At 65.9% G+C, this 121,896-nt stretch overlaps 18 protein-coding genes across 32 annotated transcripts in view; 8 read left to right on the top strand and 10 right to left on the bottom strand.

The window, feature by feature from the left end:
• Positions 1-939: 939 nt before the first annotated feature.
• TOR4A (torsin family 4 member A) lies at positions 940-4,783 on the bottom strand. Its single transcript, XM_047769064.1, has 3 exons — positions 3,707-4,783; positions 3,063-3,292; positions 940-2,343 (listed from the first exon to the last, which is right to left on the bottom strand). Exon 3 carries the CDS (start codon positions 2,304-2,306, stop codon positions 1,059-1,061), a length of 1,248 nt encoding a protein of 415 aa, XP_047625020.1. The 5' UTR covers positions 2,307-2,343; positions 3,063-3,292; positions 3,707-4,783; the 3' UTR covers positions 940-1,058.
• A 1,188-nt stretch (positions 4,784-5,971) lies between these two features.
• On the bottom strand, positions 5,972-14,678 carry NELFB (negative elongation factor complex member B). Its single transcript, XM_047769063.1, has 13 exons — positions 14,312-14,678; positions 13,798-13,961; positions 13,536-13,635; positions 12,975-13,205; positions 11,192-11,377; positions 10,566-10,678; positions 9,920-10,022; positions 9,650-9,745; positions 9,392-9,534; positions 9,183-9,289; positions 6,998-7,139; positions 6,775-6,883; positions 5,972-6,642 (listed from the first exon to the last, which is right to left on the bottom strand). The coding sequence occupies exons 1-13, from the start codon at positions 14,411-14,413 to the stop codon at positions 6,496-6,498; spliced, it is 1,743 nt and encodes a 580-aa protein (XP_047625019.1). The 5' UTR covers positions 14,414-14,678; the 3' UTR covers positions 5,972-6,495.
• A 2,384-nt stretch (positions 14,679-17,062) lies between these two features.
• STPG3 (sperm-tail PG-rich repeat containing 3) lies at positions 17,063-18,454 on the bottom strand. Its single transcript, XM_047769307.1, has 6 exons — positions 18,330-18,454; positions 18,093-18,259; positions 17,850-17,986; positions 17,673-17,759; positions 17,306-17,603; positions 17,063-17,209 (listed from the first exon to the last, which is right to left on the bottom strand). Exons 1-6 carry the CDS (start codon positions 18,452-18,454, stop codon positions 17,076-17,078), a joined length of 948 nt encoding a protein of 315 aa, XP_047625263.1. The 3' UTR covers positions 17,063-17,075.
• Positions 18,455-20,425: 1,971 nt separating this feature from the next.
• Positions 20,426-23,988, top strand: FAM166A (family with sequence similarity 166 member A). The gene is made up of 7 exons (XM_047769062.1): positions 20,426-20,726; positions 21,984-22,198; positions 22,279-22,541; positions 22,632-22,758; positions 23,041-23,135; positions 23,432-23,549; positions 23,900-23,988. Exons 1-7 carry the CDS (start codon positions 20,671-20,673, stop codon positions 23,986-23,988), a joined length of 963 nt encoding a protein of 320 aa, XP_047625018.1. The 5' UTR covers positions 20,426-20,670.
• TUBB4B (tubulin beta 4B class IVb) lies at positions 23,981-26,413 on the bottom strand. Its single transcript, XM_047769061.1, has 4 exons — positions 26,261-26,413; positions 25,858-25,966; positions 25,670-25,780; positions 23,981-25,184 (listed from the first exon to the last, which is right to left on the bottom strand). The coding sequence occupies exons 1-4, from the start codon at positions 26,315-26,317 to the stop codon at positions 24,124-24,126; spliced, it is 1,338 nt and encodes a 445-aa protein (XP_047625017.1). The 5' UTR covers positions 26,318-26,413; the 3' UTR covers positions 23,981-24,123.
• A 4,145-nt stretch (positions 26,414-30,558) lies between these two features.
• SLC34A3 (solute carrier family 34 member 3) lies at positions 30,559-35,913 on the bottom strand. Of its 4 annotated transcripts, none has more exons than XM_047769046.1 (13): positions 35,856-35,913; positions 35,038-35,145; positions 34,663-34,803; positions 34,199-34,327; positions 33,974-34,117; positions 33,789-33,900; positions 33,504-33,699; positions 33,196-33,285; positions 33,009-33,102; positions 32,761-32,928; positions 32,567-32,683; positions 32,368-32,492; positions 30,559-31,122 (listed from the first exon to the last, which is right to left on the bottom strand). In XM_047769046.1, the coding sequence occupies exons 2-13, from the start codon at positions 35,120-35,122 to the stop codon at positions 30,658-30,660; spliced, it is 1,866 nt and encodes a 621-aa protein (XP_047625002.1). In that variant the 5' UTR covers positions 35,123-35,145; positions 35,856-35,913; the 3' UTR covers positions 30,559-30,657. The 4 variants fall into 4 exon arrangements, with proteins under 4 accessions (XP_047625002.1, XP_047625001.1, XP_047625000.1 ...); XM_047769045.1 differs by lacking the exon at positions 35,856-35,913 and adding an exon at positions 35,217-35,533; XM_047769044.1 differs by lacking the exon at positions 35,856-35,913 and adding an exon at positions 35,268-35,533.
• A 1,664-nt stretch (positions 35,914-37,577) lies between these two features.
• On the bottom strand, positions 37,578-38,436 carry RNF224 (ring finger protein 224). Its single transcript, XM_047769055.1, is given in 2 exon segments — positions 37,578-38,012; positions 38,014-38,436. Coding segments are annotated over 2 exon segments (750 nt in total). The 5' UTR covers positions 38,329-38,436.
• A 1,674-nt stretch (positions 38,437-40,110) lies between these two features.
• On the bottom strand, positions 40,111-44,378 carry CYSRT1 (cysteine rich tail 1). Its single transcript, XM_047769058.1, has 4 exons — positions 44,311-44,378; positions 43,333-43,435; positions 41,081-41,520; positions 40,111-40,776 (listed from the first exon to the last, which is right to left on the bottom strand). The coding sequence occupies exon 4, from the start codon at positions 40,767-40,769 to the stop codon at positions 40,371-40,373; it is 399 nt and encodes a 132-aa protein (XP_047625014.1). The 5' UTR covers positions 40,770-40,776; positions 41,081-41,520; positions 43,333-43,435; positions 44,311-44,378; the 3' UTR covers positions 40,111-40,370.
• A 100-nt stretch (positions 44,379-44,478) lies between these two features.
• On the top strand, positions 44,479-45,812 carry RNF208 (ring finger protein 208). 2 transcript variants are annotated; one of them, XM_047769054.1, is made up of 2 exons: positions 44,479-44,549; positions 44,933-45,812. In XM_047769054.1, exon 2 carries the CDS (start codon positions 44,933-44,935, stop codon positions 45,641-45,643), a length of 711 nt encoding a protein of 236 aa, XP_047625010.1. In that variant the 5' UTR covers positions 44,479-44,549; the 3' UTR covers positions 45,644-45,812. The 2 variants fall into 2 exon arrangements, with proteins under 2 accessions (XP_047625010.1, XP_047625009.1); XM_047769053.1 differs by lacking the exon at positions 44,479-44,549 and having other exon boundaries at positions 44,646-45,812.
• A 2,814-nt stretch (positions 45,813-48,626) lies between these two features.
• Positions 48,627-56,437, bottom strand: NDOR1 (NADPH dependent diflavin oxidoreductase 1). Of its 4 annotated transcripts, none has more exons than XM_047769048.1 (14): positions 56,209-56,437; positions 55,797-55,874; positions 52,443-52,540; positions 51,496-51,594; positions 51,312-51,413; positions 50,999-51,208; positions 50,572-50,693; positions 50,198-50,418; positions 50,011-50,118; positions 49,759-49,873; positions 49,528-49,674; positions 49,325-49,443; positions 49,142-49,236; positions 48,627-49,061 (listed from the first exon to the last, which is right to left on the bottom strand). In XM_047769048.1, exons 1-14 carry the CDS (start codon positions 56,341-56,343, stop codon positions 48,917-48,919), a joined length of 1,794 nt encoding a protein of 597 aa, XP_047625004.1. In that variant the 5' UTR covers positions 56,344-56,437; the 3' UTR covers positions 48,627-48,916. The 4 variants fall into 4 exon arrangements, with proteins under 4 accessions (XP_047625004.1, XP_047625006.1, XP_047625005.1 ...); XM_047769050.1 differs by having other exon boundaries at positions 55,797-55,825; positions 56,209-56,343; XM_047769049.1 differs by having other exon boundaries at positions 49,142-49,414.
• A 25-nt stretch (positions 56,438-56,462) lies between these two features.
• On the top strand, positions 56,463-58,021 carry TMEM203 (transmembrane protein 203). Its single transcript, XM_047769057.1, has one exon. The coding sequence runs from the start codon at positions 56,719-56,721 to the stop codon at positions 57,127-57,129; it is 411 nt and encodes a 136-aa protein (XP_047625013.1). The 5' UTR covers positions 56,463-56,718; the 3' UTR covers positions 57,130-58,021.
• A 2,124-nt stretch (positions 58,022-60,145) lies between these two features.
• Positions 60,146-68,244, top strand: TPRN (taperin). The gene is made up of 4 exons (XM_047769042.1): positions 60,146-62,045; positions 67,385-67,646; positions 67,734-67,837; positions 67,935-68,244. The coding sequence occupies exons 1-4, from the start codon at positions 60,216-60,218 to the stop codon at positions 67,995-67,997; spliced, it is 2,259 nt and encodes a 752-aa protein (XP_047624998.1). The 5' UTR covers positions 60,146-60,215; the 3' UTR covers positions 67,998-68,244.
• A 1,123-nt stretch (positions 68,245-69,367) lies between these two features.
• Positions 69,368-70,989, bottom strand: SSNA1 (SS nuclear autoantigen 1). The gene is made up of 3 exons (XM_047769059.1): positions 70,850-70,989; positions 70,172-70,371; positions 69,368-69,906 (listed from the first exon to the last, which is right to left on the bottom strand). The coding sequence occupies exons 1-3, from the start codon at positions 70,899-70,901 to the stop codon at positions 69,799-69,801; spliced, it is 360 nt and encodes a 119-aa protein (XP_047625015.1). The 5' UTR covers positions 70,902-70,989; the 3' UTR covers positions 69,368-69,798.
• Positions 70,990-71,002: 13 nt separating this feature from the next.
• Positions 71,003-83,744, top strand: ANAPC2 (anaphase promoting complex subunit 2). Of its 2 annotated transcripts, XM_047769041.1 has the most exons (14): positions 71,003-71,154; positions 71,430-72,052; positions 72,992-73,124; positions 74,039-74,213; positions 74,607-74,726; positions 74,965-75,082; positions 75,572-75,753; positions 75,954-76,095; positions 76,377-76,452; positions 76,542-76,745; positions 80,172-80,301; positions 80,530-80,765; positions 80,871-81,102; positions 83,636-83,744. In XM_047769041.1, exons 1-13 carry the CDS (start codon positions 71,050-71,052, stop codon positions 81,081-81,083), a joined length of 2,457 nt encoding a protein of 818 aa, XP_047624997.1. In that variant the 5' UTR covers positions 71,003-71,049; the 3' UTR covers positions 81,084-81,102; positions 83,636-83,744. The 2 variants fall into 2 exon arrangements, with proteins under 2 accessions (XP_047624997.1, XP_047624996.1); XM_047769040.1 differs by lacking the exon at positions 83,636-83,744 and having other exon boundaries at positions 80,871-81,125.
• TMEM210 (transmembrane protein 210) lies at positions 81,412-84,370 on the top strand. Its single transcript, XM_047769060.1, has 4 exons — positions 81,412-83,492; positions 83,636-83,771; positions 84,001-84,030; positions 84,141-84,370. Exons 1-4 carry the CDS (start codon positions 83,363-83,365, stop codon positions 84,319-84,321), a joined length of 477 nt encoding a protein of 158 aa, XP_047625016.1. The 5' UTR covers positions 81,412-83,362; the 3' UTR covers positions 84,322-84,370.
• Positions 84,371-84,486: 116 nt separating this feature from the next.
• Positions 84,487-86,470, top strand: LRRC26 (leucine rich repeat containing 26). Its single transcript, XM_047769052.1, has 2 exons — positions 84,487-85,996; positions 86,069-86,470. The coding sequence occupies exons 1-2, from the start codon at positions 85,324-85,326 to the stop codon at positions 86,389-86,391; spliced, it is 996 nt and encodes a 331-aa protein (XP_047625008.1). The 5' UTR covers positions 84,487-85,323; the 3' UTR covers positions 86,392-86,470.
• A 379-nt stretch (positions 86,471-86,849) lies between these two features.
• On the bottom strand, positions 86,850-109,527 carry GRIN1 (glutamate ionotropic receptor NMDA type subunit 1). 7 transcript variants are annotated; one of them, XM_047769034.1, is made up of 21 exons: positions 109,128-109,385; positions 106,727-106,861; positions 104,137-104,313; positions 102,007-102,069; positions 101,114-101,214; positions 98,353-98,474; positions 98,109-98,283; positions 96,731-96,875; positions 96,550-96,633; positions 93,299-93,440; positions 93,077-93,204; positions 92,704-92,868; positions 92,510-92,628; positions 92,282-92,394; positions 92,059-92,207; positions 91,774-91,931; positions 91,415-91,576; positions 91,197-91,306; positions 90,949-91,094; positions 89,661-89,771; positions 86,850-87,359 (listed from the first exon to the last, which is right to left on the bottom strand). In XM_047769034.1, the coding sequence occupies exons 1-21, from the start codon at positions 109,383-109,385 to the stop codon at positions 87,291-87,293; spliced, it is 2,832 nt and encodes a 943-aa protein (XP_047624990.1). In that variant the 3' UTR covers positions 86,850-87,290. The 7 variants fall into 7 exon arrangements, with proteins under 7 accessions (XP_047624990.1, XP_047624993.1, XP_047624992.1 ...); XM_047769032.1 differs by lacking the exon at positions 86,850-87,359 and adding an exon at positions 87,609-87,725; XM_047769037.1 differs by lacking the exon at positions 89,661-89,771.
• Positions 109,528-120,186: 10,659 nt separating this feature from the next.
• LOC125120571 (endoplasmic reticulum mannosyl-oligosaccharide 1,2-alpha-mannosidase-like) overlaps positions 120,187-121,896 on the top strand; it is an 8,415-nt gene continuing 6,705 nt past the window's right edge. The window contains exons 1-2 of the mRNA XM_047769031.1: positions 120,187-120,314; positions 120,990-121,105. The gene's annotated coding sequence lies outside the window, so the exon portion shown is untranslated. The remainder of the gene's footprint in view (positions 120,315-120,989; positions 121,106-121,896) is intronic.

Genomic DNA, 121,896 nt, shown 5'->3' with positions numbered 1-121,896 from the left:
GGCGGAGAGGCTGCGGCCACTGAGGGGGAATCCGGGATCCAGGAGGGAGGCCCTGCCCAGGCCCAGGAAGCGGAGGGGCCGGGGCCTGCACCTCTGCGGTGAAGTCCGGAGGATCTGCTCAGGTGGTGGGCAGGGGGTCTGAGAGGTCAGGGCCCCCCACTTGGGCCACAATCCTACTGCTGTCACCCCGAGAGAGGCCTCCTTCTGGAGCATTTGGGGACCCCCCTCCCGAATCGGTTCACTGGGTGGGGCCCCTCACCCACCCTTTGCCTTCTGGGAAGCTCCTGGGCCCGAGGCCCGTGAGAAATCCAGGCAGACCCACGTTATTCTTCGTTCCTTTCTTTCTTTTTTTCTCTCTTCCTTTCCCTCCCTCCCTCCCTTTCTTTCTTTCTCCCTTTCTCTCTTTTTCTTTTTGGCTGCATCCACAGCATGTGGAAATTTCTAGGGCAGGGATTGAACGCAGGCCACAGGTGACCTGAGGCCAGCAGTGACAAGGCCAGGTCCTTAGCCCACTGAGCCACCAGGGAACTCCCTAGACCCACAAGATTCCTGCGATGGAGAAGCATCCAGGACTTTTGCCCCAGAGCGAGCAGGTGTGCCGGGGTTGGGCTGGGGTCCGTGTGAGTGAGTGTGAGTGTGTGTTTGCTGCAGAGTCCTGGTCATGTCCAACTCTGCAGAGGACCAGCTATGTGACCCTGGGGTCTGCTCACCCTCTCTGAGGTCATCCATCCTCTGTACCATGGGGACAGACTGCCCACCTCCTGGGTGCACGCCCTGCGGATACTGAAGAATGCAGGCTGAGTTAAGGACCAGCAGGTGGCAGATTGGGGCTCTGGGCGGGCGTTGGAATTGGAAAGCAGCAGCTGGGCGCTGTCCCAGCCCCCCCCCAGCCGCCCCGGCCGCCCGCTCTCCCGCCGCCCTGTGTGAACCAGCGGGGGAGTCAGGGACAGATTTATTAGGGCCTCAGAAGCCTGGGGCAAACCCACAGGGGTCCCTCCCTCCTCCTGCCACCATCGTCCTGGCGACCCGGCCCATTGTGCCCTCTGGCGTCTGCTGTGCTACAGGAGGTTCACAGTGGCCACCACCTGCTTGCAGCCAGTGACGGCAAACTCGCGGCCCGCCACGCGGTAGTAGCTGAGCCGCGCGGCCAGGAGCTCGGCGTGGGCCTGCTCTGGGAAGAAGCCCTCCCCGGCCATCTCATCCCGGAAGCAGTTGACCACATCCCGCTTGTCCAGCAGCAGGAAAGGCACGATGGCCGCGGCCTGCCACAGCGGGTGCTCGCGGACCAGGAGCGCCTGCAGGCGGACGCGCAGCTCCTCCTCGGCCTGTGCCGCCATCGCCGCGGCGCGGGCCCCGTGGGCGCCGTCGGGGCGCAGGGCCAGCGCGCGGGACGCGTTCTGCAGCACGAAGCGCGTGACCTCCGCGCCGCCGGCGCCGCTGAGGAGCACGTAGATGGCGTTGTGGAAGTGGTGTGAGCGCTGCGGCTGCAGGAAGCCGTGCAGCTCATCCAGCAGCGCCTGCGGCAGGAGCTCCACCTCGTCCAGCACCAGGAGCGGGGTCTTCTCCTCGGCCTCGGCCCGCGCCACCACGTCAGCTACGCGCTGCGCCAGCTCCTCCCGGCAGTCCTGCGCGGCGCGGGGCTCCGGGCAGTGGTGTCGCGCGTCGTACTGCAGCACGAGCGCGCTGTCCTCCAGCACCGCGCGGAAGTGGCGCGCCAGCAGGCGGCCCACGTGACTCTTGCCCACGCCGCTGGGCCCGTGCAGCGCCAGGAGCAGCGGGCGGCTGTGCACGTGCGTGGCCAGGTAGTCCCGCAGCAGCGCCACGATGCGCCCCACGGCTGAAGGCTGGCCGAACACGGCGCGCTGCAGCGCCTTCTCCAGCCCGTCGAGGTCATAGCGCAGCGCGTTATCGTCCAGGTTCTCGATGGCGTTGAGCACCTGGAAGCCCACGATGGCCACGAGCAGCAACAAGCAGCGCTGCGCGCGGCTCCGGCGCTCCGCCTGCGGCCGGTACTTGCGCGAGGTCTCGGGGTAGAGAACCACGCGGCTGCGCCGGCGCCTCTTCCGCGGCGCCCTCGAGGACAGCTCCGCCGGGCCTTCGAAGGTGAAGAACTGCGGCTGGTGCAGGTCTGCGCGCGGCGCCCCAGGCCCGAAGTCCGGCCCGGCTCCGGGCGTCGGGAGGCGCCGCGTGCGCAGAAGGCACACGCGGCGGCGCAGGCGGACCACGGCGCGCACGGGGGCGATCACGCTCGGGCCGCGGGCCGGGGCCGCGGCCGCGGGCTCCGGGCTGGGCTGGCCGCGGTCCATGGCGCAGGGGCGGCGCTCGGCATGCAGGTCGCTCGCCCTGCCACGAGAAGACAGGGAGGGTCTCCAGACTTGTTCCCCGGCGGCCTGGGACCCCTCCCCGCGATCTCGCCCCGGGAGGGCCCCGGCGTGCAGCCCGCTGCCCCAGAGCCAGGCTCCGGCTCTCCCCTCTGACCAGGAAGCGGCTCCCCGCGGGGCCCCAATGCAAATCTCTCCAGCTCTCCCGTAAACAGCCCTGGGCCTTGAGGAAGTGGCCGGGGGAAGGGGGGGCGAAGCTTATCGGGCGGCCGGCCCTGCTTCCTGGAGGAGGAGTCGGTGCCAACCAGGCGCCGATTAGGGGTGAGCAGGGTCAAGGCCGGACCCCGCCCCTGCCACAGCTCCGCCTGCCAGGCGCCAGGGACCCTCGGCGGCGTCCCTAGCGGGGCCAGGGGACACAGAGGCCCTAGCAGCCCTGGAGTTCAGAGATGGCCCCCCACGAACGAACACTGCCCAGAACTTCTGCTTTTGAGAAGGGGCCCTGGCTCTGTTCCCAAAGCCCCCCCAGCTAGGATCCTCCCAGCAACGCCCTCCCCCCCCCTGGGGGGAGGGGGACGCACTGGCGGAGCCCAGGACAGAGAGGCCCCTAGAGATGGCTGGGGGTGGGGTGAAAAGATGGACAGAAAGACAAGCTGGGAAAGGAGGCATAAGGCCACTGAGGAGACAGCTGGAGAAAGGTGGCATGGATACCCCGGCCACCACCCCCCCCAACCACCCCCCTACCTGCGGCTGCTCAGGTCAGGCTCTTGCTGGCCCCCGTCCCCCAGGGCGGCCCCCTGTCCAGGCCAGAGGCTGGGGCCTGAGCCTCAGGGAGCAGAGAGCGCTGGCTTCCTGGGGAGGGTCCGCGTGGGGTCAGGGGCCTCAATGGTCAACCCAGGCTTGGAGGGGCAGCGACACCTGCGGGTCCCCAGGGAGCGTCTGCAGCGGAGGAAGCTCTGGGGAGGTTTCCGCTTCTGTGCAGAGGAAGTGAGTCAGGGGTGCGGCACGGGCGGGACTTAGGCTGGACGGAGGCGCCAGAGGGGGAGGCCTGGCTGGCTCGACCAGGAGACCTGGGCTGGTGGGTCACCTTGCCTCCTCAGCCCTGCAGCCATCCCTGCCCTCCTGGCTCAGTCCAGGCCCAGGACACCCAGTGAGGCCAAGGGCATCACCTCCCCTGGGCCCCCACGTGCCCTTGCACCTCAGCCTGTCCTCCACAGACCCCCGCCTCCCCAGGGACACCTCCGGCCCCTGAGTCCCTGCAGGACCCACGGAGAGGGGCGTGGGTGTGTCCAGGGGGCCTGTAAGCAGGAGTGCAGGCCAGGCAGGGTCCTTCGGGCTGGGGTCCTCCAGCCCCCCCCCCCCCGATGGTGGGGGAGGCACACACGCACAGGAGGCCTTGCTTCTGTTCTCTCCTCTTCCACCAGGCCTGGGGCTCGGTCGCTCTCATCGTCCCCTTTCTCTTCCCTGTACCCCAGCCTAGAGCCCCAGCACAGGGAGCACATGCTGGGACAGAAGAGCCAGAGCTGGCAAAGACCTATGCATGGCTCAGGGCCCTGCTAAGAGCACAAATTTAGAAAGAACTTGGGCCAGGAACTGGCAGATGGAGGCCATGCCCCCAGCCCATCTCTGCACAGGGTGGCTTGCGGGGGCACCCCCTGCTCCTCCCCTTCTGGCCAAGAGACCTGGTCTCTGCCAAGCTCAGTCTAGAAGCCCCTCGCCGAAGAGCCGGCCTGCCAACCAGTAATGTCCCCAAACCAGTCCTGCCTTTCCGCCCAGCTGTGTCCCATGGGTGCTGGCAGTCCTGAGCCCTAGATTCTGCCCTGCTCAGGGCCCCACAGCCTCCCGGCCCTTCGTCCCCCACGCTTTTGCCCACACGGGTCCCTCTGCCCGGCACGCCATCCCCCTTCTCCCAGCTTCCCTCCACCTGCCCTGCACAGACCGCATCAGGGAAATGCAATTTCCTGGTCATGGGCTTGGGGGTTCCCTTCTCCCCAGAACATGGGGTTCCTGCCTGTCCACATGTCCAGTGCCCTCTGGCGGGACCACTGAGAAACCAGCCACGCCTGGCTCCCCGGGGCCGCTGCCCCTCTCTGTGCATGGCCGGGTGCTTAGGGGTCCGGGCACCTCACCCACGCCAAGGCCTTCCTGAGAATGAGAATACGGACAGGACGCTGTCTGTCGCCAGGTCCCTGCGGCCCCAGCAGGAGGGTGGGGTCCTTCGGGGTCGGGCTCTGTGTGGTCTCCAAGCTTCTCTGACACAAAGACGCCAGGGCCGCCTTGCGGGGCAGATGCAGGAGAAACAGCAGGCGGCGGTGGCCAGGCCTGGCTCCAACTGACCAGCTGCTGCTTCCACCAAACCTGGGGCGCCGAACCTGGGGCCCAAAGCGAGGTCAAGGGCAAACCGCAGCCCCAGGCTAACGCCCGGCGGCCCTCCCTGTATTTTTGCCTCCATCTCCAGGGCCCACCTCCTGAGCCCTCAGGACCAGCCCCACCCCGCCCCGCACCCCCCCCCCCGCGAGCCCCCCATTCTTCCCCGGCGCCCCAGCCCCAGCTTCAGGTCAACCTCATCTCCACGACCCCTCCCCTTGCTGCCCACTCCTCACCCCTCCAGCAGTCCGGGGCGGGGGGGGGGGGACCCGCCGAGTTCCCCAAACTACCGGCCTGGAGGTAAGCAGGTCCCCCAGCCACACACATGCTCTTCTTCCGGGCCCCCCAGTGTGGACCCCCTCTTCCTCAGACCACACCTCCCACCCCTTCCTCCCTAACCTCCGACCTCTGCTCAGGGGTCCCTGTCACCACCCCCCAGTCCGCCCTGTGCCTGACATCCCCTGAGCTCAGCTGCCCCTCCAGCCGTAACCCTGGGGCTCTTCTCGCCCCATCCTGGCAGCTCATCCCCCAGAAAAGCCCCACCCACTGGGCCTCCGGTCCCTGGTCCCTTCGTCAGGGCTGGTGCGGAGCTGGGCCTCCCCAGCCGGTCTCTGGGCCTCTGACCGTCTTGCCCGTGAGCCTCAGAGGGGGGGTCCCTCCCGAGTGCCAGCTCCCCCGAGGCCCAGTTCCTCCCGCACCCGCTCTACCGGCCCCACCTCCGCCCCAGTCCTGTCTCCCAGCCCAGGGCCTGGCTCCCTGCTTCCTGGGGAAAAAGCAGCGGCTGGAAGGGGATCCAGCAACTGCAGCCCAGATCTGCCCCGCCTGAACCCAGCGACACCCCAGCCCTGCTGGGCCCCGGCCACTCTGCACTTACAGGGTCACTCGTGGCAGCACACACACTGCGTGCTCCATCCGCGCCCCCCCCTGACCTCCAGTGCCTGATGCCCACGCCCAGGGCCCTGCTTCCCTCTGTGACTGCCATGGTCTCCAGCCGCACCTCCTCCTGTCCCCCCCACACACCTGAAGCGCTGCACCAGCAAGGCCACAGTGACCTCCACACAGCCTGACCCTCAGCAACGTATCGCTGTGCAGGATGGGTGCTGAGGCTCACCCATGGCCGTGCCCAGTCTCGTGGCCCCAGTGCAGCCAGACCCGGGCCAAACCATCCATGGCTGCTGCCCTGGGTAGGGCAGGGCAGCCAGCCCGTGCCAACAGAGGAAAGCACCTGCCAGCCTGCACTGCAAACAACCCTGCGCCTGCCTACAAACAGCCCATCTACTGCTGGATTTACCAAAACGCCTTTTATTTACATGAGTAAAAGTGTCACCACGAGCCACCCGCCTGGCTGAACCGGGAGCACGTCACCTGAGGGTGAACCGAGGCAGCAGGAAGGGCCAGGCCCTGACCCCCAGGCGGGCTACTGGGGAGCATCCACATGGGAGGACGCCCTCGGAGAGCAAACCCGGTGATGTCGCGCCAACCCACCAGCCACCTAATTCCCCTCGGGCCTCGGAAAACAGGTGACTTTTTCCCAAGACACTGCCTGCCTGCCCAGCAGCACTGCAAACCCACAACGCAAGGCGGGAGCCAGCAGCTGTCCTGGGCCTGGGAGCACAGACCCCGAGCTGGCAAGGGCTTGCAAGCCCCTTCCCACGAGAGGCACACACCTCCCGGGTCTGAGTTCAGGCGAGGCCGAGGGGTGGGCAGGGGGGCCCTGCTCAGCCCACCCCCAGGCCCATCCAGGAAAGTCGGCCTCCTGGCTCTCGCAGGTAAGGGGGTCTCCTCTGGCCGAGCAGCCCCAGGCGGAGCCTCAGAGCACAGCCGGGGCAGGCACGGCCGGGAGGGGCAGCTCCAGGGCCGGGGTCTCCGTAGCCTGGGCCGGGCTTGGCTTTCGGTGGTCCAGCTGCTCCAGCTTCTCACCGAGCTGGGAATAAAGCTCCTTCACCGCCTCTCCACTCTGTTGGGGAGAAGCACGTGGCTCTGGGGCCGGCCCAGGGCAGCTTGGAGCGTGTACACTGGGCGCACACGTCCAGAGGGGTAGGCCGGCCCAGGCAGCCCCCTGGGGGTGCCAGCGGGGAAGGGTGCCCACCTGGCCAGTGGGCTCCAGCGCCTTCTGCAGGGCCTCCAGCTTGGACGGGGCCACGCGCTGGTGCAGGTGGATGAGGAGCCGCAGCACGTGCCGCTGCACGTTCTCCTTCCTGGAAGAGGCCACAGCCGGTGGCAGGTTGCAGGGCCGCCCTGCCCCCAGCTGCACCCGGTGCCCCAAGCCCTCCGGCCCGGCTGCTGTGGGTGTGGACCGAGAGAACGGGTACCTTGGGGAGGCGGTAAGGAGGAAGCCGTCGAAGAGGCTGCTACAGAAATCCTCCAGAGCGAACTCATCTGCCAGCAGCGCCAGGTTCCCGGTGAGCAGGTGCAGGAAGATGTCGCTGAATGCCAGGTCGCCGAAGGTCTCCACTGCAAGCACAGCAGGCGTCCCCAGCTTCCCCACCACCCATCGCCCACCCGGGACCTGTGAACTGGGGGCCCAATTCTCCTGAGAGCCAGAACCTGGGCCTGGACAGGGAGACAGATGGGGGCAGGGGGGCGGGTCTATGCTGCAGTACACAGGGAGGGGACGAGAGCCTGTCACGCCTGGCTCCAACCAGCGGCCAAGAGCCTGGACTCCGTAGCTCCGGCAGAGGGAAACCTCAGCAGACCTGCCACTAGAGAAGAAGCCAAACCACCATGGGGCAGCCCAGCGAGTCCACCAGGTCACCGTCGGCAGCGTCCTAGCGGAGAGCAGACAGAAAACGGGCCTTCTCTGTTTGAAGCCACGGCCAACAAAACTCAGGAAAAGACGGCCAGAGTAACGACCAACAGGTCACACTCATCACCGGTGACAGGACCCCTGGGCCTGTACTTCCAGGCACAGCAGCTGCCACAGCCGCCGACACACTTCGTGACAACCCGAGCCACGCAGCCCCTAATTCAGCGAGAGACGGGGCGCCCCTCCTTGCACCAGGGTGCGCTCTTGCCCTGCAGCTGACTGCAGTCTTGGCGGACCTCACGGCCAGTGGCCAGTTTCCAGGACATTCAGGCAGGTGTGTGGTCACGACAGCAAGGGACTCGCCAGCAGTCTCCATGGAACAAATGCCCCGATTCCCCCAGCAAAGCCCACGCGGCCCTACAGACTGCGAGACCTCAGGGGCAGCCAGGAAAGGCGAGGCAAAGGGGGCCTCGTGTGACCCCTGATCTGACAGACCACGTGCACGAAGACGTGGGGGACAAGTAGGGAAACGCAGCCGGTTCTGTGGAGACCTCGACCCTGACGGATCACGCGCGGCTGTTGAGACTGTCTGTCTTTTGCCGGGATGCCTGCCAGGCTGCCCAGGGCTGGGTGTGGGCTTCTGTCCAGACACCAAGGGGATGGCGGCCGCAGGCGGACCCCCATGGAGGTGGCGCTGCGTGCTGGGCTTCCCATCCGGCTCTCTTCCAAGTTCATCGAAAATTCCCACAAGAAAGTTTAAAAATGAAGAAAATTTTAAAAACCCACATCCACCCTTACTAGTAAGGACCTGCTAGCAACGCCAAAGCAGGAGGCGGCCGCAGAGGGGCACCCGAGCCACTGGGGGTCCCACAGACACAGTCAGACAAGAGAGACACAAAGGTGTGAAAACGAGGAAACCCTCAGTTCCCTCCAAACGTGCTCCTGGAAGCCCCCCGAGGCAGGCAGACACGCAGACAAACCACAGCCCCCGGGCGACCCCCCACGTGCTGATCCCGGGGCCAGGGAACACGCTACCCGCGTAGGAAGCCCCTGCCCCCGGATGGGAGATGGCCCCGCTCGCTCCAGGGGGCCCATGGCATCACAGGGCCCTCAGACAGAGAGGCCAGAGTGGGAGCCAGAGACCCCAAACGGGAGAGGTTGGAGGGGTGAACATGACGGGCCTGGAGCCAAGGATGCGGCTCTGAGGAGGAGATGGAGGGGACGAGAAAGGGAGTCTGCCAGAGTCCGGCTCCAGGGGCCAGCCCTGCCTTCAGCCCGGAGAAACGGGTCGGTGGAGCGCTCAGTCAGATGGTGGCTGGGCCGAACGGAACACCCGCAACAGGCAGCTTCCTCCACACAGAAGAGTCGGGAAACAAGGCCCCGACGTGAGGCCAAGGACCCAGATGCACGTTTAGCGAGCGCTGCCCCGCATGAGCCTCACAAAGAGGCGGCAGCACCCCGACAGGACCTGAGCCAGCAGAGGCCCCCGGACCTGCCATGGGGGGAGGCTGGCTGCTCCCAGAGCCCCTCCTCCCAGCAGGTCCCCCGAGTCCCACTCAGTCCTGGCTGGGAGCCCCTCCCCCAGGCCGCTGGAGGCTTGGGGGGGCTCTGAGGACTGGCAGGGCTCCCTGCCCTCCCCGGTTAGGAACACGGGGGAGGCTTCCTGAGAGGCCACGGCTGGGCTCCGCTGCTGGGCCAAAATAACCACCAAGGGAGGCGGGCGGCGGGGCCAGGGCGCCCGCAAGACTCACCGAGCCCCGGCAGCAGGCGCAGGAGCGCGTTCTTGTTCCTCTGCTTGGTGATGTGCAGCACGTAGTACAGCCCCACCTCGCAGGCCATGCGCTGCTCCTGCAGGAACCTGCGCCCGAGCCCCATCAGCCCGGGAGGAGCCCGCGGCCTCCGCCCCGGCCCGGCCCCGCCCCCTCCCGCCCCCGGCCCCGCCCCCCGCTGCTGCCCGTACTTAGTGAAGCTCTCCGGCAGCGTGCTCGGGTACGTGACGGGGGCCTTCTCCTCCGCCGGGAGCTTCTGGTCCACGTTGAAGGTGTGGTCGTCCACCACGAAGGACATGAGCGTGGGCAGGAACCGGGTGACCAGCTCCACCTCCTGGGGCGGGGGCCCAACAGCTGTCCCGCGCCGGCCCCGCCACCCCCCTCCCTCCGCGCATCCTCCCAGCCCACGCGCCCCCCTCCTCCCCCTCCCCGACCTGCCTCCGCGTTACCATCTTGGGCTCCTTGAACACCTGGCTGTCGATCATGTCCCAGGCCCCCTGGCCCAGCGCCAGCAGCCTGAGCAGCAGGAGGAGGTCCGGGCTCTCCTGCAGGGAAACGCTGAGCTTCACTGGCCAGCGGCGCCCCTCGCTGCGCGGGACCCCTGGCCGCCCTCAGGCGGCACACGCCGGGCGCCTGGCGGGGCTGAGTGCTCTCGCAGCCTGGGGTCCACACCCCCACGTCCACCAGGAGGCGGCCCGTGGCCAGCCGGGCCTGCTCACCCTGGGCAGCATCTCCTGGCCGACCAGCTCCTGCAGGTGCCTGACGGTGCTCAGTGACAGGGTGTTGATGGCGAAAGGGTCACACAGGATCATGGACAGGTCCCTGTGAGGACACGCCACAGCACTCGAAAGAGACGCTGCTGGCCCGCCACATGGACCAAGCCCCTACCCCAGACTGCCTTCAGAAAGCTTGGCGTTTGTAACCCGCCTGAGCCAAGTCAGCAAACTGCAAAGCCACCAGTTGTTGTAAGTCAAGGTCCCACTGTGACGGAGAATCTGACCCAGATTCCAAAGACTTGGGCAGATCCCCCCAGAGACAATTCCAGGGAAGCGAAGCCCACCCAGGAACCAGATCCCACTCTAGGCACAGCAGGTCCCCGGGGCCCAGCCACCCACCACCCCTCCGCTCACAGGCCGCCGGCTCCACACCGTGCACACGCTAGAGCCCCAGCCTGGCACCCAGCTCGCCCGAGCCCGGGACGGCCTCGTCCCCAGCAGCTGAGTCTCTCAGTCACGGGCACAGGTGCCAGGCAGTGCTAAAAACACCCTGAACTAAACACCGCTCCTGCCTAAGGACATGTGGGGCTGGACGCCCGTGGACAGAGGACCCTGCGGGGCTGGGGTGCCACACACAGCCAACACTCACCCCAAGACTTGCTCTTGCCCTTTCTTTACTCCGTCAAGAAACCCCTGAAGCTCCCGGGCCCTCTTGCCGTCCACAAACCGCTCTCGGATGCAAGCGTCCAGGCACCAAGTGAACTGCGGGGACAAAGGGGTGAGGACCCAGCCAGAGACCGCACCCTCCCGGCGGCAGTGACACTGCCTGAGCCTTGAGGTGCCCACTGGTACCGCTGAGGCCCGGCCTGGTGCCAAGCCCCAGCACAGCACAGAGGAAACAGACCCACGTCATCCCAGGTCAGGTGGTGCAGGGAAAAAGCAAAATTTGTGTTTCGTTCTTTAAGGGCCTCTCCAGGGTGCCCGACCGGCAGGAGGAGGGGGCAGTGCAGTCTGAGTGTGACACTCACTGCACAGGCTCTGGGAGGCGACACCATCTGGAACAGAAAGCGCTGGCCCGGGAGCACGGAGCCGGCCGGTGGGCAGACCCCAGAGCTCTGGGGGGACACGAGAGAGCGGGGCTGCCCCAGGGGAGCACAGGGGGGCGCAGAGGTGGCCGGGGGTGGGGGGTTGACGCAGAGCAGCCGGCTGCGGGCCGGGCACCCCAGTGGGACACGGCACCAGGACCACTGCCCCCGAGGGGAGGGGGGCACCCACCTTGTGGCAGGGGTCCACGGAGCAGATGTCGCCGACGTCGAGGTCATGCAGGGACATGAGCAGCTCAGCGCGCAGCGTGCAGTAGTGCACGTTGCGGGTGCGCAGGAAGAGCGTGCGCAGGAACTGCAGCACCATGTCGTACAGCTTCACGTTGCGCCCCACCATGCGGGTCAGCTTCTGCACCACCTGCCGGTGACACCGTGGCGCGTCACCAGGCCAGCCGTCCGGCCGCCACCCACTGCGGGTTGAGGCCCCCTCACGTAACATTAGCTCGTGCTGCGTGGGGGCGTTTTCGGGTTTTAGGGAGGCGAACCCCACATCTGGCCCTGCTGCTTCTCGGAGAGGCCATCGGCCCAGGACCTGACTCCGCTAGAGCTGCCAGTGCGCGGAGACCAGCACCCGGAGCCGCCCCGCTGGGGCTCCACCTCCGCACCTGCCCCTACGGGGCAGCAGCCAACAGGATGCGCTCCCCTGGGGCTGACAGGCCATGAGGATGCACAGTGCAAGCTGGGGGACACGCAGCAGGAGCAGACACCCGCGGGGACAGCCCCCTACCTCAGGGCCCCGGCCAGGCCCCTGCAGCAGGCCTCAGGGACCCGGGCGAGCCAAGCAGACCCAGAGCACGACCCAAAGTCTCGGCACCCAGCCCCAGCACCTCTAACGCGGAACAGGAACGCGCACGGCCTTGCACAGCCAGGCCTGCCCACCGCCACCAGGAGGGGGCGACACTCGGGCCGCGGGCAGGCGGGGCACAGAACTGTGGCCCCTGCAGCCGGCCCACCCGAGGGCCCTGGGTAACCTGTCAGCGGCCGCTCGCTCTGCCCTCGCACTTAGGGGCGGCAGGAAGGCCCCAGCCCCCAGGGCCCCCTGGCTGGAGGGGAGAGTGAAGGAGGAGCAGGACCACGCGTCCCCCAGGACAAATGCCAGGCAACGAGGGCAGCGCTCAGAGGCACGCTCAGCGACCTGGCCAGGAAGCGGTGCCGTGAGCACTGGCCCGACGTCCAGGAGAGGTTAGGCGACACCTGCCTCACCGCACACACACGCAGAGAAGCCCAGGTGGGGAGGCCGCCTGCGAAGGCAGCAGCCAACGCTGCTCGGCCAACATCTGGCCTCTTGGGGTGAAGGGTCACCCTGCCGCTTGGCCAGCCCCCGGACCCCGCCTCACCAGGAAAGGCCTCCGACGCCTCCGACGCCCCCGACCTCACCCTGCCTCCCCAGCGTGCTCCAGGGAGCACTCAGGGCCGCCTGTCACCCCAGACACCCTGGCCTTTGCCCCTGCCTCGGCTCTGCTCACGCCCGGAGCCAGCTCCTCCTCACCTCCAGACGCCACCCTGGCGGCCCAGCCCGCCTCGCCCCACGGCCACACGCCTCCACAGCCGTCAGCCAGCCCTGGAGCCAGCCCTGGAGCTCCGGGCGACTGACAGCAACGTCTACTGCATGGAACCGCCCCGCGTGAGAGCTTGAGGACCCAGGCAGTGCCCTGGCCTCCGAGGCAGTGAGTCGCCACCCAGAAGCAGGTGTTGAAACAAGGAATACCCAGCATAAAGAGAGGAAGATCCCCACGGCTGAAAGAAGACACAAGAGCTTAACGCAAAGGCCTGCCGAGCTGCCCAGTGGAGGCAGGTCAAAGACCCAGAAGACCCACGCCAGGCACAGCGCTGCGATCCAGCCGCGCCAGGCCCACCGCCCTGGAGCAGACAAGCCAGCGCTCACGGGAGTGGGAATGGCGCTGGCCAGGGTGGCCCTAGACATGCCTGCCCCGCACAGCCCTGCCCCGCCTCACCTCACCCTGGCGCCTGGTCTTGGGGGAAGGACTGAAAAAGTTGTGCAGGACGGAGAGCTCGGGGCTGAAGAGCGCGTTCTCCTTCTCCACGATGTACTGTTTCAGCAGCGGGGAGACCTCGTCGCCGAAGAGCGCCTGGTTGTCCTGCCAGATCTGCCGCTTCACCTCCACGGCGCAGGCCCGGTACAGCTCCTTGTCAGCCATCACCAGCTTCAGCTTCTTCTCAGGCACCTACACGACCCCACGGGCCACCTGTGAGCAGCCCCTGGGCCCCAGGGGTCTCTCAGGACAAATCACATCCAGCCCAGCCCAACCCACGGGGGGGCACCTGGGACTGGCCCCCCAGGCCCTGGCAGGTGTAGTCAGCGGCCATGCTGACTACAAACAGCTTTTACCCAGAAAGAGCTCCGTGCCCCAAAGCACGTGCCCAGCTTCAGGCGGCGTGGCTCAGGGAGAGGCCAGCACGGAGACAGGCCTGGAGCTGTGCATCCGAGGGCAGGCAGCTCGGGAAACCTCCCAGGAGCCAGCCGACGCCTGGCCAAGCTGGCCTCGCAGATTTACCTTAGGCAGGTGTTTCATGACACACATCACCACCGGCTGCAGAGACGGCATCTTCACCAGAGAGAAGCTCTTCTCCAGAAGCTCTTCCAGCTTCTTGTACCTGGAAAAACGGGCACGACTGAGGGAGGCAGCACAGAACAAGTCGGAAGCAACTACCTACCTGCCTGACCCTAGACAGGTGGTGTGCGCAGGCGGGACCCCGGGGGACATGCAGAGCGTGAGTGTGCTGGGAGGGGGCCGCACATCGCACCTGCCCACCTACCTCTCCTCAGCCTTCCCCTCGGAGGCGATGGCTGACACCCGCTCCAGCAGCTTGTCCCGAAGCTCATCAAACACCGACTGGTGGAACTCCAGCCGGGGTGTCCCATGCAGGTCCAAGAAGGGCAAGGCCGACTGCAGGGAGGGCAGCAGCACACCATTCTCTGTCTAAGGAAGCGGAGGGCCAAGGTGAGGTCGATTTTGCTTACCCCGGGCGGCAAGAGAAACCTCAGCCACAGCCACTTCTGGCCAGGCACCCCTATGCTGAGTACACAGGGAGGCAGCTACAAGGACGTTCCCAGCTGTGCTGGCTGGGCTGTAACTGCAAAAGCTGGAAACCGCTCAGATCGCAGTCGACGTCGTCCTAGTTCAGGACACCCGGTTCCTCCCTCCCGGGGAAGAGACGCAGCTACCTGCAGGGAGAGAAGCCCGCCCACTTCCCACGGACCCCGCCCCCCCGCCGGACTCACACACCCAAGCCACCGGCCTCTCCACCCGGCCCCTCCACCCGGCTCCACCTGGAACTGCTCGATGGCCTTGAGCGGCTCCGTGCAGTTGGTCAGCGTCTCCTTCAGGTCCTCGCCGTTGGCCACGCCCAGGTCCTGCAGCCCCGCGAACATGGCCGAGGCCCCCGCCCCCACCCGGCTCGGCGCCCCATCCCCTCCGCGCTCCCCGGGCGCCGATCCGGTAGCCGCAGGCCCGGCAGCTGCCCGCTCGCCAGGGCCTCGGGGGCCGCCCGAGCTCCTCTCCCCGGCGCCCTCCAGCTCGGCCAGGTCCCGCCCGCAGCGCGGCTCCGCTTGGACCGCAGCTGCCCACTTCCGCCCCGCACAGCCGGGTCCGCCCGCCAACCGGCTCCCCGGAAACGCCGCCGCCGCTGCGCAGAGGTTCCGGGAAGCAGAGCCACGGCCGGCGCCTGGCAGAGACCCAGCGCGAAGCCGACGCCCGGACGTCGCGCAGGCCCCGGACGAAGCCCCGCCCCGCCCCGCGTGGCCCCGCCCCCTGCGCGGCCCCGCCCAGCGACGCGGCGCCTGCGGCCTCAGGCAGGTGCGGCTCCTGGGCCCCGAAGAACCGCGGGCGGGGTGCTCTGGGACGCCTGCGGGAGCGGCGGCGCCTGCAGGGTCGGCCTGCTTCGTGGGTTTCAGAAGGAACATTTTAGCCGTTTTATTTGATTTTTTTTTTTTCTGTTTTTTCCAGGGCCGCACCCGCGGCATGTGGAGATTCCCAGGCTGGGGGTCGAATGGGAGCTGTAGCCTCCAACCTACGCCAGAGCCACAGCAACGCCAGAGCCACAGCAACGCCAGATCCGAGCCGCGTCTGCGACCTACACCATGGTTCATGGCAATGCCAGATCCTTAGCCCACTGAGCACAGCCAGGGATCGAACCCACCACCTCATGGTTCCTAGTCGGATTCGTTAACCGCTGCGCCATGACGGGAACTCCTGCATTTTATTTTAATTTTGAAAAATCGTGTTGCTGACCTCATGGCAGCCTTTTGATGTTGAGAATATTTTTGCTTGAGAAAATGGAGCCCTGCCACCCTAGAAACTCCCTGCCCCTGTGGCCCTCTCTCTTTCTGGAACTTGGTTCCCTCCTTGTCCAGCCTGACCAAGCTCACAGCTGAGATCGAAATCTAAGTGTGCCTCAAATTGGGGAGGGGGTGGCCTTGCAGTGACAGCATGCCAAAGGATGGCTGTCCTCTGGTCACCTTGAGCACGTAACCCCCTGGCTAACCCCAGGTGGTAGGCCCTCAAGCTAAAGTCCAGGCTGACTCTCTCTTGGTTCCAGGCCTTTCCTTGTCCCTTGCGGTACAAGAAGCTCCTACAGGGACAGTGGGCACGACCTGCTCGGCACTCTCCTCGGGCTCCCGGTTGCCAAGGGTGCAAGCCCCTGGAGCCAGCGCACAGCCTCTGCAGCTTCTCCACCCCTCCGGTTCACCTTCCATCCCCCAGCCCCAGATTCTCCCAAGCTTGGCCACACCAAACCCCACACCCTCTCCCTTCTCGTGTGCCTTGGCTTCCAAAGTTCGCTCGGCCAGAAGTTCCCTTCCTGCTGCCTGGCAAACTTGAGCTCATCTTTGAAAGCCCATTCCTCCCCTGCCTCCTCCAGGAAGCCCTCCCTCCTCAGCACAACTGGAGATTTTTTCATCCTTTCTGCTGGTCCCACTCCTGGCTTAGAGCCCTAGTGGTTGCTGGTGGTACCGCTGTGAGCAGAGCTCCTGGTCCCCCCAACCTGGACCAAACTCCCAAGGCCGGCGCTCCCACAGCCCTGTCTCAGTTGCCCCCTGGCCGAGCTGGTCAGCCCGGGGCCCAGTGCCAACGGTCCGCAGTCTCACGGCTCCAATTCCCGGGGTGCCAGGCTCGGGCCCCAGCTGGTTGGGCCCCAGAGGAGGCTGCAGGTGCCTGGCACCCATGTTCCCTTGTCCTTGGTTCCTCTGCGACAACCAAGGCATGAGACCAACACCAGGGGAGCCGCTCTTGCAGGGCCTTTGTGAAGAAGTGGAGCTCCCGCAGAGGAGACAGAGGAGGGGGCCTGGCCCAGGGCTTGGGTGGCACAGGAGCACCCTCGGAGGAATAGGTGCAGTGACTGGAGACCCCACGAGCTGCAGGTGAGGCCCCTGCAGGGAGGCAGTCTTGGGCAGAGCCCTGGGTAGGAGGGCAGGGCTCCTGGGGTGAGGAGTCCAGCCGTTGGACTGCCGCTGTGGGCTGGGCTCGGCCCTCACGGGTGAAGGCCCGGGGAGCCTGTTGGCTGCAGCTTGGCCTGCGTGGCTGTGTGACTTCACAGGCTCTTTGGGCAGGTGCTGGGGGAAGAAGGGCCAGGCCCTAACAAGCTGGTCCTCTGGGCCCTACCTGGCAGATGGGCAGGCAGATCTCACATCAAGGTGGCAATGGATCATGCCCCCACCTCCACCCCAACAGTGCCACCCCTGCCACCCTAGAGAAGAGAGCACTGAAGGGCAAGTGAAGAGCCAGCCCTGGCCAGGGAGGACCGGACACGACAGGTCAGCTGAGGGCCACACCTGCAGGATAGCCCAGTGGGCAAGGGACAGCGGCCAAGCACACAACAGAATTCAGAGAAAGCAGCAGCTTCTCTATAGAGCAAGGGGGTGGGAAGGAGGAGGCTTCAGGCTGAGCCCTCCTCACCCTCAGCTCGCAGAAGCATCGGCCAGCCAGGAGGTTGGGCTGGGGTGCCCAGAGGGTCAGAAGGCCAGGTGGGGACACTGAGTTCCAGAGGGAGGCCAGGGTAACCCCTGGCAACCGAGCGGCCCCCGCACCCGGTGGGCTCTAGAGTGTGCAGAAGGGGCCCGTGTCGTGGCGCTTGGGTCTTCGCACGCCTTGGATGACCGCCCGGGGTGCCCAGGGGAAGCGTGTGCTGTAGCGGTCCTCCACGTCGTAGGCAGCGGGGCCCGGGGTGCAGGCTGCAGAGAAAGAAGGGAGGAGCCGTGCGCAAGGCCTGCCCCCCACCCCCCACATGCCACCCGGAGCCCCCCTCCCCCAGGCCCCTGCTCCCTTACAGGAGCCCACCCAGGAGGCCAGCAGCGGCGAGCGGCTCATGGAGAAGGCGGGCGGGCTTGGGCTCCGCAGACGGCACCCAGGAAGGATGTTGTAGCTGTTGGGGCTGGGGCCCGTCTCGTCCCGTGGGGCTGGAGGAGGGGGCTGCAGGGGGCGCTGGGCCCAGGGCCCCACACCCCATGCCTGCAGCCGCCCGGGGCGGGCTCTGGCCCGGGGGGGCCTGGAGCCGGGGTGGCCCCCAAAGCTGAAGGCCGGCCCTGCAGGCGGGCTGAGCAGCTGGTAGTCGGCAGGTGACGGCCACTGCGGGGAGAAGCTGCTACAGGACCGTCCCTGGAGGGCCCCCCCGGACCCGCGGGGTGAGCTCCCCACCTTTTGCTCTCGGTTGAAGTCAGCTTTCTGGGTGAAGGGGCTTTCGCTCTGGAACCACATGGTCTGCCAGGCCCTGCGGCCACCGCCCTCTGCAGTGGAGGGCCGTGTCACACCAGGGAGGCTGATGGCTGGGGTCCCACTCCTGGGGCGGGTGAGGGCACGGGGAGGGGCACAAACCGTGGGGGGGGGGTGCTTGCGGCCGATGCTGAAGTGAGGGTGTGGGAAGGACGAGCGTATGGAAGCATCTGGCACCTGGTACCTGGTGGGGCCGGGGACATCCAGGTCGGTCCCGACGGGAGGGCGTCGCTCCAGCACTGGCAGAAAGCAAGCTCTGGGTCTGGGTCCTCCCGGGGGCGCCCCCGCAGCCCCTGCCTGCCTCCTGAAGGAACTGGGGCTGGGGGAGCAGGAACCCTCCCTCACACGGCTCCTTCCGGGTCCAGGCGCAGGCGGGCGGGGGCCCGGAGAGGAGGCCCATGTGCATCCTGGGGCCTGCTGGAAGCTCCTGCACCCCTGGGGGCCACCTCTCACCCCAGGCGGCCCCCAGCTCCAGCTCCAGGCCTGACAGCAGCACAGCAGCACCGGGCCTCCTGCGAGAGTCGTGGACAGCCGCTGTTGGCCCAGCCCGATGGCCACCCCCCTCTGCTGCCCGCAGCCCGCCTGTCGCCCGGGAGGTACAGGGAAGGCAGAAGTGTCATCTGTCTCAGGGGGCCGTGGGTCCAGTGTTTGCCTCCATAGATGTGAAAATTTGCCAGGAATTTAACGGCCTTCTGGTCAAAATTCATTGTTAGGGTCTCTGGCTCCCTCCTCCAGGGACGTCATGGGGTTCTGTGACCTCACCGGCTGGCAGTGCCCCCACCGTCGCCAGGGCCTCCCTGGAGAAGCAGCAGTGTCCAGCCCTGGAGGAGCCCCTGCCCTGACCGGCCAGGTGGGTGCCTGGGACCGGCCTTGGCGAGTAGCCCCGCGGCCCCACCCCTGGCTCGGCCTCCTTTCCTCCCTCCCCCTTTCCTGGCCCAACCTTCCACTTTCCTGGATTTTAGGGTCTCCCAGGGAGTTGGAGGTCCACTCTAGTAGGGCTTCTGGGGAGACCGAGGCCTTGGCAGAGCTGGGGGTGCCGAGCTGTGCACGGCCGTTGGAAGGAGGTGTCAGGCGGGGGGGGGGGGGGGGGGGTCCAGGAGCCGCCTGGAAACTGCCCTGGGGAAAGCAGGGCAGCAGTGGGGGGGGCCGCGTGGACCGGGCTGACCTTCAGGCAGGCCCAGCGGCCCTGGCAGGGCTGAGGTGTGGGGCACAGGGGCTGCAAGCTATCCCGAGTGGACGGAGCTACTTAGGCTGCAACGCAAAGGAACAACGAGGCTGAGTGAGCCACAGTCCATCTGGCCAGCAGGGCCCCCCAGAGCCAACCAGCCGACCAGCCCCAGCCCTGGCCCTGACCTTGGCCTAAGCTAGGCAGGACCCGGCCCGAACGTCTTACCCTCCGTGTCCTCTCCAGACCCCTCCCATCCAGCACGGACCCTGCCTGGCTGGGCGGGCGGTCCAGATGGACAGACTGGTAGAGAACTCTTAGAAAAAATACACATTTTGGAGTTTCCGTTGTATCTCAGCAGTGACAAACCCAATAGTGTCCATGAGGGCACAGGTTCGATCCCTGGCCTCACTCAGTGGGTTAAGAATCTGGCGCATGAGCTGTGGTGTAGGTTGCAGACCTGGCTTGGATCCTGCCTTGCTGTGACTGTGGTGTAGGCCGGCAGCTACAGCTCTGATGCAACCCCTGGCCTGGGACCCTCCGTATGCCGCAGGAGTTCCCGTCGTGGCTCAGTGGTTAACAAATCCAACTAGGAACCACGAGGTTTCGGGTTCCACCCCTGGCCTGGCTCAGTGCTTCCATCCCTGGCCCGGCCATGAGCTGGATGCGGCTCGGATCCGCGTGGCTGTGGCTGTGGCTGTGGTGGAGGCTCCCATGCGACCGCCTAGCCTGGGACCCTCCGTGTGCCGCGGGTCATGGGGAGCGCGGGCCTCTCCCGGGGATGGGGACGTGCTCGCCCGTCGCCCCGAACACCCATCACGTCCTCAGGACAGACGCACCAAGCGGAAGCCCTGGGCCAAAGCGGAGCCGTCTGGAGGCACTTGCCCCATGTCCCCAGGTTCCAGGTGGTTCTCATGCTGCCCAGGTGTGTCTGAAACCGCCAGCAGCATCGTCCCGGCGGCGTTTATCCGGGGGAGGCTCCGTCTTCTGCCCGTTTGTGCACAGACGCCGGTCCCCGAGGCGGCGACATTAACGTGCGTGCTTCTCTCTCTCGGGGACTCTTTTTTTAGGTTTGTTCTGTCGGTTCTTTCTACCGATATCATATCTGCACCGAACACTTGCTGCAAACGTTTGTCCCGGTTTGTCGTCCGTCTTTGAATACTGCGTGCACTGCTTTTCTTTTCCACATCTGCGTGACGTGTCTTTGAACCCACTGGTCTTTTCCTCTCTGGTGGTTTTCCTCATTTTTATGGTGAGAAAGTCCTCCCCTCACACACACACAATCAGGACGTGTTTAAAACGGAAAAGAGTGCTCAGCGCCAGGGAAAATGCCCTCCAGGACAGCGTCCCCGCAGCTCTGCGGCTAGACCGTCCCTCCGAGGATGGCGACGCCGCTGCCAAAGCTCCCGGGGCCTCTGGTCTGAGAAAGGGGCCTGGGGGGGGGGCTCCCCTAGCCTCACGCTGGGGGCTGTTGTTCACTTGGCTACTGGTGTCCTGCAGGCAGCAAGCCCAGGCCCCACGTCGACCCTCGCTTCCTCGCGGGGCGGACTCAGCTGCAACTAGTCCTGGTTTTCCAAGCTCTGGGTCCTCAGTCTGCCACCTCCCGGCCTGCCTGGGCCTCAGTGTCCGGACCATGAAATGGGCGTGTGTTCGGCGGCCTCGTCACAATGGTTGCCAGGCAACAGGGCTCCTCTCCCCGAGGGAGCAAGATGCAGGCAGCAGAGGGGCTGGAGCTGGACACAGCAGAGCTGAGCCGAGATGACAACCACTCAGAAGCACAGCCTCTTTCCGCCAGAACCTCACTACATCCCTGGGTAAGCCCCGGAGCCCCGGACGGAGGGAGGCTGGGGCCAGGCATCGGGGAGCAGGGCTGGGGCCTGTGTGCTCAAGGCCAGCTGTGAGGGGCGCCCCAGGAGGCAGCGGCCAGAGGGTGGGGCCCTTGAGCAGGAGCCTGGCCTGTGGACCTGGGAGGCCAGGGAGTGGGGGTGGGGCTGCAGGGGCCTGGTAACCCCCCTGCTGCTGCAGGCATATACTGGTTGTCAGCATGTTTGTGGAGCGCAGAAACGGGGGGCAGCCTGACAGCTGGGGAGACTGGCCTCTCACTCCAGAGAGTGCCACGCTTTACAGAGAGATCAGCATCCCGAGTGGACGGATGGCCGCGGATAGCCAGGCTGCTTCAGCGGCTGCCCCCACGTCAAAATCAGAGACAGGCCTCCCCAGCGTGTGTGGGCACACCTGCACACATATCCACGTGCAAGGAAAAGCCTGGGAAGAACCAGCCTCATCTTGGCGTCCCTGTCGTGGTGCAGTAGAAACGAATCCAACTAGGAACCATGACACTGCGGGTTCGGTCCCTGGCCTCGCTCAGTGGGTTAAGCATCCGGCGTTGCTGTGGCGGTGGTGCAGGCCGGCGGCTACAGCTCCGATCGGACCCCTAGCCTGGGAACCTCCATGTGCCACGGGTGCGGCCCTAAAAAGCAAGCGAGCAAACAAACAAAAGGACCAGACCCCTCTCTTGGGCAAGACGACCCTGAAGAGGCTCTGCCTTCAGCCTTGCTCAGCTCGTTAACGAACCTGCCTTCACTTTAGCAGATTTAGAAAGAAAACAACTCACATTCCATGGGTGTCACACCGGCCACCCTTCAGGGCTTAGCAGCAGACACCCCCACAACGCTCAGCTCAACCTCGCCTCCCACCAGCCGCCTGGGCAGCCACCGGCCGCTCCTTCCTGGTGGGACCACCTCGTGTACAGCCGGCTCCCCTGTGCCTCAGCCCAGACCCTGTCACCATCCCTATTCGCTCTGAGGGGACAGAGCTCCCCGTTCCGTTCCCTCCTCTCTGAGCCCCTTGTTGTTGGAAGGTGGCTGGGTGCCGGGGCGGGGGGATGCCCCAATGGCGATCGTGTCGACGGAGCACCCCTCCTGGGGGTGGGGCTCTTCTCAGTGCTTGGCGAGGGCTGCCCGTTGGAGCCTCGAGCGTCCCAGAAGGCAGGGGAGGTGGAACAGCCTGCCTGTGGCCAGCAGGCCGGCTGTGCGCCTGCTCGCAGGGGCCTCCCCCTCTCTCCTTCGCAGCTACGCTGGCTTCTACCCGCAGCTGCGCTACCAGGTGGGGGACACCTACGGGCGCACCACGGCGCAGCTGCTCACAGACCCCAGCGTGCGCAAGAGCCCCTGCTCCGTGCTGTCCCCCATAGCCAAGCCCAAGTTCATCGAGGACTTCAGCAAATCCAAGCCGCCTCTCGTGCCCTGCCGTGACCTGACCGAGCCCTACCTCCCCCACTACACTGGTAACCGCCTGCCCACGGGCCCTGCTGCTCCAGGGACGTCCTCCCACCCGCTGTCGCTCAAGGCTGCTCTGTCCATACAGGTCGGAAGCCCTACAAGAACTTTGAGGTCCTGGGCCGGTTCCCACCACAGGGGGTGGATGCCCAGGGGCCACTGGAGGCAGAGAAGGTTGCCTGGCAAGCCCCACTGCCTGCAGGGTTCATGCCCTACCCCCCCTACCCGCCATGCCCACCAGGCAGGAAGGGGGACTCCAGGGACCTCGGACACCCGGGCCTGCGGCTGGCCTTAGGGGAAGAGGGCTGGAAGAGCACCACCCCTGCCCACGAGGCCCCCGGGCAGTACCAGGTAACTGGGAGCCCAGGGAGCTGTGGGAGGAGCCTCACCCCAGCCAGGCCCAGGTGGGGGCTGGGGTGGTGACTTCCCGCCTGCTTTCAGCTGTACCACTGCAGGCAGGATATGTACCCGCCCCCAGGGCACCAGCAGGAGACCCTAGGCGTGGGCAGGCTCCACAGGCTGCCGCAGCTGGACCACCCCAACCTGATCCAACGCAAGGCCATCTCAGGTGGGTGCCGGGGCCCAGGCTAGGGGACAGCCAACAGCCCCCCAAGGCTGCAAGGCCCCTGGCGGGGGGGCATCCGACCCTGCCCCCTCCCAGGGCTGCAAGAGCCCAGGCAGGTCTGGGGAGAGCACTGAGGTGACAGGCCGTGCAAGGGCTCTGGCCCCACCCCGACCCCACCAGCAGCGTTTAGGGTGGAAGAGGGGTCCTGACCTGACAGCCCTGGGAGCCCAGGGGAAGGTGGGAGACCTGGGGTGGGGGGACTCTGACCTCCTCCTCCCCTCCCAGGCTATGCTGGCTTCATCCCCCGCTTTGCCTGGGTGATGGGGACGAATTACCACGATGGGCTCACGCAGGCCATGGATGAGTTTGACAAGAGCCAGGTACGTGCACACCACGCCCATACCTGCTCCCAGGTGCCCACCGAAGCATGCCACGCCTCGGCCCTCTGCGGGTTCTGCTGGCCCAGAGAGGCTGCTCCCCTCTGCCCCCTTCCTCCCAGTCCTTCCGGCCAGGTCTGGGCCCCCAGCTCTGGAGTGTTGTTGGGGGGGGGGACAGAAGAGACGCTTGAGCCACCTCCCAGGAGAATGAATGCCAGCCCCGTACCCACTGGGGCCTTCTGCTTACCGGTTTCCAGCTGGGGGAGGTAGCACAGGGCAGGGCCTGCCTGTCTCCCCAGTTCCTGCTCAGAAATCCCATCTGCGCCCTGGGGGAGAGGCTGCCCAGAACGCACTGGCCCAGCAACGCCATCTACAACAGCCAGGGCCTGAGACCTTTCTACATGGGGTTCATACCATGTGAGTGCAGTAGACTCCTTGCCCACCTGACAGGCAAGGTCGTGGTGACACGCCACTGTGGGGAGGGGACGGTGGCTGGGGCCCCTCACCCCCACCAAGCCACAGGCAGGCCCGCCGTGTGACCACAGGGTTCCCCTGAGTCAGACTCCCTGCTGTCCCCGGCGTGGCAGGGCAGGGGCTCACACCGAAAACTAGAAGCTTCCCTGTGCACAGCCAGGCCCGCCTCCAAGAGGCAGGTGCCCAGGGAACCCTCCCCTCCCCAGGAGTCTGCGTGTTCCCAGGCTGCGCCCACCCTCCCAACGGCCACCTGCACGCTCACCCTGAGCTCGCCGCGGCCTTGCCCTTTGCAGCCGCACGGGACAACTACGCGCTGACCTTCGGCAACAGCACCCGAAAAGCCTATCAGAAAGAACTGGAGAGGCGAAAGCAGCCACTATGAAAAGGCTTTAATGGTGGTGTCTGTACAGCATGTGATGTCGAGACAGGAAGAAGAACAGATACACACACGATGAGACGGAGCTATCAGAGAACAGGCTGGGAGTGAATAAAGAGGTCCCATGGGTACCACACGGCCCTAGGCCACCTCCTCCTCGGCCTCCTCCTCGAACTCGCCCTCCTCCTCGGCCGTGGCGTCCTGGTACTGCTGGTACTCGGACACCAGGTCGTTCATGTTGCTCTCGGCCTCGGTGAACTCCATCTCGTCCATGCCCTCGCCCGTGTACCAGTGCAGGAAGGCCTTGCGCCGGAACATGGCCGTGAACTGCTCCGAGATGCGCTTGAACAGCTCCTGGATGGCCGTGCTGTTGCCGATGAAGGTGGCCGACATCTTGAGGCCGCGCGGCGGGATGTCGCACACGGCCGTCTTGACGTTGTTGGGGATCCACTCCACGAAGTAGCTGCTGTTCTTGTTCTGCACGTTGAGCATCTGCTCGTCCACCTCCTTCATGGACATGCGGCCCCTGAACACAGCAGCCACCGTCAGGTAGCGGCCGTGGCGCGGGTCGCAGGCGGCCATCATGTTCTTGGCGTCGAACATCTGCTGCGTGAGCTCGGGCACCGTCAGCGCGCGGTACTGCTGGCTGCCGCGGCTGGTCAGCGGCGCGAAGCCGGGCATGAAGAAGTGCAGGCGCGGGAAGGGCACCATGTTCACGGCCAGCTTGCGCAGGTCGGCGTTGAGCTGGCCGGGGAAGCGCAGGCAGGTGGTGACCCCGCTCATGGTGGCCGACACCAGGTGGTTGAGGTCCCCGTAGGTGGGCGTGGTCAGCTTCAGGGTGCGGAAGCAGATGTCGTACAGGGCCTCGTTGTCGATGCAGTAGGTCTCGTCCGTGTTCTCCACCAGCTGGTGCACGGAGAGGGTGGCGTTGTAGGGCTCCACCACCGTGTCCGACACCTTGGGCGAGGGCACCACGCTGAAGGTGTTCATGATGCGGTCGGGGTACTCCTCCCGGATCTTGCTGATGAGCAGGGTGCCCATCCCAGACCCGGTCCCCCCACCCAGCGAGTGGGTCAGCTGGAAGCCCTGCAGGCAGTCACAGCTCTCTGCCTCCTTCCTCACGACATCCAGCACCGAGTCGACAAGCTCTGCGCCTTCTGTGTAGTGCCCCTTGGCCCAGTTGTTCCCGGCACCACTCTGACCTGTAAGAGGGCAGCCGATCACTCTGGGGCCACCAAAGAGGCCAAATAACACACCGTGTGGTGACGCACAAAGCCCATCCTGCAGAAGAGCCGACAAACCCCCCAAACTGATAAGACGACAATCACCCCATTAAAAGTTAAGGAGCCAAGCTAAGGTCGTCGAACAAGCTGGCCGCTCCCACAGGCAGCGCCTGCCAATTCCCACAGGAAGCCGAGCTGCCGCTGTCACCACCCCAGCCTTGTCAGCAGGGAGATGACATCTGCTCCTTCCCCAAGCACCGACAGCTGGGCCTTCCCCCGAAAGCCGCTTTAGGAGAGGGGATTGAGGGATTCAAGGCGGGGGGTTGCCCCGGAGCCCAGCCTCTACGGGGCACAGTGGCTCAGGACCTCGGCTCTGCGGTCCTGAAGACGGCGACCTTGGGCACCCCTTGACCTCTGAGTCGTTCTAGCTATCAAGCCACCACCCAACCGGAGCCGCCGCTCACCGAAGACAAAGTTGTCCGGCCTGAAGATCTGCCCGAAAGGCCCCGAGCGCACGGAGTCCATGGTGCCCGGCTCAAGGTCCACGAGCACGGCGCGAGGCACGTACTTGCCACCTGGGGGACAGGAGAGGGTCAGCGTGGCAAGGGCCGCCGGGCGGCAAGGGGGTGGGGAATGGGCGCGGGGGTCTCACCGGTGGCCTCGTTGTAGTACACGTTGATCCGCTCCAGCTGCAGGTCGCTGTCCCCATGGTAGGTGCCGGTAGGATCGATGCCATGCTCGTCGCTGATCACCTCCCAAAACTGCGGGAGACGCGGGCGGACCGGGGCTGAGTCACGCCGGAGCAGCCCGGAGCCCGCCCCGCCCCGGACGGCGCGGCCCTCCACTCCCCTCCCCCCACCCCCCTGCCACCGCCGCCGCCGCCGCCGCCACCAGCATGCCCCCGCCGGGCCGCGCAGCGGTCCTCGCCGGGTCTCGGGTCCCCGCGCCGCGCGGGGCCGCAATGCGGGGGCGCCGTCCGCCCGCTGCCGCCATCTTTCCTGGCGCCCGCCGGCCCCGCCCGGAGGATCTGCGCCAGACCCGATGCCTCAGTTCACCTTGGCGCCGATCTGGTTGCCGCACTGGCCGGCCTGCAGGTGCACGATCTCCCTCATGGCTGCGGCGGCGACGGCAGGGGCGGAGGCGACGGCTGCGGCAGCAGGAGACCTGTAAGAAAAGCCGAAGAGCGGGCGCGCAGAGTGCTACAACCGACGCACCGCCGGCACTTATATACTCACCGCACCCGCCCCCGTCAGCCCGGTATTGGGCTACAGGAACGAGGCTGGCAAGCGGACTCGTTTGATTGGCTGAGGCCCGATCAATCGAGGGTTCTAAAGCCCACCCTACCAAAGCCTTTCACTCTTTATTGGTCAGCCGTGGCCTCAGCTCTCCCTATCAAAATGCCCCCCCTCGCTCTGCGGTGCTCTGTCCATTGGATGTTTCAAATGATTGATTTGTCCTTTCATTGGCTGGTCCTGGAGAGCACGCCGACAGGCTGGTGCTATTGGCTGCGCAGGGCGAGCGTCCTGGTAACCGCCGCAGTGCGCGGAGACTGTGAGGGCGGGGACGAGGCCTTCCGCCGGGCCGCGGAGGAGGGACGGCAGAGGGCTGGGGAAAGGGGGGCAGGCCGCGCCCCGTGGGCGAGCGCGAGGGCCCGGGCCCCGCCGTGCGCCTTCGGGTGGGCTTCCGGGCGCACCTTGGCGGGTCTCCGAGCCGCGGGGCGGTTCACGGCAGAGAGACGCGGGGCTCAGGGGCCAAGGGACGGCGGCGCCGGGGCGGGCGTTTCGGTGGAGTCGGACCCTCCCCGCAGAGCAGCGGAGGCCCTAGGGCTCCCTGCTCCCTTCCTTGGTCCGCAGGCTCGCACCCGTCGCGGGCAAGGTGAGGGAGCACGTGGGCCCGCTGCGCGGGGCTGGGGCGAGGGGCCGAGGCGGGGAGAGGTGGGCACGGGTGGGGAGAGGAGGGCGGGGCGGCACGGGGCTCTGCCCGGCAGCAGCTTGTTGTGGAGACCGCGCTGGCTCCGCGCCCGTCGCCTTGGTGCCTTGGCCCCAGGGGTGCACAGAGCTGCGTGGAGAGCAGGGCGGCGCCCAGGCCTCTAGGCAACCGTGGATCGGTACGCCCGGGTGGACAACTGCTTTTGCGTTTTGTGTGTTGTTCGCGGAGGCGGGGCCAACTTATGAAGGAAAAGCTGTTAAATTACATGCGGTCACCCCTTGAATCAATCGTTCTAGAAAGAGTACAGTTGCCTTATATTTGGGAAACATCTTAAAACACAATGAATTACTTGGGTCTTGGGTCCTCCCGTGCAGTCTCCCTGCCGTGCTAAACGGGGGGGGGGGGGGGGGGGGGCTCTAGGTTCTGATTTTCTCAGTAAGGTTCTTACTCTCCTTTGCTCCCCAACTCGAGGGCGTTGAAAACAATACCTGGTCATTTCTATCTAGAGAGAACCGCTTCCCTCCTCTCCATGTAATCCGTAATGCCCAGGGTCATGGCACACTGCAGGGTTGCGACACATCACCGTACACTTCGTGGTGGGTGACACTGTTGGGTCAGGCCGCGCGTGCTGGCATAGACACTGCCTTCCCGTCCCTGAGAGTGGGCTGCCGCTGTGCTCCTCGGGGCTGCAGTCCTGACCTGGAGGGTGAGTCAGCATGTACCAGGTGCTGCTTGTCAGTCCCAGCAGGGCCTGGGGACCAGCCCCCTCCATCCAGGAAGGTGGGTCTGGCTTCTCCTGGCCACAGGCTGTGGCGTATGGGGTGTGCAGGGTCACTGCCTGGCATTCTGGGTTCTCACAGTGCCCTGCAAAGTTGCTTAGCTGCCCAAACAGCAGTCTGCAAGGCCCTGGCACTGCAGCAGGGGGGTTCTTGGGCCTGGTAGCATTAAATTGTCACAAATCCACAAATTGGTGAGAAAAGGAGAAGCTCCGATTTTTCTCCAAGTCAGCTGTGCAAAGCCTGCTGAGGTTTCTCTTTGAGGTGTTTGTCAAAACCGTGCCACCTCAGCCACCCCCTGGACTGGGACCCCACTGGTACAGGCCCACTCCCTGTGACTGGTGCCCATGGGCCTGGGAGTCCAGTGCGGCACTGCTCCTTTACAGGAAACAAGAAGAGGTTGTGTCACTCACCCGGGAGAGAGCCCCAGAGCTCTCTCCGGGGCACCAGATTGTCTGCCTTGCCCTTCGGAAGTGAACACTGGCTGGGAACAAGACAGCCAGAGCCTCCCTGTGGCTCTCAGCCAAGGACCACAGTTGCCACTGCTGCACAGGGCTGGCGGGGGGAGGCCCTGCAGGTCCCCGCCCTCTGCCACAGAGTGGAGAGCTGGCCTTGCGTGGGGCAGAGGGCCCGGGCCCAGGTGTCTGGGCCCAGTGGGGGTCTGTGGCCTGGTGGGATGCAGGGCAGAGCAGGCCAGACCCAGGGAAGCCTGGGCCGGGACTGCGGGCGTGCCGGGCACCCGCCCCTCCCGCCCCAGCCTGCAGCTGTTGGAAGCTTCCACAACGACGGCTCTGTTTACCCGTGGCCATGGTCCCAGCGGGAGGGTGCGTTACCGCCCGGCAGGAGCAGCAGGCAGACAGTGATCCTCAGCCTCAAAGGACCCAGCAGTGAGCCTTTGTGGGCGGCCTCACCCGCCCCGGAAGGAGAGGCGCGGGAGTGCCGACCTCCCCTCTCAGCGCCTTCCCACTGGGGGGGGCCCCCACCATGTCCCCTGGGAACTAGCCAGGCCCAGCCCCTCCTCAGGGGACTTCCATGGGAGGGAGGCTGATGGCAGAACCCCTGGTGTATCCTGAGGCCACAAAATTGGGGGGAAGCCAAAAGGAGGGGGGGTGTGAGCCTATCGCGGGGGTCTTGCTCCCATGAAGCCCCTTGTGACTCTCAGAACAGGTGGCTAACTCTTCCCAAGGCCAGGGTGAACCCCAGACTCAGGAGACCTGGGGAGGGCTGAGAGAGGCTGGGGGACACCAAGAGGGCTGGGGACATGGAGGGGGCCTGAGGGGCTGGGGGGCACAGAGGGGCCTGAGAGGGGCAGGGGGACACCGAGAAGGGCTGTGAGGGGCTGGGGGACACGGAGGGGACGGAGGAGAAGTGAAACGTGGTCAAGGGGCCATCATCGCTCCTGGGGTCCCCTGGTCTCACCTTCCTGACCGCTCACACCTGTCCCTGGCTGGGTTTGGCCGGGCAGATCTGGGGGCTGGGAAGGAAGTGCCCACCACTAGGTCAGCACCTTTGCACTGAAGGAGGGGACTTGCTAGAGCAGCAAACTACAAAACGGGGCAAAGCAGCCCCTGAGCAGGGTCAGCCCCTGTGCCAGCAGGTCTGCGCCCGCTCAGCCGGCTCAGCACACCAGTTCTGGGTGAACGCCAAGGGTCCTCTCTCCAGGTGGTGGCATGGGTCCGGCTGGGGTTGTGGGCAATCCTGGGCTGGAGGCGAGTCGGGTTACCGGCTGGCAAACAGACAAAAGGCTTCCTGTGTGGACACCTGCCCCGCTGTGGGCAAGGGCAGGGGCGACCTCTTCCCGCTGGCCACCCCCACGTGGGCACCTGGCCCAGAGGCCCCCCTTCCGAGATGTTCTGCATAGCTGGGGCCTCCGGGTGCAAGAGGCGCCAGGCGTCACAGGCAGGACTCACTTGCTGGGGTGGGGGGCGCTGAGCACCTGCTCTGCCCAGGCGGGTGGGGTGGCGCCCCTGGCGGTGGGCCAGGTGGAAGCCGGCGGACCCAGGATACCGCGTACTAGCTGGGCACCACCGGCCCCCCGCGGGCCCGTTCCCTCCCACGCGCCACTTCGGCAGCCTCATGCCCTGCAGCCCTGTGCCCAGAAAGAGAGCGGGGTTGGAACGGGGATGAGAGAGCAGGAGTAGGGCGCCTCGGGGCCGCCCGGTTCTTACCGGAACCCTCCCGATGCACCTGCGGGACTCGGGCCCCGCCAGGGCCACATGATGTCCCCCAGTCCGACCGCCCACAGTGGGGCTGGACGGCTCAGGAGCTGCCCGCGCGGGTCCTCGGAGCAGTGGCGCCGGAGAGCCGATCCCCCGTCCCTCCTGACCCCACGCGGAAGGGCTCCATCCCCTCCAGCCACCCAGGAGCCCAGATTCTTGCTGCAGGATGTCTCCGAGCTCCGGACCTACTGCTACTTAGGGCCTTCTGTCCCCAGGGGCCTAGAGGAGATAAGCTACAGCCCGGGCCAGCTGGAGTCAGCTGCGTGGGCGCCCCTCGAGGGCGGCCAGCTCCCTCGCGGTCGCAACGCAGGCCCCCAAGTGTCCGCTGGGGGGCAGCATCGGCGCTGCTACACCCCCAGATCCCTCCGGAGGCCGGCGGAACCCACTTCCACCCCCTGGCAGCCCTGGTTGGAGAGAGAAGACCGCCCATGCCTGGGTAGAGTCTGGTTTATTTGCTAAGAAAGCCACCCGAGTGAGTCAGAAGTCCACAGCTTCTAGGGTCCCCCGGGGCACCCAGAGGCCAACCCCTCACAACTGCTGGGAAGCCAGGACCTCGGGGTTCTCATAGCAGTGGGCCTCCTTGGCCACGGCCTGAGGAGGGCTGCAGACCTTGCAGGGACAGCAGCGGCTCACCAGGCGGTCCCAGGGCTCCAGAGAACGGAGCCAGAGGGGCAGCCAGGCCCAGGAGCGCAGGCGGCGGGGCAGCCAGGCTGGCTGGTGCCGCTGCAGGACTGTGACCAGGACGATGAGGACAATCAGCACCACCAGGGGCCCCCCAACTGCAGCCAGCACGATACCCCCCGCCAGGGAGAGCCCGAAGGCAGCCAGAGGCAGCAGCAAGAAGCCGAGCAGCAGGTAGGCGATGGCCACCCAGCGGTAGCGGGCCGTCAGGTCCCCAAAGTGCTTGGCCAGTGGGATGGGCAGCCGTAGGATGGGCACCACGTACCACAACAGGATGCCGATCAGGTTGAAGAAGAAGTGGATGAGGGCGACCTGCGGGGCGGAGGGCGGGCGGGGTCAGGAGCCTGGGCTCAGTGGTTCAGGGGCCTCTGGGCTCCCCATGATGCCTGCCCTTCCCCTTCCTGGCAGAAAGGGCACCGAAGTCTGTCTGGGGTTCTGCTTGTTGGCCAAGATGGCCCCCTAGGAGGGCACGTTCCGCCCACACCCGCCGCACTGTGGGGGTCAGAAGCCCAGTACAGCCCCCCGTGTGGTAACTGCATCACTGATGGTTCCGCGGTTCGCCCTTCTCCAGAGCTGGCTTAGCTTCGCCGATGCGACATCCACAGCGACCCTGCTTATTCTCATCCCTGAGTGAGTTTGGCCACCCAGCCCCAGACTCTGGCCTGGCTCCTGTAGGGAGGAGTTACAGGGGCCCACACAGAGGGGACACAACTCCCTCCAGAGACGGGTCGCCAGAGTTGAGTCAGTATGGTGGGCGCAGTCTGGAGGGCTTCCTGGAGGGGGTGGAGCAGGGCCCTGCCCTGGGAGGTTCTGAACAGACAAAGATAGAGCCAAGGCAAGGGAGCAGATGGGAGTTGTGAAGGGCTGGGGTGCCTCCCCTTCCGGCGGGCAGCAGCCCAGCTGGATCCAGACTCTCAGGAGCTGCAGCTGTCAGAGCTGAGACAGAGACAGTGGAAGAGAGAGGTCCCAGCCAGGGCAGTGGGGCATAGAGGACTGGGTGTGGAGCGCACAGCTGGGGGCTAGAGTCAGGTGTCCTGAGGGGGCCAGGATGCAGGGAGCAGCGGGCACAGGTGGGTGGGGCCTCCGAAGGAGGATGGTGAGTCCGGGTCCTTTTGGGTTTGGGCTGCTGGGGGTGGAGGGCGCCCTGGAGGTTGAGGGATAGAGAGGGGCTTGAGCACCCCTCCCTCAGGGCCAGGAGGTCTCAAAGGAACACAGCCAGGAGTAGGCAGGAGAGAGTGCAGAGAAGCTGCCGTGAGAAAGGAAGAGTGGGCCCCAGGGGTGCATGGTTGCGGGAAATGATGAGGTGGCAGGGGAAGGGAGGGGGCCTGGGGTCCTAAGAGATGCCCTTGGGGCCCCAGGAGGTGGGGCCGCAGGTTTGAGCGGCAGCCAGAGGTGGGTCCCAGGAGAGCTTGGGCCTGAGGCCTCAGGGCGGGGGGGGGGGGGGGGGGGGGGGGGGGGGGGCTCTGGGCCACAGGGCGGCGGTGGAGGATGAGCCTGAGGGGAAGCCCGGGACCTGTCCTGGGAGTGGGAGGGCGCTGGGGCGCGGTTCGGGGGTACCTGGACGCCGCTGAGCAGCGTATCCGCAGGGCTGGCCAGGGCGGCCAGCAGGGCCGTGGTGGTGGTGCCGATGTTGGAGCCCAGCAAGAGAGGGTAGGCGCGGTCCAGGCTGATCACCCCGACCCCTGGGGGGAGCCGGGGGTCATCGCAAGCCCCGAGCCCCGTTCCCCACAGCCAAGGTGCCGCCCAGTGTGCTCACCCATGAGTGGCACGATGGCTGCGGTGAAGACACTGCTGCTCTGGAGCACGAAAGTCAGGCCCGCACCCACCAGGATGGCCAGGTAGCCGCTGAGCCAGCTGAAGGGGAAGGGGAAGTCTGGGGAGGGGGAGCCGGTCCCGCCCAGCCCCGCCTCCTGGCCCCGCCCCCTCGGCTCCCGAGGCCCCGCCCCGCACCGGCATTGAGGACCGTCCGCACGGCCTGGGCGATGCGGCCCCGCAGGACGGAGTTGAGCAGCTTGACGATGAGGACGAGGCAGGCGCAGAGCACGAGCAGGGAGGCGGCCAGCAGGATGAAGCCCACGGCCAGGTCCGTGAGCACTGTGCCCGCAAACAGGTGGCGGCCTGGGGACCGGGCGGGGGCGGGTGAGCGGCAGCGGGGGGGCGGGGCGGGGGGCGGGGCGGGGGCGGGCGCCGGGCCTCACAGGGCAGCAGCTCCTCCGGGGCAGGGCTGTTCCTCTCGGGACCCGGGCCGCCGCAGCCGCCGGCCGCTCCGCAGTGGCTGCTGTTCCCCGCGGTCTGGGAGGGCGAGGCAGGTAGGACTCAGGACGGCCGGATGGGCAGCCCTGGGTCATGCAGCAGGTGCGAGGTCAGGGGTCAGAGGCACCTCACCGGCTGCGCCCTGGTGCCGCACCATCTCTTAATGAGGCTACTGTTGGTGGTGTTGCCCGTGGCACTGCCCGCGATCACATCAGCGTCCAGCTGCGGGACAGAGGGGGCTCGGGCTGGCTCCGCAGGACTTGCCTGGGACTCAGATGAGCGCAGCCCAGCCCACTACGCTCTCTTCCCCCGCCCAGGGCAGGCTCCTCCCCCCCCCCCCCCCCCCCCCCCCCCGCCACCTCCCCAGGCGTACCCGCCCCCTCGTGCCAGGGCTCGGGGCGGGGCCGCGGAGGTCCTGCCGGGAGCAGCAGTCACCTCACCTGCACAATAAGGTCTGTGAGCGGCCGGGTCAGCACCTTGAGGATGTCGGGTGCGTGCCCCCCGGGCTGCAGGCTGGCGACACCCAGGGTCAGAGCGCTGAGCCTCTCCAGCAGGGCGGCGGCGCTCTCTAGCGGCAGCAGGACCAGCACCGTGAGCCAGTTGAAAATGCCGTGCACGGCCGAGCCCCCGAAGGCCCTGAGGTCACATGGGGTGAGATGGTCGGAGGCCTCAGCCTTCGCCGCCACCCCCGCCCCTGGTTCCCCCCCCCCCCCCCGCCCACTCACCTCCGAAACACATCCCGGTCCCCCGACTGTGCCATCGAGACCAGGGTGCTGGTGATGGATGTGCCCACGTTGACACCCATGATGATGGGCACAGATGCCCGGACGGTCAGCACTGTGGGGGCGCCGTGTCAGCCTCCCTCCCCCTACCCAGCCACCACCATCCCACGAGGGGAGGGGGCACTCACGCTTGGAGGCCACCATGCTGACCACGATGGAGGAGGACGTGCTGGAGCTCTGCACGAGGACAGTGACCAGCACGCCGAGGACCAGCCCAGCCACGGGGTTGGACAGCACCACGTTGTCCTTGAAGGCGTCCCCGGCTACTTTGCCTGTGCCAGGGAGAGACGCGTGCTGAGGCGGGGCACGGCTGGCGGCCCGGCCTGCCCCTGGCCGCCTGGCCCGTCACTCACTGCCCAGCAGCTGGAAGGCAGAGCTGAGGATGTCCAGGGAGCAGATGAAGAGGTAGAGGCCGCCCAGGAGCCCGCAGGCCTTGAGGACGCCGACCACCACCTGCAGCGCCCTGCCGGTCACGCTGAGCTCTGAGGACACAGGGCAGGGCTGTCCCCAGCCGTCCCCGCCCTGCCTCCCCTGCACCCTCCCGGGCTCCTTCTCCCCGCCGCCTGGGGCAGGGCCTGGGTCCCCTCCTCTGCGCCTTTGCTGAATGGCCAGGCAGGCGGCTCCTGGGGGCCTCTCAGACGCCTAACAGCCAGCAGGAGTGGGGAGGGGCAGGGTGTGCAGGGCAAGCTGAGGGACAAGGGGCCCTGGCGGTGGTCCACACAGCAGGTTTCCGTGAGGCCCCTTCTTCTCTCTCCCGGAGGCCTCTCCGCCCTCAGACTCAGCAAGGCGAAGGCTCGCGGGGCACCTTCAGACCTACCTTTCCAGGACTGGCCGGTGTCCTTCAGCTGGGGGAGGGCCCAGGGGTCTGTGTCCCCCTCTTCCAAGGTGGGAGCAGAACCGGCGGTCCCTGCAGGGGTCGGGTCAGGCAGGGCCAGGGACCTGGCTGTCTCCTGGGCACCTTCAGGTGGGGGCGGGAGGGGGTGGAGGGGTTACAGCACGGGTTTGCGGGGAAGGGACAGAAGCAGAAGGGAAAGGGGGCTTCTAACTGGTCTGGCCAAGCCCTGACCGGGGTTGTCAGGAGCCCCCTGGGCTCTCCTGGGGAGGGGCTGGAGCTGCTCCTCCCAGCTCACCCAGAGCAGCAGCTCAGGGGCCAGGGGGTGGCCAAGGCCGGGGACGCTGGGGCTGCTGATACCTGCATTTCCCAGACCCTGGTCCACCAGGCCAACTGTGTCCAGAGCACGGGGGGGCACCTGGCCGCCGGTGAGGGAATTCGGCATGGATTTGGGGCCCAGGTCCAGATCTGTGGGGGGCAGGGAGGTCAGAGGCAGCCCCTCCCCCCCCTCTGCCCACCAGGTCCTGGGGTGTCCTGACCTGAGACCTCGCCGCTGTCCTCCCTTCCCACCCGCTCTTGGCCTCGGTGACCTTCTGTTTCCTCTGTCCACAGGGAGACGGCTGCAGGGACCTCAAGTGGTTGTCAGAGGAGCCCGGTCCAGTTTTGGGGGGACAGAGCTGAGGGCACCCGGGCTCTGCGGCTGGTCCTGGCTGGAAGAGGACCTGGTGGGCAGCCCAGGTGCTGGGGTGTGGACCGGAAGTGCTGGGAGCCGGGAACCCGGGGACCTCTCCTATCAGGTGTCACTGAGGCCGCTGCAGATGGTCGCGGCTTAGACTTTGGCATTTGATACCAGATGCAACGTCTCCACTTGATAAGGCCCCACCCTCAGTGATGCAGAGGGGGACAGGGGGCTTGGGCACCCCCACCCCACCTCAAGCCTCCCTCAGCAGCCTGCTGGGTCTGGAGCCCCCATCAAGCCCCACCTCGGCCCCCAGTCCCCAAGGCCCGGGTCCTCCAGGGCTTGCTGTCACCCCTCCCTCCTTCCGCCCCCAAGCAGGTCTCTGGTCCTCAGCTCCTGGAGGCTCGGGGTGGGGGTGGGGGACTAAGCCCCGGGCCTGGAGGTCACCCAGCCCTGACCCCGGTGCCCTGGGCCCCCGCCCGTTCCTAGCAGCTCCTACCTGTGTGAGTGCGAGGGGCACCTCTGGGCGGGAGACGGGGCGGGAGCAGCCGCAGGTCAAAGATCCTCCGGGCGCACACACATGACTCTGCTGTGTCTCCCGAGTCCCATTAATGTTTACCCAGGAGCTGAGGCCCCCAGGGGACCATCACAGCCCCGGTGCCTGCCTCGTCAGGTCCTGCTGTCACCCCGGGGGTGGCAGGGCTGTGCAGCTGGCCCTTGGGGCGGGACTTCCAGAGGAGCCACCTCTGTGACACTGCCAGACACTGCACGTGCCTGCTCGAGCCAGGGCAGGGTGTGGGCATTTTGGCCGGCTGGCCTGGGGGCCCCTCGGGAAGGCTGCCCTGGGCCCTGTGGGCCTTAGGATCGTTTTCCTGCCCAGCCAGCGGGAGGTGGCCAGGGAGGGCAACAGCCCCTGAGGTCATCCAGGGCGGGTCTGGGTTCGAGGCCAGCTGAGCCTGACAGCACCCCCAGCACGCTCGGCCCCAGGGGTGGCCGGTCGTGGTCACGGTCACAGGTGCCCTGCCTCCATCTGCGGGTAGGGAGGGTGGGCGAGGCCCCTCCACCAGGCCACATGACCGCCCCACCCACTGCCCAGCCCCACCGGGACCAGGAGCCTCAGCCACCTGTTCCCTCCACCACCGCTGAGCCAGGACCAGCCCCCCTGCTGGCGGGGTGCCTATAATTGGGGGCAGTCCCCTCCGTGCTCCTCGGCTGCCGCGGCCGACCCCTGCCCTGGGGCCTGGCCTCCCCAGCACCGGCTGCCGCCCACCGGCTCGCTGCATGCAGGGGACTTTGTCCTTGGAGCGGAAGACGGCGCCTGGCTGTCCTCTCAGCACATTCTCCTGTCCGTGCCTCCCTGCCCTGCCGCCCCCTGCCCCAGGCGGGCCCCGCCGTCTCCTGGGGCTCCAGAGGGGCAGCTCCTTCCCCGTCAGGATGCACATGCTGTCACCTGACGGGTGGGTGTCGGTGCCCACGGTCTCCAGCCCTCGCTCTGGTCCCTCTGCGGGGTCTGTGCGGTGGCCGCTGGGAGGCAGAAGGCAGCTGAGGGCCCAGAGGGGGTCCGGCCTGGGGCCAGTGCCGTCACAGGTGGGTCCCCACCGCCCCTGGGCCTGGGGCTCCTTGGACACCTGTGGCAGCAGGGACTGTGCCTGCAGGGGACCCTTGGGACGCAGCGTCTGGCACACAGTGGGAGCTCCTGAGCCTGGAGGAGTAAATGGACCTGGCAGGGCTGCTGCACAGGCCAGAGGTGAAGGCAGTGGCCCTCGCTCGGCTCCCGGCTCCCACCTCCGGGATCTTTTGCGGAGCAGGGAGACCCGCTGCAGCATGGCCGGGAATAGCCCTGGCCGGGCCCTGCCCCTCCGGCCTGCAGCCCAGGCCCCGAGGACCAGCCCCCAGCCCCTTCCAGGAGGTATCCTCTGAGCTGGGTCCAGACCGGGACCTGGCTCGCGGGCGACTCTGGCAGTGGCACCCTGGCCCGGCGTGCGTGCTAGTGTGGGGCTTGGGCATTTCCCAGGATCCCGGTCTCTGGAAACCTCTTCTGTTGCTGTGAGCACAGCTCCCGACATTAGGCTGTGGCCCCAGGGTGAGCAGCTGGGATGGCACCCAGGACACTCTGCCCTCGGGCTGTCCTGGGCAGGCAGTGCTGCGGTCAGAAGCTCCGAGGCCAGCACACTGCTGGCAGCAGCTCCCCTGCCAGGAGCGGCAGCAGCCAGAACTGAACTCAGACCTGGGGGTTGCCCAGGGGGTCCCAGCAGAAGCTGCCACAGCCCCAGCAGCAGCGGCGGGGCTGGGGGAAGCGGGGCTGGGGGCCCAGGGGAGGGCAGAGCTGGCCCGGCTGCTGAGTGATGGTGGCATTGCCACTTTTGAGGGGCATGGAGGGCTGGGGTTCCGTGCGGGACGGCTCCCGCTCGGCCTTGATGGCCAGGAAGGCGGCCAGGTCGAGGTCCAGCATGGCCACCCCTCCCCGGGGTGTGGGCGTGCTCTGTCGGCACTGTGGGCACAGGATCCAGCGCTGCTCGTGGGCTGGCGCGTCCAGCCGCCGCACGCACGCCTGGCAGAAAGTGTGACCGCAGTAGAGCCGGCGGGGTAGGTGGCCTGCGAGGTCATAGGCCGAGTAGCAAATGATGCAGTCTCCTCGCTGGGGGCCAGCGGCTGTGCCCTCTCGGGAGGCCCGGAGACCCTCTGGCTGCCGCATCCTGGGGGAGGCATGCAGTGAAGCCACCGCCCGCCCCGTCTGCCTCAGCAAGTGTCTTGCCCGGTTGGGGCCCCGGCACCCGGACAGGAGCCCAAGTGTCTGCAGACATGGGAGGGTGGGTGGTGGCCAGTGGGGCCAGTGGATGCCAGGGGCTGGGCATAGCTGAATGCCTGGGGCTGCCGGCTGGGCGGCATCCTGGCCTACTGCCTGGTCTCTCCATGGGCCGCCTGAGCCATCCCAGCACCCACCCACCACAGGCGGCCTCTCTTACCTGCATTCGGCTCCACTGTGTGGCCTGGGGTGGCAGGGACCCGGGGCCGCCACAGCTCCCCCCTCAGGGCTCGCGTTACTGGCTGAACACGGACCAGTCAGCAGGGAGGCAGCTGGTGGCTGCGGGGGGGGGGGGGGTGGCGAGGGCGCGGGCTCCCCTTTCAGCCACAAAGAGCTTGCAACTAGATCCACCAGCACCACCAACGGGGCAGGAGATAAGGTGCCCCCCCCCCGCCCTCAGCATGCCCCGCCCCCTCCCTGTCCAAAGCCAGCTCTGCTAACCCCGCACCAAGGCCTGGCTTTGCCACTCACCATTGCCCATCTTCCTGCTTCAGGGCTCCAAACCTGTGCCCACCCCACCTGCATGCTAACCGTGCCCCCCGCAACCTCACGATGGGAAAGCTTCGATCTGGGTGATAATGCCTCTTCTTCAGCTTTCCGTTCAAGCATCACCTCTTCCAGGAAGCCTGCCAGGACCCCCACCTGCTCAGAGCTCTGAAGAGCCCTGCTTCTCAGCGGCTCAATCACAGCGTGTGTGTCCATGTCCCTGCCTGGGCTGAGCCTGTCGCGTTCCCATCACGGGGCTCCAAGGAGGCCCTCAAGCACAAGTGTGAGGATCCCGCCCACACAGAGAGGCCCCAAGAGACGCTCTGAGGTACAGGGCACCGTGGGCAGCCCCGGACGCCCCTGTCAGAGGCCACCCCCCAACCCGGCATCTGCCTGGCCAAAGCCCCAGGGCCAGCCTGCGATGACGAGGACTGTGGGTACAGCAGGATGGGGCGTGTGGGGGACGGGCTGGGGCCGGGTTGGGACCCCAGAATCCTCTCGGCCCTGCTGGAGGAGGCCAAGGGCCAGAGGAGCCCCTCCTAACTCCTACCACCAGGCAGTCCTCCGGCTCCTGGACTGGTTGGACAGGTTTTTGTGTTTGGCCTGGGTGGGGTCAGCTTTCGGTGGGGGCACACCTGAGTCCCCATGTAGTCAGGCCAGTGACAGGTCTGCCTCCGCCCAGAGACGGGTCCTGCCGTGCGGCCAGTCACCAGGGCTCAGGAGAGGCCCGGCACCAGGACCTGTCTGTCCTGCGAGGCCAGCTGGGCCTGCTCCCCCGGCAACGTCAGGGGGCCCAGTGCTCGCTCTTCTCGCCGGCATCCCGGCCTCACCCCAGCACTGAGGCAATGCCAGTGCCAAGCAGCCCTGCGCCCCACACATCCCCCGCTGGGCCTCTAAGCTGCTCCGCTGGGTGGGAGCTGGGTCTGGCCCGGCGCCTTCTCTGCCCACCTCTGGAAGCCCAGACCTCAGAGGCAGGACAGCGGGAGCAGCGCGCAGCAGGTGTTCAGGGACTGGATGTTTTGCGAGAAGCCAGAAAAATGCCCCAGCTGAGGCAGGGCAGAGCCTCAGGACGCGCGGGGCTTGGTGCTGGCACGGGGGTTCCCCGCCTGGGAAGCCTCCAGCGCGGGTCCCATCCACCACTGTGCCGCCCACCTGGTCCTCTCGCTGGAGGCCTCTTGGGCTCCGTCTGCAGTGCCACACGCAGCATCCTCCTGCTGTCTGACCCGCAGACTGACCTGCCTCCCAGACTTGACCTCAGCCCCAGGGAAGGCAGGCAGCTCAAACTCAGGCCTGGCCGGCCTTCCTGTCTGGCCTCCGGCCGCCCTGAGAGGGCGGTGTGGTTTACGCTGTCCCGAGGCAGTGGCTTCCCCATCCCTGAATGTCCCACAGAAGCCACTGGCCTGTGGTGTCCCCTAGCTGGGACACCTCCCAAAGGGGCGGCGCAAAGGAGCAGAACTGTGGAAACAGAGCTCACTCTGCTTTATTGCCTGGGCCCGGGGCCTTGAAGAGCCGCGACCCCGCGGCTGCCGTCACGGCAGGGGCTCTGTTTCGGGGGCCTGAGCTGAGAGGGCAGCCTTCGTGGCGGGCAGCTGTCTCTGTCCAGAGTGGGGAGCGGCCAGAGCCCATTACAACAGCCCAGTGGCTGTCCCGACTGTCCAGGCCCTGCTGCGGCTGCCATGCCGGGGGTCCCGAGGCAGGCTCCGTGGCCCAGTGGGGGCCGGGCTAGGAGATGACACAGCAGCAGCTGTGGCAACGGCAGAAGCGGGGGCAGTGGCAGCAGGAGCAGCAGGGGCAGCAGCAGCAGTGGTGGGCAATGTCATCCCCACGCCCAATCGGTGGCAGCCCCGCATAGGTCAGTCCTGACGGGCGCGGCCCACTGCCATAGGGGTTGCTGGGCTGCTGCCAGGCCTGCTGGCCCTGGAAGGGAGCAGCACCCTTGGCACCCTTGGGCCCTGTGTTCTCCTCGGTGGGCTCCAGGGTGCAGGACCCCCCAGGCAGAGCCTGGGACTCCGGACAGAATGGAGCCACCTCCAGCTGCTGCCCCAGCTCAGGCCGCAGGTGTGCCCTCGGGATGCTGATGTGGGCAAAGGGATTCTTGACGACCATCTCCTGGGGGTCCATGGCCGGCCTGGCAGGGATGGGCAGGGGAGATGCTATCAACTCAGTGGAGGGGACCGCCCACAGCCCTGAGCAAAGCCAGTCCGCGAAGGAACGCGTGAGGCCCAGCGTCAGAGCCGGTGCAGGTGAGCAGAGCACAGGGAGAGCGAGGGCCAGGCACCTCCCAGCTACCCCCCACCCCCACTCCCACCCCCACCCGTGTCCTGCCATAGAGCTGGCAGCAGGGTGCATGCAGGAGACTGGGAGATGGAGCTCAGCTGGCTCTGCGGGGGAGAGGCCCCAGTGCAGGGAAGCCCCTCAAGCCCAGGACCCACCTGAAGGGGTGACGGCAGCAGTCTGTCCTCCTGTGCTCTGGGTCAGGTCCCAGCACCTGTGAGCTGAGCGGCTGGCTGCTGCCTTTTCCCTCCTGGGGAGGGTGGGGCTATGGGCGGGGCTCAGAGATGGGGTTCCCAGGAAACAGGAGGCCCCAGCTTCTTGGGCACAGCGGCCACCCACCCTTCCTTCTCTGGATGGGCGGGTGACCACGGCCAGGGCTCCGAGGGACATTGCCAGCCTGGGTGATTCATCCGCAACGCATCCGGGGCATGTCCTGGCCCTCCAAGGATCTGCAGCTCACCAGAAAGCAGGACAGGGAGCGAGCCTGGGTTCAGGCCCACAGGCCCCCCCCGGGGCCTGCAGGTCGTCTTGCGGTCCCAGCCACCCTTCACACGCCTGAAGCAGAGAGTACAGGTGCTCCCTGTGACCCTGCCTCTACCTGGCAGGCAGAGATCAAGGTGTTAGAATGTTCCAAGATTTGCTGTTTTGTTTTGTTTTTTTTTAACTGATAAAAAAATGTTTGATTTACACACCTTTGCCCATAAAACTTATGATCTGCGGCATGGGCTTCCTACGCAAGCGCAGCTTCTAGCTCACTTCTGAAACTACAGTTAACCTCTGGTTGGTGGACTCCTGGGCCAGAAGCGCCCCCTTCAGGGTCCCCATCCTGGGCCCCTGGGCCCTCTCCCACCTTCATGTGTAAAGTGGCACATAGATCCTGCCATACAGGGTCACTGCATGCAGAGGTGACAATAGATGCGAGCTCCCCCTCCGCACCCCCCGCCCCCCGGGCCGACCCGGGCAGTAGGTGTGGGCTGGACCCGCACTTCTAGTCCTTGGCGCTCCGGGGGTAAGCCCCAGGAAGGGCGGGATCAAGTCAGACTTGACCGAGAAGCCAGGTGACCAGAGTGAGCTGCGTGGGGCGGGTCAGACCAGCCCCGACACGAGTTCTGCCGATGCGTTACCAGACTGTGGGGGCGGCCGCTGGCCGGGTAGCCCGGGATTTGGGAGGACAACAGCGGCCCACTGCGCAGGCGCCGGAAGCACCGCCCACCGCCTACGGCCCCTGCCCCTCTTGGAGAGCAGGAGGCTGGCGCATGCGCAAACCAGGCCGAGGTCGGGGACGACCTGTAGGAACTTTCTTCCCCAGAAGCCTCCGCGCTTGAGGGTTTCCCTAAACACCCTGTTCGGGGTCAGCCGGCCCCAGACCGTCCAGGATCCGGCTTGGGCTGCCCCAGCTCTGATCCGCTAGGCTCAGGGAGGCGTGGACTTGGGCGGGCTCAAGGCGGGAGGCTTGCACCTGGTTGGACGTCAACCCTAGGGGCGGGGCCTAGGGCAAGGGGTGGGGCTTGGTGGCGGTACCACCTTGGATGCGCGCCCAAACTGAGCTGGCCTGTAGATGAGCAGAGGCCTTGCATGAGGCTGGAGCCCCCAGCTCTCCCGTGGCCAATTATGCTGCCTCAGTTATGCTAGGGCCCGATAAGGCCACCTCTGCCCCCTCCCACGGGGCACCTGCTCACCTGACACCTCTCACACTCGCTCTCCCTGAACGGTGGAGAAAACTGGGGCGCGGGCCCTAGTCTGAGGTGGCCAAGAGCAGCAAAGTCAAGCCTATGGGCCGGGGTTGCCTCTCTAGCCCGTTTTGCCCATGTGGGCCCCTTCGTCAGGGTCGCCGACCTCTCGGCTCGGCAGCCTGACAGGACTCGGGGCTAGGCCTATGGCCAGGTGCAGTGTGGCTGCACAGAGGGGCCGTGGCCAGGTGGGGACGGTCCGGAGTCAGGCGCAGGGGCCAGTGCTGATCCAAGGAGTGCCAGCATGACATGTGGTAGCCCTGGCAGGTGAGGGACTGTCACCCTGGGGGCCCCTGCAGCCCTGGTCCCCTTCCCTGTAGTGGCCAGCGTGTCCTCTGTCCTCCCTCTCACCTGAGGGCTCCTCACAGGCGGAGCGTGTACCCCAGGGGGCAGGGAAGCCTGGCCTCAGGAAGAAGCAGAAAGGAATGGGGCCTCTCTGCTGGGTGGGGTCAGGTGACAACTGTATGACACACAACTGTATATGGGACACGTGGTGACCTGCTGGGATGCCGAAAGGGCCACCCCGCCCAGTGTAGGCACCTGTCCTCCGTGCACTGCCCCACGGCGGCCTGTCCAGCTGTCTGACCTTCCGCAAACCCCTCACACCGCCCATGTGGCCAAGCGTCCTGTCCTCGGAGCCTTCCCCAGCTCCCCCCACCCCCGCGCCCCCTGGTACCTACTTCCTGCCCCTGCACGTCCTTCTCTGGTCACACCGCCCTCTCAGCCTCCAGCGCTGGACACTAAGCCTGGTGCACCTGTGAGCCAGAAGAGCCTGTCCGCGGCCTAGCGGAAGCACAAAAGCAGAGACCCTGACTCTGGGGCGAGGAGACATAAGGCAGTCAGTCCCTCGCTGGGTCTGGGAACCCCTTCTCTCTCTGACTTCGTGAGATCTCCAAGCGAGCTATCCCTTCCGGAATTGGGGAGGGGGGCTTGACTAGGACCCAGGGTCCGCCAGGCGGGGCCGGGGGAGGCGGGAGGGGGGACGCCGCGGGGCTCCTGACCCGCACGCGGCCCGAGGGAGAAGGGCGACCCCGAGAGCGGGCGCAGGGCCCTTGGTGGATCGAGGGGCGGCTGAGAGCCTGGCCCCGCCCCGCGGACCCCGCGCGGGTCCCCAGACGGGGGGTGGCGCTGCGAGCGCGGGCGGGCGCCGCGCGCACTGCGGTCCCCGCGCCTCCGCCGCAGAGCGCGCCACGCTCGGCACGCACCTGCCGCCGCCGCTGCCGCCGCCGCCGCCGCGCCGAGCCCCGCGCCCCGCGCCCCCGGGAGCCGCCGCGGCCCCGCCATCGCCCGAGGTCGCCGCCGGAGCCGCCGGAGCCGCCGGGCTCAGAAGCGGGCGCCGCATCAGGGCCTGCCTTTGAGACAACCTCTGCGGCGGCGGCGCGCGGCCCGGGGACGCCAGGCTGGGGCAGGTGAGCGCGGGCGGGGCGGGACGGCGCGGGGTCGCCGCTCGCCGGCCCCGGCTCCGGAGGAGAGGTCGGCTCTTGGGGGCGGGGCCTGGGGACGGGGCTAGGTTCCGAGTCCAGCGAGGGGCAGGGGCAGGGTCGGGCACCCAGCCTTTTGTGCAGGGCGAGGGCGAGGGCGAGGGCGAGGGCGAGGGCGAGGGCGAGGGCGAGGGCGAGGGTGGGCCCGGGCGCTGCTGCCCTCGCGCTGTCTCTCACCTGCAGCTCGGGCCCGGTCCAGGCCTCTCCTCTGCTCCCGCCGCCGCCGAGCCTGCGGCCCGAGTCCTTCGGCAGCCAGGGCTCAGGCTAGCTGCCTTCCCTGGGCGCCCTGTCCTGGAGCCATGGGGCCCACCTAGCCCCTGCCTGCCCGGATGTCCCGGCCCGGGGACTGCTGATCTCGGCTGCAGGGGGACCCCCCCCAACGCCCCCTCGCCAGCCTCAGCAGCCAGAGACCCTGGGTGAGTCCCTGGGCCCAACTTCCAGCCCAGGGCAGCCTCCCACACCCCCCTGCCCCTGCACCTCTCCTCCTCCCCCGCCTCTCCCTCCTCCTCCTAGGACTGGACCCGAGAAGCCGCTGTGGCCGCTGGGGGGGGCCCTCCCACCCAAGCTCTTGCCAGCCTCCCCCAGGAGTCCACAGAGCAGCCAGGGTCCCCACCAGGCCTGGCGGGACCAGGATGCTGCCCCCTCGCCTCCCCCCCGGCCCCACCCAACTCCCCCACCCACCCGAACGCCCAGCCTGACTGGAGACAGCCGGATGCCGGCTGACCCCGGGCCCGAGGCGGGCAGTGGCTGGCCAGGCTTCCTCATGTCCTGCCTGAAGGGCCCCCATGTCATCCTCAAGATGGAGGCCATGAAGATCGTGCACCCTGAGAAGTTCCCCGAGCTGCCGGCGGCCGCCCCCTGCTTCCCACCTGCGCCCCGGCCCACCCCCGCTCTGGCGCCCAAGCGAGCCTGGCCCTCAGACACGGAGATCATCGCCAACCAGGCATGTGGGGGGGACATGCCTGCCTTGGAAGGGGCGCCCCGCACCCCGCCTCTGCCACGCCGGCCCCGCAAGGGCAGCGCGGAGCTGGGCTTCCCCCGAGTGGCGCCGGCAGACGAGGTCATCGCCAATCAGTACGTGATCCGGCCGGGCTCTGCGGCCTCGGGCGGCCCGGCAGCCTCGGCGCCAGCCGCGGGCGAGCCTCTGGAGTGCCCCACCTGCGGGCACACGTACAACGTCACTCAGCGGCGGCCCCGCGTGCTGTCCTGCCTGCACTCTGTCTGCGAGCAGTGCCTGCAGATTCTCTACGAGTCTTGCCCCAAGTACAAGTTCATCTCTTGCCCCACCTGCCGCCGTGAGACTGTGCTCTTCACTGACTACGGCCTGGCTGCGCTGGCCGTCAACACGTCCATCTTGAGCCGCCTGCCTCCCGAGGCGCTGACCGCCCCGTCCGGTGGCCAGTGGGGGGGCGAGCCTGAGGGCAGCTGCTACCAGACCTTCCGGCAGTACTGCGGGGCCGCGTGCACCTGCCACGTGCGGAACCCGCTGTCCGCCTGCTCCATCATGTAGCGTCTGCCCAGCCGCCGCCGCCCGCCCGCCCGCCCTCGCTCGCCGCTTCTTCAGGGATCGGCCCTGCCCTGTTGCCTGCTGACCCCTTGCGCACCACAGCTTCTGGCCCCTACCCGCGTGGCATTGTCGCTGCAGCCAACTTTGCCATTAAAACTCTTTGCCAAAGTTTGCAACTTGTTCCCTGGACTGAAGCCTGCCTAGGCCTGCACTCCGGCCTGGGCCAGGGTGGGCGCCCAGGGCTGCCCTGACAGGGTCCAGGTTGGAGCAGCCAGAGGGAGGCCCAGTGCTGCTCGGGGTCAGCCTGCTCTGCTCGCCAGGCGCCAGGCCGGGCCAGGCGTGCTGCTCGGGAAGGCTGGGCCTACGTGTGTGTGCACGTGTGCGTGAATGCGCCAGGCATCTGTGCAGGGCCAGCTGGACGCGCCATGCAGGAGCGTGTGGGCAGGTGTGCAAGGCAGGCCCAGCTGGGCATGGGAGGACATCCCCTCTGCACCGGCCACAGGATGTGAGCGCAGCCGAAGGGGGACCCTCAGCCCAGCTGGCTCGTGCTGCCCTGACCTTCGGAGGTTGTGTGAGAATGGCCTTGGGCCCACTCTGAGCCGGGGTTGGGACAATGGCTGGCTGCGGTCACACGAAGGGACTCTGTCCCTGGTTGATGAAGGCAGGGGAAGTTGACAATGGTGCGATACAGCAGGGCCGCAGCGGATGCTATTTACTGAGAGCCAGCTCACGTGCCGGGCAGGCCCACGAAATGGCGCCGTGATGGTCTCTGTCCCTCAGGTAAAGGCCCCAGGCTCAGCGGCAGGACGCTGCAGGGCATCGGGGGCAGAGCTGGGACCCGGTGCGGTGCTCTCTGGCTCCAGGGCCTGGCTGGGCCCACATCCCCTGCAGCTGAGGGGCACTGCTGACCGCACCGGTGGCTCAGGGCTGCCGCTCAGCTCCCAGTCTGGCCCCTGCTGCACAGTCCCCTCCCGGCGACTGCCCTGACCTTCAGGGGACACATGCTGGCCCTTATCTGGGACATGGGCAAGTAGGCGCCGGGGCCCCTGCCTGGGCTCCACCCACTGCCAGGTGCCTCTGTTCACTTTGTGTCCACTGGGCACTGCCCCTCTGGCAGCCAGGCCAGGTGGCAGCGTGGTGCCTGTCCACCGAGGAGCGCTTGGGGCCCCGGTCACAGACCTCTGTGCTGTCCTGGGGCACCAGTGGCCCATGTCTGGGCAGAAGGGCAGTTTGGAGTCTCTGGCTGGGGCAGATGCGGAACACAGGCTCCGAGGGGGGCAGGCGTCCTGGGCTCCAGTCCTGGGTCTCGATTGAAGGCAAGTGCTCTGGTCGACCTGGGGTTCTTCTGCCTGGTCATTAGGCCTCAAGGCAAGGTGCCCCTGAGGCCCTCAGGGCACCCAGGCTTCGGGTCAGTCCGGGCCTCCTGTCTGCTGGTGGCCATGGCTCTCCCAGGCCGGCCGGTGGCGCACACAGTAGGCGCCGTTCAGCGGCGGGAGCTGTCCAGCAGCACCAAGAGCAGCCCCAGCAGCACGAGCGGCGTGAAGATGAGCAGCAGGCCCAGCAGCTCGAGGGCCAGCAGGCCCAGCAGCGCCAGGCGGCGGGCGCAGGGCCCCCGTTCCCGCAGGGCCCAGAGCCAGGTGCCCAGGCAGGGCGGGCAGGGCAGGAAGGGCAGGCAGCCTCGGCCACCGACAGGCCCTGTCAGGAAGCGCAGCTGGTAGCGGTGCTCTAGGGAGCCCCAGGGCCCCGGGCCCCGGCGGGGGGGCGGCGGGGGGGCGGCGAGCGGTGGCCGCTGGGGCCCATCGGCCTGTAGCAGCTCCTCCTGCAGGCGGCAGATCTCCCACTCGAGCATGGGTGTTTTCTGGCGACACAGTGGGCAGCGCACCCGGCCCAGGTCAGCACTGGGGGCTGTGCCCAGCAGCCGGTGCAGGCACCCTGCGCACAGGCCGTGACCACAGTTCAGCGGGGCCAGGCGGTGCTCTCCGGGCCCATAGGGCTCTGTGCAGATGGGGCACTCGTCCTCCTCCCCCGGCTGCCCCTCCTCGTCCTCCATGGGCCTGGCCCCCAGCAGGGGTTCACTGTCTGGAATCCTGGCACCGCGAGGGTTCCCGAGGGCCCTGCCCTCTGACCCACCGTGTACCAGCACTTGGCACAGCGGGTCCAGGTCCTCAGGGCCCAGGGAGGCCAGAGGCAAATGAGTGAGCCCAGAGCTGAGATCAGTGGGGCCATGGGTGGGGGCCCCAGGGCAGGAGTCAGGATGGGTGGGTGAGGGCCCCAGGGTGGCGACAGAGACAGTGGCGGGTGGTTGGAGCCTTGAAGGTCAGGGCGGCCTCCAGGGCTGGGGCAAGTCTGGCACTGACCTTGCAGCAACGGCTGCCTTCTGCCGGCTCCGACAGGCCCTGGCAGGAAGCGCAGCTGGTAGTGCTGGTCCCTCGCAGTCAGCGTCACTTGGGCCCCCAGGGCCAGCCTCAGCCAGCTTCTGGCCCAGCGTGCCGACCCCAACAGGATCGTCCCCGTCAGCCAGGGAGGACAGAGCCGGGTCCCAGGTGCAACGGTGGTGGCTGGTGGCGGCAGCGGTGGTGGCGGTGTGGGCAGGCCGGCCCAACTCCTCCAACGGGAAGTCCCCTCCCAGGGGCGGGGCCACCGCCCACACCTGCTCTGATCCTGGGCCCGCCCTGCCCCCTGCCCCCCCCCCCCCCCCCCCCCCCCCCCCCCGCCCTGGGCTGGGAAGGGACAGTCCCTGCCAGCAGATGCCTCCCAGCCAGCCCCCCCACCCCCAGAGCGCTTGGCCGTCAGGGCCAGGGCCCAGCCTCACAAGGAGGGCAAACAGCCAGCATCCGCAGTATTAGGATCGGACGTGAAAGCGTGTGGGTGAGCAAAGGTGCACCCGTGCCCAGGGCGGGCAGGCGGCGCCCATCCAGAGGCGCTGGGGGCCCGCCTGCCCCGAGCACCTTGACAGCACAAGGAAGAGCAGGCAGGAATCAGCCACTCAGAGCACATCATTTATTGCTGAGACTTTCCTGGAGCCAGGCCAGGAAGGTGTGTGCAGCCCAGGCCCCAGCCTGACCGGGACCCGAGCGGGGCCAGCAGGAGCCTGGAGCCCTCGTGGTGGGGGTGGGCCGCAGGGCCGGGGCGCGGGTGGGATGGGAGTCAGCTGGAGTGCGGGCGGGCGGGCTGCCGGAGAGCTGCCTGTCCTCCCGCTGGCATGAGGGCGGGAGGTAGCAACGGCCCCCGGAGGACAGTGGTCAGAGTGGCTGCGGCCACCAGCACGACGGCGCCTCAGGCCCACGTCTCAGTCTGGAAACGCAGCGTCCGCTGGAGCCTGGCAAGGTAGGCGGCCGCCTCGGGGCTGGAGAGCCCACCCTCCTCCTGGAAGACGGAGGTCAGGGCGTCCGACACGCCGGCCGGCATGTACTTGGCGTTGCTGGAGGAGCAGGGAGGACGGGGTCAGTGTGACAGAGTCTCCAGAGGTCCGGCTCCCCCACAACCCACGGCCAGGCTCACCCCGCCAGGTAGAAGTGGGCGCCCCGGCGTTCCAGCAGCTCCCACACCAGTGGCCCCTGCTCACGGATCCGGTGCTGCACGTATACCTTCTGCTCCTGCGGGGAGGACGCAGCAGGGGTGGGTGGGAGGAGTCTGCGTCCCCGGCCGCCCTCCCCGCCGCCCTCCCGGCCGCCGCACAGCCACCTGCTCCCGGGAGAAGGCTGTGATGAGAGTCAGGCAGCCCCGCTCCTGCAGCTCCTTCCACTCTGCCTCCCAGTAGAAGTCCTGGTCCCGCTGGCGGCAGCCGAAAAACAAGACGTTTCCTGGGGACGCACAGGGGCCTCGAGCCGGGCCTTGGGCCCTCGAGGCTCAGCCTGGCCACCACCCTTCCCAGACTCCGTGCTCACCAATCTGACCCCGGGCCACGCGCTCCTGGATGGCTGCTCGGAAGGGGGCCACGCCCGTGCCGGGCCCCACCAGGATCACGGGCGTGTCTCGTGTCTCTGGGAACTTCAGGCCCCCGGAACGCACCCACAGGGGCACCTGGACGGGTCCTGGTGCAGGAGGGGGTAGCATGAAGAGGCCCAGGACTGGCTGCGGTGCAAGGTAACGCCCCCCCGCCCGAGGACCAGGGTTACCTTGCCCGGGGTCCAGAGACGCCAGCCAGGAGGAGCAGAGGCCCCGGCGGGGCTCCTTGAGGCGTGTCCGGTACTGCACCACGGCCACGAGGATCTGCAGCCTCTCAGGGTGAGCCTGGCGGAGGGCACAGTGGGTGCCTGCCCTGCTGGGCTGCCCGCTGCCTGGCTTCAGGCTCCACCCACGTCCCCTTGCGTGGTCCCTGCCGCCCAGCCCCGTGGCCCCAGCCCAGCCTCCCGAGGCCGGCCCCTCACCAGCAGGGAGGACGCGATGGAGAAGGCCCGCGGCCGGATCGGGGGGATGAGGTCGAACAGGTAGGCAGGGGGCACGGCGCTGGCCGTGTGTGGGAAGTCGCACAGCACCTGGGCAGAGGCAGCCTCAGCAGGTGCGGCTGGCAGGGCCCCGAGGCCGCATCCCCAGCCCACCCGCGCCCCTGCCCACCTCCAGGATGGTCCTGCGGGGCCGCGTGCAGTACTCGCACAGCTCCTCCTGGCCTCGGGCAGAGCTGAGCTCCAGCAGCTTGTCCCGCTCCAGCTCGTGCGGGGAGAGGCAGGCCAGGAGCTCAAAGAAGGAGCGGCGGGGCACGCTGGAGATATCCAGATACTGGGACACGAGGCGCCGCACGGAGCAGGGCTGGGGCAGCCGCTCTGGGCAAGGGACACCTGCCGCAGGGGATGGGAGGCCGTGGGGGGCCAGGGACTAGGTGGGCACGGGAGAGGGCAGCACAGGGGGGTGGGGTCTCGGGGGGCCAGGGACTGGGGCGGCAGGGGAGAGGGCAGCACGAGGGGGGCCCCACCCCAGGCTCGGGGACTCACCTGGCTCCTGGGGCTGCAGCGTGAAGTGCTGGTCGGGGTCCAGGCCCAGCAGCTGGCAGAACTGCTGGACGCGGCTGGCCGCGTTCTCGGGCTGGATCAGCACCACGTCACCTGCTGCAAAGCTGTGTGGGGAAGCCACGAGGGTGGGGGAAGAGCCCCGAGGGTGGGGGGAGGGGCCTGCCTGCGGGGGGGGAGGAGGCTGGGGGCTCCGGGGACACGGCAGAGGAAGGAGACAGGTGTCCAGGGAGGGCTGGCGGGGGGGGGGGGGGGTCCACGGGGTGGAGGTGTGGCCCCCGACTCGCGCCACCATCTCAGCTGCCCACCCTGCTGAGCGCCTGCTCTGGGCGAGGACCTGCCGGCCCGCAGCCCACAGCCCTGCCCCCCCCCGCGCGGCCAGGCCCTGCGCAGCCTGGGGACAGACCCTCACCTGATCCCGGAGCCCGAGATGTCGAACTCAATCAGGCGGACATCCTGAAAGTGTGAGGGGCCGGTGACCCTCTGGTTGGTGACCATGGGTGCCAGGAAGGGCTGCAGCTCTGAAGGCAGTCCCTGAGGGTCTGTCCCGGCCACGCTCAGCTCCTCCGAGCACCTCCTGGGGGCCTCCCGAAGGAGCTGCAGGGTGAACCTGGAGGGCCAGCTACAAGGGGGCGGACACCTGTCAGTCCCCCGCTGGCCTGAAGCGCCGCCCCTGGGAGCCTCGTGCCAGGCCAGGTCTGGGGCGCCCCCAGGCCCACACTTACGGGACTGCGGGCGTGGTCACACCAAGGTCGAGGGGCACAGCATGCGGCCCCAGTACCTTCTCCCACAGGTCGCGTAGCCAGGGGTCGATGGTGGCATCAGGCCTGCAGGGAGCACAGGTGCATGCGGGTCTGGGGCCCTGCTCGTGGCTGGGCCCCGCGGGAGGGCGCCCCCTCCCACACTCACCCCAGCTCGTGCTGGTCATCGCCCAGACACACGGGCAGGAGGGCGCTGCCCCCCAGCTGCAGCAGCCGGCGGTGCAGCTTCTTGGCCACAAAGTTAAACCTGTGGAGAGACGAGGCTGGCGCAGGCCCCGCGCTGGAGGCGGAAGGGACGGCCCAGCTGCTCTTCCTGGGGTCCTTGGCTGTCACTGCCGGCTCCCTGAATGACAGGTCCTCCCGGGGACACTGTCCACAGAGACCCTTCACCCCTCCTGCGGCGACAGATGTCTGCCTCACGCACAGAACAGAACCGCAAGCCCCATGGACGGGTCGTGGACGGGTCGCCGCCCTCCTGTCCCATCCGCCCGGACGAGTGCGGGCCCCGCCCTTAGCCGCTGAGCTGACAGTCGGGGCTTTAACGCTTCAGGAACTCAGGCCGTTTGCCCTTGAACGCAGAGCCCGTGGCCCTCCCCTGTTCTCCGCTTAGGACACAGTGTGTCCTGAAAACGGGGAGAAGCAAAAAAGCAAAGACGGGAGGCCCCACGGCTGTGCCTGGAGAGGCGGTGGCCTCGAGGTGGCCCTGGGCTGCTGTCTTCCATGCTAGGCACCTATTCGCTTCTTGCTGTTCTCTGTGCTCTGCCTAAGCCCGAACATCTCAAAGAGCCTGCTTCTAAAAGTGGGCGAGGGCAGGGTGGGCCTTGGTCGCCCTAAGTCCCGTGTCAACAGAGGACACTGGCTCAGGCCCAGGAAGTCTGGCTCGAGACAGCACCCCTGCCCTGCAAGAGGCCCAAGCCAGCCCCAGCCCTTGCCGCCGGCCTGCGCTTGGAGCCCCAGGCCTCTGGCTGCGGGGGAGGAGCCCACCAGGGAGGGTCTCTGGGCATGGCCAGGGTCAGGTCCCAAAGGGGGAGCCTAGGGGCTGGTCACGTGCCCCAGGATAGCCCCTGGCGGCCAGAAGCCCCTGCCCTCACTTACTTGGCGTAAGAGGAATCCCCAAGGCCCAGGACGGCAAAGTCCATCTGACAGAGGGAGGTCGACGGCAGGTTTCTCCGGAATATGAACTTCCAGAAGCCCTACAGCCAGGAAATACCAGGCTTGGGCCAGCTCTGGGCCACCAGGGCCCACGGGTGGGGTGGGGGTCCCAGGGGCCTGCTCTCCTGCTTCTCGACAGCTTTGTTATTAAGATAAGACCATTTTAAAATCTTTTTTTTTTTTTTCCTGGTCTTTTGTCTTTTTAGGGCTGCACTCCGGGCATATGGAGGTTCCCAGGCCAGAGGTCAAATCGGAGCTGCAGCTGTCAGCCTTCACCACAGGCACAGCAACACGGGATCCAAGCCGCATCTGAGACTTACACCACAGCTGATGGCAACACTGGATCCTTAACCTACTGAGCAAGGCCAGGGGTCGAACCTGCAACCTCAGGTTTGCTAACCGCTGAGCTGTGATGGGAACTCCAAGACAAGACCCTTTTAAATAAATCCTATCACACAGGTAAGAGGCTTGGGAAAAAAAGAGAAAACGGTAAAGGGGAGACCATGGAGCTGGGCTCTGGGCGAGGGGCTTGGAGTGGGGGCTCTCAGGGGAGGCTGTGGAGCCCCGCTGGGCATAGGCAGGCAGGGGCCTCCCCAGAGGGGGCTGTGCAGCTCCGCCTCGGCCCTGAGCCCTCAGCCACAGGCTTGGGCCTGAGCGGCCACAGAACAGGTTCTGGGCTGACACGTCAAGGCCCCTCTCGGGCCCCGGTTCCCCCAGCTCCGTGGCCTCTGCTCTCCTTTGCAACTCCTCTCCTGGGCTGCTCGGGCGCTCCCCTCCCTCAGGGCTTCAGCCTGTCCATAGGCCAGCAGGGGTCCCACGGCTGTCACCCTCTCCCAGGCGCCTTACACCCACACCCCCAAGGGGCCGGCCCGAGTCCCTCCCTCCCTGACCATAGCGTCCCCCTTGGGGTGGCCCCTCCGGAGCACGTCCTGCTCCATGTCCTGCCCAGGCCTCCCTGTGGGCCCAGGGGCACTGGCATCTTCAGCCCCTGATGACCTGAGCCTGACCCCCCCACCGTGTGTGCGGTCCAGCCTCGCCTCACCGTCTGCCTTCCGCCAGTAGGGTCCTGGCCTTGTCAGGGCACAGGTCTGCCCATGGGCCTGGGCTGCTCCCTGGCCTTCTCAAGACCCTGCTGGCTGGACTGGGCCTGCTCGGCCTCCCCAGACCCCCGCTGGCTCCTGCTGAGACCATTTCCAGGGAGCTTCTGGCAAGGGGCCGGGGCGGAGGCAGACCCCGGGGGCGCATTTCAGTCGAAATCATCTTCCCAAGAAACCAAAGCTTTGCTCTGAGCTGGTCCAGCTGGGTGGTGGCTGCTGAGAAGCCAGTGTCCCTCTGTGCCCTGCTCTGTCCCCAGCAGCTGAAACCCGCCCCAGGCGTGGTCAGTGGGAGCCCTGCTCGCAGCTGGCAGGCACCCCCTGGGCATGAGGCGGGCTCTCCAGGCTGAAGGCCCGGCCCTCGCCACTCTTCTTTGCGCTTTGGGGCTGCTGGGATAATCCTGGAATCCCAATATCACATTTCTTGTTTCCCGTCTTTTTGTCACACTTGTTGGGAAAATTTCTCAACGTCATGTTCTGGTCACGTCGTTTGTAAGGAGCGTCTCCTCAGCCCCAGCTCTGTCCGGGTTGTGTGCGTCTGTCCCACCCCCCCCCCCCCCCCCCCCCGCCCCCAGCCTTTGACCGCCACACACCTGCCCCCTCGCCCGCCTCCTTCCTGTCCAGGGAGCCCTCCCCCACTGCAATCCCATTCTTCAGTTTCCTGTCACTTCCCCCCCAACCAGCATTCAGACAGGCCGCGCTTCCCCACCTAAATAGCCTCCTTTGAACCCTTTAGCCCCGTCACAGCCCAAGCTTTTTCGAATTGTTGAACGTACAGCGGTTCCTCCTCGAGGTCTCGGAACGGCCCTTTGCTGATCAAGCCCGCCGAGGCCCCTCAGGCCTTATCTGACCTTGTTTCCCGGCTGTGAGTGCGGGAGACCTTCTGGAGAGAGTCACCTCTCTGCCTTGACCTTGGAAGGGGCGCACGCCCTCTTCTGGCCGCTGCGGCCACAGGCTTTTCCCACCTGCCAGGCTCGAAGTGGACAGGGCAGCCTGTCCTGGGGGCAGGGGGCAGCTTCCTTTTGCACAACTCCGTATTTTGGCCACTCCGACATCTCCCTCCACCTAGGAGCTCATCAGAGCTCCAGACCCACTGTGCCGCCACCTGAACAGCCAGGTACCTCACCCGCCCCCATTCTCTCACATCTGCGTGTGCAACTGCCGTCCATCTTAGTACCTGAGCCCCAACTCCTGTCTCGATTCCACCTTCTTTCTCAACTTTGAGATTCGATTCTATGTCCAGTCCATTTCACCTTTCTGACATCTCTGCAGTACGTCGGCTTTTCTCCACTCTGCCCCCACCCTGGCTCAAGCCGCCAGTCTCTGGGCTGCTTTGTGCACCCCTGGGGTTGTGCGTGCTCTCCTACAGCCCGTCTCCCCGGCAGACAACTGCTGGTTTTGCTAGAATATGGACAGGACTGCGTCACCCCACGGATCCCACGGCCCTTGGTTTCACGTCCATCCGCCTCTCTGTGGCTGCTGGGCTCCTTGGGATCCAGCCCGGCTGCCGGCCGCTCTTCTCCCCTCCAACTCTGACTCACTCCTTGGCTCAACTTCCGAAACTGCTTTCTGCTCTTTCCAGGGGCTGCTCCCTCTTTCCTGGTGCCTGGCTAGCCCCCCCCCCCTTATTTTTCCGGGCTTGCCTATACTCCACACTTTCCAAAAGCCGTCCCTGAACTTCCGGATTGGGCCAGAGAGCCCCCGTTAGTGCTCCCATAACATCCGGCACTTTCCCTGGCAGCGCGCACTTCTTGGTATTGTAACTGCCAGTTCAAGTCTTGCCTTTGCTATGTTTTGAGCTCCGTGAGGGTAGAAGTGTAACTACAAGGTTCACAGCCAGAGTCCTAGCGCCAGATTATGCCCAGAATACGGTGTGTGCTCAGAAGATGGCCAAAGAATTGAAGAATGTTCCCTGAAGGTCGAACAGTTTTGAAATACACATATGACCCATACCAGATTTCTATATAGCCCTAGGAAAATATGAAAAGTTACAGTGGTAGCCTGTGAATAGTTTATTAGGGAAGACAACCAAGCCCCCAGGGCCACCCAAAGACATCCTTCCAAACCCATGGCTAACGTGCAGCAGGTACAAGAAGGCACCTACTGTGCCTCTCAAGACTTTCCAAGCAATGAAAGTTGGATGTGGGTTGAGGGCAGGGATCTGGGCTCCTGAGCAGAGAAAGCCACTTCAGGTCAGCCTTACCTTCATGTTGTCCGGGGGATCTCCTTGGCCTGTAGTTGCACAAACAAATATCACCAGGGGCTCATTAATCAGATTCACCTCAACAAAAAGACATACGTGTAAGGCCTCAGGCTGTAATGGCCAGGCATCTTCCTAGCAGCCTGGGTCGCTCTCCTTCACTCACAGTGATGGGCAAAGGGACTTAGCGCCCGCGCGCGCCCAGCCAGCCTTCTCTTTCGGGCTCCACCCTCCTACTTTGCCCCGTCCTTCAGGTGCTAAGCTGGGCGCTGTTCCTAAGCTCTCCCGTCCCCTGAATCCGCCGTAATGGAAGGGCTCGCTCTCAGACGAAATGCAGCTCCCTGGCTTCTAGAGCTTTGGGGGCCAGCGCCCCAGGCCTGCTGGATCTCCCCGCCGAGGCCCAGGGAGCCCTCACCACGGGGTAGGAGTCCAGGGCCTGCACCCGGCAGCAGAGCTGCCGGCGCCGGGCCTCGCGGCCCAGCCTCTCCGACACATCCTGGGCTGTGCCTGTCTGGCTGCCGAAGAGCACCAGAAGCTGTGGGCTCAGCATCGGGGCACGCGCCGCCGAAGCCCTGCACTGAGCGATGCGACCAGCAAACAGCTCCTGGGGACCCCGGCGGCGGGGACCCGCTCCGACTTCCGGCTTCCGGCGTCGGCCGGAAGTGACGTCCTAGGGCTGCGCCCGGCGGGGCATGGCGTCCGAGCGCCGCGGGCGTCCGCTGGCGGCCAGTGTCGGGTCCCGGGCTGGGGCTTGGGGGTCGGCGGCGCGCCGGGGCCGAGGGCCGGGGCAGGTGGGGGCCGTTCGCTGCCTCTCGCTGGCCGCGGCGCCGACGGGGGCAGGCGCCAGCGAGGTCCGTGAGGAGTGGAGGCCCAGCCCTGAGGTTGGGACGCTCTGCCGGGCCGTGGCCCGCGCTCAGCCGGCGCGATGCTTTTCTCGCTCCGCGAGCTGGTGCAGTGGCTGGGCTTCGCTACCTTCGAGATCTTCGTGCACCTCTTAGCCCTGTTGGTGTTCTCCGTGCTGCTGGCCCTGCGTGTGGATGGCCTGGCTCCCGGCCTCTCCTGGTGGAACGTGTTCGTGCCCTTCTTCGCAGCGGACGGGCTCAGCACCTACTTCACCACTATCGTCTCCGTGCGCCTCTTCCAGGACGGAGAGAAGCGGCTGGCCGTGCTCCGCCTTTTCTGGGTCCTCACAGTTCTTAGCCTCAAGTTCGTCTTCGAGATGTTGTTGTGCCAGAAGCTGGTGGAGCAGACTCGGGAGCTCTGGTTCGGCCTGATCACGTCCCCGGTGTTCATTCTTCTGCAGCTGCTCATGATCCGTGCCTGCCGGGTCAACTAGCCTCGCAGAGGATAAATTAGAATGCTGGACCCCAAGCTGAGGTCCCACTTGTACTGCATCAGAAGTCTGAGTCTGACATCCAGCTTGAGCCCTGCCGAGTGCCCAGTTTTCTCTCTTCCAGTCATGTCTGAACTTGTTCCCTCAGCAGGGCTGAGAAGAGCAGCCATGATCCTTGAAATGTACTCCCTCTTCTTTCATGTTTTGAATAGCTAACTTTGAATTGAGATTCCCGAGAAGGGCCCCAGGCCACACAGTACTGAACACCTCTGACAGGTGGAAACTACATGTAGGCAAAATGCTCTGATCGGCTCTGAGTACTTTCATGGATCCTGGGGAGGTACCCCCTGTGCAAAGGCTGCGAAGCTGGACTCCTAGCTTTCCTCTGGCCAGCAGCACTGACCTGAGCGCCCCCGGCCCCAGCCCCAGCCCATCCAGGAGAAGACCTCCTTCGATGCTTGAGCTCTGGAAAGTGTAAACGTGCTTGTGTCTCCTCCCTGGTTTCCCTGGGGAGGACAGGCCTTCTTCATTCCAGCCCAGGCAGACAGGAGTACGTTGAATAATCACGACTGGAACCCTATTTGGAGTTCTCCACATAGCTGTGTGCTTTCCAGGCACTGCTTGGCTTCCTGTCCCAGCAGATTGCAGTGTCGTGACTTGTGCATCACCTTGTGGCCGGCCCCGTTAGCGTACCTGAGACAGATGTAGGCCTTCCTAGGGGACCAGGGAGAGGACCAGGTACTCTGAGGCTCGTGGGCATTGCGACCTACAAACGAGAAGTCTGCACATGGTCTCAGCCCATGCTTGTTGGCCTGAGGGCTTTGGTGTGGTGTCAGTCAGTCAGGTGCCAAATGAGAACATCTGCTGAGATGAAAATAAAAGAATGTTTTGCTGATGTGCACAGTGGTTGCTTGACCTCTCGATGGTGAAATAAGATGAATGCTGAGACGCCCCCTGCTGCGGGGTGCAGCAGGTTACAGAGCTGAGGTTGTAAGGGGGGCTGGAACTTGGCAGAGCTTCCTGGGCCGGGGGAGTGGTGGTGGTTCCCTTGGGGAATCCCAGATTCTGCCTGGGGAGGCAGGGGGTAGTCAACACAGGGTGCACTCGGGTTGAGAACCTATCAAGAAGTTTGTGTGGCTTCAGAGTCTTTGTGGGCCTTGCTGAGCTGCAGAGCAGGGGTTGGCAGACTATGGCCTGGGGCCTGTTTTTGTACTGCCCATCAGCTAAGAATGACGTACATCTTTATAGGGTTGTAAAAACAAAGAGGCACGTGCCAGGATGGGAATGTGGTCTGCAGTGTACAGGGTCTCTCAGTCTCGGCACTATTGGCCTTTTGGGTCGGATACTTCTTCGTTGTGTGTGCATGGGGAGTGGCTGTCCTGATCCTTGTCGAGTGTTTAGTGGCAACCCTGGCCTCTACTCACGAAATGCCAGTGGCACCCCTCACTTGTGACAACCAAAAGTGTCTCCAGACATTGCCAAGTCTCCTGGAGGACAAAGCTGTCCCTGGTGAGAACCACTGGGCTAAAATATTTACTGGCTGGCCCTTTACAGAACACGTTTGTGGACCCTTTTTCTAGCGAAGCACCTTTGGGAACTTTTCCCACGTGGCCTGAACCACTGAGATGCTTGAGCTGGAAACTGGTCGTTTGCCCCACAGCCTCAAAAATGTCTCTTACCCAGGATCCGCGCAACGTGTCGAAGCCAGACAAGCTGACCGTTGGGAGTGGATTTCTTTTTAATGTTCTTTTCAGGTTGTGTGTTTTGGTGTCCCTCCGCTGTATTCTGGTAGTTCAGAATGAGGTAATCCTGTCGACCTAGAAGTGATAAGAAGGCCTAACTTCTTTGGAAGGGTGGTTTGAGGCGCGTCCTGAAGGGACATCTGGGCTCTGGAAGGCAGAACTGCAGTTTCTTCTCTCTAGATGAATAGATTGGGCTGTTGGAGTGCTGTTAAAGTAGTGGCAGCTACAGACTGCCAAGGGCCCCAGGCGCTGAGCCGGACACCCCCAGGTCGAAGCCTGCCCCTGGATTTTGCAGAGCTCCAGGTGCTCTTGGAGCCTGGTCCCTGAAAGGTAAGCAGTGTGCGACGCAGTGGTGTCATTACTGGACAACTGCTGACGTAGGGCAGGTGACGTTGTCCTTATCTACGGCCACCTTCCCCCTCTCTCCTTGGCACCCACGGGCACTGTGGGTGGGCACTGTGCAGCCCTCCAAGGGGAGTAAGCTTCCTCTTGGCAAGTAGGCAGAGAAGCTGTGTTCTCAGAGTCAGTGGCGCCCATACCAGCCTTGGGACGGGCGGTTCCACACGTGAACGGAGTATACGCTCTGACTCGAGGTTCTGTCTGCGTTGGAGAGCTGTGGGCCTGCTTCCGTGCGGGGAGGGAGCCCCCTTCCTCTGTACCTGCTCACGGCTTCCGCACTCCCCTCTGTGTTTGGTGGGCTCTGGGCGTGAGTGGAGTTTCCACTACTCCTCTGAGCAACTGAGTGGATACTGGGGGCGGCAAGAGCTAGGGACTCCCGAGAAAGCAATTCCTCATCACCGGATGGGGCCCTAGCATTGGCATCCCCCAGAAGTCCAGCGGGGGACAGAGGACTGCAGGTGGGCAGTTCCCGGACCATGAGGCAGGTGTGCAGCCGGTTCCCTGCTCACGGAAGCTTCCAGCCCTGGGTTGGCTCTTCCTCCATCGATCTTCCCACGGGGGTAAGGCAGACCGGGACCTGCTCTCCCCGGGCTCAGTCCGGTGGGGGCGGGGGGCTGGCCGAGGGAGCAGAGGCGGAAGTGGGGGCCTCCGAGGAGCGACCTGAGGCGTCGGGGGCGTGTCCGAGAGGGCCTCGCCAATGGGGGCCTGCTGCGGCGAAGGCCACTGTCCACCGGGGCTCGCGGGTAGGCGGGGTCGGGGAGGGCGCCCTCCAATCAGCACGGCCCGCCGTCCTTCCCTGCCATAGGTGGGGCCGCCGGGCCCGGGCGGGTCTGAACGGACCTCCTCCAATGTGCGGCGGCCGGGAGGGCGTGGTCGCGGCGCGAAGGCCGGCGGCGGGCGGTGGCCGCAGTTCCCGGCCCTCGCTGGCTCCGGCGGTCGCTCTGCAGCATGGCCGGCCTGGGGCGGCCGGGCCCGGGATCCCGCACCGCGATGCCCGCCTGGAAGCGAGAGATCCTGGAGCGGAAGCGGGCCAAACTGGCGGCTTTGGGTGGGGGCGCGGCGCCGGGCGCCGGGGCGGGCGCGGCGGAGCCCCCGGGGCCGGCGGCCGAGCGGCTGGTGCTGGCCGAGAGCCTGGGCCCGCTCCGCGAGAACCCGTTCATGCGGCTCGAGTCGGAGCGGCGGCGTGGAGCGCGGTACGGCGGGGGCGCGGGCGTGGCGGGGCAGGGGGCGCGGCAGGCGCCGCCGCTGCTGGAGCTGTACCGCTGCGTGCCTGGCGTGCGCACCATCCGCGCCGACAACATCCTCATCATCGAGTCGGCGCCCGGCTTCCCGCCGGCTCCTGCGCCCGAGCCCGGCCCCGGCCCGGGCCCGGCTGCCCGCATCCGCGCCGCCGAGGTGCTCGTGTACGAGGCGCCGCCGCCTCCCGGTCGCGTCAGTCGCCTGCTCCAGAAGTTCGACCCGCCGGCCGCGCCGTGCCGCCGCGGGAGCCCAGAGCGCGGCCGCCCAGCGCCGCCGCCCTCCCCTGGCCGGTCCGTCCCGCGCGTGGGCGAGCGCACCGCCTGCTTCAAGCCGGAGCCCGAGCGCAGCGGCTCAAGCCCTGGCCCCGGACCCCGGCGCAGCGACTTCCTGCACAAGACCGGCAGCAACTCCTTCACTGTCCATCCGCGGGGCCTGAGCCACAGCGCAGGCACTCGCCCACTCCCCAACGGGCCCGCGGCCCCCGATCCCCGGGCTGGCGCTGCCAACGGCCTGGCGGGCTCTGCGCCTGGGCCGGGTGAACGGAAGCCAAAGGTGGAGGTGGCGGAGGCCCCTTCCCACCCGCCCCTCAGCCCCGGGACCCCCAGTGCCAGTCCAGCCGCACCCCTGGCCTTGCCCACTCTCAGCCCTGCCAGTGCCACTCCCAGCCAGCGCCAGTGGGTCTCTGCGGCCACCAGCGCCAACGACTCCTTCGAGATACGGCCAGCCTCCAAGCCCGACATGGACACCATCCCCTCTGAGGACCTTCAGGCCCGGGCCCTGGCCAACCTTCGCATGAACTCTGGAAACTCTTTCGTGTTCATCCCCAAGCGCAAGGCCTCTGGGACCCCCCCTGCGGAAGGGAGGCAGTCCGTGGGGCCTCCGGAGGGAGAAGCTGGCTGGGCTTCCCTGCGGCACCAGGAGCGTGAAGCCCAGCTGGTGCCTGGAGCGGATGGTGTGTGTGCCGGTGGGAGGAGCCCTTTGGGAGTCGAGCAGGGGGGCTGCCCTAGGCCAGCCACTGCCCTTGTGGACCAGGCCGTTAGGTGCCAGCGGCCCTCCTCCCCACCACCGTCTCCACTGGCTGCCACTGAAGCTGAGCCTGCCCAGGGCTTCAGGGTTCCCAGCTTGGCCAAGAATGGCAGGGAGTCTGGGCGGCCAGGGCTGCCAGTCACCTTCATTGATGAGGTGGACTCGGAGGACGAGGCCCCCCAAGAAGCCAAACTGCCCTGCTCTGGGGCCAGTGTGCCTCCCCAGTGTCACCCGCATCCCTCTGGGCCCGGGCACCTGGCAGAACTCCAGCACCGAAGTGGCAACACCTTCACAGTGGTGCCGAAGAGGAAGCCTGTGGCCCTGCAGGCCAATGGGGAGGCCAGGCCAAGGGAGGCCGAGGAAGAGGGGTCGGGTGGCCTTTCAGAGCCCCCTGCTGCCCTGGGACCCTCCCTGAAGAAGCGCTACCCAACCGTGCACGAGATCGAGGTGATTGGTGGTTATCTGGCTCTGCAGAAGTCCTGCCTCACCAAGGCTGGCTCCTCGAGAAAGAAGGTCAGTGGTGCGGACAGAACCCCCAGCAGGGAGGCCGGGGAGGTGACGGACGGGTCACTGAGCTCCTTGTTCCCAGGACACCTGGCCTGCGTGTGGGACGGCTTCTCCTTGGACCACAGGAGAGCTGGGCTGGGCGGCCGTGCCCACCCCAGGAGAGGTTGAGCCAGGGGAATCTGGGTTCCAGTGGAAGCCCAGGGACCATGGGGGCAGCCTGCCTGCTCTGTACCTTGAAGGGCTGGTGGGGAGGGTCAGTCCAGCCAGCGCCGCGTCTGACCGTTGGGTTTTGTTTGGTTGCGGGAGAAAGAAGGCTTTATTCTTGCAGCAGGTAAGGAGAGCCCAGGCTCTTTCCCAAAGCGGCGTCCCAGGGACTTCCCTTCGTGGCTCAGCGGTGATGAACCCGGCTAGCATCCGTGAGGAAGCGGGTTCAATCCCTGGCCTCACTCGGTGGGTTAGGGAGCCAGCATTTCTGTGAGCTGTGGTGTAGGCCAGCGGCTATAGCTCCGATTCGATCCCTAGCCTTGGAACTTCCATATGCTACCAGTGTGGCCCTAAAAAAGGAAAAAAAAACGAAAACCAAAAAAACCCCATGAAAGCAGCATCTCTAGCTCTCGCTTCTTGTGGCTGTGTCTGGATTTGGCTGGGCAGGCCTGTCCCGTCGTGGGTCCTGCTGTGGGCTCCACCCTGGCCTGGCTTTGAGTAGTGGCCTGGCTTGTTCTTCTGGAGTCCCGACTCTCTGGTAGCAGGTACTGGCACGGAAGTGGAAAGAGCAGGGGGCCTTTGATTTGGGCAGAGCCACACCTCCCCCAGGGTGCAGTATTGGGTGCCGGGAGCCATGCACGGGAGGGCTCTCGGCTCCCCGGAAGGCATACTGGCCCGAGCTTGGCAGGACGTGGTCTCCTGCGAGTGTTTGTTGAGCACCTAGTGCGTGCCAGGCCAGGTCTGAGCCTAGGCTGCGGTGCTGGGGGACGCTCCTGGCTGGGAGGCGAGGCCCATTGGAGCTTTCCTGTCAGGGCTGCTTTGTGGCCTGGAACCCTCTGCCCACAAGGAAAAGTTCTTCAGATTCTTCCCGGTCATTCTGGCGTCTAGCACCCAGCACCCGTGTCTGGCCCTGGGGGCAGATTCCAAGGCCGGCCCCATGTGACTCCCATCAGCAGGCTCACTGGGCAGGTGGGTGCACCTCCCCCTGGAACCAGGGTGGTGGCTGGCGGGCTCTTCTCTGCTGGCTCTTGGCATCTCGGCTCATTCCTGAGGCCACCTCTGCCCCCCAGTCTCGGTTTCCTTGGGGCAGTGGGGGGCGGTGATGTGCCTTGTGTCACAGAAGCCCCCTTACCTGCGGGCCCCCGGTGCTAATTAGACGTGTCTTCCTGCCCTGGGAGGGGCCTTGGCACTGCCCTTCCTCCCTCCCTCTTCCTCTCTGTGGGCGAGGACATTGGCTCTCCTGCCGGCTCCATCTGCCGGCCAGGCATCCACGCCCGTCTCCCACAGCGCTTCCGGGCTCCGGCCCCACCTCGCCCCACCCTATGTGCTGCGCCTCGTCCTCTGTTCCACGCTGCGGTCATCCAGTAGCCAGGGTCACCAGCCCCAGCCCCGTGCTCGCCCTCCACCCTGTCTGCTCCCTCTGCTTCCTGACCCTTGACCCCAGCCACCCTGGAGGCAGACACTGGCCTCTGGCAGTGGAAGTGATGGCAGCTCCCTGCTTCGAGATGAAGATGCGGGGGGTGGCGGGAGTCACGGAGCTTGTGGGCCGGGAGCTAATGGGCTGCGCTTCAGAGCCCCTGCCCTCACCGGGCTGCCATGTGCTGTGAGCCTGCCTGCTTCCTGGGCTGGGGGGCTGCAGCCCACAGCCTGTCACTCCGGCCCCAGCTGGGGCAGAGCTGTGCGCGTCACTGGGCTGGGTCGGGGGTGAGAAGGCCTGTGGGGGCTGGGGGATGCGGAGGGAGGAAGCAGGCCCTGGCCCGGATGAAGAGGCGCTCGGGCCAGCCCGGCCGCCATCTCCGTGCCAGCCCGAGGGGTTGGGGGTCCAGATGGAGAGGCCTGGCCACGGCCCTGCCAGAGCAGCAGGACCTGCCGGGGTGATCTTCTGCCTGGGCACGCACCAGCTGTCCTGACCAGGAAGAGCTGAACGTCCGTTGGGTGGGAGGGAGGCTGGGACCGCCCAGCCCTTCAGAATGACCTTGGGCTACCTCTCAGCTCTGCCCGTCCCCTGTCGTCCCACTTGCCTGCTGCTCCCCAGGCCCAGGGCCGCTGGGCCTCTGGCCAGCCGCGGTTTGCATCACTGTCCCACCTTCCAGGGGTGTGGGGGCCTGGAAGCCAGTGGGAACTTGGGGACCACCCAGGGCAGTGGTGGGAGGTGCTGGTGCCTTTGCCGGGGGAGGGGGGTGGGGGGCAGAGCCTGGCTCTGGTTGTCACCTCACTGCTGGTGCTGTGCACTCTCCTGGCCTTGGAGGGCCGGGTGATGGGGGCACCGAGCCAGCCAAGTACCGGGAGGCATGCCTGGAGGGCACACGTCCCCACTTAGTTATCTCTGCCTCTCCTGTCCTCGATGGTCCAGCGGTGGCTGCCTCCACGGGACATGGTGGCCACGCCTCCTCGCCCCTGCCTGGCCCTCAGGCTGTCCTGGCGGGTGGGGCCATCCAGCAGCTCTGCACACCTGCCTTCCCTGGGGCTGGCGCTCCGGGCCTCTCCCCTTTGTGAGGTGCCAGCTGGCCAGGCTCCTGCCTGTCTGGCCGGTCCTTCTCCCCCCTTGGTCCTCCTCGCCTTCTTTCCTGCTGGTTCCTGTCTAGCCCAACGGGCCTTGTCCCCAGGGCTTGAGGCTCCACACCCCTCGCCCTCGTCTGCCACGTCTGGTGGTGGTATTGCTGCGCTCAGGGGCCTGCCCCCACCGTCCCTCCTGGTGGGGCCACTCCTGCCCGCTCTGCAGCTCTTCCTGCAGGTGCCACCCCAGGTCTTTCTAGAGCCCAGGGACCAGTGGAGCAGGCCCACATCTCCCTCCACTTGGCTTCCCCGCTGGCAGGGTGGCAGCCCTTCAGGGGCCATGTGGGCTGGTCCCGCGGCCCCTGGAACTCGGGCTGAGTGGGGGATGGGAGCAGGCAAGCCCGCGCTGGGGCGGGTGGGCTGGTGGGGAGAGCCAGCTCCCAGCCCAGAGTCCAGGGTGGACGCCCTGCAGTAGCCGGCGCTGGGTGTGCACGGGCGGGGTGCGGGGCACAGGGGGCCCTCTCCCCGTGGGAGGTGGGAAGGAGGCGCAGCACAGCGGGCAAAGTCCTCGAGAGCCAAGTGGCCAGGTGTGTACAAGTGCCAGCCCCTGGCCACACCCGCTCCCCCCCAGCTGAGTCACAGGGTGTGCTGTGACCCACACGGACCTGCACTCACAAGGAGGGCGGCGGGAGGTGGGATGTGACCGGAGCCCCAGGCCCCGGCTGGGGGCGGACAGGCCTGGGAGCACCGCCCGGCCCTGCCTGGCCAGGCCGTGCCAGGCTCGGTGTCTGCTTGCTCCCAGCCCCCTCTGTGCGCCCGCGAGGAGCTGGTCACGCGGACTGACGAGGCCGTGCTAATCCGGCGGCCCGTCCCTCGTCTTCAGCAGTGGGGGCGGGGCCAAGCCGGGTCCCCAGAGCCCCGTGTCCTCTGGGGCCGTGGGTCAGGGGAGGCCCCATCCTGCCCAGGGCTCCTCTGTCCTCCAGTCTCAGCGCCAGTCCCGCGTGGGGGACAGGTGGCCCCTCCCCAGCAGGCCGCAGGACTGCCCTGCAGGCCCCTGAAAAGTTCCCACAGCCTTCCAAGCGGGACGCCCCATCAGGAGCAGTCCCCAGGCCGGGTCAGGCTCCTGCCAGCGAGGAAGCTGAGTGGAGGAGGGTCCAGGCCCGTTCCAGTGGTCTCTGGGCAGTGGATGGGCACCCTCGGGCTAGGCCTCTGCCCTGTTTGGTCTCCCCGGGGCGGGGGGGGGGGTTCTGTCTGGGAACCAAGCAGGGTGTGGACAGAAGCACCCATCTCCATCCACCCTGATGGTGGCCTTGCCTGTCCACTCGTGACCCTGACCGCTCGTCTGCAGACGGTCGGGCGGAAGGGAGCTGCGGCCGGGCTGGACTTGGCCCGCAGGCGTCTGTGAACCGTGCTGAGGTGAGGGGTCCGGGAGCTGCCCTCGGCTGTGGGTACCCTTCTTTCTGGACACCGGCTCGGCAGGGCAGTGCCTCCTGCTCTGGCCGGCACTGTGGTGTCCCCCGAGGCCAGGGTCCCTCTGCTGCCCAGTGTTGCAGGCCCAGCCCTCCTTCAAGGCCCCTCCTCGTCCCTCTGGCCCTGGGCCCCGAGCTCTCTGCCCGGGGGCCTGGCTCCGCCCCTGGCTCCTTCCAGGGGGAAGAGGAGGAACTTGAGCCGCCTGCCGGCGTCCTGTGCCCAGGAGTTTAATATTTCGAGCTCCAGCAGGGCCGCTCCCATCTGCCGCAAGGGCGGCTCTCATGTTTATTATTACTAACCCGCCGGGCCTGGCTGAGCTCTGCTGAGCAGGCCTTGGGGGGGCTGCGGCTCTTGGGGGGGGCCTGGTCCTGGGTCGCAGAGGGTGAGGAGTCCGACCCTTAGCGCCCGCAGTCCTTCTGGTGCCTCGTCTGCATCGCCCCTCGGCTCGGCAGCCCGGTCTGGGCTCTGAGGCCTTGTGGAGACACAAAGGATTTGCCTGGATCCTGCAGAGCGGGCGGGGTGGACGAGGGCCCTGTGGGCAGCCTGACGCAATCTGTGAAATGGGGTGGCAGCTCTTGGTGCCCCCTTCCTGGCGCTGGCATGTGGCCACCACCTGGCTGGCACATGGGCCCTTGGGTGTGCCTGGCGGAGCAGTGGGGTCCCTGCTGCACTGGGCGGGCAGCAGCGTCCTGGTGCCCAGCTGGCGGGGACAGGAACTCAGCTCTGGAGAGGCCCCAGCCAGCAGGAGTAGCTGCCGGAAGCTGAAGGATGAGCCCCACCCCCCTCCCCGACTCCCTGGAGACACGGGTCCCCCCAGAGATGGGCTCGCCGGGTGCAGCTGGACCCCACTCCTGCCGTGGAGCCACTGGCTGGTGCCCGGCTCCCCCGAGAAGGCAGCCCTGCAGCCCCGGGAAGCGGCTCTCCAGAGGCTTCTGGGAGGGGGGGGTCACTCAGCGGGGTGTGATGGGGCCTGCAGAGTGAGAGCGGAGGTCTTCCCTGATGGGGGGCAGCCCCCTCGCGCTCGGAACCTCCCAAGGGCCGGTGGCGTGTCCTAGTCGTGCCCTGGTCTAACCCGGCCCCCGCGGGGTCGTGGCCGCGCTGGCTCGGGCCGGGCTGGAGGAGCCCCGGCGGGCGGCCGGGTGGCGGGGCCGGGCTGACGGGCCTTCCGCCCCCAGATGAAGATCTCCTTCAACGACAAGAGTCTGCAGACCACGTTCGAGTACCCGGCCGAGGGCTCCCTGCAGGAGGAGGAGGCCGAGGCGGAGGAGAGGGAGGCCGAGGCGGAGGACGACGAGGACGAGGACGAGGAGGAGGGCCCCGGCCCCGGCCCCGGCCCTGGCGGGGCAGCCGAGAAGCCCTTTGTGCTCTTCCTGCCCCGCGCCTCGTTGGTGAGCAGCGCGGGGCCCGAGAGCCCTCGGCTGCCGGCCGGCCGCTCAGGTGAGTGCCCCCGCCTGCTGGGACGGGCGACGCCGTGGGCAGCCTGGGCACGCGTCCACCCGTCCCCCTGTGCCCCTCGGCCCGCAGGCCTGTCCCACTACACGCCGAAGCACTCCGTGGCCTTGAGCAAGTGGCAGGAGCCGGCGGTGGCAGCGGCGAGCACGGTGGAGCCCCCGGGCCCGGAGGTCATGGTGAGCAGGGGCCAGGGGGCGCGGCCTCAGGGGGCGGGGGGGGGTGGTGTCGCTAACACCCGGATGAGCGCCGTCTGATGCCCGCGTGTCCCCTCAGCTCACCCCCGCCAGTCCCAGCGACCTCTCCGACTTCCGAAGCGAGCCAGCCCTCTACTTCTGACCCGGCCCTTCCAGGACGCCTCCCACGGCCGTTCCCCGCCCTGGGGCCTCACCGGCGGGCCGGCCCTCGGCCTGGCCCAGGGCGCCCGGGGCTGCCTGTGGCCGCTGCTGCGTGTGTGTGTGTGTGTCGTCGGGGCTGACAGGAGGCTGAATCCCGCCACCTCCCCCGTCGGCCACTCCCTTTGTGATGAATGGGAGTCTCTCTTCTGCCCGATGATGGACTCAATAAACAGCATTGGGTGAGGCTGTCTCTGCCTTCCCTGCGTGGTCCTGGGCCTGGGAAAGGGGGAGCGGGGGGCCAGCAGGGCGGCACCACAGTGAGGTGGCCACCCACACGGGCTGTGATGAAGGCCCAGCGGGGCCTTCTGTGCCAGGGGGAGGTGGCCCCGGCAGTACCTCCAAACGTCAGTCCTCGTGACCCAGGCTCTCCCCACCCCGGCTGGGAGAGGGGCTCCCCTTGTCCCCAGAGGTGGCACAGTGGGGGCTGTGGTGGAGGCAGGGCTCTGGAACCGTGTGCCCAGGGGCTGGGGCTCTGGCAGTTTCCCTGAGGGGACAGGAGCCTGGGGTAGGCAGAGCTTGGAGGGCCTCGGCTTCTGCTTGGACTGGAAGGGTCCCTGCGCCACAGGGCCCTGCAGGAAGGCCGCGGCAGGCAGACCACTCCCCTGGGGCGGGGCCAGCAGGGAAATCGGATGGGTTTAGAGAGGTGGCGGACGGAACCGCCGCCCCCAGGGAGCAGGATGGCCGCCCTGGGGAGCCAGGCCACCCCGGTGCAGCAGCCAATGCAGGGCTTTTCCTCCTGGAGAGACACATCTGGGAGACACCCCGGCCAGGCCTGGGCTGGAGGAAGGCATTTTCCTGGGAGCGGCGGGCCCAGCTTTCTCCAGACTCGGTCAACAACACGTGCTTCCCAACCTCCAACCTCCACCCCACCCCCAAAAGGACAGACAGGTGAAGAGAGAGGGACCCGGAGGGGACTCGGGATGAGAGCTGGGCCCCAGGCAGTGTGACCAGGGAGGGTGGGGCAGTCAGCGGTCAGAGCTGGGCTGCAGCCCTGGCCGGGGGACCTGGCCCCAGGAAGAGTGTCTCCCTGCGCCAGGCCGAGACCACGGCCTTCCCTGAAGCTGGGCTGGGTGCTGGGCTTGGGGAAGGGGTCAGCAGTCCTGAGGGGGAAGGTGGGCGACAAGCGTCTCGGGACATGCTTAGCGGCACCCCTAGCGGTCCCCAAGGCCAGCAAGGCCAGTCACAGGGAAAGTCATGCCAGGCCCTCTCCTCGCCCGCTCACAGAGGAGCCCCACTACAGCTCAGCAGGGGTTTGTGTTCCGGCTCAGGGTGGCCAGCAGCCCCACCCAGGACACAGGCGGCAGGGTGGTGTGTATCTTAACAAAGACAACCTTTATTGACGTTACGGCCCCAGGGTCAGCTCTGAGGTGAAGGAGGGCCCTGGCCCCTTCCCACTTGCCTGGGCACCTGCTGGCCAAGTGATAAGGTGAGGGTGACATGGTGCCGAGACTAGAAGCGGGGTCTTCCCTGCAGCCCAGGGGTGTGTGGGGGCCCTCAGAGGCCGAGCAGAACTGACCGACCCAGAACCTGTGTGAGCACAGGGCCAGGACACCCAGCTGGTGAGCTGCAGCGAGGCCTTCCTTGTCACCCAGAGCCAGTGGTGGCTGGCAGCTGCCTCTCGGCACCCAGGACAAGGACAGAAAGCAACCGCTGCCGTGAAGAACAAAGAGGCCGTGAAGACTTGCTGGAGGCGAAGCCCTAGGTGGGCGCGGTGGAGGCGGGCCCCTCTGCCCGCGGCCTCGTCAGCTATCCTTGCCTCCACTGCTCTTCTGCTCTGAAGCTGTGGCCTTGGTCAGGTTCCCTGCTTCCCTCTTCAGAACGCTAAGCAGAGTCTGCGAGCTCTCCAGGATCTGGGAGCAGAAACGCCAGTGGTTACACCATCCCCCCTCTGGGAAGCTCCCACAGCCCTTCCCTGCCAGGGCCCTTTTCCTCCTGAGTCTACCCTCCGCTCCCTGCCGAGTCGCTCTGGCTCCTGCTGGTCTTAGGGAGTTACGCAGGAAGAAGTACCGTCCAAGCCACGCTGGCAGCTGCTCTGTCACTCCACAGTGGGCCCTCGGCCTGCCTGTCGGTGGGCCCTTCTGGGACTTGTCCCAACATGCAGGCCCCAAGTCCCACCTTGAGGTAGGCGGCCTCTGTCTCCGCGATGGTCCGGTCAAACTCGTTACGAGAGGCGATCTTTCGGGCCAGATTCTCGTTGACTCGGGCCAGCTTCTCGGTCAGCTGCCTCACTTCATTCTGCAGCCGCTGCTTCTCATCCTCCTCCTGCTGGATCTGTCGACACAACTCTTCCCGCTTCTGACACAGCTCCTCGATGCCTGGGGTGGGCCGAGAGGGGCAGGGGCTGTGGGCCCAGGGCAGGCAAGAAGGCACCGCCCCCCACCCCCCAACTCGGAAGCCCGCTGCTCGGTAGGAGAGAGAAAGGCAGCGGAGGAGCGGCTGCCGGCTGGGCCACCTTCCGCCCGAGCCAGGCCAGTGTCTTACGTCCCGGGGGACTCAGGGTTAAAGAAGGCACCGCACCAGAACCCTCGGCGCGGGGCTGGGAGGCCGTGCGTGCTCAAGCCGCTCGTCCTTCGCTCGCTCCACAGATACCAAGCGCCCGGGGCGGGCCCCACACCGGGGCTGTGCGCCGGGCAGGTCCGACGGCGCTGGCGCCGCCCGGACCGGGACAGCCGCTTACGGACTCTACAACACACTCGGCCGCGCGCTGCGAGCCGACCACCGCCCGGGCCCTGCGGGCCGGCGACGCCACGCCCTCCCCGCCAGCCCAGGGAGCCCCGCCGCGCGGCCGCGCACATTTGACCAGCTCGTTGTTGTAGTTCTGCAGCGCCGCGCCCTGCTGGGTCATGGTGGCCGTCCGGGGTCCCGGCCGCTCCAACCGCCGCTACCGCATCCCTGCCGGCGGGCCCGGATTACGTCACCGCCGCGCGCGCGCGCCCAGCCCTGCGTCATCGCCCCGCGCCACACGGGGCGGCTCTGGGAGCTGGTGGGCGCAGATGGCGGCGGCGGAGCAGCAGAACGACCCCGGGCCTGCCCAGGAGCTGCTGGTAGCGTGGAATACCGTGAGCACCGGGCTGGTGCCGCCGGCCGCACTGGGACTGGTGAGGCCCGAGAAGAGGGCGGCGGGCCCGCGTGGGGTGCCCAGGACCCTGCGCGGCCTCTCCTCGGGTTTCTACGGGTCCCTGTGCCGCTTTTCTCCAGACTCCCTCCTGGTTCGACAGCCCTTTCCGAGAGTCGGCCGTGCATCCCTGCGGCGAAGCGCAGCGGCGTTTCCGTGGGCTCCCCTGCTCTCTGCCTTTCCCGCTTTGCCTGCCAGTAACCGTCTTCTCCATCTCTGCGTGGTGTTTCCTTCCACTCACAGTTTTCTGTAATCCAGGCATCCTCCCGGACCAGCGGCGCGGTCCCTCCAAAGGAGGAGGAGCTCCGGGCGGCGGTGGAGGTTCTCAGGAGCCACGGACTGCACTCGGTCCTGGAGGAATGGTTCGTAGAGGTGCTCCAGAATGACCTGCAGGCCAGCATCGCCCTCGAGTTCTGGAATACCATCTCCCAGCGCGAGAACTGCGCGGACGAGCCCCAGTGCCTTCTGCTGCTCCTCGATGCTTTCGGTCTGCTGGAGAGCCGCCTGGATCCCTACCTGCGGAGTCTAGAGCTCCTGGAGAAGTGGACTCGCCTGGGCTTGCTCATGGGCACTGGTGCCCAGGGGCTTCGCGAAAAGGTCCACACCACCGTGCGGGGCGTCCTGTTCTTTTCCACCCCCAGACCTTTTCAGGAGATGGTCCAGCGTCTCTATGGGCGCTTTCTGAGAGTGTACATGCAGAGTAAGAGAAAAGGGGAAGGAGGCACAGACCCTGAACTGGAGGGGGAGTTGGACAGCAGGTATGCCCGTCGCCGGTACTACCGCCTTCTGCAGAGCCCGCTGTGCGCCGGGTGTGGCAGTGACAAGCAACAGTGCTGGTGCCGCCAGGCACTGGAGCAGTTCCACCACCTCAGCCAAGTCCTGTGAGTACTTGCACCTGCGTTGCCTGTTCCTCCTGGCTCCTGCTTGCTCCTCTGGAGAGAGCTGGCGAGCCGGCTGGGGGCGGTCTCTGTCACCTGTCCTGGAAGTCAGGGACATGGCCACAGGAGGGGCTCCGGGAACACTGTGCTGGGAGTTTATGCCTTTCCACCTGGTCACAGGCGTGTTTGTCACTCACACTAGCTCGGGGTTTCACACGTTGCTTCTGCTAAGCCCGACAGGATCCCACATTTCCTGGGCCCTACAGCGCTCTGCTGTGCCTTCTGTAGCCTGTCGGGGTGGCGGTGGGGGAATGACGTTTATCCCTCGCGAAAGAGGGGCTTGCTGTTCTCCTGTCTTTAAGACAAGTTAGGAGATGAGCCCGACAGGCTGGGCGAACAGGTTGCTTTTGCGGCCTTTGAGAGGAGAGGCCTTTGTTGGTGTCCCAGCCAGGTCTTGTCGTGTGGACCCTCTGCTCTCAGTGGCCACTTGGGACAGTTTTGTTCCTTTCGGTGAAGGGGCAGCAGTGCAGCTTTATTTAGGCTTTGGGCTGGACCGAGGTGTGGCCCGTTACACGGAACCTGTCCTTCTCGGGAGTCTTGCTGTCACAGTCACGACACGCGTCGATGACTGAGGCAGCTGCAGTTATTTGTATGTGGCCAGAGTAGTGCTGTATTTAGCCGTTGTCTGAGGGCCCCTTCCAGGAGAGGCGTCCTCGGCCCCAGCAGCCAGCCATGGCGATTGCGTAGGGGAGGCCCTCGCCCCAGCCTGGGCAGAGGCCCGCAGGGGAGGGCAGCAGGGATTTGCCAGTGCTTTGTCCTCCTGGCGGCTTTTCCTCTGAGCCCATGGAGCAGTTGTGCCCCGGAGAGGGCGGCCCTGGGGAGGTGGGGCGAGGGCGGGTGCGTGTGTGCTCTGTGGGCTCCACGGCCAGGACTCTCCTCCAGACACAGGCTCAGTCTGCTGGAGCGGGTCAGCGCGGAGGCCGTGACCAGCACCCTGCACCAGGTGACCCGGGAGAGGATGGAGGACCGCTGTCGGGGCGAGTACGAGCGCTCCTTCTTGCGCGAGTTCCACAAGGTGAGGCGCCTCGGGCCCTGTCCCCGGAGACTGGGGTGGAGGTTTCTTGGACTTAGAAGGGGCTGGTCTGGAGTTCCCGTCGCGGCGCAGTGGGTTACGAATCCCACTAGGAACTGTGAGATTGCGGGTTCGATCCCTGGCCTCGCTCAGTGGGTTAGGGATCTGGCGTTGTCGTGAGCTGTGGTGTAGGCCGGCAGCTGTAGCCCTTATTAGACCTCTAGCCTGGGAACCTCTGTGTGCCTCGGGTGCGGCCCTAAAAAGACAAAAGAAAAGCGGTCAGTGTGTGGAGACTGGAGTGAATTAGCACTTTGCTGGGGATGGAAGCTGTTTTGGTGCTGGGTGGAGGCTGGCCATTTTGTGCCCACCCCGGTGACAGCGAGGAGGAGTCTGTGCCGTTGCCGTGAGGTCTGTGCAGGATCGCGTGGTTGGAGGCAGTGCCAGGGCCTGAGGTGTCCCACTGAGGGGGCTTCGGGATATCCAGGCTGTGGGGCGTGGTTCAGGGCTCTGCTCTGGGGCCCACCACGCTGCTCCCACTTCCCCTGTTCGCTCCCCCGCGTCCTGGCCTGGGTTTCCTGACTGTGGGTGAGCTGCACGTGGCGGTGGTGTTTAAAACGAGCGTGCCCGCCGTGGGGTCTGGTGCGAGCCCAAGGCCCCAGGGAAGGTCTGCCGCGCCCAGGCAGCGGTGGGGGACGCGCGAGGCCTCCGTGCCGCAGCGTCTCCTGTCAACCCACCTGCCCACCCTCAGGGACGTCCCGCCAAACGCCGCCTGGGGGGCTTGCTGGGTGTGTCACCCGCCGGGTGTGTCTGTCCACCCGGATGTGGCGCCCTGCATCAGGGCCACTGTTGGCAGAGGTGAGGGTGGGTTCCGGGTGCTCTGGCCTCGGGGATTCCCCACGGCTGTGCTCTCCCCCCAGTGGATCGAGAGGGTGGTCGGCTGGCTGGGCAAGGTGTTCCTGCAGGAAGGCCCCTCCAGGCCCGCGTCGGCGGAGGCCGGCAGCACGCTGCGCCGCTGGCGCTGCCACGTGCAGAGGTTCTTCTACCGCATCTACGCGGGTCTGCGCATCGAGGAGCTTTTCAGCATCATCCGAGGTCAGCCCCGCCCGCCCGGGGGACCTTCCCAGCCCCTCTGGCCTCCAGCTCTTGGCGGGGGGTGCTGTGGGGGGCGGATCTGGGCCTTGGGGTCTTGAGCAGAGCTGGCCCCAGCCCGGGGTCTGGATCGGGGCGGGTGAGCCTGGTCGCTGTTCTGGGCAGGCCCTTTGGGCAGCTCTGGGCTGGCTCTGGGCATCACTTTGTCTCCCCGGGGTGGCGGTGGTCAAGTGTGCGGGCACAGGGAGCGTGAGGGCTGCACGAGGCCGGAGCAGGCGCCTTGCCGCAGCCCGCAGAGGCCTGGCTGCTCGCTCTGGGCTGCTGCCGGGCGTCTTTCTGCGTGCACAGTGTGTGCGCGCCCGTGTGCGTGTGCCAGGACCAGGCCTCTTCCCGCAGACTTCCCAGACTCCCGGCCGGCCATCGAGGACCTCAAATACTGCCTGGAGAGGACCGACCAGCGGCAGCAGCTGCTCGTGTCCCTCAAGGCTGCCCTGGAGACGCGGCTCCTCCACCCAGGTCCGCCGCGGCTGCCGGCTCGCCCGTCACCTCGGGGCCCAGACCCGGGAGCCAGGGGTCCAGGCTCCCAACCCCGGGGCCTGCGGCGGGTGGGGTGAAGAGGCGGCCCTGGGCCCTCAGGCTCAGAGTAGCCCCTGCCCGGGAGGGGAACGTGGAGGGGGCGGCGGCGCACGCGGGCCGCTCCCCGCCCATCGCCTGGGTCTCCCTCCCGTGACCTTGGTCCCCCCCGCCCGGCCAGGCGTGAGCACCTGCGACATCATCACCCTGTACATCTCTGCCATCAAGGCGCTGCGCGCGCTGGACCCATCCATGGTCGTCCTGGACGTGGCCTGTGAGCCCATCCGCCGCTACCTGAGGTGGGCCCCGCGGGCCGACCCCGGGCGCTGCCCAGCGTCGCTGCGCACCTCACACCCCCACCCCCGCCCTGCGCAGCGGTGCCTGGCCCTCACCGGGCTCCGGGCTGAGCGGCAGCGAGATGCCTCGTGTTCCGCTTTTTCTCCCGCGAAGGGTAGACTCCGCTTGTCTGTTGGAGACAGAGTGTGTGTCTTGTGTGTGTGTGAGAGAGCAAAAGAGCGTGTGAAGCGGGGTCCCGCCCAGCCACCCAGTGCCTGCGGGCAGCATCTGGAGCTGGCCCGATTCACAGCTGCTGCCTCGGCCACCAGTGGCCTGGCCTTGGGTCTGTGTAGTCCTTGGCTCCTGCTCTCGGACGACCGTGGCTTTCTAATCGGGTGGGGGGGGGGGAGCGGTCACACAGGCTCACTGTTAGCATGTGGCTGCCGGCTGCTGGCGTCACGGGGGGTCGTGGGGGCCGGCGGAGCCGGCGGTGAGGGCCTCGCACCTGGCAGGACGCGTGAGGACACGGTGCGGCAGATCGTGGCGGGGCTGACCGGGGACTCGGATGGCACGGGGGACCTGGCTGTCGAGCTGTCCAAGACGGACCCGGCAAGCCTAGAGACTGGCCAGGACAGCGAGGACGACTCTGGCGAGCCGGAGGACTGGGTGCCCGACCCTGTGGACGCAGACCCAGGTCAGAGCCTGCCCGCCCGCCGGGCTCCGGGCTGTGGGGCGGGCGCAGCCGGGCCAGCGCTCTGCTCTGTTGGTTGCTCTGGAGCTTGAGGGAGCCCGGGGGCCGTGCCCGCCTCGGCCTGGCTCCCCAGGTGTTTCGTGTGCCTCAGGCGGGCCCCGCCTCCGTCTCCGGAGGCGCCAGCGGTGCCCTGTGCCGTGCAGGCAAGTCCAGCTCCAGACGGCGCTCCTCGGACATCATCAGCCTGCTGGTCAGCATCTACGGCAGCAAGGACCTCTTCATCAACGAGTACCGCTCGCTGCTGGCTGACCGCCTCCTGCACCAGTTCAGCTTCAGCCCTGAGCGGTGAGGCCCGCCGCACCTCTGTCAGCCCTGGGCGCCGCGCCGGGCCCCTGAAGCCTGGCAGGGACGGCCTGTGCCCAGCTGCTGCCCCGGGGAGGCCAGGGGCGAGGGGCTGTGGGACGCGGGACTTCCTGGCCTCCTGGGGATGGGGCGGGCGCAGGGCTCGGCCTCGCCTCCTGCCCGGGTGTGTCCTGCCCTGGGAGGGCGGCTGCAGCCCCTGGGGACGCGGCTGCAGGGGCTGGCTGGGTGGGCGCGGCGCCCCCTCTGACGCGGCGTCCTTCCAGGGAGATCCGCAACGTGGAGCTGCTGAAGCTGCGCTTTGGCGAGGCCCCGATGCACTTCTGCGAAGTCATGCTCAAGGTGGGCGCCCGGAGCTCCCCGCCGCAGCCCGGCCCCCGCCCCGCGGCCCCGGCCGTCACGAGGCCCCGTCTCCCCCCCTCCAACCCCAGGACATGGCAGACTCGCGCCGCATCAACGCCAACATCCGCGAGGAGGACGAGAAGCGGCCGCCGGAGGAGCAGCCGCCGTTCGGGGTTTACGCCGTCATCCTGTCCAGCGAGTTCTGGCCGCCCTTCAAGGACGAGAAGCTGGAGGTCCCGGAGGACATCCGCGAGGCGCTGGAGGTTTACTGCAGGAAGTACGAGAAGCTCAAGGTACTGCCGCGCCTGTGTGGGGCCCCGTGGCCCCAGCCCGCCGTCCCGGGAGCCCGTGGGCGCATGGGCGCCAGGAGCCGGCTTGCTGCCCGGGGTCCTCTTCCCCTGTCCCCTCGGCCTCAGGACTAGGGGCCGCTGCTGTGCTTACAGAGTTGGGGGCCAGGCCTCCCCCAGGGGTGTCTGCCCGGGAGCCGCCTCCAGGGGAGCCTCCGGGTTGCGCCTGAGGCACTTGAGCTCCGTGACCCTCCCCGTCCCGCGCCTCCGCGGCTTCGTCCCTGGGAGCTGTGCCTTGGGGTCAGGATGCCCCAGGATCGGGCGAGATTGGGGGGGGGGGGCCCGTTGGCCGAGTGTCTCCCTCATCCCATCCGTCCTGGGGCCTGGGGCCGGCGTCGGGGGCAGAGGCGAGGGTGGGTGGAGCCTGGCCTGGGCGGGGTCTGCGGCCTGAGGACCCTTCCTTCCCTGGGGAGGCTCGGGGCAGGCGCCTCGGCAGAGAGGCAGGGCCAGGAGGCTCTCCCGGGTTTCTGGGTGCAGGTGGAGAGGCAGGTTTCTGGCTGATCAGGCTGACTGGGGTGTGGGGCCCGCGTGGCCACAGGTCTCCAGGGTGCAGACCCCCAGCCCTGGAGGGATTTGGGACACCCCTGGAGATGGGGGGCCAGAAGTCAGGGCTCGGAGACCCCTCGTACCGGAGTGGCAGGGCCAGGCCAGCGAGAGGGGTGGCGGCTCGTCCGGCTTAGCTGTCTAGATGCGGCTGCTGTTAAGGCTTCTCGTTCTTGAGGGACAGGACGGTGCAGGGCGGCCGGTCCCTGCGGGGGGTGGCCTGGCAGGGAGCCGGGGTGTGGTCAGCCCCGCACGAGGGAGGTGCAGGGCCCCCCCACGCTCCCTGCTCCTACCTGGGTGTGGGGCCTTGGCACTGCACGCCCACCTTCCTGGTGGGGGATGTCTGTGTGGCGGCCCGTGTGCTCGGCGCCCTGCTGCACACGGCCTCCCGCTGCTCCAGCACACCTGCCAGCGGAGGCCCCGCTGCCTTCCACCTGAGTTCCGTCCTGGACTGACCCAGACGCAGCCCAGGACACCTGGTCTAAACCCAGCCGGACGCCAGAGTGGCCACAGCCAGCCCCGGAGCTGGGCCAGAGGCAGGCCTGCGGCCATGTGCCTCTGCCTCCCTCCAGCCAGGCTCCCAGCCCCAGGTCTGTGCCGACCTCGTGCCTCGCACCTGCCTGACTCTGGGCTGGCGTGAGGGTGGTAAAGGTCATGGCCTTGGTGCCAGAGGGCCTGCTGGTGACCCGGGCGAGCTGCCAGCCGTGTCTCCGTTTTCTCTCCACGAAGTGGGCTTGGTCCTTGCCTCCCCACTCAGAGCTGAGGGGCTGTGGGCCGACTCAGCAGCGCCTGGCCCGGCGTGGCGGCCGGGACCGAGCCCCGCAGATGGGCCTTAAGCAGCACGGAGCTCTCGTCTCAGGTCAGGCGGCCAGAAGCTGAGGATCGGGGTCCACAGGGCTCCCTCCCGAGGCTCCAAGAGAGGGCGTCCCTGCCTCTTTCAGGCCTCACTCCTCGGCCTGTAGGCACATCGCTCTGTCCCCTGCCTCTTGGCCCACGGCCTCTCCTGCTGTCCCTGTCCCTCTTCTTACAAGGACACCAGTCCTACCAGATTAAGGGCCCACTGTACCCCAGGACGACCTCGCTTTAACCACACGGGAATAACTTCATTTCCCAGGTAGCTTCGGAGGCCCCCCGGGGGTCAGGGCTTCAGCATCTTTTGGGGGGGGGGTGTCGCACTTCAGGCCATAGGAGCCTGTCCTCTGGACCCCCAAACCTCACGTCCTTCTCACGCGCAGAGTACATTCAGCCCAGCTGAGCCTTCCTGGAGTGTTCCCCTTCCAGCAGCTCAGAGCCCAAACCTCCACATGTAAACCATGTCTGCGAGCTCCCCTGTTGGACAGCGGGGTAAGGACCTGACGCTGTCACTGCAGCGGCTCAGGTCTCTGCTGTGGCGTGGGTTCCATCCCTGACCTGGACCATCCACGTCCCAAGGGCGTGGCCAAAAAGAAAGTTTAAAGCAAACAAATAGCATCTAGGCTGGGTGAGGGGAGAACTGGGGCACAGTTCTTCAGCTGTGAACCTGTGAAGCCAGCTGAGCACCTCGCTGCTTCCCACGTCTGGTGATGGGCAGACAGCCCCGCTCCACGGGCGACAGGGAAGGGCCCGCCCCTGAGCAGGGCTGAAATCCGGGGAGGGAATTTGGCCCCGCGGCTGGGCTGGGCTGGGGCGCGCTCTGCCAGGCCAGGCCAGGTATCTGGTATCTGCATCTCCGAGGCTCTGCCCGAGCCGAGCCAGGCTCCTGCCTGGCTGGCCCTCCCTTTCCGTTCAGGCTGATGTCGTTTCCACTGGTAGAAAATTCTCCGAACCCTTGTTGGCCTCCGCGCGGTTCACGGTCCAGTCCCTTGATGGGGCTCTGACTGTCCTGGCTTTCCTGCCGGCGGCCGCTGCTGGTTGCTGCCACCCTGACATACGTCACCTCTGGGGCCCCTCGACTCCCCAGAGCATGTGGGAAGATGCCAGGCGCCGGGTGCTGGTTCCTTGGTGCTTGTACCGATTTCTTCCTGGTTTCCCTCCCGTGGCCTGCAAACTGTAAGGAGCAGCCAGGCCGCACCTTCCCGGCTTGGAAATCGCAGCCAAACGTCAGGTGCCGCTTGCCACCCTCCACGATCCGTCCCTGCCGCTGCACAACAAGCTTGCCTGTTCTCCAGCTCCAGCGACAGGGTCCTCCTTTCAGCAGACCTCTTGAGGACGGCCTCTGCCGTCTCTCTACCAAGGCTCTCCGCGGGGCAATGCAGGCTTTTAGGAGCGCGCAGCTCACAGCTCTCCCAGCTCCCCCTGCCCCTCAACACCACGGCTGCTTGCACTTTTTTTTTTCTCTTGAAGTTTGTAACAGCAGCACCCTCAGCCTCCTCCTGGGGCTGCTGTCACAAAGGACCAAGAAGCAGGTGGCTTAGAACGACAGGAACGTAGCGGCGGAGGCCAGGGTCTGGGCTGGAGCTGTCAGCCTGGCTGTGCGCCTTCTGGGGGCCGCAGGCGAGCCCTCTTGCCTCATGCAGCCGCAGCGGTGCCTCTGTCTTCCCCCGTGTGTGTGCAGCCACCGCCCTCTGGGCCACCAGTGGTGGTAGGTGAGGGCCCACGTTACTCCAGGACCACCAGCCTTGTCTTCACTTGTGACACCTGCAGAGGCACTGTTCCCACGTCAGATCACAGTCTGAGGTCCGGGATTGAGACGGGACGTTCCCGGGGGCATGGTGGCCCTCCCCACTCACTTGTGCTGCTACGCAGCAGGAGCTGGGCCCTGCCGTGTGCTCCCCTGCCTGTGGTGGTGGGGAGGGGGGCCCGAGCCAGCAGAGCAGCTGGGCTGCCTGTGCTGACCCCAGCCCTCCCCAGGCCATGCGGACACTCAGCTGGAAGCACACCCTGGGCCTGGTGACCATGGATGTGGAGCTGGCCGACCGCACCCTGTCTGTGGCCGTGACCCCTGTGCAGGCAGTGGTCTTGCTGTACTTCCAGGACCAAGGTGAGCCCGTGCTCCCAGGGCCAGTGCCGGGCACTGCTCTGTGTCTGCAGAGGGCAGCCCTGGCCCAGGTGGCCCAAGGTCACGCAGGCAACAGCCCCTTCCTGTGCCCCCCACCCCCTCGCCCGGCTGGGCCGTCTGAGTCCTGCTGAGCTGGGTCCCGGGTTCTGGGAGGCAGGGTGGCCCCCAGTGCACCCAGTGTGCCTGCCCCCCCCCCTCCACCGCCCACAGCCAGCTGGACCCTGGAGGAGCTGAGCAAGGCAGTGAAGATGCCCGTGGCGCTGCTGCGGCGGCGCATGTCGGTGTGGCTGCAGCAGGGTGTGCTGCGCGAGGAGCCGGCCGGCACCTTCTCGGTGGTGGAGGAGGAGCGGCCCCAGGACCGGGACAGCATGGTGCTCATCGACAGTGACGACGAGAGCGACTCGGGCATGGCCTCGCAGGCCGACCAGAAGGAGGAGGAGCTGCTGGTGCGCCGGGGGCGGGGGCGGCGCCCGGCTTGGCCTCCGGTGAGGTGGCGGCCCTGCGGGGGGGGGGGGGGCCCGCCCGCCCACTGAGCCGCCGCTGTCCCCCAGCTCTTCTGGACATACATCCAGGCCATGCTGACCAACCTGGAGAGCCTCTCGCTGGAGCGCATCTACAGCATGCTGCGCATGTTCGTGGTGACCGGCCCCGCGCTGGCTGAGATCGACCTGCAGGAGCTGCAGGGCTTCCTGCAGAAGAAAGTGCGGGACCAGCAGCTCGTCTACGCCGCCGGCGTCTACCGCCTGCCCAAGAGCTGCGGCTGACACGCCCGTCCCGCACCGAGTAAAGCAGACCTTTCCTCTGCCTCTCGCTGTCCTGCTGGCTTTGTGGGCCCTCGCGGGCACGTGATGCAGGCTGTCCCTCTGGCGGGGCCTGGCCCCCCGGGGGCACATGCAGGAAGCCGCGCGGCTGTTTGGGTTCCAGGCCAGGAGGGGTCCTGGCACGTCAGGCTTGTGGCTCGGCCAGGCCTGTGGCTTGGCCAGAGCTCACAGGGCTCAGCAGCCTGGCTCCAGCTCGAGCCTCACTGCTCGGGCCTCTTTTTTTTTTTTTTTTTTTTTTTTCCGGCCACACCTGTAGCATGCGGAAGCTACCGGGCCAGGGATCCGGCCTGAGCTCAGTGACAGTGCTGAATCCTTAAGTGCTGGGCCACCGGGGAACCCTGCACCCCTCTGGCCCCAGACAGGAGCCCTCAGGTCACCCTCGCTCTGTCTGTCCTGTGGGTCCAGCTCCCCACGGCTGCTGCTGGGGCCTGTGGGCGCTGTCAGAACATGTGGGATGTGTGGTGGCCGGGAGTCCCCAGTTAAGCCAAGGCACGAGGAGCTGCCTGGGACTTGCTTAGGGTCAGGTGGCTTACAGTGACATGTGCTTTCAGCAAGGCCAATTCCTGGAGTTCCCTGGTGGCTCAGCGCTTAAGGACGGGGAGTTGTCACTGCTGTGGCTCACCCGGCCTGGGAATGAGCAGGTCGTGGGTGCAGCCAGAAAGAAAAAAGAGGCCAGTTCCTGCCCCAGCCCCACTACAGGGTCAGGAGCCAGCCGGGGGCCCAGTGAATCCAGCTGTCCGCGGACTGCCGCACAGGCCTGTCGTCTCCAAGGCCAGTACCGGGTGCCAGCGTTGTCCTTGTGCTAAGGCTCCAGGAGGCAGGGAAGGCATTGGCTCTGCCAGGCCTGGGGCCTTCAGAGTTGTGCTGAGCAGTGCAGCCTCCATGGCCCCGATCTTGCTTTGTCAGGCTGGAGCCGCTCTAGCCTGGTGTCCCTGTCCCCGCAGGTAACAGTGGCCCTTTGGGACGAGCGTCTCCTCTGTCCTGCCCACTGCATTCCCAGGCCTGACACCAGCTTCAGGCAGGCTGGGCCACAGCCCCCCCGCCCTCCTCTTTGGCCTGTTCTGCACGGGGGCCCTAACGTGGGTCCCGTTTCTGGGGCTTTGCCTTCTTAGCCAGAGGATTCTGTTTGCCACAGAGGAAGAAGGGACGAGATGCTCGGCTTTAGCGCCGTGGGGACAGACAGGCCAAGCGCCCCCCCACCTGGGCTCCACCGGGCCCACCCCGCTGGGGCAGGCTGTGCTCTTGGTCACAAGGGGGGCTTCTTGCCTGGTACTGGGCTGGCCTTGCCTTTGCCTCCCCAGCCAGGAGGCAGACCCGCTGGACTGGCCTGGCAGGATGGTAGTGCCAGCTGCCAGGCACGGACACACCTGCTCTGCGTCCCTTCGGACTTGTTTGTGGACAAGTGTGGTAAAACCCAGTGTCTCAGGTCACACATCACCCAACAGGTGCAGAGGTGTGCCAGGAGCTGCCACCAGGAGGGGGCACCTGTGTGAGGGTCGGGGAGGTCCCCAGTGACCGGGGGTTGGCTGTAACCCAGTGGTGCCCTCCGCCCTGCCCCCCGTTCCCTGTAGGGTCAGCCGTGGTGCTGGTATTTCCTCCTGCTGCCTGCGTTTGCTTGGCAGAGCCTTAGGGGAGGAGGGCGGGGAGCCAGCCTCCTGTGGGCAGTGCTCGCCTGTTCTGCGGGAAGCTGCGTGGGGAACAGACCTCAGAGGGGGCAGTGGGGTCTGGCTGTAATGACACATTTTAGCCAGAGCCTCCGGTGCTGTCTGCGTCCGTTTCTGAGCTGCCTGTTCTAGAGGGTGCCTGGGAACAGTGCTTGGCCATTGTGGGGGCAGGCCCACCCCCAGCCTCCCTAGGCCCCTGCTTGTCCCAGTCTTGGGGGGAGGATGGTGACCCACAGCGGTCCTTATCCTGACCTGGGTTGACCACCGTGGACCCGCTGGGTTTCCAGACCACTGCCCCCGCAGCCCCGGGGCCCAGCTGCAGGCCCTGCCCCCTTCACTGTGAAGGGCTGTCCCTCCAAGACCAGGGCAGCCCTGTCAGCCTCTGCCTTGGACCCGGCCAGGCACACCTGGATGACTCCCAGGCCCCTGCCCCCTGAGCCGGGGCCGCCCGCCCAGGGCGCCTCGAATCCCAGCACCCAGCACCCAAGGGCAGTGCAGCACACGGGCCCTGCCCCCGCCCCCGGCCTCACAGCCCCACTGTGAGGTCAGCACCTTCCGATGAGTTCCGTCCAGAGGTGTGCCGCGGGGCGGGGGCTGGACATGGCCCCCTGTCCCCAGCCTGACTCCTGCCTGCTTGGCAGCCCGCTTGGCCTGCTGTGTTTGTCCCTTTTGTCCATCCCTGCTGCAGGTGCCTCCTCTTGTCCCCAAGCCCCGCCCCCAGCCAGGGCCCCTCCCTCGTCCTGCTGGCCCACCGGGGTGCGGGGTGGCCTCGGGGGCCATCCGCTGGCAGGTGACGACAGACCCTTGGCCTTGTGGGCCCTGTCTCTGCAGCTGGAACCTACTGCGAGTGCAGCCTTGGCCTCAGCCGCGAGGCCCTCATTGCCCTGCTGGTGGTGCTGGCGGGTGTCAGCGCCAGCTGCTTCTGCGCCCTCGTCATTGTGGCGATTGGCGTCATTCGAGCCAAGGGGTGCGTGAGCCCCGGGGTCAGGGTGGGTGGATGAGGGCCTCTCCGCTACGCTGCCCATCCCAGGCCCTTGGTCTTGCCAGGGGAGGGCCCTCTGCTCCTGGGCGAGGTCGCCAGGGACTTGGGAATGGTGTTTCCCAGGCTGGACTGGGGAGAGGGGTGCGGAGCACTTCTGGGCTCTTGGAGGCCACCCCCACTGTTCCCGGACTCACACCTTACCTTTGCCCCCCAGTGAAACATGCCCTGGACACATGGACAGCAGGTGAGTGACTCCAGGGGAGGACCCTGAGGGTGAGCTGGGGTCCCTGCTGCTGGCCCCGGGGAGGGTGGCTCGGATACGTAAGGCCGCCTGACCTGGACCGTGCTGTGCAGGTTGGTGGGGCACTTTGGGGTTCAGGAGGATCGCATGGACCTGCACACGGTGCACGTGGAGTCCCACCTCATGGACCCCGACCTGGACGCCTCCATGATGCCTCCCCTGGAAGATCAAGGCCTCACAGCTATCACCATGGACTCCGGGAACCTGGAGGAGCCGCCCGCCCCCACCACCTGAGTAGGGCTTGGGGCAGCTCAGGGAGGGGAAATAAATAGTATTTAGTGCTTCTGAGCCTCCCCCTGCTGCCCCCGGGAGCCCCTGTGCAGATGCCTTCTGGGCCGTGGGAAGGGTGTGGGCGCACACACTCGGGTCGCCTCCTTTATCTTCAGTGGGGTGCCCAGTGCCCGTGCTAGGCGCCTCCTGTCCACCTTCCAGGGTAGGGAGCCCCACCCCTGGTCCTTCCACTTCCTCCTGTCGTGGCCTCAGCCCGGCTCGTTCCTGCTGCTTTGTCCCATGAAGCTGGCAGGCCCGGGTGGGCCCTTGCCACCCCACCCCCACCCCAGGGAACCGATGCAACTCCGGTGACTCCAGAGGGAGCAGTGTTTGACAGGAGGATTTGGGCTGGTGCCCCTGCGCCACCCACAGTCTCCTTGAAGTTCCGGGAGAGTCCTTGGAGGGCAGGGTGCGGCAGGAGTGACAATGCCCCCTGCTTCTGCAGGTGTGCAGCCCTCTACCCCCCTAGCCTGTCCTCTGGGCTCAGGCTGAATAGGGTGCTTGTGCCCCAGCAGTCATTCGCCATGGGGCTGCGTGTGCATGTGTGCGCTGGGATCACGTTGTGGCACCAGAGACGGGCGGAGATTGGGCTCCCTCCAGGTCCCATTCCGTGTGTCCATCCCTGAGTTTGATGTTCGGTGGCGGGGGCGACGGACGGTGTGGTCCAGTTGCTCAGGCCTCACCAGGGTGTGGGGTGGTGGACCACGCCGATGGTCAGGTGAAGAGAGGGGTGGCTTCTTGTCAGTGCTGCTGCTGGAGTGGAGCCAAGGAGAGCTCAGAGCTTCGGGACAGGTGGCTGGCAGTGCCCGGCGCTGGCTGTGTGCCCAGCCTCCACCCTAGGCGCGGGACCAGCTGTGGGACAGGAACTGCCTGCACTTGGGCCGGAGAGTTAATATTTGTGCCGGCGCCCCAGGGACGGACAGGCTCCAGAGACGCGCCGGCAGCTGGCCTCCAACTGGTGCCCCCATGGGCAGCCCCTCCTTTCTCTCGCGGCGGCTGCCGCCGCTGTGGCTACTGCTGCTGTCGCCGTGGCCAGTCTGGACCCAGGCGCTCCCAGCAGCCACCCCCTCCGGACCCCCGGGCGCCCCGGACTGCCCGGAGGCGTGCGTGTGCGCTCCGGGCGGCCAGGCCAACTGCTCCGGGCGCGCGCTGCCCGCCGTGCCGGGGGGCCTGAGAAAGAGCGTGCGTATTCTGCTGCTGGACCACAACCGCGTGCAGGCGCTGCCGCCCGGCGCCTTCGTGGGCGCTGGCGCGCTGCTACGTCTGGACCTGCGCGAGAACGGCCTGCGCTGGGTGCACGCGTGGGCCTTCTGGGGCCTGGGCGCGCTGCAGCAGCTCGACCTCAGCGCCAACCAGCTGGAGGTGCTGGTGCCCGGCACCTTCGTGCCACTGCGGGCGCTGCGCGACCTCTCGCTGGCGGGTAACCGGCTGGCGCGCCTGGAGCCCGCCGCGCTGGGCGCGCTCCCGCTGCTGCGCGCGCTCAACCTGCGGGACAACGAGCTGCCGGCGCTCGCGCGGGGTCTCCTGGCCGGCCTGCCTGCCCTCGACACGCTGCGCCTGCGCGGCAACCCCTGGGCCTGCGGCTGCGCGCTGCGCCCGCTCTGCGCCTGGCTGCGCCGGCACCCGAGCAGCGCGCCAGGTGAGCCCTCGGGAGCGCGGGCGGGGCCGGGCCCTCGCCGCCGCCGCCTGACGCCGCGCCCGTGTCCCGCAGAGGCCGAGACGCTGCTCTGCGTGTCACCCGGGCGCCTGACGTTCAGCCCCTTGGCCGCTCTCCCCGACGCCGCCTTCAGCCGCTGCGCACAGCCGCTTGCCCTGCGCGACCTGGCCGTGGTCTACGCGCTCGGGCCGGCCTCCTTCCTCGCCAGCCTGGCCGCCTGCCTGGGGCTGGGCTCGCTGCTCACCGCCTGCCGCGCGCGCCGCCACCGCGCCGCCGCCGCCGCCCGCCACCGGCCGAAGAGACTGCCGGAGCCCGGTTCCGGCACCGCCTCGCCCGCGGACCCCGGGAGCCCTGCGGCCGGCACCGCCCAAGCGTGAGCGGGCTGCGGCTGCCCTCGGCTCTTGCCCGGTCCCCTCTTTCACACTCCCTGCAGGCAACAAGCGACACTGATCGAAAGTTTCGTGACATTCCTTTTGGCATCACCACTGCACACACCGGGTCGGGGGTCGGTGCGCGCCGGGCCCCTGGGGCAGCGGGGCAGCGCGCGGTCGCGCACGAGGAGCGGGGGAGGCACGCGCCTGGACACGGGAAGGGCTGGGCCTGTACAAGGCGGCGCGCAGGGCTGAGGACAGTCCCGAGCTAGCGTCTGGGGAGGCCCATCCTGGGCAGCAGGCCAGAGGAGGCCAAGAGAAGGCTCAGCCCTCGCGGAGTCCGGAAAAGGTGCGAGGCAGTGGGGAGCCCGAGCGCGCGCCCCTGGGAGGCGGCCGCCGGCTGGCAGGGGAAGGGGCGGGGGGGGGGGGGGGGGGGTCAGGGTTTGCAGTGGGCAAGGGCAGGGTCCAGCGGAGGAGGGTGTGGGCAAGAAGAGGAGAGAGGTGGAGTGGAGGCTGGGAGGTGCGGGCGCTGCAGGAGGGGGCGACCCCGCCAGCTGGGGCCAGGGGCCCCCACGGTGGCGCTGGTAGTGGCTGGGGAAGGATGGGGCTTCAGTCTCTGCTCCAGGCCCCTCCGCCCGGGGGCCAAGGTAGCCCGTCTCCCCTGCTCAGAGACCCCAGGGCCCTGCCTCTGCCGGAGTGCCCTGCAGCCCTGCCCAGCCAGCTCAGCTCTGGCCCGCGCCTGAGTCCAGCAGGGGCTGCCCGCCAGGCAGCAGGGCAGACGGACGGACGGGAGGCCCGGGGTGGGCAGTCTCTGGCGGGTGGGCTTCCCTCAGGCCTTCCCGAGCAGCAGGACCCCTCAGTGTCCTTGGCCGGGCTAACTGGGCAGGTGGGCGCCTCCGGGGGCCTCACACCACGGTGCTGACCGAGGGATCTGAGAGGTTGAGCGGGCCCGTGATATCAGTGGGATGGTACTGCTGCAAAATAGAAATACACAGACAAGGTGCCCGTTAGCCCGACACTCAGGGGCACGCGCGGGGCCGGGACGGGTGGACCGGCCAGCCGGCCAACCGGCGGGCAGGCGGGCGCGGCCTGGGGGAGGCTGGGGGGCGCTCCTCCCCCGGACCCCGTCGTGCTCCGGGACTCTGCGTGGGCCGGGCCGCTGTCCCGTCCGTCTGTCTGTCTGTCTGCGGGGGAGGGGGGCAGAGGAGGGCGGGCAGGGCGTCTCAGCTCTCCCTATGACGGGCACACATCTGCAGCTGGCCCTCCTCCCTCTCAATAGCGCGTCGCGGCAGCACTGTGTCTTTTTGGTTTTGCAAAGCGCCGCGTCCACCCCCGGTGCTCTATAAATAAGAACCAACAATCAATACCCGCTGGCCCCGCCGGCCGCCAGGGACCCCAGCCCTGAGCGCCCAGTGCCGCCCTGGGCCAGACCGGCCACGGGACAGAGGCAGAGGATCTCAGCAGCCGGACTGACCCCACCCCTCCCGACAGAGCCCCCCACCCAGGCCTCCCTCCGAGCAGGCGCCCAGCCCGCACCGGTGGGAGCTGGGCTGCCCTCCCCCCACCCCCAGCTGCCAGCGGGCAGTGTCCCCAGTCACCCCTGCGGGGCAGGCCAGCCCCAGAGGCTACGTGGTGCCAGAGCTCGCCTGGAGGATGGTCCCTGGGGAGGCTCGGGCAAGGAGTCTGCTGGGAGCGTGACCCGGGAAAGGACTGTGAGGGTGGCTGAGCTGCACCCGAACAGCTAAGGGGCCTGCATGTCTGCTCCGGGTGGGGGCTGGGGGGCTCAGTCGTGCCCTCGGAAAGCGGCCCACTGCCTGCTGGACTGCCGTGCTCCCCTCCTGCTGGGACCGCGCCCCGGCTCTGCTCCCTCTGCCCTCCTCTTCCTGTCTCGGGCTCTGCCCACTGTCCAGGGGCCTGGACAGCCCCGGGCCGGTTCTCCCAGCCCCGCAGGCCTTCCCCGTCCGCCCACCCTCCTGTGCTGACCTCCGGGAAGCGGAGCAGCCAGGCCTTACGGGCCCCTCTTGGGGCAGGATACTGGCTTCGCCCTGGACTCAGATGGCTCTGGGCCGATCCCTGTCTGGGTCCTGTGTCTGCCCCTCTCCCCGTGCGCTGGGGTGGGGGCTGCAAATCCTGCTTCAGCCTTGGAGCTTAAGACTGTGGGGTGGCGCTGCCCGTGAACTGGGGGCTTCCTGTGGGCTGGAGGCCTGCCCGCCCTGGACGGCAGGGAGGCCACCGGGCTGAGGGCTGGGCGGCCCCCTGCTCACCTGGGGATGCTCCCTAGCCGGGCTGCGGCAGTCGGGGTAGGGGCCTTTGGTCTGACTGACCACGCACATCTGGGGCAGTGACAGGCTGCCCCAGGCAGGAGGGCAGGCAGTGCTGGGCCCCGGGGCAGAAGGCCTAGACTGCGAGGGGCTGGGGCTGGGGAGCTGAGGCACGAGTCTCCTCCGGGGAGACCTTCCTTTCCTGGGCCTCTGTCTGGGAGCCCCAGAGCCCCCTCTCAGACCCCCGGTGCCGCCGGCACACCTCCTGCAGGGCCCCTGCTCGGCCTGGGGTGGGGGCCGCCGCCTCTGGTCCCCCCCCGCCGTTCCCCACCTGATGGTCCCCTTGGCCAGGGGCCTGTTCCAACTCCAGGCCCCAGCCGTCCACCCAGATGGAGCCAGGCCCGGCCCCCAGCCCCGGCCCACACAGAGACCACATGGAGGGGATGCAACAGGCATGGCTCTGGTGAGACACGTGAGACAGGTGTCTGGGTGGCAGGGCTGGCAGCCAGACAGATGGACGGATGGGACACCACAGCCCCCCCTCCACGGACGTCGCGGGGAGGGAGAGAGGGTGCTGGGCCCTCTGCGAGGGCTGGAGAAACGGACGTACAGAGAGGTGGCGTGGCCTCCTGACGGTGGGGAGCCTGGCACAGGGCGGCTTCCGGGGCCCCGGGCACAGCCCGAGGGGGTGAGGCTGACTGGCTGACCAGCGACACGACACAGCTTCAAGATGGTGTGTGTGGCGTCATGGCATGGGGGGGGGGAGACTAACGCAGAGACACACGGGAGGAGGAGCCGGCGAGGGCCGGCAGGAGAAAGACCAGAGGAGGGTCGAGAGAGTCGGAGAGAGAAGACCTGGTGTGCTGGGCACGTGGGGGTGAGGGCAGAGGGGCCACGGCGGTCGAGGCGGGGTGGGATGGCGGGGAGAGGGAGCGGGCACGCCTGACGCACGGGACACAGACACGGAGGCGAGATCAGAGTCGGAGACGTGGAACTGGGCGCTCTTCCCCTTACCGTGTCTTTGGAGGACCTACGTCTCTTGAAGCTGGAAGCCAGGGTGGAGGTGATAGCCCTAAATGTGGCTTTCTTTTTAGGGTCGGGCTCTGCTCTACCACTCTTTCTATCCTAAAATGAATATGTATAAGTGATTAGACGGCTAAGGTGGCGGCCACACCTGCCCCCGCCTGCTCCTTGGGGGCTGCTGCCCGGCCTGGCTGGCCACGCGGGCCCTCACTCCTGCCTGCCTCTCTGCGCTGGATGGACCGGCCGGCGCACACGTGCAGGCGGCCTCTGCTCCTGCCCAGGGCCCGGGCCTGAGCTTGCTCGTGCTGGGGCTGGGCTTGGGGGTCCCGTCTGGCTCTCTTCCTGGGAGGTCCGCCTGGCTCCTAGGCGCCCCTGGCTTCCGGGCGTCCCGGGGAGGAGGAGCCCTCCGAGCACTGGAGGGGGGGCCCCACGGGCCCCGCCGGCCACGCCGACCCCCGAGGAAGCACAGCAAGATTCTGGAAGGGACTGAGGGGCTGAAGATGAATTGGAGCGGTTGAGAGACAGAGGCGGCTCCCGGGCCCCGGCCTCGGGTCTGGCGGCCAGGATGGCGCTGCGCCCAGCGGTGAGAGCAGCGGCCAGGTCCCAAGAGCAAGAGTGGGCAGATGAGAGGCGTGGGGGCTCCAGCATCCCTGTCCCCCCGCCCTCCTCGGCAACACCAGCTTCCTCCCAGAACGCAGGCTCTGGGGAGGCACCCAGAGAAAGAGAAGAGATGGGGCAGAGCGGGGCAGGACAGTGGGGCACCAGCCCATCCCCGGTGGGCTGTGCCAACCCCACACGCAGCCTGTCCCCCGCTGGCAGCAAATTCCCACAGACACAGCCTGGGCTGCCAGTCAGGACCAGCCGGCCAGTCGAGATGGGAGTCAGAGTGGAGCTCAGGATGCAGCAGGGAAGGGGGGGTCCCCCGGAGGGCGCCAAGGTGGGGTGTGGGGCGGCGAGGGCAGAATGTGTCTTGGACTGGCATGCTACACCCAGGTGGGTCCCTGTCTTACCCTGCCTCAGTTTGCCTTCCTATGGAATGGGCGCCAGCGGGCGGCTCTGGAGACAGAGGGGCCAGGCGGACGCTTGGAGCCTGGCTTGGCGGCGGCGGCCACCTGCAGGCGGCCCCCCGCCAGCGCTGCCCTTGGCTGCGGCTCCTAGCTCCAGTCCTTCCCACACGGGCTCCTGGAAGCCAGACCCGCGCTCCGGCCTGTGGGGATGGAGGAGGGCCGGGGCCAGGCCGGGCCATGGGCACCAGGCCTCAGAGGGTGGCCCCCCCTACCTGCAGGTTCTTCCTCCACACGTTCACCGCCGCGAAGGCCAGCTGCATCTGCTTCCGGCGCGCGTCCTTGTGCCGCTTGTAGGCGATCTCAATGAAGATGAGGAAGATGCCAGCCACGATGCCGCCAGCCACCAGCATGAAGACTCCTGGGGGCCAGGACCCAGCGCCTCAGCTGCGGGCTGGCCGGGCAGCGGGTCCCCGGGGGGGCCCACCTGGCGTCAGCCGGGGCGTCAGGGCGGGGGGCCCACCTGCCATGTTCTCGAAGGTGAGGGTAGCAGGGGCGTTGCTGCGGGAGTCGCACTCCTGGTACCGCACCCACGTCTTGTCCAGGTCTTCCATGAAGCCGTTCTCGTGGGACCTGGGCGGCAGGGCACGTGAGCCGGGCAGGGCAGGCGGGCGCGCTGGGCGCTGGCGTGCCTCGGGGGAGGGAGGAGTGGGGCGCCGAGGTGGCAGGGAGCAGGCTCACTTGAGGATGGACAGGGAGACGTTCTGCTTCCAGGGGCTGTCCTTGCGCATGCCGATGCCAAAGCCGGAGCGGAAGAACAGCTCGCCCGTGGTCACCAGGTCGCACTTCTGCGAGGCCTCAAACTCCAGCACCGCCGAGTCCCAGATGAAGGCATGCAGCTTGCTGTGGGCAGGGGCGGGCGTCGCTGGAGCCGGCGCGCCCCAGCTGCCCTGTCCCCCTCGCAGCGCCCCGCCCCCGCCAGCCTGGACGCCTCGCGTCCACCCTCCTGTGATTCCCAGGCGGCCGGGACCCTCTGACTTTGTGAAGGCGGGCGCCCCCTTGTCCAGCCGCCCGGCCCGGGGCCCCTCCCCACCCCTCACTTGTCGCGCACGGCCTGGATGGCCTCGGCCGCGCTCTCGTAGTTGTGCTTCTCCATGTGCCGGTACATGGTGCTCAGCTCCACCTGCCGCCGGAAGTAGATGTCCACCGAGCTCTGCTTCACCGTGGCGTAGATGAACTTGTCCGAGGGATTCCGCAGCTGCGGGCCCGAGGGCGGGGGTCAGAGGGCGGGGTCCGAGGGCGGGGCTCGGGGGCTGCTCCCCGGCCCCGCCCCGACGGCCGCTGGCCTCCCGCCCCCGCCCCCGCCCCCGCGGGCCGGGCCTCACTCGCGGGTCGTTGATGCCGGTGATGCGTTCTTCGGGCCGGTCCAGCACCAGGAAGGCCGCCAGGTTGGCGGTGTAGGAGGCCACAATGATCATGGCGAACCCAGCCCACACCATGCCCAGGATGCGCGCCGAGAAGCTTCGAGGGGCGCCTGCGGGCAGGGGAAGGTCAGCGCCGCGCGGGTCGGCGAGGCCGGGGTTGAGCCGGGCCGGGCCGTGGCCTCACCTTCCCCGATGCCCGAGTTGAGCAGGACGCCCCAGGAGAACCACATGGCGGAAGACAGGGTCAGCGCGTCCTCCTCCTCCTCCTCGCTGTTCACCTTGAACCGTCCGAAGGGGCTGCGGGGGCGCAGAGGGCGGGCGGGAGAGGGCGGGAGAGGCAGCCCTGCCCCGCCCCTCGGCGCTCGGCCGACCCCGCGGGTGGAGGGTCCGCCCCCGGGCGGGCGGCGCTCACCTGAAGCGGTCCAGCAGGTACAGCATCACGGCCACCACGTGCACCGACAGCCCCACCAGCAGCCACAGCGTGCTCTGGAAGGGCTGCATGAACGAGTCCAGCGTGCTCCGGGGGATTTCCTGCAGGCGGACGGGCAGTCAGCGCCGCCCAGCGCCCCCCAGGACCCCGCCCGGCCCCGCCGGGCCCCTGCGCACCTTCTTGACCAGAATGGTCAGGCCCTGGTACTTGAAGGGCTTGGAGAACTCGATGTACTGGGCGCGCTCGTTGTTGATGGTCAGGGGCGCCACGATCATGTCCGCCTGCCCGCTGAGCAGCTCGCCCATCATGCCGTTCCACTCCTTCTTGTTGCTGTTGTTCACCTGCGGGGCAACACAGACGGTGGGGACGCGGCCGCCGGCGGTCCCGCTGCCGCCCGAACTCTCCCGTCTCCGGGGTCGCCCGCTCTGGACGCCGCCCTGGCTCAGCGGCCCCCCCACCCCCACCCCAGACGGCCCCCTGGCGGGACCGCCGCCCCCCCCCCGCTGGACCGCGTCCCTCGCCGGCTCCCAGGGCCCCGCTCGGACGCACCCGCTCCTGCGTCCCGAACTTGCCATCGGCCACCAGGTGCACCTCATACGTGAAGTTCATGGTCCGCGCCAGCTTGATGAGTAGGTCGATGCAGAAGCCGTAGCAGCACTGAGGCACGGTGTGGCGCGCTGGGGAAGCGGCGGCGGCGGGGCGCGGTAAGCAGGGGCTCTGGGGGCGCCGCGGCCCCGCGCGCCCCGCCGCCCGCCCCGGCCCCGCACTCACGGCTGCCCGGCGACGTGTCGTTGGGCCCGGTGCAGATGACCTTCTTGACAGGATCCCCGTTGACGGTGAACTCCTCCTTGCACGTGCCGTCGCTCAGCGTGGGCTTGACGTACACGAAGGGCTCCTGGTGGATTGTCACGATCTGCGGGGGGCGCGGGGGGCTCAGGGTGGGCCACCTGCGCAGGGCTGCCTGGGGCGCTGTCCTCTCCGGGAGCCCCCCAGCCCCGCCCCGCACCGGGCCCCAGGCCTCCCCCCTCCCCGGCTTTCTCGACTCTGCCCTCTTCTGAAGCTCGGAGTAGCCAGTCGCCCTGCCTCCGGAAGAAGGCGGGGCCTCGCGGCCCAGGCCTCCCCAGCGTTCCAAAGGCGTCTAGCTTCCTGAAAGTCTGTCCCTCCATCAGAGGAGTCTGCATGTCCAGTCCGCCCTGGGCCCCTTCTCAGACTGGTCAGGGGTGACAGACTCCCTGCTCCGACCCAGAGCCTGCCCCCTGCCCCAAGGACGGGGCAGGTCCACTCAGAGCCTGCCCAGGACCAGGGACCTGCAGGCATTGCCCTCATCCGATCAGCGGGCCTCTCCTGACCCCCGGCCTTCCCCAGCAGCGGGTCTTGGTCAGACCTTCTGCCCTTCCTCCCTTCCTCCTTTGCCTGCTGGTGCGGCCCTCTCGCCCATGGCCTGCCTCTACAGTCTGCAGGCTCCCGGGGCTTGGGCTGGGGCTCTCGGCCCTGTCCTTTCCCTGGAGTGGGGGGGGGGGTGAGGAGGACTGATATGGGCAGAGGGGGCTGAACCCAGCCCGGCCTGTGATGAGGGGGTCCCAGGGGAAGGGACGCTGGGTTTGAGCCTGCAAGCTGAACAGGGGCTGGTGGGAGAGGCCCCTTTGCCTGCAGGGTGGGCAGGCCCGCGCCCCGGCTAAGACGAGGGGGCTGGAGGGCTCTCAAGGAGCGTATTTGCCTTTAAAATTTTCCTCATGGTTTTCTACAATTAAGCACTGTGCTTGTGCACAATCAGTGAGACCAAAAATTTGCAAAAAGCCGTCTGACTCTCGAAGCCACCTGGACATCCGTTTTGGCTGTTTTACTTTCCGACGGCAACACGACAGAAAGGTGGCTTTGGGAAACTACTCTGCCTGTTGAGGGAGTGGGTGCAGGTCCAGGTGAGAGGGGGTCCACGTGAGAGGCCACGAGGGGTCAGCTCAGAAAGCTGACAAGGTCAGGAGACATTTGAGGACCTGGGGACACTGGGAGAAGGCCGGTTGGGGAGCTAAGATACCATCCCATGCGGCTGTGAGTCTGTGTGGGAGGGTCTTGGGAGAGCAACCTGGGAGGAGAGGGGGCCCGGGATGAGCCCAAAGGAGCATGGAGGAGTCAGGCCAAGGAAGAGAAGCTGTGAGCAGGAAGGCCCCCCAGGACATAAACGACAGCAACATCTTCTCAGATCCACCTCTCAGAGTATTGACAACAAAAGCAAAAATAAACCAATGGGACCTAATCAAACTTCCAAGTTTCTGCACAGCAAAGGAAACCCTAAACAACACAAAAAGACAACCCACAGAATGGGAGAACATCTTTGCAAGTGAATCAGCTGACAAGGGATTCATCTCCAAAATTTAGAAACACCTTCTGCAGCTCCATACCAAAAAAAACAAACAAGCCTATCAAAAAATGGGCCGAAGATCTCAACAGACAGTTCTCCAAAGAAGACACACAGATGGCCAAGAAACACATGAAAGGATGCTCAGCATCACTCATCCTTAGAGAGATGCACATCAAAACCACTCGGAGGTACCACCTTCCACCCGCCAGAATGGCCAGCATCCAAAAGCCTACAAACAATCAGTGCCAGAGAGGGTGTGGAGAAAAAGGAACCCCATTACACTGTTGGTGGGATTGTAAATTGGTGCAACCACTGTGGAAAACAGTACGGAGATTTCTCAGAAAACCAAACATAGAACTACCATTGGATCCAGCAATCCCACTCCTGGGCATCTACCCAGAGAAAACCACGACTCGCAAGGACACATGTACTCCGATGTTCACTGCAGCGCTATTTCCAATAGCCAAGACAGGGAAACAACCTAAATGTCCATCGACAGAGGAGTGGATCCAGAAGATGTGGTCCATATACACCATGGAATATGACTCAGCCATTGAAAGGAATGAAATACCAGCATTTTTAGCAACATGGATGGACCTAGAAACCATCATGCTAAGTGAAGTCAGCCAAACAATGAGACACCAACCTCCAATGCTTTCACTGACATGTGGAATCTGAAAAAAGGACAGACGGAACTTCTTGGCAGAACAGATGCTGACTCACAGACATTGAAAAACGTATGGGAGTTCCCGTCGTGGCGTAGTGGTTAACGAATCTGACTAGGAACCATGAAGTTGCGGGTTCGGTCCCTGTCCTTGCTCAGTGGGTTAACAATCCGGCGTTGCCGTGAGCTGTGGTGTAGGTTGCAGACGCGGCTCGGATCCCGCGTGGCTGTGGCTCTGGCGTAGGTTGGCAGCTACAGCTCCAATTAGACCCCTAGCCTGGGAACCTCCATATGCCGCGGAAGCGGCCCCAAAAAATAGCAAAAAGACCAAAAAAAAAAAAAAGAAAAACGTATGGTCCCCGGAGGAGACAGTTTGGGGGGTGGGGGGATGTGCCTGGGCTGTGGGATGGAAATCCTGTGAAATTGGATTGTTATGATCATTATACAACTACAGATGTGATCAATTCATTTGAGTAATAAAATAAATAAATAAATAAATAATAAATAGAAGGCCACCCAAGGCAGTCGCTCCCAGAGCCCAGGGAGTCACAGAGGGGTCGGCCAGCCCCTGGGCTGCTGCAGGGAGGCCAGACTCGGAAGGAGAGCTTGACCCGGAGGCCGTGAGGCTGGGGCTGAGGGCTGGCGAGGAAGAATGTGGGGTGTCGGCTCCAGGGCCAGGGCTCCGCACAGAGAGTCCTGAAGCTGACGATCCCAGAAGGACCACCGAGCCGTCCCTCTGCCTCCGACCGGCTCATCCTCAGGGGAGTCTTTGCCCACCCGGCTCCCCCAGATTTAAGTGGGGTTGGGGCAGGAGGGGCCTGGAGGGAGCCCTGGAGGCACTGGCAGCTTCCTTTCCCTCCCCTCACTCCCCGGCTTCCTCTGCAGTGCAATCCCACTTCCTTTGGTCACTTTCAGTGACCTCACTGCCCACCGCTCTGCCCCTGAGGGGCTGGATGGGGTGCACGGGTGTGGAGCCCAGGCCGGCGCGGCAGGCCCCACCTTCAGCCTGGTGGACATCTGGTAGCCTCGGGGCTTCTCTGTCTCTCCACCCGGCCAGATGATCTTCCTGTCGTTGGGAATGACCTGGGGGTGGGAGTATGAGATGGAGGGTGGCCACGCAGGGGTCTTGGCCCCAGGACCCTAAGGCCCCAGCCCCCACCCCCTCATGACCCCCACCTACATGGGTGCCGTTGTAGATGCCCACTTGTACCAGCTTGCGGTTCTGCAGGTTCATGATGCTGTAGTTGGCAAACTTCCGGTCCCCGTCCTCATTGAATTCCACGCGGCCAGTCACCCCATCCGCGTACTTGGAAGACATGAGCACCCTGGACAGGGCGGTGGGGGTTGGACTTTTCAGGGCATGTCAGACCCTCACCCTGTGAGTCTGGTGGATGGCGGGCCCGGCTGCCAGCACCAGATGGACAGCACAGCCGGGCCAGCCAAGCAGCTCCAGGGTGCTGAGTCCTGTTCTGAAGGCTTTTTGTGTGTTGGGGTGTTTGATTCTTAGAGCAGCTGCCCTGGCTCAATAGCTGAGAAGGCAGAAGCCCAGAGGGATGCAGTGGCCCATTCACCAGCGAGCAGGGGAGGCAGGGTTGAGGTCCTGTCTTCCGCCTGCGCACACCTACGTGTGTGTGTGTGTGTGTGTGTGTGTGTGTGTGGTGTCCACTGGGCCTTATATGTGTGCACACAAGTTCTTTGTGTGGGGTGCAATCAGGAGCACGTACTTGTGGCACGTGTGTGAATTTGCCTGTGTACACATGCAGGTGCCTGTGCGCACATATGCTGCCTGTTGTATGTGTACTCCTGTTGTGCCACCAGGCACTGTGGCTCTGCACATGCTACTTGGGGGGGGGGGTGCTGCGGATGGGCGGGGCCTCCCTGCCCCCCCGAGGGGCATGTCATCCAGGGTTCTGTGAGTTGTCTATTGCCCCACTCTGCCATCCACTTGGGTCTCCGCCTAACCCCTTCTCTCTACGGCCTGGGTGCGGTCAGTGTCTGAGGATGCTCCCCATCCTCAGCTGCAGCAGGACCCTCCTCCCCAGGGCTGTTAGCCACCCTAGGGAGTGGGGTGGGGTCTCAGGGTGGGCTGCAGCGCTAAAAGGTGGGGGCAGGAGCCATGAAGGCAGCCATGACGCCAGTGACCTTCAAGGCACCGGTGTCAGTGTGGGAAATGCGGCAAATGATTTTCGCACTAGAGACGGAAGTGCTGGCGGAGGGGAGGTGGAGGTAGAGGAGAAAACTGGGGACGGTGGCTTGGTCTGTAGGATTCAGCAAGCTGGGCGGGACCACCCAGTGAGGAGCGCCAATTCCAGAACGGAGGCTCCCCCACCTCAGAGGCGAGGCCCCGCCCAGCTGGGAGGAGAGGCCACGCCCACCTCGGAGGTGAGCCCCGCCCACCTGGGAAGAGCGGTCTCGCCCGCCTCAGAGGTGAGGCCCCGCCCACCTGGGAGGAGAGGCCACGCCCTTCTCAGAGGTGAGGCCCCGCCCACCCGGGAAGAACGATCCCGCCCACCTCAGAGGTGAGCCCCCGCCCACGTGGGAAGAGCGGCCCCGCCTACCTCTTGAAGAGCGGCCCTGTCTTCCAGATGTTGGTGTTGCCCACGCAGCCCCGCGGCGGGTCGGTGATGTTCTCTTTTTCAAGAAGCTCGTGCACTGCCTGGGCCACCACGCCCACGGCATCGCTGATGTGGGCCGACTCGTTCTTGCCGTTGATGAGCTGCAGTCCGATGATGCCTGAGGGGAGCGTCTGCTTAGAGCCCGTGGACGGCTCCTGTCCAGCGGCCCCGGGAGCCCAGCACTCACCGTCTGGGGCGTAGCGCAGGGCGTTCCCGGAGATCTCGCGCTCCCCGACCAGCCACACGTACCCCGAGCCGGTCATGTTCAGCATCGCGGCTGCTCGGTACACAGTGGCAGCGTCGTCCTCGCTGTGGGGCAGAGGGGGGTGACGGGCCAGGACTCCAACCCTCCCCACCCGTGGCCCGCGGCAGCGGCTCCAGACTCCAGGGCCCTCCTGCAGTGTGGTCTGCCCCTGCCTCTTCCCAGCCCCTCCCCTGACAGGACCCAGGCCGGGGGGACACTGCAGAGGTGGGGGGCGGCCCCCACCCCGGCCCCCACCCCCAGCCTGCACCGCATCTGGGCCAGGAGACCCCCACAGAGGTGATGGGGGTGGGGCCCAGACCCCCAGAGCTTCCCAGGGTCTCTAGCAGGCCCCTCGCCTGTGGTGGGCAGGGTTAGGGGTCATGAGATGTGGGGCGGGGTCATTAACGATTGATAACTCTCTCACCGGGTCCCAGGCACTATTCTGAATGCTTTCCATGGACTCTCAGTTAATTCGTACATCATCCCTGTGAGCAGGCCTTAGTGCTCCCCCTGTGGCAGGAGGTGAAACCAAGGTGCCCGGGGCACAGGTGGTAAGTGGCAGTGTCAGGTCTGTGTGGGGACCGTCCACCCCGGCACCCTTGCTCCTGCAACTTCCTGGACAAGCCACACCCTCTCTGGTCTCCATGTCTGAACCTGTGAGATGAGGGGCTGGCAGCTTTCTGGTCGGTCAGATGTTTCTGGGACCGCGTGCCTGGGAGCTGCCCCGAGCATCGCGGCAGATGCCACTGTAGAGAGGTGAGGGCTCCTGCTCCCCTTCTGGGGTCCACAAGAGCAGCTGTGCGCTCCCGGGCCCAGGGCTGGGGCCACCAGTAGGGCAGAGCACAGGCCCAGCCCTTTGGGCACACGTGGTCCTAAGCTCTTGGTGTGTCCTCATGGGCAAGCCTCTGTGGACCCAGCCCCCTAGGGCTGGGGTCTCCCTGGTCAGGACAAGGACCCCAAGTCTGCGGGCACTGCCTTCTCATCCCTGCCTGGCCTAGGTGGACCTGGACCGTGCCAGGCACTTTGCTCCTCTCAGGCAGTGGGCAGCGGGGTACAGAGAGTCTGGGCAGATTGTCTGAGTGCCGAGAGAGCTTCACAACTACCGGCCCTGGAAACGAGATGGCCCCAGGGGCCCGGGAGGCCCGCCCCCGGTTTCCCCAGGGAGAAATGCAGCTGCTCATTTTGCTCTGAATGGAACTGCCGCCCTGGGATGGAAGCGACAGAATGAGAGTCGGTCCGGCTGGTGTCCAGCCAAGACGGCCGGTGACACCGGTTCGTGCATGTCAGGGCAGCAGCCCGCTGTCAGCTGTGCCCTCAAAGCCTGGTGGGGAGGCCTGTCTGCCTGACGCCATTCAGGTCTGTGACGCTGGACTTGGGGGGAGCCCGCAGCCCTGCTGTGTCCGTGTAAATTGATGGAACAGTCACAGACAAAAGGCCTGATCAACCTGGACGTGGTTCATGGAAGTAACTGACTCCAGGACAGTTTCCAGAACAAAATTTTTTCTTAAAAATTGTTTAACTTATCATTGATTTACATTGTTCTGTCGATTTCCTGGAAAAAAAATTTAAGTTTTAGAAACGAAGGAGAAACTCCGGGGCAGTCAGTAGAAAAGCGTCAGAGACTAGGACGGACTTCATGGGACTCGCCCTGCAAAATGCTCCCAGCGGCCTCAGGAGGAGGATCCAAGTGTGTCGGGTTGGAGGCCAAGGTCAAGGAGATCCCGGGGGACAGCCTGGCTTCCCGGAGCTGGGGGGGTCGGGCCCTGTGCGTCCGGCGTGCGTATGGCATGGACGCGTGTATGTGCGGGTGGAAATGGGTCACATCACACCAGGCACGTGTGTGTGTGATTCATGTTCATGTCTGTGTGTGTGAGCGTGTGGGTTGTGCACACAGGCAGAGGACAGTGGGAGATCTGTGCTGACCTGTCCCACCCATCTGGCCCCACTGAGTACGAGAAGGGGCTGCTCCCTGCCTTCCAGCCCAAGGAGCCCTGGCTGGCCGCCCCCTGCTCTGCCCCAGGAGGAGGGGTGCACCTGGCTCTGGACCAAAGGTTTGTTGACTGACCACGCCAACGGGCACCTGCCCTGCTGCTCAGAGTGTGGCTGGCTCTTTCTGGCCTGCTGCAGGGTGGCCCCTGCTGTTTTTCTCCACGCCGCTGGAGCCCGCACAGCTTCTGGGACAGGCAGACAGCGGGGTGGGGCCGTGTCTCATGGGGCGAGGCTCGTCCTTTTCCCATTCTGGTGGCCTGGGCTTTCCCCTCCCAGGAGGACAGAGCCATTTGCAAAAAGGGAGATTTTTTTTTTTTACCGTGGGCTCATCCCCAAGGTCACAGTCGGGGCCAGGCTCAGCCGGCAGCAACCTGGAGTTAGGGTCCCTAATTGGTTCCCCTCCCGCACCGCCCATTCCGGCTGCTCCAGCCCTTCGGTCCCAGGACCCTGGCTTCTTCCCGCTGTGGGTCCTCCCGCCCAGCTCCACCTGCGGGCCGCACGTCCCCTCCCTAGGCCCTTTCCCTGAGCCCAGCTCCCAGAGCCCCGTGCTGCCCCCTCTATCCCCAGGGCTGCGTCTGCTTTTTCCCAGGGCGGGGATGTCCAGCCCCACCTCCAAGGCCCAGTGTGCTCGTGCCGGACAACCGTCTTTTGTGAGGGCGTCTTAGAGGCTGATGCCCGACGTCGGCCCGGGGTGAAGCGGGCGGAGGGGCCTCACCTGGCAGAGAGGATGATGACCCGGGCCTCCAGCTCCCGCGCCTCCATCAGCAGGGCCGTCACGTTCTTGGTCCCCGGGTCGAACTGCAGCACCTTCTCAGCCTGCGGTGTGAGCGGGAGTGTTAGCAGGTGGCCGGGGTAGGGCACACAGCGCCTCGGGGGCAAGAGTCGAGCCGCAGCCGCTAGGAACCCCGAGGCAGCTTAGCTAGGGCTGCCACGGCCTGCACCTGCACCTGCACCTGCTCTGTCCACCTGCCTTCCTGGCTCCTCGCCAGGCCCGGCTGGCCTTGCTCGTCCTTTCTTCAGCCTGCTCGCTCGCCTGGGCTCGCTCTCTGCTCTGCGTGCCTCTCTCCACCTCTCACTCCTGGCCTCACTTTTGCACCGAGCATGCAAGCTGAAGTGGACCGAGACTCCGAAAGAGGCGTGCAGCGGACAGGAAACAGAAAACAGTTTTGGAATGCAATCGGGAGCAGAGACGGGGCCGACTTTTTCAAAACCTCGGGAGTTCCTCTCGGGCCTGGTCCGCAGGCCCTGCCGGAGCGGCCCGGACCGCAGGCAGGCGGGTGGCTGGGCGGTGGGCTCCCTCCTGGGCTCCACGAGGAAACCCTGGGGGTCCCAGAGATTCGCATGCACTTCCCAGAGAGCAGCTCCTCTGCGGCCGGGCCTGCCTCGCGGGCGCAGGCCGAGGCCGCGGGGCGGGGGGTGGGCCGCAGGCACCCCCCCGCAGCCGGCCCCTGTCCTCTCCTGCCTACGGCTGCCTGCCTCACGAGCTCCTCTCCTCTCTGCGCAGGCCGGCGGCGCGGCGCGCTGGGCCGGACAGCGGCCCTCGTGGCCGAGGCGCCGAGGCCGGGGCTCCCTAGTCGGTGGGTGGCGTGCACGTCCATGCATATATACCTTGGGTCCGCGCTTGTTGTCATAGGACAGTTGGTCGAGGCTTTCATAGTTCCTTTTTTTACTCTGATGAATAATGTGCACAGAGAAAATATGCAGACACAGAAGAAGATTATAAACGGTTGAAAATGACGGCGCTAAAGCAATCACACCACCTCCTCGGCACGTCTGCAGACGGGCACGTTCCTGGAGCTCGCAAACACCGAGGCCCGGGGCGGGCTGGGGGCCGGGGCGGTGCTGGGGGACAAGGGGCCACGGGGGCCACGGGGGCTCCCTGCCACGGAGCTGTGCTCTTGGAAACGGTCACGCTCGGGAGAAAGGGAGGCCCTGTCTGTGCCCAGGCCAAACGCATCCCCTTGGGGTCCCATCTGCCCCCCCCGCCCCGCCCCTGACATGCACCTGCTGTGTGGCCCCAGCAGTTCCCAGCCCACCTACGTCAGTCCTGAATGGGGGTGACAGCCCCTCCCCCAGCCCTGTCCCCTATTTCCCTCCCCTCCCAGCACCCCCCTGTGCCCCTCAGAGGTCTGGGTGTTCTGCTCCCACTGACTGGTGTGAGATGGGCGCCCCCATTGGCCCACATGGGCGCTGGAGGGCTGGTATGACCGGAGTTGGTGAGGCTGTGCGGGTCAGTGGGTGTCTGCCTGGAGCACAGCCTGCCTTGGCCTGTGCTGGGGTGGGAGTAGGGGCCAGTGCCGCCTGAGCAACTGTGTGTCTGGGCAGGTGTGCGGGCGTGTGGGCGAGCGGGTCAGAGGCGAGCCAGCCTGTGGGCCGGTGCCGTGCGCCAGCCTGGGCTGAACGGTGGGGGCACGAGGAGGGCACGCGTGGTCTGAGTCTGTGGCAGGGGGAGCGGAGCGTGAAGGGACTGTCTTGGGGGTGACCACGTGCGCCTGTGAGAGGGGGTGTGTGTGGCTGGGTGTGCAGGTGTGTGAGCATGCCCCAGGCAGGTGTGCGGCCACAGCGGGCACACCAGGAGGTGACTCGCCTGTCTGGGGCTGGGGTGCTGTCTCCAGAGGCCCTGCGGGCCTGGAACCCCCCTCCCCGACTCAGCCAGTCCCCCACAGCAGGACCCCCAGGGCCCTCCGGGGTCTCCCCTCTGACTCCACCCCCGGCCGGGGCCCTCCATTCCCTTCAGGGCCCGCGTTGGCACTCAGCTTAGTGAAGCCAACTGATTTCGCAGGCAGAGCATATGCTCCCCGCCTCCCGCTGGTCTGGCCCCCCGGGGCCCTCCCGAGCCTGGGCCTCCCTCCCTCTCTGCCCAGCTTGGCCTCCACCCAACCCAGGGGCCATGGCCCGGGTGCTGAGCGCCCAGGGCAAGGGCGGGGCCCTGGGCCTCCTCTGTGAGCACCAGCTCCTCCTCAGGCCGGCAGTGGGGGCGGGCAGGGGCGGTGGGGGTCGCCTGGACCCCCGGAAACGCCCCTCTGATCTCTCCACAGCCCACAGCCAGGGGCGCGGCTGGGGCAGAAGGGTCAGTTAGAGCCCAGCCTCTAATGGGTCCCCAGGAGGCGTCAGAGGCCGCCCCCTGGTGGGCGGTGAGGAGAGGAGGGGCCCGAGGTGCAGGGGGGACGGGGAAGCCTGACGAGGGGCAGGGCCAAGACTGGGGGTGGGGGTGGGGGCAGGTGTCCGGGGATGGGGCTTTGGTGAGGGTGATGGGCAGCAGGGAGGTGGAGGGCTGCGGCGGAGTGAGGCCAGCGCGGGGACATGGAATGGGTCACAGCGGAGAGGGGACTGGGTCCCTCGGGGAGGGGGGACGGGGGACGTGGTGCGGTCACACTGAGTGGGTGCCCTAGGGGAGCGGCTGGGAGGGGCGGGGGCGGCGCCCCGCGTTCCCTGCCCGGCCTCGGCCTCGGACTGGTGGGCGCCGCGGGGCGGCGGGAGGGGTGCGTGGGCGGGGCGGGGTGTTTGCGGAGCTCCAGGTGGTCCTGCCCTCGCCCCGCAGGGACTGACACGAAGGAGATTTCGACTAATGGCAAAAGCGAGTGAAATGAGCCGAGGACAGGCTGGGGCGGGCGCTCGCCAGACGTAGTGGTGCTGACCATGCACGATGGAAAGAGAAGGGTGTTCACACGGGCCACAGACACAGCGGCGGCTCGCCGGCTCCTGCTCCTGCGCGGGGCGCCCCGGCCCGGGCCTCACCTTGGACTCACGCTCCTCCAGCAGCGTCTCCAGGCGCTTCTGGGCCGCCCGGCCCTCGTGGTCGTCGCTGACCAGGAGGATGATGTGGTTCCAGCTGTAGACGCGCATCATCTCGAACCAGACGCTCGACTGGTGGGAGTAGGGCGGCACGGTGCGCAGGAAGCTCAGGTGGATGCTCTGCGGGGCACAGGCAGGCTGAGGGGCCGCGGCCGCGACCTCCGCCAGGGGGCGCCGGCGCACCGGCCGCCTCCGCGCTCCTCCCGTCCAGCCCGAGACACGGAGGCTCGGGGCTCGGCCCGCAGCACCCTGCCTGCGGCCTTGATTCTGGGTGTCTCCCCACCTCCGCAGCGGCCACAGCCCCTGCTGGGCTGCTTGGGCTCGGAAAGTTCGTGCTGACGTGAGCCTCTCCGAGATCCCACCGGCTCCTTCCCAGACCGCAGAACTAGTCTTTTTGGGAAGTCTTCACTCTTGGCCAAGCCCAGGGGTTGTGAGCGGCCTGGCCCAGCCTTGCTTCTCTAACGCTAACTGCTGGGGCGGGGGTGGAGCAGACTCCGCCTTCCGCAGCTCAGACCCGCACCCATCTGGGGGTCCTCTGAGCCCTCCAGATTCTTCTTTCGTCTGCTCCCTCCTGGGGCCTTGGAATCTGAGTGCAAGCAAGAATGCCCCTTTGGGAGTTTGGCGAGGTACAGCGGAAACAAATTGGACTAGGAACCATGAGGTTGCAGGTTCGATCCCTGGCCTCGCTCAGTGGGTTAAGGATCCGGCGTCGCCATGAGCTGTGGGGAGGCTGAAGTCACGGCTGGGATCCTGCGTTGCTGTGGCTGGGGTGGAGGCCGGCAGCCGTAGCTCTGATTGGACCCCTCGCCTGGGAACCTCCATATGCTGCGGGTGCGGCCCTCAAAAGCAAAAAGAACAAGAGCAATAATATTAATGCCCCTTTGCCTCTGTCTGTCATGCAACAGGTGACAGAGCTGCAAGGGGATTGCCTTTGGGGTCTTGGGTTGGCTCTGGCCCAGCCTTTGTGGTTCACGTGTTGGGCTCAGATGGGTCTATGGGTGGGTACCATGAGTGGCATCGAGGTGGCGCTCTGAGATTTGGCCATGAGGTTTGCCCTCACGCTGGGCTGGGGAGTGGGGCCACAACCTGGAGCTGGGTGGGGCACGTGATGGGCTGATTCCTGCCCTGGGAGAGGGCTTCCCTTTCCAGCCTCTCCCCAGTAGAGGAATTTTTCTCCCACTTGTCTACGAGGCGACTGGTGCCCAGAGAGAGGAAGGCAGCAGGGCTGGGAGGTGTGGGCAGGAGCTGTCTGGCTGGGGGCCTCTGCTGGGGGTGGGGAATCCCGTGCCACAGGAGTTGGGGGCTGCTCCAGCCTCCACTGGCCTCCTCCCATGGGCTGTCCCAGAGAACCACCATCTGGCCTTGCTTCCCTGTTGCCCCCAGGCAAACCCATCCCCAGCTGAGATGCCCTCCGTGGGGCAGGAAGTGTTATCTCGGACCCAGGGCCTCCAGCAGTGTGAAGCTGGGGAAGCTGGGGGGGAGCTGGGAAGCACCCTCCAACAGCCCTGCCTCTGGCCCCTCAGCTTGGGCACCTGGCCGAGTCCCCCGCCAGGCAGCCCCTCCAGGTGCGTCTGCAGGTGGCCCCAGGCAGGGAGGGATGCGTAGGGCAGCGCTGCCCCTCTCAGCCTCTTGGTGGCCAGTTTGCACCCCCAGCTGACCAATCCTCCCAGAGTCATAAGCAGACACTGTGGGAGAGTGGTGTGAACTAGTCCAAGTTCCCCACCGCTGTGGGGGTATTGCCTGCAAAACTGACTCGGTGACTTCTCAGCTCTCTCAGCTGCCGCTCCAGGATTGCACGGCTCCAGCCAGATGTGTCCCCCACCCCAGCCTGGGGCGATGATGCTGAGTGGTGGTGCCTGCCGCCCCCAGGCCAGCCCCTCCGGCCACGAGCTGCCTCCTCGTCCAGCCACCCCTGCCCCCTGCCGCACCTGCCCTGCTGTGAGAAGGGCTGGTATCCACGCCCTCGTTTCTGCCTCTGTACCAGCCCCTTCTGGGCTTTTCCTCCTCCTGCAGCCCCACCTTCTCCAAAGTCCACCTGTCTTGCTGTGCAGGAAGCTGCCCTGTCTATGCCTTCTTCTGGCCCATGAGGGCCTCTGTGGCCTCTGAGGGCTTGCTCTTGGCACCTGTCCCCTGTTGGTGGGCTGTCTGCCGCAGTGTGGGTGGGCTTGTGTGTCAGTGTGTGTGTGGGAGGGTCTGAGTGTGACTGAGGGGGGCGGGAGCGGGCACATGAGCGTGAGTGTCTGAGAGGCTGATGCTGTGCTGATGGGCGTGAATGTGAGTGTGTGGGTGCACAAGAGCGTGCGAGTGTCCCGGGGAGTGTGTGTAGCTGTGAGTGTGTGGATTTGTATCTGTGTGTCCGTGTGTTGGTGTGCATGAGTGGGGGTGAGTGTGTCCGCGAGACGAGGGGTGTGTGGGGTGGGAGTGCGTGGGCGTGCTGAACGCATCACCCTGCCACACCTGGAGCCCAGAGCCCCTGGTCTGAGCACCTGCGCCTGTGGCCCCTGGCCGGGTCCCGTCGAGCGGTCAGGCTTACCTTGTCTGAGTAGATGGACATGCGGGTGGTGAGCCCCAGGACGGGGATGCGGTAGAAGCCGGCTGTGTAGGAGACGGGGGTGGGAGTGAAGTGGTCGTTGGGGGTAGGTGGGTGGCTAACTAGGATGGCGTAGACCTGTGGACACAGGGGACAGGGTCAGCTCGAGCAGGGGCAGGCAGGGCTCTGCGCTGGAGCGGGATCTCCAGAAGCAGCAGAGGCTGAACGAACGGCTAGGTGTCCAGGGGGCACTTGTGCCCAGGGGCGCCTGCCCACGCGGCAGGAGTGCCAGACCCCATAGCACCTCCTGAGGGTAAACAGAGCATGGGGATGAGGCAGAAGCAGGGCGAGACTCCAGGGACCAAGAAAACCCACGGGGAGTCGACAGATCCCCTCCCCATGCTTCCCCTGTCCCGGTCCCCCCCACACACTGGAAGGTCACCGAGAGGTGGGTAGTGAGACCTTGAGGGTGGAGGGCAAAGACCTGTCCTTCTGGCGTCCTGGAGCTCTATGCGAGGCCCCCTCGTGGGAGAACCACACCCAGACCACCCCCTGAGCCTCATCCTGGTCAGAGGTGGACGGAGGCCACGGCTCCACAGGTGGAAGCAGCTCCAGAAGGCCTGCCTTGGACATGGCCGACCAAACATTAGCAGAAGCTGGGCGAGGGCCCCCCCCAGAGGCCTGGGCCCCTTTGCTGGTGTTGTCCACAGCAGGCTGAGCCCTGTGGGGTGGGAGCAAGGCTGGTGCTGTTACAGCACCGACCACGGCCTCAAGGAAGCCCAGCCTTCCTGTCTGGACCAAGGCACCTGCAGACAGGTCTGAAGCCGATGGCTCAGACCCTGGGGCAGGGATATGGGGTAGGTGGCTTGGCAGTTCCGTGCTGCCCTCACGTTGGAAGGACCTGTGTCTGTCCCAGTTCTGCTTTCCCCTCTCTGGTCCACAGGCCCACATGCTTGTGCAGGTGGGGCTGGGGATGTGCTGGTCCCACGTGGTGGGGGTGATGGTTGCCATGCCTGGCAGTGCCTGGCCCACAGGGTGTGACCGTGGGTGACAACTGCTGCTGTCACCTTTGCTCCTGGCACTGGCTGTTTCCCGGGAAAACCATGCCCACAGGCAGCCATGCTGTCAGCTGGAGGAGGGAAGGGGCGCTACCTGACTGCTCATATTCCTGCCCCTCCCCTGCGCAGCGACGCCAGCCCGCCCTGTCCCTGTGGTTCTCTGGGCTGGAGCATGGGGGTGGCTGGCGAGGTGGGGACAGGGATCTTTCTGAGTAAAGCGCTGACCTGGCTTCTGCAGCTGGAGCTGCTTGGACCGGCTCTTGCTCCCCCCCGGCCCCGCTCCACTCTGCACCCTGCCTGGTCGGTGTCTTCATAGGCGTGTGTGTGCACGCGTGTGACCGCGCAGGTGCTCATGAGTGTGTACTGGGTATGCATGTGTAAACCGCATGCCACAACGCGTGGGTATGTGCATGTGCACACAGAGGCCTGAGTGAGTGTGTGTGAGCACGAGTGTGGTGCAAGAATGTGTGTCCATGGATAGTCATGGGGGGCAGGTGTGGGTATGAATGAGCGTGTGCAATTGATTGTGGGATGCTGGTGTGCGTGAGCGGGTGCTCGCGTAAGTCTAGGCATCTCAGTGCCCAAACATGGATGAATATGTGTGCACGCGTCAGCCGTGCCCATGGATGTAGCGAGCCTGTCAGGTGAGCGTGTGTGAGCAAGGCAGGGCCCGGTGTTGGTCTCGCCTCTTACGTAAAGGGCTGCATTGCAGTGATCCCACAGCTTCATTGGAATTCAGCAGGCAGTGCGCCCAGGGGCGGACAGCTCCGACAGGCACAATCCTGGAGTCGTGTCCTCCCCCGCAGTGCCGGCTGCCAGATGCCTCCCCCCTCATGCAGTCCCCACCCCCGCCCCATGGAGCACCCTGCTTCCCGCCTGGGCCACTTCCCATGGCAGGCAGACCCGAGAGGGGTGGGAAGGCGAGGAGGACAGGAAGAGGCCCTGGAAGCAGGAACAAAGATGGCCCCGGGCCCCATCCAGTTTCACGCCCTGCGGTCCTGCATGTAGCTGGGACCAGCACCTCCTAGGCAGGCGCAGCATGCCCGCCCCCACACTGACACCCACGCGCCAAATGGCCACAGGTCTGCACACACCAATCTGCTCCCCGAGCCCTGGAACGCTTGTGATGACAGGCCAGGGTGGCAGGTGACCGGTCTGGGGCTAAGATGGGGGACGGGCAGCGAGACCAGCCCTCCGAGTCCCCTCCCAGGGGGAGGGAGAGAGGGGAGGAAAGGATGGGATGAAAGCGGGCCGGCGGGAGGCTCGAGGGTGAAGGAGCGAGGATGGCGGGGCGGCGGGGGAGGGGCAGGAGCGGGCCCAGCGTGAGCCCTGGGGGGGGCGGGCACCTGGCTGGAGATGAGGTCTTCGCACACCGACAAGGCCATCTGGATGGCGTTGGGCTTGTGGGTGACGGAGGTGGCGTTGAGCTGGATCTTCCAGGAGCCATGCCGCTTGTTGGCCTGGTTCACAGCCTCGCGGAACATCTGCTCGTGCTTCCGCGTGCTCAGCACCGCGCCGATGTTGACGATCTTGGGGTCGCAGGCGGCGCGGGCGAAGGAGCAGGAAAAAAGCAGGGCGAGCGTCAGCAGGCGCATGGTGCTCATGGGCTCCGGGCAGCGCGACCTCGGGGCCCTTGGCGCATTCCCAGCGGGACGCGCCGGCCGTCCTGCGCGCGCCGGCTCCCGCGAGCCGAGGGCGCCACGTCTTCCCTGGAGCCTTAGTCCCGGGACGCCTGCGAGAGCGGAGGGGGCGGCGAGCCTGGGGCCGGCGGGGGCTTGCCCGGGGCGCGCGGGGCCTGCCCGGCGCTCCGCCCGCGCCGCCGGCGCTGTCCGCGGTGCTGAAGCGGGTCTCCGCCTCGCTCCGGGCGCCCCGCGCCGAGAGGACACCGCGGCGGCAGCTCCCCGCGCGGGCTTCGCTGGTCGCGGTCCCGACGCTGCGGCGGCTGCGGCGACTGCGGCGCGTCGAGCGGGGCCGACGTCTCCGACCCCTCCCGCCGCCCCCGCTTCCCAACGCGGAGCAGGAGCGGGGGCCCCTCCCGCGCCAGAGTGCGCGCCTGCGTTGGTGCGAGCGCTTTTCAGAGCGCGAGGGGGGCCGCCCGTGTGCGCGCGGGTGCGCGGAGAGGTCGCCTGGGCTGCCTCGAACCTGCAGGGAGCCGAGGGTGAGGTGAGAGGGTCTGTGTCACCCGTGCAGCCTGCGTGTCTTTTGAGATGACGGAATGAGTCGTGCCAATTTGCGTGTGTGCGCGCACGCTCGGGCACGAGTCCTCACCCAGAGGGAGTGACATTTGGGGGCCGGACGGCCCTGACTGCGCGTGCGGAGAGGCCCTCAGCCGTGCGGCGGGGACAGTCGCAGTGGGGCTCTCTTCTCCAGAAGGCTCACAAATGGGCGGCAGACCCCCATCAGCCTGGCCACGTGATCTGGACACCCCCAGAGGGCTGAGAAGAACAGAAAGGGTGACAGCGGCTGCCCCAGGTTGAACCGGACCTTCCAGGAGAGGCTGGGGGTCTGAACCCAAACCAGTCGTGGAGAGACCAGATCCAGAGGGAGTGGTGTCTGCAGCGGAGGGGACCAAGGCTAGACCTCAGCGAGGGCAGGCATGCCTTGCCCGCTCCACTCTCCCCCACCAGCGCCCCTGCTCCTGATTCACTCCCAGCGCCCCTCCTGCCCCTTGTCCTTCTGCTCCTCATCCCCCCAATTCATTGTCCTCCCACTCCCCACGCGCGAGTGAGCTTTCCTCTCCCTAACTCAGAGCACAGCTCAAGCTCCGCCCCCTGCCAGTGACATCACCGTTTCCAATAGCAACTGAGGATCCTGCAGACCCAACATCAAAAGCCCCCAATGGGGACAAAGCAGGGTTGTCCCCACACCTGAGAGACGTCCTGAGCAGCCGAGAGGGAAGAGCCTTGTCCCTCTCCACGCAGTCCCACTCCTGTCCCCTGCAGTTCTCACCACTAGGCTGCCCTCCCCACCCCCACCCAACACAGACTCGCTGCGGGACCCTGGGCTTGGAGGAAGTGGCTGCTGTGCTTGGCACATGCCCTTTCTGGTCCCCGTCTCTCTCAAGGTGAGGAAAGCCTTGCTGGGGGGCTCATCCGCCTGTGTCTGGCTGCAGGCCCCCACCTCTCTCTGTTCTGGGATTGAGGTCCGTAGTGGAAGGAGAACCAGCCCTGGCGACATTTCCTCCTCCTGTGGGGGTCTCAGGGAGGCAGGCAGGGTGTGCTCAGAGGCCCAGAGCTGGCCCCATCACCGCAGGGTCTGTGGCCTCTGGTCGCTCAGCGCTTGGCTGCTGCATGGAGTGGCCAGCTCTGGGGTGGCCCGCAGCTCCAGCCCAGTGCAGGGAGGAAGGACATCAGCAAGAGCTGCCGCCAGGGTGTCTGGCCCCTCGCGTCCGCCCCACTTCCCCACTGGGGTGCGGAGAGGCCCCTGCTGGCCCTGGGGAGACAATTTCTAAATACTCAGAAGCCTGTAAACTGGCTGCCACCCAGCTGGGAGCTTGAACTTGGCCATGGTCGGAGTGCTTGTGTGACGGAATTGGCCAGTCCCCGCAAATCAGGGCTCTGCTTTTCCCTTGAGAGGCCAGTTTACCAACACACCGCTGCCTTCCGCAGGCTGTCGGTGCTCAGGCTTCTGTCTGGAGCCCCTTGCACGTCCCAGGCCTCAGCCCCCCCCCCCCTCCCGAGCCTCTCCGGTGTCCTGCTCTCCCGTTTGCCTGTGGCTTCTTCCACAGCCCAGCACCCAGCCAGGGGGCACGGCTGCAGACAGCTTTGACCTTGCTTTGCCTTCGCTCTGAAAGGCACTGCTAGGACTTGGACCTCGCCGAATTCAGGTGCATCAAATCTGGGGGAGGGGGGAGGGCAAGGAGACCTGCTGCCTCGGGCCTGCAGCTGGGAGGGAGCTGGAGGGAGGAGCCCTCCGGGTCCCTGCCTACATTCCTCGCAATCCTTTCCTTCCTCTGGGGACTGCAGCCCCGCAGGCAGGGAGCGCCTACTCCCCCTTCCCCACTCCAACCAAGGGGCTCCAGCAAGGGCTGTCCATCATGACCCTGCCCCTCCTTGGCCTCGGTCACTTGACTGAAAGATTGTCACACAACCCAAGCCGACCACTCAGGGGTCTTCCCTACAGTTTTGGCCAGATCAGAAACTAGGGCAAGAACCCGCTCTATGTTTTCTCTGGAGGTGAAGGTCTGAGAATTGAGCCACCCACGGACACATTTCCATCATGAGGAAGCAAGATGGAGAGGAGGAAGCTGACAGGCTGGTAGGTGCCACGTCCAGACACCTTGCCTGTGGCCAGCCACGCGGGCAGAGGATGAGCCTCCGTCTGGGGTCCAGCCGCTGCAAGGGCCAGGCCTCCAGCTCAGGCCTGGGGAAGCAGGGCTGGCTGTCAGCAGGCCTGGCCCCTGGGACTCTGTCCTTGATCTAGGGGAGCCAAGGACCCCTCGCGGAGGACAGTGGCAGACACCCACCGTGCCACCTTGTGTGGCCTCCTGGTGATTTCTACTCACACGCCTTTGCCCACGCGGTTCTCCTGCCCGCCTCCACCACGAGACCCAATCAGCCCCCTTCCTCTTTGACTTTCCAAAGCCCATCTTTCCTAGAAGCCCACTTTCCCAGCTCCACAATGTCCCCACAGACCCCACCGTAGGCATGGCTGGACTTTCACTTTTAACTCACAGACATGTGCCCGCAGGGGTGGCAGGCACTGCTCTGAATGATTGGGGTACAGCAGCGGACAAGTAGATCCCTGACTTGGCACGTGGCAAACCAATAAACACCTTAGACCATTTCAGACGGCGAGACATCCTCTGAGGAAGGAAGAAAGCGGATAAGACGACGGACCGGAGGAGCTGTGTGGGTGGTTCTTACACTCCTGCAGTTTCTTTGACGCACGTCCCTTCGAAAGGGGGGCGCAGGTCCCCCCTCCTTGTGTGTGGGACGGATTAAGTGACTCTGCCACTGCCTGGAACATGGCAGGAGTGAGGATGCGTGACGTCCGAGGTAAGGTCTGGAAAGATCAGCTTCTGTCTGGCACTGTCCTTCCTGGGTCACCTGCTCGGGGGAGGCCAGTGTGGAGAGGACTCCTTGCCATGGCCTCCTGCCCGTGGCTGGCACCTAGTTGCCAGCAGTGGAGTGAACCAGAGGCCCTCCAGCCTTCAAGTGATTTTGCAACCCTGGTTGATGTCTTGACGGATTCTTTTTCTAACGGCCTCAGCAGCAGTATATGCAAAGTCCCAGGCTAGGGGTCAGATGGGAGCTGCACCTGAGGCCTATGCCACGGTGACATCGATACTCAATCCAAGCCACATCTCTGACCTACACTGCAGCTTGTGGCAACTTTGGGTCCTTAACCCCCTGAGTGAGGCTGGGGATGGTACTGCATCCTCAGAGACAACGGTGAGTCCTTAGCCCAGTGAGCCGAGATGGGAATGTGACTCCATCCCACTATTCATTTGCAACTCCGCCCATCTCCTCTTGTGCTTATGGGCCACCTGTGTGTCCTCTTTGGAGAAACGTTGATTTAGGTCTTCTGGGTTGGGCTGGTTTTTAAATTTTCTTTTATTATTATTTCTTTAAAATTAATTAATTATTATTAATTTTTTTTAAGGCTGCACCTACATCATGGGGAGGTTCCCAGGCTATGGGTCTAATCCAAGCTGCACCTGCTGGTATATACCACAGCCACAGCAATGCCAGATCTGAGCCATGTCTGCGACCTACACCACAGCTCACAGCAGCACTGGATCCTTAACCCACTGAGCAAGGCCAGGGATCAAACCCGCAACCTTGTGGATGCTAGTTGGATTTGTTTCCACTGCACCACAATGGGAACTCCCACGTTTGTTTTTATGCCGATACCATACTCTTTTGTTTACTGTAGCTTTGTAGTATTATCTGAAGTCTGGGAGGGTTATGCCTCTAGCTTTGTTCTTTTTCCTCAGAATTGCTTTGGCAATTCCGGATCTTTTATGGTTCAATATAAGTTTTAGGATTATTTGTGCTAGCTCTGTGAAAAAGTCACAGGTAATTTGATATGGATCACATTAAATCTACAGATTGTTTTGGGCAGCGTGGCTATTTTGACAATATTTCTTCTTCCAATCTGAGAGCATGGGATATCTTCCTATTTCTTTGAATCGTCTTCAATTTAATCAACTGTTTTTGTTTTTGGCTACACCTGTGGCGTGTGGAATTTCCTAGGCCAGGGATCAAACCCATGCCAGAGCAGTGACCAGAGCCACTGCAGTGACAATGCCAGATCCTTAACCGACTGTGCCACAAGGGACTTCTCTTGCTGTGATTTTAAAAGGGATGGTTTTCTTACTTTCCTTTTCTCATATGTCATTGTTAATGTAAAGAAATTCAACAGATTTCTATATGTTAATCATATATCCTGCTACCTCGCTCAATTTTTAAAAATCAATTCTAGTAGTTTTTCTATGGAGTCTTTAGGGTTTTCCATATATAAAATCATGTCATCTGATTACAATGATAATTTTACTACGTTCCTTCAATTTGGGTATCTTTACATTCTTTTTCTTGTCTGATTTCTGAGGCCAGAACTTCCAATACTATGTCGAATAGAAATATGGTGAGAGTAGGAGTTCCCATCGTGGTGCAGTGGTTAACGAATCCGACTAGGAACCATGAGGTGGCGGGTTCGGTCCCTGCCCTTGTTCAGTGGGTTAACGATCCGGCGTTGCCGTGAGCTGTGGTGTAGGTTGCAGATGCGGCTCGGATCCCGTGTTGCGGTGGCTCTGGCGTAGGCCGGTGGCTACAGCTCCGATTCGACCCCTAGCCTGGGAACCTCCATATGCCGCGGGAGCGGCCCAAGAAATAGCAAAAAAATAAAATTAAATTAAAAAAAGAAAGAAATATGGTGAGAGTAGATTTCAGCAGGAAGGCTTTCAGTTTTTGCTGCTGAGCGTCATGTTGGCCGTGGGTTTGCCATAAATGGCTTTTATTATGCTGCAATATGTTCCCTCTATACTCACTTTGTTAAGAGTTTGAATTTTATCAAATGCTTTCTCTGCATCTATTGAGATATTCATGTGGTTTTTGTCTTTTCTTTTGTTAATGTGGTGAATCACATTGATTGACTTTCAGGTGCTGAGCCATCCTTGAAACCCTAGGATGAATCCAACTTGATCATATGGCAAAAGATTGTATTTTTTTTTTGTCTTTTTGTCTCTTTTTTAGGGACACAGCCATGGCATATGGAGGTTCCCAGGCTAGGGGTCGAATCGGAGCTATAGCTGCCAGCCACAGCCACAGCCACAGCAACGCCAGATCTGAGCCACATCTGTGACCTACACCACAGCTCATGGTAACGGCAGATCCTTAACCCACTGAGCGAGGCCAGGGACTGAACCCACAACCTCACGGTTCCTAGTCAGATTCGTTTCTGCTGTGCCACAACGGGAACCCCTATGTGATTTATTCAGGTGTCGTTGGATTCAGTTTGCCAATATTATGTTGAGAATTTTTGCATCTGTATTCGCCAAAGATATTGGCCTATAATTTTCTCTCTTGGTAGTCTGTCTGATTTTGTTATCAGGGTGGTGGTGACTTCATAGGATGGGAGTGGTCCCTCCTGTTCAGTCTTTCGGAAGAGTTTGAGAAGAACCCCACGCCGTGGGCCCGCAACATTTTGCGTCGTCTGTGATTGCGGGACACTGCAAGCCAGCCAGGAGACGCTGAGGGACTCCACACAGCTGTGGCTCCCCACGCCCCCACCTGTCCTGCCCCCCGTGAGGCCCTCCTGCTACCTCGATGGCCGCACACCCGCACCGTCCCCAACCCAGACAACCTCGAATGAAGCAGCTGAGCTTGGAAAGATGGCCAGACTCGTGACCTTGCATGTGATGCGGGGATTTCAAATAAACACAGGGTGCTGTGATCTCCTGGCCTGGGGAGGGCAGGTCTTGCGCAGCACAGGTCGCGGGAGTAGCACCAGGCGTTCCCAGGTCTGCGTCCTTCTGAGGGCGGGGGTCTGTGGAGGCCCTCTGGGAACAAGAGCCCTCGCACGGAGCCCATGCCGCCCTGGGCGGCCCAGGAACCTCCCGTGCTGCCACCAGCTCTCTCCCAGGGTCTCGGGGGAGCCTGAGACAACCCGGGGGTCAGGCACCTGGAGGCAGCCCAGACCTGCCCCTCGGACCAGCTCTCCAGGGGTGGCCTCCTGGGCCCTCAGCCCGGAGACCCTGGGGCTCCCCCTGCTGCACGTGCGCCCTCCAGATGCCACCGTTTCCCTGGCAATGGGCTGTGCAGGGAGGGGAGCGAGAGGGCACCGCCGGCAGGGCCGGCAGTGCTGGGTGCAGGCAAAGCCCTGTGGGGGCCTCAGGGGTGACCCCTAGAAGGGAAGGGCAGGTGAGGAGGAAGATCTTTCTGGAGCAGGTTCCGACAAGCCTGAACTGAGCAGGAGGCACACGCCCTCCTGGTGCCCAGAAAGGTCACAGCTGGGATGGCAGGAAGCAGTGGGCAGCCGGGCCTGGAGAGCATGAGGGAGGGCTGAGTTTGAAGTTTGGCAGCAAAAAGCATTGGGCAGGGCCCTACGCTCAGTGATCTTGGGCAGAACGGGGCGGTTCTGCCATGTGTTTTGAGGGAAAACCTGCTCACACCCAAGGGCACAACCTTTAATGTGCCCTGCAGACGACTGAATTTTTTTTTTTTTTTTGGTCTTTTTGCTATTTTTGGGGCTGCTCCCGTGACATATGGAGGTTCCCAGGCTAGGGGTCGAATCGGAGCTGCAGCTGCCGGCCTACACCAGAGCCACGGCAACGCAGGATCCGAGCTGCATCTGCAACCAACACCACAGCTCACGGCAACGCCGGATCCTTAACCCATGGAGCGAGGCCAGGGATCGAACCCGCAACCTCATGGTTCCTAGTCAGATTCGCTAACCACTGAGCCTCGGCAGGAACTCCTGACTGAATCTTTTGATCTTAAGAATAACAATCCAAGAGTTCCCCTTGCGGCACAGCGGAAACGAATCTGACTAGGAACCATGAGGTTGCGGGTTCAATCCCTAGCCTTGCTCCGTGGGTTAAGGATCTGGTGTTGCCATGAGCTGTGGTGTAGGTTGCAGATGTGGCTCAGATCTGGCATTGCTGTGGCTGTGGCGTAGGCTGGCAGTTATAGCTTCGATTCAACCCCTAGCCTGGGAACTTCCATATGCCAGAGATGCAGCCCTAAAAAGATAAATTAATTAATTAATTAAATGAAAGCCCATTAGGGCAGGCTCTGCAGTAATTAATGCAAGGAGTACCCATGAGGACATGGGTTTGAATGCTGGCCCCACTCAGTGAGTTAAGGATCCAGCATTGCCCAGAGCTATGGTGTAGGTCACCAATGCAACTCGGATCTTGTGTTGCTGTGGCTGGCACAGGGCAGCAGATGCAGCTCTGTCTAGACTCCTAGCCTGGGAGCTGACTCCTGTCTGTGGGCGCTGCATTGCAGGTCTTCTCCTGTTGGCGCCTGATGGGTGATTCTTTCCTGCCATGATTCTTCCGTCGTAGCTTGTAATTGTTGACCTGAAACAAGAAAACTGTTGTTTTGCCAGCAAAGTGGGTTGAATTCGGGAACAGTAAAGCAGTGGAATTCAGGGGAAGCAACCAAGTGCAAACCACAAGCAAGTGCAGGGAACAGAAAAACTCGTTGGCAGCGGGAGGGGGAGTTGGGAGGGGTCTTTTCTAAACGGAGTCCACAGGAGGGGACTGGGAGTTGCAAACTAGTGGGCTTGCATTGGCTGCGCTGTGACCCGCTCTCATTGGCTGGGCTGCTGTCGCCGGAGAGAGAAATTTTTCCTCCTGCTGAGTAAGTGGTAACCCTTGGTGGGGTCTGCAACTGAGGCTGCGACTAGGGTGTGAGAGCGCCCCCGACTCCATTTTAATGAGGTTCCCCTTTAATTTTGGTAGGCCCAGTGGATCAAGACCCCAAGAGCCTTGCTGTGTAGTACAGGGAACTACATCCAATCGCTTGTGATAGAACATGACGAAAGATAACATGAGAAAAAGAACATGAAATTATATATATATATATATATATATATATATATATATATATATATATATATGTCTGTGTGTGTGTGTGTGTGACTGGGTTACCTTGCTGAGCAGCAGCAATTGACAGAACATTGTAAATCAACTATTTAAAAAAAAAAAAAAAGACCCCAAGAGCTGGCCTGACTCTGACTCTGCATGGGACCTCTGTCCTCTCACGGAGCCCGGCCCCTCGCCTGACAGCCAGGCACCTGTGTCAAATCACCTGGTTGGTGGTGGCGGGGGGGGGGGGGCAGAGTCAAGACCTGGGGTGGAGCACAGAGGCTCCCTGGAGACGTGGCGGAGCGGTGGACATCTGCCTGGGGTCAGCGCCATCGAGAAGGTCCGGCCGCAGCCCACGGCCCGCAGGCCTTGGGGCAGTCGGGCGGGGGGCGCAGAAGGGCTCCATTCCAGAAGCGCCCGGAGACCCGCAGGAGCGGATGCAGGCTCCTCCTGTTGCCATGGCCACGGCCGAGCTGGGCAAGGTCCGGCGCAGGCGCAGAAGACCGCGGCTCGGGTCCCGCTCCCGCGCAGGCGCGCCGCGCCCTCCAAGGCGGGCGGTCTAGGCGCTGCGGGGGCCGCCCGCGGCGTCGGGCCGGCTGAGCGCTGGGCGAGGCCGGGAGCCTGGCCTCCTGAGGCGCCAGGGCCGCCCGCTGTCAGGGACTGGTGGCTCGCGCCGCGTGGGGGCTTCGGGGCACTGGCGTCGGGTCTGGGCCGGAGCCCCGACGGCGGCGGCTGCTGCGGCTGCTGGTTCTGGCGGGTGAGGCGCCCCCGCGCCGCGGGGAGGGGCGGCCGAGGACGGACGGCGGCTGCGCTGTTCCCGGCGACGGGGCCGATGGGGCGTGTGGCGGGTGGTCCCAGGGCACGACGAGGGATGAGGCAGGGACCTCACCCTGGCCTGAGCTCCGACAGCCGCAGCCGAGACCATTCTGCCACCCGCCGCCGAGGACCCCGTCGAAGAACTACCCCGCCTTCTGCCGGCGGCCTGTCTGGAGCAGAACCTCCCCCACACCTCCCGGGCAGCGCTCAAATCCTGTATGGGTTCCTCCTGGCATCCTCCTCCTGACCAGCCCCGAGTCCCCCGCGGTGTGACTCTCTGTGGTGGCGGGGAGTCGTAAAGCCACCCGATGACCACGCTTGTTTGTGTGGTCTTTGGCAGAAGAGCCTTGGACGGGACCCTGGACTTGGCAGCAGTGCCCGGCCGAGACGCCCGTGTGTCCCTGTCTGTCCCTTGCCTGGGGAGTGAGGTCACGCCGACTTTAGCTGGTGTTTCAGTGACACCCTTGGCATCGCTGTGCGTGTGTGCGCGCCTAGGAATAAGGCCCTCAGTGGGATTTTGGTTTTCCGGCCAGACGGGATGTCGGTTTTAATTTGATGCCCTTTCCCCCTGGTCTCTAACATCAGCTGGCTGATGCTTTCTCTGTCCGCTGGTCACGTCCTGAATGGCGTCTGTCCGTGCCTGCTCCAGCTGGCCTCTAGAGCTGCGACGCTCATAAACTATCTTCTCAAACCCACTTCCCTTAGAGACACATCGCCCTGGTCTCCGCTTAAAACCTTCGGAGGACGTCCTCCTTGGACTCAGGTGTACGTCCGGAGGGCTGCTTTTTTGCCCGGAATAAGAGGGTTTTGTCGCGCTACTGATGGGACACCAACCCCCCCCCCCCAGCCTAACATGATCTCCCCCACCTTCATTCTGTAATTTCTGATTCCCGTTGTCTCAGAATATTTGAGGAGAAACAAAACTCTTAATGCCTTGTCCCCAAGTCCCTCTGCTTCTTAAGTTGCCTTCACATCTCTGGTCCCAGACTGAAGTCCTGAAAGTTGAACGTGACATCGCTGCAATAAAAGGTGTCTGCTGAGCTCACTGAGGTCCCATCACCAGGCCTGGGGGGCCGGGAGTGTCCCATGGCCAACTACACAGGGCCAACCAGTCAGTCATTTCCCTTCCGTTTGTTCTAAAGCTGACCGGCAAGGAGTCAGGATGCCAGTCAAGGATCTTATCCATACCAAAGGGGCGATGGGGTACGAGCCGACGGTCCTTGCTGCACGCTGGTCCTGGGCTGCGGGCCTGGGCCCAGCGCATCCGAGCAGGGGCAAGGCCCGGACGGGGCCTGGGCCAGGACGCTCGGGAGGCCGGTCCTCCTCCACGGGCCACGCACGGGGCCTGACGCTTTCAGGGCACGTTTTCCGTCCTCTCCTACGCGGACCAGGGTGACGTGTCACCTGCGGGGTCCCGGCAGCCTGGGACCCCTGCAGAGAGGGAACTGGCCGCGGCTCGGAAACAGCGGGGCTTCTGAATCTCTCGGCGTCCCGGCAGAGTCTGGAGCACGGGGAGAGGGCTCCAGTTGGGCCATTTTCGGTGACACGCGTGCTCGCCCGTCCCTCTCGTAGCAATGGAAGCAGCTGTCGAGGTTACAGCGGAACGTGATTCTCCTCCTGCTGGCGTTTCTCGCGCTCTGCGGCCTCCTGTCCTTCGTCAGCCTGGCTGAGGAGTGGAAAGGTACCAGCTGCTGCGGGCGGCCTGAAGGGAGGCGTGTGGTCACGGAGGGGGACAAGACAGGGGCAGCGGCCGTCCTGCAGCGGCAGGAGGCAGGGGCCGCAGCCGATGGGCAGGAGGAGGCAGCGAGGAGAAGCATCGGGGGTTTCCATACCAGCCCCCCGGCCGGAGGGTGGCCGTGGCTCAGAGGCTGTGTGCTGTTCCCAAGGGCCCGGGCAAGGGCTGGCCTCGCGGCCCGGCTCCGGGCAGGGAGGGTCCGGTCCCGAGGTCGGACACTCGGTGTCACCGCGTTCCTGCGTCTCTACCACGGGCCACCGGGTGTTCGGGAAGGCCGGGGCCGGGCCGGTGTGGCTGGAGAGGCCCCGTCTGCACGGCCCTGAGCTTGCTTCTCTGAGGAGGACAGCCAAGCGCCTCTGTGGGGAGCTCCCTCCGTGCCCCGAGGTGGAGACGGTGGCGGGGAGCCGGGCTGTGGGCGGGGAGAAGGGCCGAACCCCGGAGGCTCTAGAGAAGGTGGGGTTCCCTCGGCCGTTCTCGGCTCCCGGCACCTGCTTTCCGGTGGTTCCGCTGCGTCCTCGTCCTCGTGCAGGAGTCAGGCCGGGCGTGTGGTGCTCAGCCGCCCGCCCCGCTCTCCTCCAGGCCTGGCGGCCTGTCTCGGGTGACCTAGGTTCTCTTGCTCAGCCCTGGAGGGCAGGTCGTCGGAAGGACTGAACGTGAGACCAGCAAACCCACCCATCCTGCCAGCTCCTCGGAAAGCAGAGGCGAAGCCGGAAACCGTCCCGGGGGGCCCACCGCAGGTACTGTGACTCAGCGCTACGTGGGGCTGTGGCCGGGTCCTTTCCAGAAGCCCTGGAGAACAGCGGGTGCCGTTGCAGACGGACGGGGAGGGGTCTGATCCTCAGCCCGCATGTGAGGGTTGAGCCTCAGGCGTCTCGCGGTGGGCGGGTTGGACGAAGGATTCGTGGGGAGGGGAGGAGGGGCCTCTCTCCTTCCTCCTCTTTGCAGGTCTGCTGGGCGGGCTCCTGGTAGGTGTGAAGGAGACGGGTCCCCTGTCCCCGGGAGCTGCCGGCCGGGGGCACTCAGGCAGGTGCTCCGTGTGGACCTGCCCCCACCGAGTTGCCAGGGCCCCCGAGTGGCAGGGTTGGGTCTGGGAGATGGGCTTGGGGCTGCTCGGGTGCGGGGTGCGTGTCCTCCTAGTCCTGCCCCGCACCCCCCCCCCCGCCGCCCTTACGGGGCGCTGGGCAGGTGGGCGGGGAGTAGGGGGTGTGGGGCCCAGAGGGTGGGGGGCCACCACAGAGCCTGGGAAGGTCCCCTGCAGAGGGCGGGAGGGGGCTCCAGGGGGTGGCCCCGAGAACCCGGGTGCTGTGCAGCTGGGGACGCCCAGCACTGCTAAGGCTCCCCAGGGAGAGTCCCCGGGCCGGCTGCCTGCCAGCCTCCCCGCTGCAGGGCTGCTGGCGGGATGGGGGCGGGGGGCTGCCCACAACCTGTCTTCCTGGAGGGGCTGCGGGCGAAAGAGCCGGTGGGCGTTCTTTCCTCCGCTTCTTTGTTCCGCGGGAAGGTGGACGCGGCCTCCTCTGGGAAGGGACAG

The sequence above is a fragment of the Phacochoerus africanus genome, chromosome 2 (assembly GCF_016906955.1).
Source record: "Phacochoerus africanus isolate WHEZ1 chromosome 2, ROS_Pafr_v1, whole genome shotgun sequence".
Taxonomy (NCBI): Eukaryota; Metazoa; Chordata; class Mammalia; order Artiodactyla; family Suidae; genus Phacochoerus; species Phacochoerus africanus.
This window is presented reverse-complemented; position numbering and strand designations above follow the sequence as displayed.

Coding starts and splice junctions, on each gene's coding strand:
- TUBB4B (XM_047769061.1), bottom strand. CDS start 26,317: ATGAGGGAGATCGTGCACCTGCAGGCCGGCCAGTGCGGCAACCAGATC. Junction 25,781..25,857: donor GTACTACAACGAGGCCACCG/GTGAGACCCCCG, acceptor CCTGTCCCCCAG/GTGGCAAGTACGTGCCTCGC. Junction 25,185..25,669: donor GCCGGACAACTTTGTCTTCG/GTGAGCGGCGGC, acceptor GCCCTCTTACAG/GTCAGAGTGGTGCCGGGAAC.
- CYSRT1 (XM_047769058.1), bottom strand. CDS start 40,769: ATGGACCCCCAGGAGATGGTCGTCAAGAATCCCTTTGCCCACATCAGC.
- TPRN (XM_047769042.1), top strand. CDS start 60,216: ATGGCCGGCCTGGGGCGGCCGGGCCCGGGATCCCGCACCGCGATGCCC. Junction 67,647..67,733: donor GCTGCCGGCCGGCCGCTCAG/GTGAGTGCCCCC, acceptor CTCGGCCCGCAG/GCCTGTCCCACTACACGCCG. Junction 67,838..67,934: donor CCCCGGGCCCGGAGGTCATG/GTGAGCAGGGGC, acceptor GTGTCCCCTCAG/CTCACCCCCGCCAGTCCCAG.
- STPG3 (XM_047769307.1), bottom strand. CDS start 18,454: ATGAATTTTGACCAGAAGGCCGTTAAATTCCTGGCAAATTTTCACATC. Junction 18,260..18,329: donor CTGTACCTCCCGGGCGACAG/GCGGGCTGCGGG, acceptor CGACTCTCGCAG/GAGGCCCGGTGCTGCTGTGC. Junction 17,210..17,305: donor GGCCTCCTGGGTGGGCTCCT/GTAAGGGAGCAG, acceptor CTTTCTCTGCAG/CCTGCACCCCGGGCCCCGCT.
- SLC34A3 (XM_047769046.1), bottom strand. CDS start 35,122: ATGCCGAATTCCCTCACCGGCGGCCAGGTGCCCCCCCGTGCTCTGGAC. Junction 34,328..34,662: donor CACCGGCCAGTCCTGGAAAG/GTAGGTCTGAAG, acceptor CTGTGTCCTCAG/AGCTCAGCGTGACCGGCAGG. Junction 32,929..33,008: donor CCCGGAGGAGCTGCTGCCCT/GTGAGGCCCGGC, acceptor CCCGGTCCCCAG/GCCGCCACCTGTTTGCGGGC.
- FAM166A (XM_047769062.1), top strand. CDS start 20,671: ATGACAACCACTCAGAAGCACAGCCTCTTTCCGCCAGAACCTCACTAC. Junction 22,542..22,631: donor AGGCCCCCGGGCAGTACCAG/GTAACTGGGAGC, acceptor GCCTGCTTTCAG/CTGTACCACTGCAGGCAGGA. Junction 22,759..23,040: donor CCAACGCAAGGCCATCTCAG/GTGGGTGCCGGG, acceptor CTCCCCTCCCAG/GCTATGCTGGCTTCATCCCC.
- TMEM210 (XM_047769060.1), top strand. CDS start 83,363: ATGAGTTCCGTCCAGAGGTGTGCCGCGGGGCGGGGGCTGGACATGGCC. Junction 83,493..83,635: donor TTTGTCCATCCCTGCTGCAG/GTGCCTCCTCTT, acceptor CTGTCTCTGCAG/CTGGAACCTACTGCGAGTGC. Junction 83,772..84,000: donor GGCGTCATTCGAGCCAAGGG/GTGCGTGAGCCC, acceptor TTTGCCCCCCAG/TGAAACATGCCCTGGACACA.
- SSNA1 (XM_047769059.1), bottom strand. CDS start 70,901: ATGACCCAGCAGGGCGCGGCGCTGCAGAACTACAACAACGAGCTGGTC. Junction 70,372..70,849: donor CAACAACGAGCTGGTCAAAT/GTGCGCGGCCGC, acceptor GGCCCACCCCAG/GCATCGAGGAGCTGTGTCAG. Junction 69,907..70,171: donor CAGAGGCCGCCTACCTCAAG/GTGGGACTTGGG, acceptor TTCTGCTCCCAG/ATCCTGGAGAGCTCGCAGAC.
- ANAPC2 (XM_047769041.1), top strand. CDS start 71,050: ATGGCGGCGGCGGAGCAGCAGAACGACCCCGGGCCTGCCCAGGAGCTG. Junction 74,214..74,606: donor GCTTTTCAGCATCATCCGAG/GTCAGCCCCGCC, acceptor CTCTTCCCGCAG/ACTTCCCAGACTCCCGGCCG. Junction 80,302..80,529: donor GCTGTACTTCCAGGACCAAG/GTGAGCCCGTGC, acceptor CACCGCCCACAG/CCAGCTGGACCCTGGAGGAG.
- GRIN1 (XM_047769032.1), bottom strand. CDS start 109,385: ATGAGCACCATGCGCCTGCTGACGCTCGCCCTGCTTTTTTCCTGCTCC. Junction 106,862..109,127: donor AAGACCTCATCTCCAGCCAG/GTGCCCGCCCCC, acceptor CTGTGTCCACAG/GTCTACGCCATCCTAGTTAG. Junction 91,932..92,058: donor CCGGCATCAACGACCCGCGA/GTGAGGCCCGGC, acceptor TCGGGCCCGCAG/CTGCGGAATCCCTCGGACAA.
- TMEM203 (XM_047769057.1), top strand. CDS start 56,719: ATGCTTTTCTCGCTCCGCGAGCTGGTGCAGTGGCTGGGCTTCGCTACC.
- NDOR1 (XM_047769048.1), bottom strand. CDS start 56,343: ATGCTGAGCCCACAGCTTCTGGTGCTCTTCGGCAGCCAGACAGGCACA. Junction 51,209..51,311: donor GTGACCACGCCCGCAGTCCC/GTAAGTGTGGGC, acceptor GCCCCCTTGTAG/CTGGCCCTCCAGGTTCACCC. Junction 49,237..49,324: donor CAGCCTTCTCCCGGGAGCAG/GTGGCTGTGCGG, acceptor TCCTCCCCGCAG/GAGCAGAAGGTATACGTGCA.
- NELFB (XM_047769063.1), bottom strand. CDS start 14,413: ATGTTCGCGGGGCTGCAGGACCTGGGCGTGGCCAACGGCGAGGACCTG. Junction 9,746..9,919: donor GCCAGGAGATGCTGCCCAGG/GTGAGCAGGCCC, acceptor GTTTCCCTGCAG/GAGAGCCCGGACCTCCTCCT. Junction 7,140..9,182: donor GCGCCTGCTGCCGGGGCTCG/GTGAGTCTTGCG, acceptor CTGTGCTTGCAG/TGGAGACCTTCGGCGACCTG.
- TOR4A (XM_047769064.1), bottom strand. CDS start 2,306: ATGGACCGCGGCCAGCCCAGCCCGGAGCCCGCGGCCGCGGCCCCGGCC.
- LRRC26 (XM_047769052.1), top strand. CDS start 85,324: ATGGGCAGCCCCTCCTTTCTCTCGCGGCGGCTGCCGCCGCTGTGGCTA. Junction 85,997..86,068: donor GCACCCGAGCAGCGCGCCAG/GTGAGCCCTCGG, acceptor CGTGTCCCGCAG/AGGCCGAGACGCTGCTCTGC.
- RNF208 (XM_047769053.1), top strand. CDS start 44,846: ATGCCGGCTGACCCCGGGCCCGAGGCGGGCAGTGGCTGGCCAGGCTTC.